Below are 144,179 nucleotides of genomic sequence, written 5' to 3' on the forward strand. Positions count from 1 at the left end.
TGTATTTAACACCGTCAACTTACAGTACTTGCAAACCAAAATGAACAAATGGTAAGGTGGCTGGTTCAACACAGTAGTGAGACACAAATGTATTGATGGAAGACCAGGAAGCCACCCTACATATAATTTCAGGAGTGACATAGCGTGAAGCTGCCCAAGAAGTTGAGATACTCTGGGTTGAGTGCACCTCTTCTGTAAGAATTCTCTGACCACTCATTAGACTAAAGATTCAAGGTGTTGGTCTGCACCCTCCCTCTCGTTTGCTGCTTTGGAGAAACAGTGGTCGCAGAGGGACTTGCCGTCAGGAACTGGAGCCCTACACCCCCAATATGATCTCTCCGTCCCTCTGTTGGGTTGAGATGGGAAGGGTCTTTACTGTGGTGTCTGGACCTAGAGGGAGATCCGTGGTGCGTGGATTTTGAGTAAGAGTCCTGGCGGTGTGATTTTGAAGACTTGCTTCATCTGCGGGAACTATGCTGTGGATCAGAAATGGAAGGGCTGTAGGGAAAAAGAGGAATGAAGAGGAAAAGAAATACATTACCTCTGGCGCCCTTGTACCACACTCCCCCCCCCCCCCAGTAGGCAAGACACATGGAATTCCCAATGCATACCTGCTGCAAGAGGGCTTGCCACCATTAGGCAGTGAAGGATCCATTGTTACCCAGGCAGAACACTGCAGGGAAACAGAGAGGTCAGCTGCTGCATCAGTAGGGTTCAGTAGTAAAGGAGGTGGTGGGAGTCCCAATGTTTGGTTTCCTCTCAGCCCAGAAATGTGCACCTTTTTCTTCCCCTTCCTTACCTTCCCCCAGGAACACATACAATGTGAACAGAGCCCCCAAGGGGCTGGAGGACTGACTGGCCTTACAGGATGCATTGGGCAGTAAGTGATATCACCAGAGAGGGAGTAGAAGTGGACAAAGCACAGAAACCTGAGACTGTTTATCCTTTTCTCTGCATGTGTCTGCAAAAGGTGAGATGGGGAGCAGGGACAAGGGAGCAATGGTGGATTATACAGTGGCAGAGTTGCTAGTTGGTACAAAGGTGCAGTACCTGGTGTGGTGGGTACAGAGGCTGTGGTTCTGAGAGGCTGGATGGTTCAGAGTGAGGGTGCAGGAGGGGTTCAGTGTAGGGTTGCCACTTTTTCTTCAAGCCAAACCAAACTTTAGCGATGCACAGCAAATTTTATTTTATTTTTAGCATACACTATAGGATTGTAACAGACCTGGGACACCTTTGGGCACTCCAAAGAAAACAGTTATGCTGCACACATAGTGCCCCATTTTAGATTCCTCTCAGGCCCTGTTCCAAGCCACATACCTGTCTGAATTATGTGTCCGGGTTTCAGGTGGACTGAAACCCGGACACATGATTCAAAACCCGAACTGTCCGGGGGAATCCCAGACAGGTGGCAACCCTAGTTCAGTGGCATGCATTGTGGTTGCCATGCATTTGTTTTCTGTTGGGATGCATTGGCTGCCCATTCTTGATTTAATGGCTGTCTTAATGCAACACATGTTAATTTGTATGCAGTAGCACACTGCAAAGGAATTGCATAGTGTGAAAAGGGCCTTAATATTTTGATCTGCACTGTTGGTCATGTGATGTGTGGACCATGAGGACAGAGGAGTGGTCTTCCCAAAATGGCAGGCTATTTATGCTTTTCAAATGTTCTATGACACTTCTAGTTCATTAAATCTCAGATGATATATTATATGCTTGAGATCTTACCAAATATGTCTTAAAGTAGGTCAGAATTTAATAAGTTAGACACTTATTTTTAAAAGAATTGTCATGCAATATACTGAAAAACACATAAGGATTGTTTTTTTTAGCACAATAATGATCAACAGCAGAGACATTCCACAATCCACCAATAAATTATTAGGAAATAAGAAATTGAGGTTTATGAACTGGCCTAGTCAAAGCCCTGATTTAATTCGTGTGTATGTATGTGTATATATATATATATATATATATATATATATATATATATATATATATATATATATACATATACACACACACACACAGAGACTGCTCAAAAAAATTCAGTTAAGTAGCAGCGGGGAAAGGGTGTATACAGAGGGGGTTGTTAATCAGTTTCAGCTGCTTTGCTGTTAATTGAAATTAACAACAGGTGCACTGAATGGGCAACAATGAGACGACTTCCAAAACAGGAATAGTTTTTCAGGTGGCGGTGTCTGACATTTGTTTTCCATACTCATCTTTTCTGACTGTTTTTCACTAGTTTTGCATTTGGCTAGGGTCAGTGTCACTACTGGTAGCACAAGGCCATACTTGGACCCTATAAAGGTTGCACAGGCAGTCCAACTCCTCCAGGATGGCACATCAATACGTGTCATTGCCAGAAGGTTTGCCGTGTCTCCCAGCACAAGAGCATGGAGGAGATTCCAGGAGACAGGCAGTTACTCTAGGAGAGCTGGACAGAGCCGTAGAAGGTCCTTAACCCATCAGCAGGACCGGTATCTGCTCCTTTGTGCAAGGAGGAACAGGATGAGCACTGCCAGAGCCCTACAAAATGACCTCCAGCAGGCCACTGGTGTGAATGTCTCTGACCAAACAATCAGAAACAGAATTCATGGTCGTGGCCTGAGGGCCCGACGTCCTCTAGTGTGCTCTGTGCTTACTGCCGGACACTGTGGAGCTTGATTGGCATTTCCCATTGAACACCAGAATTGGCAGGTTTGCCACTGGTGCCCCATGCTTTTCACAGATGAGAGCAGGTTCACCCTGAGCATATGTGACAGACGTGAAAGGGTCTGGAGAAGGCGTGGAGAACTTTATGCTACCTGTAACATCGTTCAGCATGATTGGTTTGGTGGTGGGTCAGTAATGGTCTAGGGAGGCATATCCATGGAGGGACGCACAGACCTCTACAGGCTACACAATGGCACCCTGACTGCCATTAGGTATCGGGATGAAATCCTTGGACCCATTGTCAGACCCTGGGCTGGTGCAGTGGGTCCCTCCTGGTGCACGACAATGCCCGGCCTCATGTGGCGAGAGCATGCAGCCAGTTCCTGGAGGATGAAGAAAGTGATACCATTGAATGACCCCCATCCTCACCTGACCTAAATTCAAACGAACAACTCTGGGGCATTATGTTTCGGTCTATCCGGTGCTGCCAGGTTGCACCTCAGTCTGTTCAGGAGCTCAGTGATGCTCTGGTCCAGATCTGGAAGGAGGTACCCCAGGACACCATCCATTGTCTCGATAGGAGCATGCCCTGGTATTGTCAGGCATGCATACAAGCACTTGGGGGCCATACAAACTACTGAGGACCATTTTGAGCTGTTGCAATGAAATTTCAGCAAAATGGACTGGCTTGCTGCATAATTTTTTCACTTTGATTTTCGGGGTGTCTTTAAATTCAGCCCTCTGTAGGTGGATAAGAGGTGGATCATACCTCCCAACTTTTTGAGATGGGAACAAGGGACACCTGTAAGCAAAAGTATGTAAGCATAGGACACATCCCCTGTCACGCCCCTTAGGAGAATTATATCAAAATAAAATTGTTTAACCCACAGGTGATTTTTTTTACAACTACTATTCCTTTATACTAGCCTGTGAAAGGTTTAGCACTGGGAAACATGTTTTGAAAGATAAATATTGCATTTTATATACAGCCATATAGATCAGACCAAAATGAGGGACAAATGAGAAGGAAAGAGGGACTTTGGGCCAGATTCACAAAAGAGATACGACAGCGTATCTCCTGATACGCCGTCGTATCTCTGTTTTAGGGTCTTCCTAACTATGCGACTGATTCATAGAATCAGTTACGCATAGTTTGCCCTAAGATCCGACAGGTGTAATTGAATTACACCGTCGGATCCTAGGATGCAATACCTCGGCCGCCGCTGGGGGGAGTTTGCGTCGGAAACCAGCGTCGGGTATGCAAATTAATACTTACGGCGATCCACGACGTTTTTTTCCGTTCATTACGTAGTCGCTAGTCTAGTTTCCCGTCGCAATTTTAGTCGTTGTTTTACCTGCCCTAACTTTACGCAGCCCACGTATGTGCTGTTTAAAGTATGGCAGTCGTTCCCGTGTCGAAATGTAAAAAAAAATTTGTCTTGCGTAAGACGTCCGGGGATACGAAAGTACGCTACGCACGTCGCCGTTCGAAAAAATGACGTCACTTCGCGCAAAGCACGGCGGGAATTTCAAAACGGAGCATGCGCAGTAGGTCCGGCGCGGGAGCGCGCCTAATTTAAATGGCACACGCCCCTTTGAATTACGCGGGCTTACGCCGGAGGCCGCCGGTGTAGGTTTTCATTGAAAGTGCTTGGTGAATCAGGCACTTGCGATGAAAACTTGCGGCGGTGTAACGTATCTACGATACGTTACGCCGCCGCAGTTCTATGTGAATCTGGCCCATAGTTCCAAATCAAGGACAGTCCATCAAAATCAGGGACAGCTGGGAGCTTTGCATAAATGCTAGTCTGAATACACTGAAATACCACAAAATCTAGTCTGCTCTGCAAGTAACAATAAGCACTGTGTGCTTATGTATGGATGTGCTTACCTTCTTGTCATATTCAAAAGCACAAAAAGGAATATAAAAAAAATATCTGTTGTAATGTATTCATAGACACTTGCTGAGAAAGCTCCTGGGCACTGTGTGAATATAAAGGTGTTTGCAGACTTGTTGACATCATAATAGGCTTCAATTATCATTGACAAATTGCATAGCAAAGGGCTGTGAAAAATGTTTTAGATCTATGAGAGGGCAAGAGGCCAGAGACTAAGTACCTTTAACACTCACAAAATGTGTCAAAATTGACATCACTGAGTGTGTTAGTATGTGCTTATAAAATGTCCTGAAAGCATGGGATGGAAAATGAGGTAGCACATAATAATAGTACTGTACTTTACATTGATAGGTCAATGGCCGTGCTAAGTATCTCTTACAGGATAGTAAACTATCTGAAAATTAAACAGGCTTCTATTGCTTGATATACTAAATAACCTGTTTATATCATTCAGGTTCTATGTACAACACTAAAGATATGCCTCATATGCAACATTATCACCACGTATGAGTTTTACAATTAAAGTGTTACTAAACCCACAACAGTAAAATCAGTCTGCATATGCAGTAAAGCATGCTTGTTATGCTCACTGTGGAACCTAAGGGATTTTGGGAAATGAACCTTTGCCATGGACAGACCACCATGCAATTAGTTTCATAGTTTCCAAAATTCTACCAGTTATAAAAGCACCCAAGCCGGTGACAATACACTGGGCTAGATCTCAGAAGAAGCTCCATTCGGAACTCTTCAAATCTACCTTGGAAAACCGAATCGAAACTATTCATCCTCAGTTAGCAGCCTTAGATACACTGGATGCCATAAATGCAGCTCTGCTACAGTCAGCCGACTTAGTAGCACCGAAACGCAAAGTCCGCATCCGGAAAAAAAAGTCCGGCTGGTTCAACAACCAGCTGTCCCTACTGAAGCAAGAGCGCAGAAGGGCGAAAGCCGCCTGGAAAAGAAGCCCTTCAGAAGATCACCTCATCATCTACAAGGCAATAACAACACAATATCATAAAGAAATCTTCAAAGCCAAGTCATTTTTCTATGACGATTAACAGCGCCATGAACCGCCCCCGAGAACTCTTTAAGATGGTCACCCAGACCATGAATCCGGGATGTCTTGAAGTCCCCAATTCAGACACCCAAGAGTTCTGTAATGAACTATCGGATTTCTTCATCGACAAAATCGAAAGAATCCGGGTAAGTATTCTGCAAAATAATACCCCCCTCAGCCCCCCCTTCAATCAACTACAAAACACCAACAGAAACCTTCTACAATCAACTAAGTTCACTCTGGAACCCATCTCCATCGACACCACCAAAAATATCATTGGTGCGTTGCGTAACAGCACAGCACCCAATGACATCATTCCCACCAAGCTGCTGAAGGAATGTGCCGACATTCTGGCGCCTCCCATCACACAGCTTATAAATCAGTCATTTAAGGAAGGCATAGTGCCATCCCTGCTGAAAGAGGGCACAATCCAGCCCATCTTGAAAAAACCTAACCTGGATCCCAAGGACCCAACTCACCGCCGCCCCATAACAGGCCTAAATATTCTCTCCGAGATAATGGAGAAAATAGTGGTACAACAGCTGCAACAGCATATGGATAGCCACAATTTACTCGATCCATTTCAATCAGGTTTCCGTCCTGGACACAGGACAGAAACGGCCTTACTCAAAATATGGGACGATGCCCTCGAGGCCGCAGACGAGGGAGAATCCTGTCTCCTGGTTCTGCTGGACCTAAGCGCAGCCTTTGACACAGTAGACCACAAAATGTTACTGATGCGACTGGCCGAGGTAGCCAGAATCGCAGAAGGTGATTTACCATGGTTTTCTTCCTTTCTTGAAAACCGATCACAAACAGTGAAACTGGGATCTTTCACGTCGGAAAAACGCACGGTGCCATGTGGAGTCCCCCAAGGATCCCCCCTGTCACCGGTGCTGTTCAACATCTATCTTCGCCCTCTCTTTGATATTATCAGTAGCCAAGAACTACTTTATCGCTCTTATGCAGACGATACGCAACTGTATTTTCGCATCTGCATCAAAAAGGATCATCATCTCAGTTTAGAGAAATGTCTCTCTTCGATAGAAAACTGGATGACTAAGAGTTATCTTAAACTCAATAGTTCCAAAACAGAACTTCTTATGTTTCACGCCAGCCGAAAGAGTCAACTGGCAACAACCTGGACACCGCCGCCCATTCTGGGCCAAATCATCGCCCCTAGCTCCAAAGTCAAAAGTCTAGGAGTCATTTTTGACACCTTCATGACAATGGACGCACAAATAGGGTCAGTCAGTAATCAGCGGATCGCACCATTTGTTGCGCCTACTACGCAGACTTATGCCCCGTACACACCATCACTTTATGTGATGAAAAAAAATGAAGTTTTTAAAAACGTCACTTTAATTGACCGTGTGTGGGGGAAAACGTCGTTTTATGTCTTCTAAAAAACGACCAAAAAAAATTTAAGCATGCTTCAATTTTATGTGTCGTTTTTCAAAACGTTGTTTTTTACTTCACAGAAATTGACCGTGTGTAGCAAAAAACATTGTTTAAAAAGACATTTTTACACCCGCGCATGCCCAGAAGCTAGTTATGAAGCGAGCTTCAATGGAAAAACGTGGTGGAACGTAACCTCGCTTTGCTAGAACATTGTGAGAAAAACGATGGTGTGTAGGCAACTTTCGTTTTTTTTCATCACATAAAGTGATGGTGTGTACGGGGCATTATTCCATTTATCCCCAAAGAAGACGTAGCAGTCGTGTTGGGAACAATCGTGAATTCCAGACTGGACTATGGGCTCCCAAAGTACCAAATCGCTCGTCTGCAAGTCGTACAGAATACGGCCGCCAGACTGGTGACTGGGAAAAAGACATGGGAATCAATCTCACCTTCGCTGAGAACCCTTCACTGGTTGCCAGTAAAAGACAGAATTGTATTTAAAGCACTCTGCCTAACACACAAGTGCATCCATGGGAAGGCTCCACAATATCTCTGCGACAAGATAGAACCTCACAATTCTAATCGCGTTCTGCGATCCACTGACCAAAATCTGGTCAAGGTTCCAAAAACCAAATACAAGTCCAAAGGGGAAAAAAGGTTTGCTTTTCAAGGTCCGAGACTATGGAACGCTTTACCAACCAGCGTTCGGTTGGAGGAAAACCACCTGACTTTCAGAAGACGGATAAAAACTCTGCTCTTTTGATGTCATGAGACACGAAACATCAAGCGCCCAGAGGCGATTCAGTTCGCATGTGCCGCGCTATATAAGTTTTTCATTCATTCATTCATTCATTCATTCACTGTGTATAAAGGCTGTTTAAACCTGTCTCTCTGATCCTCCTCTTCATCCACTGTCTCCAAAAAATAATCTGATATTTACAGAGCCAGTGGACAGGCTGCACGTGCTCAGTTTGGTGTGTAGTGCTAGAGAGGTTTTTTTTCTTGGGAAGGTGCATGTGAGCAGCACAGGGCCAATTAGCACTGTCCAGACATGTTCAGAGGGTCAGGGGAGGATGAAAACTCCTCCTACAAGCTTTACTAGGAACTGATAGAAGTCTGCTATATACTGCTGATGAGAAAGGGTATTTAACAGTTTATATTTACTAAAATAATTTCCTTCCCATGTCCTGTGTACTGTGGGAGACCAGACATAGTGAATGCAGGGTCATGGCTTTAGTAACACTTTAACCACTTAAGCCCCGGACCATATTGCTGCCTAAAGACCCAAGGGGCTTTTACAGTTCGGGACAGCGTCGCTTTAACAGACAATTGCGCGGTCGTGCGACGTGGCTCCCAAACAAAATTGGCGTCCTTATTTCCCCACAAATAGAGCTTTCTTTTGGTGGTATTTGATCACCTCTGCGGTTTTTATTTTTTGCGCTATAAACAAAAATAGAGCGACAATTTTGAAAAAAATTCAATATTTTTTACTTTTTGCTGTAATAAATATCCCCCAAAAACATATATAATTTTTTTTTTCCTCAGTTTAGGCCGATACGTATTCTTCTACCTATTTTTGGTAAAAAAAAATCGCAATAATCGTTTATCGGTTGGTTTGCGCAAAATTTATAGCGTTTACAAAATAGAGGATAGTTTTTTTTTTTTTTTTTACTACTAATGGCGGCGATCAGCGATTTTTTTCGTGACTGCGACATTATGGCGGACACTTCGGACAATTTTGACACATTTTTGGGACAATTGTCATTTTCACAGCAAAAAATGCATTTAAATTGCATTCTTTATTGTGAAAATGACAGTTGCAGTTTGGGAGTTAACCACAGGGGGCGCTGTAGGAGTTAGGGTTTACTTTGTGTGTGTTTACTAGTGTAAGGGGGTGTGGCTGTAGGAATGACGTCATCGATCGTGTCTTCCCTATAAAAGGAATGACGCGATCGATGCGCCGACACAGTGAAGCACGCGTTCTTCAGCTCCGGGGAGCGATCGCGACGGCGTGGCTAAAAACAAATAGCCGCGCCGTCGTCCCGGATCGCTCCCCGAGCGGACCCGACCTCCGCATGTACCGGGGGGGGGGGGTCCCGATCGGACCCCCCACCCACGTCTAGCAGAGGATGTACAGGTACGTACATGTGCCTGTCCGTGCCATTCTGCTGACGTATATGTACATGAGGAGGTCGGGAAGTGGTTAAACACAGAAAATCAGTGATACTAGGTCATTGAATAGAATTTATTTATATACAAAACATTATGGCCTCATGCCCACTGGGTGTTTGCACAGCTATTCTGAATGAGCGGGAGACAAGCACCATTAAAAGCACACCTACAGTCGTGTTTTTCAAATGCGTTTAGACACGGTCAAGCGCGTCATGCATTTGGGCATTCATTCATTTCATTGGTCAGAATATTAATTTATTTTGACCATTGAAATAAATGATCGCTCAAGTGCCAAATGTGGCGATTAGGTGCGTTTACACACATCGGGTGTTTTTTCTGCACCAAATGCTTCTCTTCCGAATACGAATTTGGTGCATTCAGATTTCTGCCCCAAAAAGCCTAGAGGGGCATTTAGAGTCAGAAAAAAGAAAAGCCAAACACCATTTTTTTTTCGCTGCAGTGTGCATGAGGCCTATTTTAAAATGACAGTTTTTTCTAAATTTAGTACATTTTTGAAAGGAAAAGTCCAGCCTGAGCTTGTTTGGCTGGGCTTCTCCTATGGGTCACAGGAGTGCAATTCCTTTTGCACTCCTGTGACCCGTTTTCAGCAGAGAGCCGTCTGAAGTCTGCTGACGTCACTGGAATCAGTCCATCGTAACACTAAAGTCTGGATCTGCCAGGTGCCTAGACTGATGTCCATCTCAGCCTCTCAGTGTGCTGCTGAGAGCCTGTGATGGCCACTCCCCGCCCCTCCACAGCTCAGCGCTCCAGTGAACGTGGAGGAGCAGAGCAGGATAGCTGCTGATTGACAGTCAGCAGCTCTCTGCTTGGGGAGCTAAGAGAACCGAGCCATCGACGATGTTTGATCGCTCGGTTCTCAGATTGGAGGCGGTGGGGGACAGATGTAATATTGGACCGATGTTGTATCCACCTAGGTAAGTATGATGGGGGCAAAAAATAAATAAAACTTTACATCTCTTTTAAAGATTCATTGTAAAAATTGACTAATTAAAAAGAATATGTAAAATCGTACAAATACAATCCAACATCCAAACATTTTTGGCCTAAATTTGGTCTGTGTATTATGCTGCATTTGCTGGAGGAATCTTATTACATACAGTCTTGGAATGTTGAATGTCTGGCACATCTGAGTACTGCAGTAGCAGCTATTTTGCCTCTTTGAGGTAATCATTGGGCAAATTTGTGGGCTTCTGCGCTGCAACCTCTCTTGCTGATAAGTCTTCTGTGGATCCAGATTTTCTGGATTCAGGGCTGCACAGGCAAGAAACAGGATGGCTACTATTAGGGACGGTGACAGAAAAAAATGTAACATGTACCACGGAGGAGAATGTGGTGCTGGCAGAGATGTATCTTGGCCTAGGCCGACAAGGCCTAGGCCTAGGGCGGCACTTTGCGGGGGGGGTGGCCGGGCCGCCGCGGCCCCCCCCACACGACACCCCCCCCAAATGTCTTCCCAACTCAGAGGCCACCCGCTGAGCTGCCGCCTCCCGTGGCTGGCTGCCGCGAGTGCCAGTGCCGCCCCCATCAATGGCCCTGGGCATGATACATCTGACTGACCGTGCACGGCATGCACGTTGTGGAGGCGGAACCTAATGGAGCCTTATGCTCCACCTACCAGCCTCCGCGCGGCATCGTAGGTAGCATCTGGACGGGAGGTCAGGAGAGGAGGAGGAGGAGCGAGAGAGAGAGAACGATGGTGGATGGACTGTGTGGAACTGGAAACAAACTTCAGGCAGCCGCAGCACTTAGCAGGTAGGTACAAACTGATCATACTGCAGCATCACTGAAGATATCAGAAGGTTTAGCTCTGGATTATAAATGTGACCTAGTCCAGTAAAGTGCTGTGTAAATCTTTATTTTTAGACTAATATGGATTAAAGGTTCCCAGTCATGAAACAAGTCTAGCCCTAATAGGTTGACTCTACTCTCAGTGGCAAAAAGACCCCTTTTACACTAAGGTAGTTTTCAGGCGTCTCAGTGCTAGAAATAGCGCCTGTGAAGTGCCTGAAAACTTCCCCTTATTCATTACAATGGTGGCAATGGGTGCTTTCACACCCAGGCGGTACGCTTGTGGGACATTCGGAAAAGTCCCGCAAGCAGCATCTTTGGGGCTGTATATAGCGCTCCCAAAACGCCCCTACCCATTGCAATCAATGGGCAGCACTTCTGAGCCTAAATAGGAAGGGGTGTGGTTTACAGATGACAGGGCGGGTCTTAAATAGGAAGGGGTGTGTCCTGGATGGGAAGGGTGGGTCGTATTTAAATTAGGGGGTGCATGAGTTTAGTCAGGCCTAGAGCAGCACAAAACCTAGATACACCTCTGGGTGCTGGTGCAGAGGACTGTGATCTGTGAACTCAGATTCAGCACTTTTCCTAGAATAAAAAAAGCAATCCACGTTCACTGATAACAAGGGTACACAATATAGTAAAACACTTTTCTCATTGAAGAACAGATGTTGAGTGAATGCTCGTTTTAGTTTTCATCCAGCTAATATCCTTAAAAAATGGGTGAAAATCACTGTCATAAATAAGGTGAAGGTGGAACCATCAAATCTTGGTTGAAAAATAGGCAAATTTCAGATCTAAATAATCATAACTACACTCCAATGTACCCAAGGCATACAAATCCCTCTAGCATGGGTAGGCTTTGGCCTATGAAAGCATGCACCTTCTACAAGCATTTTATTAACACTATATATTAAGAAATAAATATTATGTTTTTAACATTACATAAATAGGCAGAGGGGACTGCAGGATCTGAGAATAACAATTGTATCTATTGGCCCATTCATACCAGACTGTGGTGTGGGAAACCTGCATTTTATTGTGCATTTCCTGCACTGCATTCAAAGTGCACTGATCTGCAGCGCTTGCCAGTGCAATGTTAATGACACCCCAAACACAGGGTATTTGTCTGCATCAAGTTGCTTGGTACAGAGGTGTCATGCAATCCGGTTTCAGTGCATTTTATTAAAGGTAGTGCATGCACTACTTCTGGTGCAGTGCATGCACTACTTCTGGTGCAGTGCAGTGCAATTTCAGCCTATTCAAATGGGCATTCCCAGTGTGAACCGGCCCTATGTGTCCCTACCTGGTGGTCTGCTCACCTGAAGGGTCTATCACAGGTGTTTTTGCAGCTGCTGTCTCACTATGATTGGCAGAGAGCCTTAACCTTATCAGGTCTACAGTGGCAACAGAACAAAACATATCCTTAAAGTGATTGTAAAGCTTTTTAAAAAACAAAAACAAATAATAAACTTCTTAAACTTATCTGCTATGTGCAATTGTATTGTACAGAGCGGCACTGAACCTCCTCTTCTCAGGTCCACACCCCGGAGCTCTGGGCTCTTCCTCTTCTCAGTGTAGCACCATCAAAAGCAGCTTCCTATGCGGGTGCACCTGCAGGCTCGCTCCCGAGCCAAGCTGTGTGCATCTATTAACACACACAGTGCGGCTCAGCATTACCCTCCTCTCTCTGCTCACAGTATTTGATTGACAGCACTGCTGCCTCTGTAAACAGAAAGAAGAGAACCGCTGCAGACGGGCACAGCACTGGATCGAGATTAGGCTCAGGTAAATATAAAAGGGGGGGGGGGGGGGGTGAGAGGGCCAATACAAACACTAGGACCTTTTTTGCCTTAATGTAAGGAATGCATTAAGGTAAAAACTGTCCAGCTGTTAGAGCCACTTTAAGATGCTGGGATGCTATAAATCACATAACTTCCTTTCTTTATCTCTTCAGGGAGAAGCTATGACTCATATGCTGGCAACTAATTATTCTAGTGTCAGGTTTGCCAGGGGAGCCAATTTACATGAGGATTTAGGCAGACCTCAGTACACGGATGTTTTACTATAGTATATTTGCACATATTTACAGCATGATTGTACAAATTTATGTTTGTTTTTTCTGTAAATCTGTACAATTCTCCAGCAAAACATCAGCGAATATGGTTAGGCTGTGGTGTCACACCCAGGGGTGGACTGACAACTCATGGGGCCCCCGGGCAATAGAAGACTATGGGACCCCTGGGCTTAAAGATGGCCACCACGCCAGGAGGCAGTGCAGAGGTGGGACAGCTAAAATCTCTGGATTTTCACATCAGAAGCATGTTGGTTTCAGACAATATCAGGGACAAATGTAAAAAAAACATAGATTTTTACATACTGTCCCTGGTTTTACTGAGCCTGGCAACCCTGATGGGGCCCCCTAGTGACATGGGGCCCTCGGGCAGTGCCCGAGTGACTCAATGGTCAGTCCGCCCCTGGTCACACCATACCTTTTATAGAGCCTAAACCCCCAGAACCCCTAAAAAAAATAACCTGAAGAGCCAGTGATCAGATCGGAGAAGTCACATGACTGCTCAGCGTGTTATGGCACCAAAATATGCCTCTTAATCATCTGTACAGTTATTTTAGAAGACAATGTTACAAGTTCTTTTTAAAGTGGAGTTCCGGCCACAATTTCACTTTTTAAATATAAATACCCCTGTAATACACAAGCTTAATGTATTCTAGTAAAGTTTGTCTGTAAACTAAGGTCCGTTTTGTTAGGTTGTTACAGCATTTAGACACTTTATAAAATAGAAATTGACTGGGGCCATCTTAAGTGTGGGCATCATGAAGCCAGACTGTATGACTTCCTGGATTTCAGCCTTGCAGATCTCGCACATGCTCAGTGCTGCGCAAGCAGTGTAATAGGTTTCAGATCAGGTTTCAGCACCTGCACTGTCCAAGTCACATGATTCTTCGAGACTGGGGAGTGCACAGACTCCTGGAAAGTTACACCCACTACATTCCCAGGAGTCTGTGCGGTGTAGGTTAAGCACCTAGGTGCAGGAAGAGGGAAGATTAACTATTCTGCCTAGCAACAACACTTTGAAGGCATCTAAAAAATGTATTTATTTTCTTAAAGGACTAATGACATTTTTTTAAAACTACTGATGTAATGTTATATTAATGGGTGGAACTCCACTTTAAGCTAAATCTGGGGGTGTAAATTGTGTCCTACAACAAAAGAATTAAAATTGAGTTGAAATTTGCAATACATTAATAAAATACCTATGTCTATACGCCTTTAAAAACAGAGACAGAAAGTTAACTCATTATTTTTTTTAATATAGCATAGGTACATTTTAGGGTGCTAGTAAAATTTTTTTTATATCACATGAAGATATTTTCCAGCATGCTGGATAACCTCTGTTCGTGCTTTCTATTATTTAGAAAAAAAAAAACGGTCCCTTTGCCACATGCATGCAGCATCTGTAGACTGGCCAAATCATCCCAGGCAGTCTGGAGATCTAGGGGACAATTCTTTCTGTAAAAGGTTATGTAAATGTTGGATTTATGCAGACTGCTTATCTCTAGGATCACTTATCTTCACCAGTCCCCAGTTCACAAAATAAATCAGCAGTGAAAGATCTATAAGTGTTTCTGCAGTACAAGTATATTCTATTTGACAATGGGACTCTTCTGTTTTTTTATGGTGTTCCTGTGGTCTTTGTCATCAGGCCATCAGTACACACTGTTCTGCTCATCTGGGAATGAATGGCACAACCCTTAGCTAATTAAAGCACTGAAGGGATTGATGACCCATACTTACAATCTGTATGAATTTTTATGGCATATTTACTGTATCTGTAAATCAAAAAGGAGCTCAATGTTTTCCACCAAAGCGATTAATCATGGCACTGCATACATTATCTTGCAAGTTCTCTTTTTGTTTCCAGGAGTCACCAAGGAAACTTGTTTAGAGACAGAAGCATACAATGAATTGTGAGCCAATTGCATAAAATATGGATGCAATAATGAAAACTGGCGATGATGATGATGATGCAGAAGGTGGACCACAAACAATAACATCCAATCTACAGTCAACACATATATGATTATTTTGCATTTAATCTAATCTCACAGATGTAATTTACCCACAGTGGGGTAGATTCACAGAACAATTACACCGGCGTATCCATAGATACGCCGCGTAATTGCTAAGCTGCGCCGGCGTATCTACTTTCTGTATTCAGAAAGCTAGATACGCCGACATTAGCCTAAGATACGACTGGCATAAGTCTCTTACGCCGTTGTATCTTAGGGTGCATTCTCACGCTGGCCGCTAGGTGGCGCTCCCGTAGTTTTCAGCGTAGAGTATGCAAATGACATACTTACGCCAATTCACAAACGTACGTGCGCCCGGCAGTCGTTTTTGACGTCCTTTGCGTAAGTCGTTTTCGTCGTAACGTTGCTCCTGCTATTAGGAGGCGCAGCCAATGTTAAGTATGGACGTCGTTCCTGCGTCGCGATTTAAAAAAAAATTGACATCATTTGCGTAAGTCGTCCGTGAATGGCGCTGGACGCCATTTACGTTCACGTCGAAACCAATGACGTCCTTGCGACGTCATTTACCGCAATGCACGTCGGGAAATTTTAGGGTCGACGCATGCGCAGTACGTTCGGCGCGGGAACGCGCCTAATTTAAATGATCCACGCCCCCACTGGATCATTTGAATTACGCGCGCTTACGCCGGCCCCTTTTACGCTACGCCCCCGCAATTTACGGAGCAAGTGCTTTGTGAATACAGCACTTGCTCCTGTAAGTTACGGCGACGTAGCGTAAAGACGATACGCTGCGCCGCCGTATCATTGCGCGGCCCAACGTGAATCTACCCCAGTGACTTTCATTTCTATTCTGGGCAGTCTGGTATGCCACTCACTAAATCCTAATGGTTGGTGGCCTGTGAAAAATACAGGCTAAGGTGTAACTTGTCAAAGTCATATGACTAGCTCTCCTCCAATCATGGAGTTCTCTGGGTACAATAACAATGACAAAAATACACTTGAAGTGGGCCCCCACACTGCAAGGGTTAAATGACTAATAAGACTACTGGGGCCCCAAGTCGCGCTGTTGAGAGAATCAATGTCTTAATGTTGCTCCGACTTCAGAAAAGGTTCCTGTACTACTTTAATCCGACTTCTAGGCGACTTGTACCCATTGATTCAATGGAAATCGCCTCAGAAGTCGGATCACTAGAGTGCCAGATTTTCAATTGTTAGACCAAAACTTACTCAAATATATTAGGGAGACCTAATTATTTGTAAATTATATTGTTCTGAGACATCAGCAATTGGTGTCCTAGCAATCTTAAGGGCAGAAGTCATCAGAACCCTGCCCTGTTACCTTTTTTTTTTAGATAGGTTAGAACCCCCCCCCCCCCCCCGCAAGTTTCTATACAGCCCATCTACAGTGTGTATAAAACTTAAACTCCATAGAAAAATCGTGGAATGATTTAAAAACTGCAGTTCACAGTCACCAAATTTAACTAAACTTAAGCTGTTCTGCAAAGAAGAATGGGCAGATAATGCAAAGTCTAGATGTGCAAAGTTAGTGGAAACATATCCCAATAGATTAAAGGCTGTAATTAAAGCAAAAATGTGGTTAAACAAAATACTAACACAAGGGGGTGATCCTTTTCCAACTCGGTGATTCCGTTTTTGGATTTTTTTTATTTTTTATGACATGTTGGTGTTATATCATTCACTTGGATGGTAAATACAGCTAGATAATACAAAAACTGTGTCTGTCTTCATTTTGGGCTGCAAAGCATCAAAATCTGATTATTTAAAAGGGGGGCGGAGGGTGATTATTTTGTATACCCACTGTATTTGTACTGGTGAACATTGTCTTCAACAGAGAAAGAAGAAAATCCAAAATGTTACTGTTGTCACCAGAACAGCAGGCGAGATCTTCCAGTGGGGGCACCTACATTTCTTTCACTTTGCAAGTATTTTCCTCCCAATTTCCATTGCTTCGCTGGGCTTTGTATTTCCCTACTCTTCCCAAAATAATAAAAAAAAATCGGCTAGGGATAAATGTTAATATTTCAACACGAATGTGGGGAGAAAAAGAAAGCATTCATGAAAAGTACTCATGGCCCATGGTACTGATGTAGAAACACACAATACCATTCAAAAAGGGATTGTGTTAAAAACTAACAGGGCCCCATAATAAACACTAGGTATTTCTAGAAAAATTAGGGATTCAAATATAAGAAATCACCTATAGATACAAAATTCTTACACATCAAATGTATAATAAAGTAATGCTCACTTTAATCCATTTTCTGGTTCTAGTTGCTGATTGATGGCAGTCTACCTGGGAGGAGCCTTGCTAACTGGCTTCCCTTCATACATGAACCTCTAAGATCACTGAAATATGACAGCATGTAAGAGATAAAGGTCTTTAATGTATACATTAAGTAGACAAAGACAATTAATAAAGTAGTGAATAACAGTTCATCCATACCATATCTAACTACGTTTCTCTCCTGCAGTAGCTAGGGGCTGTCACAATTAAGCTATACTCAGCATTCTGAAATACCACAAATGTGCCTAAAGCTGCACATACATGGAATACATTTTGCCCACTTCCTGATTAACCAGCTAAAATTTGCTGAATGCGTGGCCTGTCTGCACCATTCCACCTGAAATCCTTTGATCGAAAAAAACAAACCAATCAGATGTAGGCACTGTTTGGCTATTTTGACAGCAGGTGGTGTCAGCTGTCAGAATATAATATCTGCAGCAGGAGATTTGTCTTGTGCGAGTTCAACAGGAGGTAGGACTCAGCCGCATAACAATAGCCCGAGCAGCCCACATAACTGCTATGGGGCTTGGCAGTGGAACGGTGCCCCATTAGGGAGGTTGTTGGGGGCTTTTTAAATTAAGCCAGAGTTACCCTTTGCAGGCTGTGCATTAAAGATAATTTGTTTATTTAAGTAGTGTAAATTTATTGACCTCGAAGCTCTTGATCATCCTGGCCAGCACTGAAACTTATCATATATACCTAAAGCTGGTGATATATAAAGCAAACTTTGGCCAGGTTGTCATGAGCCGGTCAAAATTTGCTCCATGAGTGGCCCTGTTGGTACCCTTTTCCTGACATCCTACATGGAAATGTGTCAGCCACAGGCTAAGCCAAAATAATTGGTGTCGAAACCCCATTGTGTCTCCTTTAATAAAAACTGACAGTTTTCTTAAAAACAAAATTCAGTTTTGCAAAAACCACAAAGATTGAAGTAGTTTGTATTAGAGTTAGTAACAATTATGTAATAATTTTAACTACTCTGTTGGCGAATATTCTTGCTACTACAACTCATTTTTTCATTTTTACTAGCTACTACAGGCTACTTTCAGGACTTTTTCTGTTGTGGTGGCAGGAGTTAGATGGATTAGAATTTACACTGAGGCCCTAAAATCTAGGATGATGAAAATTATTGGCAAGTTACCTTGGACAAAGTGGTCAGCTGGAAAAATGTATATTAGAATTTAAATCCCTGCAATGATACTGTCCCCTTTGTTAACAACTTCTGCCCGCAGCACTGGTCCTTATAGTGTACTTACTATACCAACAGCTCCCTTTCTACTTGTCCTGGACTTAGATGAACTTTATGTTAAGATCGCTGACAGTAGGGAGGTCGCCAGGGGGCTTAATCAATATTTTACTATGAAATCCCATGATCTGCAGTTATGCTACAGGTAGGAACAACAGCTTTTAAACATGTCCCAGCATATTTTGTATTTTTTATTACAGCACCGTAACATTACTTGGCAGTTTCAAAAACCTAGAAAAGTAAAGCAAACAAAAAGTATCCTTCACTTGAGGTTTTAGTAGCTCGATTTTACTTTAAATGATATTGGAGAACATCTGCGGTAAGGGCTGCTATGTCTGGTAGGTGTTTTTTTATACCCACCTTGTGTTATCCTCATTGCAGCAGATCTTTATATTTTGATAGTTTGGATCAGGAGTTTGACCAGGAGTCATCTACCTCCCCTGCAATCTTCTGCTTTCTGCTACATACTTCGATACTTTCGCTATAAACATACTAGAAGCTACTGGGGAAGTTGTGTACATTCACTGTCCATCATTTTCTTACAATTAACAGTGTCTGTAAAAAGTTGAATGGCTGGCAGCTAGAAATGGCTGGCCTAAAATGGTCGCCCATTGTTGTGTGCACTGTCCTAACAACTTCCTGAGTTTAGTGCTTTCTTATATACACCCATTTGAAGTCTAAATAATTTTTTTGTACTGTGATAAGCCTTTCGTTCTCCCAGACTTTTTACAGCCAAACATAGCTGCTTTTCCTTGAGACTGAGCTATTAAACTGCACACGTGGAAGTGTAAACTAATACATGCATTATGCTATTTGAGCCCTACTATTTAAACATTTTCATAAAGCAAAATCGGATACATTTAGTAGAATACTGACATTTTTAATGCTTTCTGGGATTCCAGCGTGCCATATACCGATCCCTTCTTTTGTATCATGGCAGACAATTAATTCAAGTGGAGTCAGTAACACCTTGGATCGTGTGGGCAAAATTATGATGTTCCTTAGTGCTGTGCAAACAGATTATTCCACAAAACAAATGTATAATAGAGAAACCAACATAAATATCATTAAACAAAAAACAATGATTAACTATAGGTTATATGAAATATAATCTGCCTCTGTAAAAATGTTATTGCTAAAAGAACATTTTCATATACTGACAAATTATATCTGACCCTTCTTCTGTCATGCTGAGCTTTAGGCACATTTTCTACTGTCAGATATTCAATGTACAGCTAAAAATCTACAGTTCAGGTGGTTCCTATCTACTCAAAGTTTGAATTCTTGGGTTCATCCTCATATTTCTGAACAATATTTGTGTATGTAAGCAATGCAACAAAATAGAATAGGTATTTTGTGGTGGATGTGGTGAGACTTATAAAGGTTGATAGAAAAGGTGACATTAATATCTTACTCAGTCCACGCATTGCATATCAGAGGGAGACTCGGCATATTACAAATTACAGTGCCATTAATATGCGAAGAAACTGCAAGAGCTTTAGAAGGATTGTTGTTTCTGCTTCATTCTGGTTCCTCATCCTCTTTACAAGGGAGAGACACAGCTTTGCCAGTCTAATTCTCTTGTTTACTGTGACCAAGCTAAAGATGTTACCACTGAAAGAGAAAAAACACAATGAAAATATTAAAATCAATCTTAGATATAAGCATGCACACAACCTCATACAGCATTTTGTATTTATACTTGTGCCAACTGGAATATAAAAAAATATATAACTATTTTAAGCAGAATTCAGGTTTTCATGCAATCAAATGCCTTGATTGTGTTTGCTTTGCAGATGGCTTGATGCATCAGTGTGGCCCTTCTTGGAATTGGAGTTACTGTGCCCAACAACCACAGTTAGATTCAGTCTTTGAGGACAGGTTTGTATGTAATTAATGCCTGAAGGGAAGTAATGCCAAGTAAAAACACAACAAGCCCAATATCTCCAAGACTATCTAGGTTTATTTCAAGCTATGCTTTTGATTGTTGGGCTGTAATTGATCATGCTAAACACAAATGTTCCATTTTGATTGCTCAACCTGCTAAGTTTTGAAAAAACTCTACAGAAATAAAAAAATATTATCTCATATTGAATTCAATGGGGCAGATCCACAGAGAGAGTACGCCGGCGTATCTACTGATACGCTGGCGGACTTTCAAATTTCCCGCATCGTATTGTTGTTTTGAATCCTCAAAACAAGATACGACGGCATCTGGGTTAGATCCAACAGGCGTACGCCTTCGGATCTAAGATGCAATTCTTCGGCGTCTGCTGGGTGGCGTTCCTGTCGTTTTCCGCGTCGAGTATGCAAATTAGCTATTTCCGACGATCCACGAACGTATGAGCGGCCGTCGCATTTTTTTACGTCGTCTCTAGTCGGCTTTTTTCGGTGTATAGTTAAAGCTGCTATTTCGTGGCATATTCAATGTTAAGTATGGCCGTCGTTCCCGCGTATAATTTAAATATTTTTTTTTTGTTTGCGTAAGTCGTCCGTGAATCAGGTTGGACGTAATTTACGTCCACGTCACAAAAAAATGACGTCCTTGTGACGTCATTTTGCGCAATGCACGGCGGGAAATTTAGGGACGGCGCAAGCACAGTTCATTCGGCGTGGGGACGCGCTTCATTTAAATGAAACACGCCCCCTACCCGCCCAACTTGAATTCCGCGACGTTACGCCGCTTGAGATACACTACGCCACCGTAACTTACGGCGCAAAATCTTTATGGATTCGAACCAAAGCCAGGTAAGGTACGGCGGCGTAGCGTATCTCAGATACGATGCGCCGGGGCAGATCTTTGTGGATCTGCCCCAATGTGTTCAAAACAACTGACAGAGGTTGTATAAACAGCCATTGGATAAGCTATAAATAATCTCTTGAATAAGAAACCGAAATTTTGAATTTATATGTAAATGCAATATCTTGGAGAACAGTATAAGATTTGCATTCATAGACCATGGGTTATATGCAGGCTACCTTCAGGTAACTGGACACTGGCAAGAAAACTTGCTAGACTCGCCCCTCGAGCGTGCTCATATAACTCTGCCCATTTCGTGAGACTAGTAGTAGTGATTAAGACACAGGGTGGTGGGCCAAGCTTGCATCAGCTAAGGCCTGAACATCCACTTGGCAGAACTTGTAGAATGTGTAAACAGAAGACCATGTAAAGCCAATGCAAATCTGAGAAGCAGATGTTATAGGCTGAAAAACTCAAGAGACACCATCAGACCCGGAGGAACGGGCTCTAACAGGGAAAGCAGGAATTCTGTCCCTCAGGGCATAAGCTACACAAATACATACAGTAGTTGGTCAGCTTGGAAAAAGACACCTAGTAGTTCAACAAACAGAAAAAAAACAAGCAAATAGAAAACCTCCATATACAAAATCGGGATGGTTTTTGTAGGCCACTGCTGTAGCACTGTTCAACTGCACCCTGACTGGGTGACCCTACAGAAGGAAGATCCAGTATTTTAGAGATAATGCGATGGCTCCAATTTTCAGAATGTTGATGGAAAGTTTAAACTCCTGTGAGGACCATGTCTCCTGGACAGTAGGGGAGTTAACACACTGCCTTGTAAGGCTTGTGGTCATTGTCAGAGCTTCCAGGGCATGTGAAGGAACGACATTCCCTGTTTCAAACTGCTACACAGAGAGTTTTAAAGCATTCAGACATAGTGGTAAATAGAATCTGCTTTTGTAAGACAGGCCACATGGTGCATAGCTGAGAGGAAGCTAGGGTCAGAAGAGGAGAGCAGTGCAATAATATGACATTGCTCTGGGAAAATGAAACCGCTATTACACCAAGCCCTGTTTTAGGTTTCCTGTAGTCGTCTGCTGAAAGCTTGGTATTTGGTCCTTTTGATTCAGCTTCCTTGCACCTGTAATCTGCCATTGCCAAGTACGAGGATCCCCAGTGGGGTATTTTACAGAATGGAGGTTGGAATGGAAGGGGTTTTGCGTGTCCAGAAACACAAGCCGCTATAAACCAGGCGCTGATTGTGTTCCTGTGTTTGTGTCTCTGTAGAAGATGGCAGCATAAGTGGCACAATGTGCTATGCACATTTTTGGTGGAAAAAACAAGCAGGAATACCTCATCTGGGAGGTGTAACACAGTTACCTCATCCTCCTGAAACTCTGTCTAAAAAGCATGAGGAAAACGGCAAAATTCAAGTTGCTCACACTGAGAAATGTTACAGGCAAATGGAAGGGTTACTACAATAATGTGAATAACTCCCAAATTCTCTGCCTTCATAACTACACATTGTGCTACGCGCTGCAGGTTGTGTTACTAAAATCCAGGAACCGATGTCAATATACAGGGAGACTCTGTCTTACCTTATCTAGGGCTTCACCCAGCATGGTGGGCAAACCACCAAGAGCTCTTCGGGGTTTGGGAACCACAGAAATGGACCAAGTCATATCTTGGTAGAAGCATCAGAGGAAAAAAAAACATCTTTACCATGTGATCAGCTGTGTCCAAAAACAGCTGATCACGATGTAAACACAAGGCGGTTATCGGCATACCTTTCCTCACGCTGGCCGTAGAGGAGAGGAGATAACCGGCTTGTGTGAAAGGGACATCTACACTGATCAGAGCACTGATTATCAGTGTAGTCCCAAAAGTGCCCACCAGTGCTGCCAATCAGTGCCTCCTCATCAGTGCTGCCTATCAGAGCCCTTCAGTGCTGCCTCATTTGTGCCCACCAGTGCAGCCTATCAGTGCGCATTAGTGAAAAACTATGTGTTTGCAAAATTTTAAAACAAACTATGAAAAAAAAAAATTCTTTTTTCAATTTTTGGTCTTTTTTGTTCATTTGGCAAAAAGTGTCAAACCCAGTAGTGATTAAATACCACCAAAAGAAAGCTTTTATTTGTGTGAAATAAAATTCATAAGGGTACAGCGACCGCCCAATTGTCATTCAACGTGTGCTGAAAGCTGAAAATTGGCCTGGGCAGGAAGGGGGTGTAAGTGTATAGTAGCCAAGTGATAAAAAAAATAAAATACTTCTTCAGAGAATAACAGGTCTAAGACACTAGCAACAAAACTGGGGTCTCATGGAGTGGGCAGGGTTATACGAGTACACTTTAGGGGCAGCCCAGCAAGTTTTTCTTGCCAGTGTCCATTCACCTGAAGGTAGCCTGCATTCCACCCATGGCGGTTGATTTACTAAAACTAAAGAGTGCAAAATCTGGTGCAAATTCAGCTTGTTCAATTAAGCTTTAACAAAAAATCTGGAAGCCAATTGGTTTCTATGCAGAGCTGCACCAGGTTTTGCAATCTCAAGTTTTAGTAAATAAACCCCAAGGTCTATGAATACGAGTGCTGTGTCCTGTACTGTACGATTAGGGCAATTTCTACTGCAGATATTTACCAAGGGCATCTATGTAGCCCACTGTTCATAAAAGTTGTCAAATTTGCTCTGACAGGTATTTACCCATTTCTCCATGATGTCATTGACCTGTTTCACCTAATGCACTCTTGAAGGTGTGTGTGTCATTTTCCAACATATTGGAAATAACCCCTTTTAGGGATTTAGACTGCATTCACACCTGGGCATTTTGAACCACCACGATTCTGCCCACAATTTCAAAATGCTCTGCTAAAATGACAAATCCCACAATTTGAATTTCAGATGCCATTATTTCTATTGGCAGCTAAAAACGCAGTGTGGTTCTGCGGAGATTGACCCATGATAAATCACGGCAAACCGCATTGTGTGAAGCTTGTTGCCTGAAAGAAGCTCCTGATCTTTTTTTGGGCAACAGGCTTTACACAATGCAGTTTGCCACGACTACAGTGTGATTTATTGTGCAACGCATGGGATCCCTGGCTGAGGCTGTCATACGCCACCTCATGAGGTTTTGCCGCGATGCACGACTTCCAGGGCTCCTTTTTCCATTAGGTTTTATACCCTACTATTCTATGCAGTAAGGTAAAAAACCTTCTGCATGCAGCTCTCCCCAGAGCTCCGCTAAATACTTACCTGAGACTGATCTCAATCCAGCGATGTGCACAAGAGCCGAGGCTCTCTTGCTCTTCATTGGCTCCGATACAGCTGTAGGAGCCATTTGCTGCAATCAAAGCCAGTGAGGAGGAAGTGGGGGCAGGGCCTAGCCCCACTTTGTGTGTCTTGTGGATACACAAAGCAGGGCTCTGGAGCGAGCATGCATGGGTGCCCCCATAGCAAGCAACTTGCTGTTCAAGCACTCGGAGAAGAACCCAGAAGAGGGGGATGGGGGCTACTCTGTGCAAAATCATTACATAGAGCACTTAAGTATAACATGTTTATTAATTTCGTAATGCTTTCCCAGCCCCTGCCGGGACCTTGGCTAACGGCTAAGTTGGGAGAGGTAGCAACTCTGTGCATCTGGAGCACGGAGACTTCATTACTGGTACAAAGGAAGAGGTCTGTTTTTAGCATAGCATATGCTCATGAGAGTACCTTGAGATGCTTATCTTTATTGGTATTGGGTGGTGGCAGGGTCACTTTAAATTACAAACACTGCAATGCACATCTCCAGTGCATTACCATGCATTGCAATAAGGTGTTACAATGAATTTCTGGGCCACGGGGAAGGGGAGTATCTAAATTCTTTTGTTGCAGGGGCAACTTTATTGTCAGAATAATATTTGGCAATACTTTAGATTCGCTTTAAAAGGAACCCACTTGTGCAGTATCCTGTGTGGTAGCATTGTCTCCAGACCTATTTTACATTTTGATGTTTTATTAAGAAGGACCATTTCAGAAGGGGAATTTGCCAGCTGCAGATTCACCAAGGTGAGGCAGCCATTTACAAAAAATGTAGTTGTTCCTATAGCTGGCAGTGAGAGAGTGACACCTTACTAGTCCATTAAGTGAGTGAGCAGCTCCAACGGAAAAGGAAAGTTTTCTTTTAGATCTTGTTGCTGTTGCGTTGTTGCAGTAGTATCAAGACTGCTGTTTGACATGGCCCTAAAGCTGGCCATACATCTCAATCTAATTGAGAACTACCAACCAAACAACCCATTCAATACAAATCTAGTCAGGAAGGCTTTTGTACTAAATAACTGACAAAGGATCCCACTGTCTGCCTCCTTCTAGGTGTGACGGCTCTTAGATAGCTAGGAGCGGGGGTCTATCGGCTGACGTCACCATGTGGCACCGCCCCTTGTGACGTCACTGAGAACATGCTCGTGTCTGGTGGTGGGGGGAGACAGGGAGTGTATAGCCCCTTCTCTTTTTAACAGCTGCCACATGGCGGAGCAAGCAGAGGGCGGGAGCCTTAATTGGAGCTGGAGGGCGGCGTGATTGACAATTAATCTACATAGGACAAGGTGCTTTGGGGGGGGGGGGGGGGGGGTGGCAGAGCTTGCCTGCCGGGCTGCATACTCAGGTAAGGGTCTGGTATGGATTTTGGGGGGGACCCTATGCCATAAAAAAAATGTTGTGGGGTTACCCCTTAAAACTATATCAGAGCTTAAGGGCCTAGTTGCCAGCTTTTTTCTTTTACATTCAGCTGTCAATGGGGAAAGTCCAGAATATATAAGTTTGTATGAGAGTTCAGAAAAAAATGGGACAGAGAGCTGAAATTACACTCTGCAGAGCTCAGTGAGGAGAGCTCTGAGGGCTGATTGGAGGGAAGGGACACCCCCCCCCCCTTCACACAGTTCACAGGAACAGAGCTCCAGCTGTCAATCAGCTGGAGTTCCCTCCCCTGTCACAATTTTTCTCTTGGTGTCAGGAAAAATTTTCAGAAATGATGCTGATAGCAGAGGAACGAAGCAGCAGAAAGAAATTACACTTAAGGGATTATTTACGAAAGGCAAATCCACTTTGCACTGCAAGTGCAAACTACAAGTGCAAAATGCACTTGGAAGTGCAGTCGCTGTAAATCTGAGGGTTAGATCTGAAATGAGGGGAAGCTCTGCTGATTTTATTATCCAATCATGTGCAAGCTCAAATGCTGTTTTTTATTTTCCTTCCATGTCCCCCTCGGATCTACAGCGACTGCACTTCCAAGTGCACTTTGAACTTGTAGTTTGCACTTGTAGTGGGAAGTAGATTTGCCTTTAGTAAATAACCCCCTAAGTGTCATTAATTGAGACAAGTTTACAACCACTTTAAATTGTTAGTTCGCCTTTACACAAAAAATGTAAAGCTGAACTAATACCTTACACCCCCCCCAAGTCCTGCTGTACTTACTTCCAGGGCTGCTGAGCGGTCAGTACTCATTCAGCTGGTCCAGAGATTTTAAATCTCCGCTCTTCTAGGTGTAACGCTTTCAGGACAGACCACACCAATTAGGATTGATCAGTGCCATCACAGAACATCGCTCTGATCTGTCCCAGAAGAACAGCACAAAGAAGAGAGAGAAGAGTGGGGGATTTTAAATACCTTCTGGACCGGCTGAGTGGGCACTAACAGCTCAGCAGCCCCAGAGGTAAGTATATCGGGGATGAGGGAGTGGCTATGGTGTACTGTGTTAGTTCACCTTTACATTTTTTTTCTGTAAAAGGTGAACTAACACTATAAACTTCTTAATAATATCTGCAACTGTAGTCACAGGCACATTAGGCTGCTTGGAGTTGGTCTTATGGCCTTTACCTTTAAAATGTTAATACCTTCCTTTCTGGTCTCCTCAGACAACTCACTCCTTTGCTTTCTTTGGTCCGTGTTCAGTGTGGTGCACATGGCAATAACAAACAGGAGAGTGACTACTCTGCATTTTAAAAAATCAGATTACAATACTGAAGATATGTGGCATACTAAGTACAGAAAACAGTTAGAAATATCACTCTGATCCAACAATGATTTATGATTTTTTTCTAGAGGTACCAACAAATCTGTCCACACCATTTTAGAATATCTTTGTGGAATGTGCAATCATTGATATCATTTCATATCTTCTTTCCTTTACGCTTTGATATGCCAAAGGTATACAAAAGACAACTTCTTTTAATTTTTTAATTTTTCAGGAGGAATGACACATTGTTTTAAAGAGTTGTAAGAGTACCAATAAATGTGTCCACAACTGTAAAAGGTATACATTTACTATTAATAGGGTGATCTCCACATAGAATTATTGAACTTCAAAGACGATTAAAGTCCATGTTCTATATACTGTGAGTTGCTCCTTATGGCACATAAAAAAAATATCAAACTCATTGGGCCCTGCTTGAGAAGTCAAGGCAAAGAGCAATAATACAATGGAAACCTAGCATTCCAATATGTGTTGGTATGTACAGGATACAATTTTCAAGGTGCCTTCTCTCTCCTATTTCACCTGCTCCTCTCCTCCCCCTTTCCTCGCAACACTCTTGAAAAGACTTCCATTTTGATTTTATCCATTACACTTGCAAATTATGCTGCTGCCTCCTCCTCCTTCCTTCCCCCGGACCCCTATTCTTCTTCTCTCTCACAGTCGTTCTCCCTATGTCTGACTGCAGAAGAAAAGAATCTAATGATGCTGAAAATTGATTCTGAAGCGTCCTGACAATGCTGTACATCTTTCCCCCTCCTCGCCTGCCATCTTTATGGCCTCCGGCTGTAAAAGTCCCTTTTACTCCCACTGGAGGGAGGCGGATTTATACTGCTGTGCAGGCTGCAACCCTGCTCTGCTCTGCCCTATTCTGAAGAGAGGACGGCATACGGTTTTCTAACATCACCTGTACCTTCTTTTATCAAGTTCTGTCAGGCACAGAGTGTATGCAATCACACAGAATGTAAAGCTGGTCATAGATATTAGATAGTGGTTGGACGTGGAATAACAGCAATGATTGAATTATTCTTTATTACAAATGATCACCAATATATCACCATAATGGATGTTTGTGTAATGTTAGAGACTTTATAGACAGACTTAACAATAGTTTTTTTTTTCTGTTTAGACACAACCTGGTCTGGCTGAAAGTATACAGCCCAGGAAACATTTACTGCGTCTTATCTCCATAAATAACATCTGTACTAAGTATCCAATTACCACTGCTGACCTTTTTATATTGTATCTAAGGCCAAAAAATAATGCAAATATTGTAGATTACCAGTCCTTCAATATGGTGTCTGCATTCAGTTTTCACCTGATGGTTCTGCCGGTAACACTTTCTGTCCTAGGGTGGCAGCACTTACTCTGTACAGGCGGTCCCCGGGTTACAAACAAGACAGGGTCTGTAGGTTTGTTCTTTAGTTGAATCTGTTTGTGTCGGAACAGGTACATTTTTTAAGTGTAGCTCCAGCCCATAAAAAAAAAAAAAGTTTTAAGCTTTTTGGATAGCATAGGGAAGAGTTATCACCCCTGTAACGTTTATTTTTCTGTCTGTGCCCATGTTCAGATTTCACCTCACTTTCTGTCCCAATGACAATTGGATTTTGAAAAGTTTGGGCTGTTGTGGAAGCAGGCCTTGGTGATAAAGCATTAGTGGAGACACCTTTTTTCCATAATAACTCTTACAGGAGTGAATTTCCCTTCCTAGGGGTAGATTTCCTCTCACTTCCTGTTGTCTCCCTCCATTTGTAAGTAGGAGTCATTTGTAACTAGGGGACCGCCTGTACTGTATCCATATAGGAGTAATCATTGTAATCATTGCTGACTTTTTCTGATTTAGACTACACCCTCCCAGCTCCATCACATTATACAGGTAGTGAAGGGCTGTGTAGTTCACAGCGATAACTCAGAAGGCCAAGATTTCAGTACAGTACACAGAAAATTTACAAGGATAATGAATTTCTACCAGGATATATGTCCATGTGCTTGCAGCCTGAAAAATTAAAACTAATACAGCCACAACATCTTGGGAAGGAAGAAAAAATCCTGGATGGCCACACATCATTAAAGACATCTTTATTGATATCTTGAGTAGCAGATGAAATCCAATACAGTTACTTCATGTTACAGAAAACAGGGAAAGCTGCTGTCGCGTTTCACCTTATGAAGGTGCTTAATCATAGCTTTTTTCTTCCTTCATAATTCATTGCAGAGCCAGCACCTGCCTGTAAGTTCCTAAAAGGGTGTGTGCTTTAGAGGATTGGGGCTTAGAGCAGCAATCCTCCTTCACAACTTCTTGGGACTAGTAAGATGAAATATATTACAATTTTGTTCTTGTGTTTAGATATACTTTAAATGTGTTGTGGATAACCTAAGATATAGGATCCATTTTTAATGCCTCATACATGTACAATAATGAGCCTATGCAACGAGAAGCACTGCAAGGTAATAATGGATAAAATTCTTAATTTAATATTAATGGAAGAATCTAGATCTGGCAATTGAGATTTTGCTTAGAGTTGATCAGCAAAATGTGCCAATAACTATGCAGTGTGAGAGCCTTCTGGTTTGGATATAATCTGGATTGATCACTTAATATACACTTTTGATGAAGATGGCCATACAAGCTGATTGGACAACAGGGCCACTGATAAGGCAGTATTAACTGGCTGTCCTACTGGGCCCAGGCCCCATCAACTCAACAGAGGGGCCCAGGCAGCTTTATTGTTCATCTATGCTGTGCAAATATATATTTTTTAAATAGACAAACTGTTGAGCTAGGCTCTTAGGCTTGCCAGGACTTTAATTAGATTTACCTGGGGCCCCTCAAGTCTAGCAGAGGGGCCCAGGAGGCGGAAGCAGAGAGAGGTTTTTTTTTTTTAATGCTTAGGCGAATAAAGCTGGCGCCATAGTGCCCGATATTGTAATTAAAGTCTTGGCCGGCAGCCTTTCCCTGGTGGAGGGATTCTTACGGCTTCCCTTATTAAGTGCTGAGGAGGGAGGAGGGTGAGGCTGTAGCCACTGTGAGTGTGCATAAACCCCAGTACCACTACTAAGACCTCTCACTAAGCATATGTAAATCTGGCAAGTGAACTGTTTGCTGTCCGAAATGATCTAGTGGGTGTGCAGCTGCCCAATTTCTTTCATACACCACCACAATTGCTAGTCTCGCCTGCCCCCCCACGTTTCCCAGGCTCTGCGCACCCAAGGGTAGACCCAGGGCTGTCATGTCAGGTGCTGCCAGGTAGGGGGGAAGGAGATCAGCGAAAATGTCTGTTTACTAATCTCCCCTTCATGTTAATGACCTGGGAACAACTTGTAAAATGTCACTTCTGGGTCCTGCTGTCACTTTCCCCAGCCAGCATCGCCAGGCAAGAAACCATGGAGCGCGATCTGCACTATATTAACTTTAATTGGAGGACAGGTGAGACATCAGGGGTCTAAAAGACCCCTGATGTCTTATTAAAGAAAACCTGTCACCAAAAAAAATGCATCACATAGTGGACTTTTTGAGCCCCCACCCCACATAATCACATGTACAAATGTAAATGCAAAAAAAGGTTAGTTGCGGTACACATGTAATGTATTGCTGTGCAGGCTGGATTGAGAGCAATAACTCTGGGACAATTATACATGGTTAGATCTAAACTGATGAGCTGTAGGGACTTTTACATTTTGACACCGTTGCACAGGCTATTTTAAGAATTCACATGCTTGGCATCTACGCGGCACAACCTCATCTTTTATATTTTACCAAACACTGGCTAGTATATTTAGAAATTTTGTGTTTCATAAATGTTGTGCTAATATGTGTGAGATAAACATATGTTTATACATACACACAAACCCTGGCACAGAGGTATGGTCTATGTGTCCCTGTGAAGATTAATTGAATATATTGTACATGTAGACCTTCACACTACATAGTTGTTGGAAAATCTAAAGAAGACCGTATATAAATTGTACAATCAGATTGTTACATGCTTGGCCAGGTTTTATGGGTCATGTCGATGAGCATTGCCTTCCTATGTTTTACGTATGTTTGAAATGCACATCAAAGCAGGTCAGAAAAACACCACTGACTTTAATAGATCAGTACACATGGCAGAGATTATGTTTGACATGCTTCATTCTACATTTCTTTGGATGTCACATGTTCTTTTAAAGTGCATTTGAACTCCATGTAAAGCATGTGAAAAGCAGCTTATTTTGGTCAAACTCTGCATTTCTCATTCCTCAGCAGCATGGCTTAAAATGGAAAAGGCAGCATTTGGCTAGGATGCTCATCAACATGGACCCTTACAAAAGGAGACCACATAAGGCTATCATCTGTTCCATGCTGCATTGTTCATTAAAAATGTTTACACTGTAGTATGTGTAATCATTTTCCAAATATAAAAACAGGAAATTAAAGTAGAACTACAGTGCCTTGAAAAAGTATTCATACCCCTTGAAATTTTCCACATTTTGTCATGTTACAACCAAAAATGTAAATGTATTTTATTTGTATTTTATGTGATAGACCAACACAAAGTGACATTCTGAAGTGGAAGGAAAATGATAATTGTTTTCCATTTTTTTTTACAAATAAATATCTGAAAACTGTGGCGTGCATTTGTATTCAGCCCCCTTTACTCTGATACCCTTACTCAAATCTAGTGGAACCAATTGCTTTCAGAAGTCACCCAATTAGTAAATAGAATGTACCTGTGTGAAATTTAATCTCAGTATAAATACAGCTGTTCTGTGAAGCCCTCAAAGGTTTGCTAGAAAACCTTAGTGAACAAACCGCATCATGAAGGCCAAGAAACACATCAGACAGGCCAGGGATAAAGTTGTGGAGAAGTTTAAAGCAGGGTTAGGTTATAAAAAAATATCCCAAGCTTTGAACATCTCACGGAGCACTTCAATCCAGTATCCAAAAATGGAAAGAGTATGGCACAACTGCAAACCTACCACCTAAACTGACAGGCCGGGGCAAGGAGAGCATTAATCAGAGAAGCAGAAAAAGAGCCCATGGTAACTCTGGAGGAGCTGCAGAAATCCACAGCTCAGGTGGGAGAATCCGTCCACAGGACAACTATTATTCATGCACTCCACAAATCTGCCCTTTATGGAAGAGTGGCAAAAAGAAAGCCATTGTTCAAAGAAAGCCATAAGAAGTCCCTTTGCAGTTTGCGAGAAGCCATGTTGGGGACACAGAAAACATGTGGAAGAAAGTGCTCTGGTGAGATGAGACCAAAATTTAACTAACACTGCACATCGCCCTAAAAACACCATCTTGCTTTTCTTCAGCAGGGACAGGGAAGCTGGTCAGAGTTGATGGTAAGATGGATGGAGTCAAATACAGAGCAATCCTAGAAGAAAACTGCAGGAGAGTGTGCAGGAGACTTGAAACCGGGGTGAAGGTTCATCGTCCAGTAAGGACAACGATCCTAAACATACAGCCAGAGCAACGATGGAATGGCTTGGATCAAAGCATATTCATGTGTTAGAATGACCCAATCAAAGTCCAGACCTAAATCCGATTGAGAATCTGTGTCAAAATTTGAAAATTGCTGTTTACCGACGCGCTCCATCCAATCTGACAGAGCTTGAGCTATTTTGCAAAGAAGAACGGGCAAACAATTTGCTCTTAGTTGTGAAAAGCTGGTAGAGTCATCCCCAAAAAGACTTGCAGCTGTGATTGCAGCGAAAGGAGGTTCTACAAAGTATTGACTCAGGGGGGCTGAATACAAGTGCATGCCACACTTTACAGATATTTATTTGTAAAAAAAATTGAAAACCATTTATCAATTTCCTTCCACTTCACAATTATGTGCCACTTTGTGTTGGTCTATCACATAGAATCCCAATAAAATAAATTCATGTTTTTGTTTGTAACATGAAAAATAATGGAACATTTTAAGGGCTATGAATACTTTTTCAGGGCACTGTATAGCAAAACTTTTTTATTTTTGGAAAGAGCAAGGAACCCCTGTCAGATTTTTTTTTCACCATGTGTCCCATTGAGGAGACTTCCCTTCACGTTCTGTCCCATAGCCAAACAGGAAGTGATAAAAAAATCCCTGTAGATCAAGGGAGTTCCTTGGGGACACCCAGGTCCCCATTGGAACAGACCGCAAAAAAAATTGTCAGGTGTTCTAATCCTTCTCCACTCTATCCAAAACGAAAAAAAAAAAAAAAGTTTTGCCTTTAGTTATACTTTAAAGTATAACAAAAATAGAAAATGGCTAAGGAAACACTCCCTCACAGGAAACATATTTTCTCTATCCATAGACAGTGCACCAGGCCAATGGCTCCTGCTGCTGCCCAAGTCCCTGTGTGAATAAAAAGAGAAGAGATCCAGCCGTGTACAGCACTGGATCAATTGAGGACTTTGTTAGTATTTAGGGAGGTGGGGGAAGGAGTTAGCTGTAAAACTTAGGGAGTGCATAAAAGCGGAGCTTCACCCAAAAGTGGAAGCTTCTTCCGTTACCACCGGGCCATTCACACTGCGCAGCGCGCTTCACGTATTGCGCAGTAGGGACCTGGCTGTGAAGCTGCAAGGCTTCACTGATGGTTTTCCTTACAAGAAATGGCGACAGCAGCACCCAAGAGTAGAGCTACATGATCTTAGCAAAAAAGAGAATCACTATTTTTTTGCTACGATTCTCTCATGATTCTTGCGGTGTAACATCATCTTTCACATTATACAAAAAAAATAAAAAATTGGGTTAACTTTAATGTTCAGTTTTTTTTTTTAATTCATTGAAGTGTGTTTTATTTAAAAAAAAAATGTGTTTGAAAAACCGCTGCGCAAATACAGTGTGACATAAAATATTGTAACAACCATCATTTTATTTTCTAGGGTCTCTGCTAAAAAAAAATATATCATGTATGGGTGTTCCAAGTAATTTTTTAGCAGAAAATAAATGATAAATGTCAGAAAAGGCTTGGTCTTTAAATGGTTAAACCTTCCTCATTTACACGCTGCAGTTCTTTTCCTTTGATGAAAAATGAAAAGATACTTTGTTTCTACTTATTTGTGGTTGTGATAAAACTTGGCAGGCTGTCTGTATTTATTTATTTAATTTTCAGCTGTGAGAACCCTCTGCACTTGTTAGAAAAAATCATGACATGCTGTTTTGAAGATCGGAAAGGGAAAAATATCATGATTTCGATTCTTACCAATTATTCGTGCAGCTCTACCCAAGAGCTGATTAAAAAAAAAAAAAATCGGCTGTTGTGAAGACACTGCTGGATTTCAGGACAGAAATGCAGCTTCATGCACAGATGTCTATGCAATTCGCACCTGAAATTACCAAAAGTAGGGACTACTTTTTCAAATGGATGGGGCACTGCAAACTCGGCGTTGCATCGATTTGAACATGACCATTGCCAACGATAGGGTGGGACTTGTCATGTGATTTGACCTGTCAATGTGAACGAGGGCTTAGGGTTTTTTTTTGTGCTCAAAAGCTTCTCTCAGAGTGCCGCCTACACACAATCGGAAATTCCGACAAAAAAAGTCAGATGTGAGCTTTTGGTCCGAAAATCCGACCGTGTGTATGCTCCATTGGAGTTTTGGAATTTCCGCCAACAAAAGATTGAGAGCAGGTTCCTATCGGAAAATCCGCTCGTCCTGCAAGCAGCATCTTGGAGGCGCTGCAGCAGCGGTGTATACATTGCTGTTAAAGCGCCCCTGCCCATTAAAATCAATGAGCAGCGCGGCCGAAGCTGCGCATTTAACCCCTTTTTTGGCCGCTAGCAGGGGTTAAAAGTGTCCCGCTAGTGGCCGAAAAGCGCTGCTAAATATAGCGGTGCTTTATCACCGACGCTCACAGCGCCCTAGTGTAAAAGGGCTTTTAAGCTCTGTGTGCATGAGGCCTTCATGATGTATACAGAAGACAAAGCTGCATTTACCTGAATTTTCAATAACTGCCTGTTCAGTTCAGCTATCACAGCATCTATTATTTTTATAATTTTAAGTCCCTTTCAATAAAAAAATCCCATTCTAAAAAAATGTTAGTAAAGGAGCTAAGACTGAAGTTAGCATATGCTCCCACTAGGGCTACATAAGGCAAAGGTAACATTGGGGTCGATTTTACTAAAAGTAAAAAGACTGTACAGTTTGCAGTTGCTCCAGAGCTTAGTAAATGAACAGAAACTCTGCTTACTTCCATTATCCAATCATGTGCAAGCAAAAATGCATTTTTTTCATTTTCCTTGAATGTGATTGGGTACTCTTTGCAAAGTAAAGCTTTGCCTCATTTACTAATCTCTTGAGCAACAGCACTTGCAGATGGTCTATTTGCGTTTAGTAAATCAGCCCCAATGTCACATGGCAATCTCACAGCAAGCATAAGGAAACCCTGATGGGCCACAGCCCCAAGTTGCTACGCTTGGGTGGGGAGTAACAAAGCTTAGAAACGTGAAATGCTAAGATCTTTGAAGATGAAGACTGATCTTTAATACATATGGCCATCAGAGAGGATGTAGATGACTTTGAGCCATTTGCATTTCATTGTAAATTTTATAGCAGTTGATAAATTTGGACAATCACTATTGTGTTGTCTGAGAGATCCATTATGAAAACTTATATGGCACTCCACAGGTGCTGCACTTTGCCTCTAAAGACATGACTGATTCCTTATTATGCAGCAAGACCCTCTGGTGTGGGCTGTAAAGAGGTTGTCATAAAAATTATGAAGTACTTTAGGAATTCCATATCAGAACAAGGCATTACTAAAGCAGACAAGTGATCAATCTATGACTTCCACAATCCACAAGTAGTGAGCCAGACAGACGTTTGTTCCCATAGCACTGAATGTAATCCTATAATCAATAAAAGTAATCAAACAAGTAAGCAATTTAAACAGATAATACATGTGCATGAGCCACACTGGCAGCCAAAGACAACGCATCAAGCAAGTGTCAAAGGGAAGAAAAAGTCTCAGAGTGCCAATACAATGTCTGATAAAAGCACAAAATCATAAAGTATTGAGCACCATTTACATGAACTGGGCCCTACAGGGTTAGCATTGAAGCAATAATAAAAAATGTCCATGTGTCTGGAGCACTCATTTCAGTATATAGAGATTTTCTGACATGTTCAAAAAGCTCTACATGACTGATCAGCGGAAAAAAGAAATGTTCCTGGACTGCCGCACTCTGATAGGCGATTTATTGAAACAAAATAAACAATGGATAAAATCCAAAGCTGTATAACATCCAAAAAATCATGCAACACTGCAATCAATGGTAAAAAGTGGACATAGGGGACAAAAAAGCTAACATGTTTCACATCATGGATAGATGCTTAGTCATAGCTATATGACTGATCAGCGGGTTACTTCTTTTTCTATTGACCCATTACCAGTGCATGCACAACTAGGAGCTACCAGGTAAGTCACAAATGAAATGGCACCAAGTTCCAGTGGCATGCTCTCTGAGCTGCAATTGCAAGATCGATCTGTCATTAGATAGATCTGACCATCTATGCCACCCTCTGCCCACACAGACACAGATCAGATTCTAACTTGTACAAACAAATGGTGCTTACAGATTTAACAAATGAATCCGAATGGTTTCTATGGCTGTGAGACAGTTTATCCCTCAGGCATTCTGATTAATAAGGCCCAGTAGGGGCTCAGTAAGTCCATTTCTCCACATCTGCCACTTAGACAGACAAGCGAGTGTTACAAAGACATATATTAAGAAATGTGCTGCAGCTACTGTGCTGTATGTGATCATAAATTGCTATAACCTGCTTAATGGAGCTGCAAACTAACAAGGCATGGAGGTACATTTCATTTGACCCTTGACGACTGGTACTTCCAGCACGAACCCCACTCTGCAGATTTATAGTGTCTTTGTTCATGCATATTGGGTGTGTATAGAAGCAGGCTGAGCAGACAGCGATTGGAAGAGGCTGAGCACCTGCAGTTCGGGAAGGATTCATTTTGTGACAATGCTAGACAGGTATTTTCAGTTGTAAAGCCCAGCACTGGAGACATATAAACAACAAAGAAAGGATAGTATGATGTGCTGTAAAAATGATGTGCACAAACTACAGAGCAGATGGTTGATAGAAAACATGAACAAAGCCAGTATGAACAGATCAGTGAATCAGCTTCCAGCTGGAGGCTGCCAATAGCATGCTTGTGCTAAATACTCCACAATAGTTAAAGGACCATTCTCTCAAAGATAGCATATTCTAAAAAAACATACTTAATATGAATGCATATTTAAGAAAGATATATCCTAATGAATAAATACTTTTCCTATTCACTAACATAGTTGTTGGGACCAAAAAAAGTTGCTGTAACTGCTTAAACTTTAGATCTGCTAGATAACTTTAGGCTGGCTCCTTTTGAGGGTATAGCTATGTAAAAAATTAACCACTTGCCAACCGGCTTACGCCGATATACGTCGGCAAAGTGGCACGTTCCCGCAAAACGACGTATGGGTACATCTTCCCCTTTAGAAACCATAGCAGGTACGCGCCCACTGAACGGCGAGTGACCTAATACGCGTTGCCGATCACGCCCGCCACCCACATGGGCATGAGAGCCAGAACAGGGATTTGTCAGTTCTGACAGAGGAGAGAAAACAGATTGTTTGTTCCTATTAGGTAGGAACAGCGACATGTCTCTTCCCCCAGTCAGTCCCATCCCCCCACAGTAAGAAACACTCGAGGGAACACATTTAACCCCTAGTGTTAACCCCTTCCTTGCCAGTGACATTTACACAGTAATCAGTGCATTTTTATAGCACTGATCGCTGTATAAATGTCAATGGTCCCTATGGTGTCAAAGATGTCTGATCAGTCCGCCGCAATGTCATAGTACCGCTAAAAATCACAGATCACCGCCTTTACTAGCATAAAGAAAAGTCATATATCTTTCCCATAGTTTGAAGACGCTATAACTTTTGCGCAAACCAATCAACATACACTTATTTCAAATTTCTTTACCAAAAACATGTAGAAGAATACATATTGGCCTAAACTGATGAAGAAATTTGTTTTTTAAAAACATTTTTTGGGATATTTATTATAGCAAAAAGTAAAAAATATTGTTTTGTTTTCAAAATCCTCACACTTTTTGTTTATAGCGCAAAAAAATAAAAACTGCAGAGGTGATCAATTACAACCAAAAGAAAGCTCTATTTGTGGGAAAAAAGGACATTAATTTTGTTTAGGTACAGCGTCGCACGACTATGCAATTTTCAGTTAAAGCGATGCAGTGCCTTATCGCACAAAACGGCCTGGTCATTAAGGGTGGAAATCTTCTGGTCTGTAAGTGGTTAAATATAAGTGTCTATGCAGTTTAAATCCAGTAATACACTGTTTCAACCTGCTCTGCACATGCTCAATTGCTCTACATTCTAGGCATTTCTAAGCACTGTTGAGTTTGTAAAAGCCAATCTTGCCACAGAAGCTGCTTCTGTTTGATCTGCAACTGTCACGACACTGCACATGTGATCAGTTAGGACACCAGCCATTTGATGGTTTGACAGTTTGGTTGAGGACAAATTCAAATGTGACAGTTAGCAATCCTGACATTCTAGGAATGTAACTGTTTTTTGAAACCATTGGTTTATGATTTACTGCTGTTTAGGGGCTCTGGGCTTCAGCAAAATGGCAGCCTCCAGCAAGAAGAAACAAGAGCAATGCTGAAGGTAATTTACAGCACACACCAATTTCAGTAGCATACTTATTAATGTGGAATGTATGTTCCTAGATAAAGAACATTATTTATTTGAAGTTTGGTATGAGTAAAGTTCCGCTTTAAAGTACCCTGAGTACCCCTGTAAAATAGGATTATTACCAGAGTTCCAACCAAAAATGTAACTTCCGCTTTTCGGAAACCCTCCCCCCCTCCAGTGTCACATTTGGCACCTTTCAGGGGGGAGCAGATACCCGAGTAATACAGGTATTTTGCTTCCACTTCCGGGCACAGATACCCAAGCCACCTGCCGGTATCTACGCCACTTCCGGCGCTTTCTCCGTCCCCCCCGCTGTCTTCTGGGAGACACACAGAAGACAGCAGGAACCAGTGAAATTGTGCAGCGTGAGTCACGCATGCGCAGTAGGGAACCTGGAAGTGAAGCCGCAAGGCTTTCCTCACCAAAGATGGCGGCAGCAGCACCCAAGAGCCGAGCGATACCCGACACAGGGTGCCCTGGACAAGTAAGTGTCCTTATTTTAAAACTCAGCAGCTGCAGTATTTGTAGCTGCTGACTTTAAAAAATCGGCGGAACTCCGCTTTAAGTCTGTGACATACAGTATAATCACTATGCCCTGTGAGTAGGCACTGCTGTGTCACACATTTCACAAAGCCCACCTTCTAAACTGCAGAGGTACTGAGAAGAGGAGTTTCAGAAGGAGTACAAGATTCACTACTTGCAGAAAGCAAGATACCATGGGATATTTAGTCTGTAAAATTGAAAGTAATCAGTAGAAGAGAACCTGCAAGGCATGCAGGGAATCCAGGAAGGTTCTCTCTGCTGGCCCCTGTATTTTTTTTTTATTCAGAAAAAATGTGAACGGAGACACTGAAGTCCCATCTGCCACTAAGGTAGTGCAGTTCATTGATACTTTCTTAATTTCCTGTAACTGTAGATCTGTACTTCAGTCTGGACTTGTAGTTTGCAGGAGTCTGTGCACCGCACCCGAAATGAGCATTTAAAGAGAAAACTCAGTGGGATACATGGAAAGCTCTGCAGGCGGCACACTCCAGGAGTCTACATTTTTTGACTGGGCCATAAAATGTCTATGGACACCAGCAGCTAAGGCTTGTTGAAGGCACAAGCTATTGCACCAGTTTTAAAACATTCTCTGATCACTAACTCCCCCTTCTATGCCCCATTTCTGATATACTGCAGCATAAAAGCCAAGAGGTTGAACATAATGACTCTGTCAGCCTATGAACCTAGCCTGCCTGAAACAGTTCTTAACCACTTAAGCCCCGGACCATTTTGCAGCTAAATGCCCAGGCCAGGTTTTGCGATTCGGCACTGCGTCGCTTTAACAGACAATTGCGCGGTCGTGCGACGTGGCTCCCAAACAAATTTGGCGTCCTTTTTTCCCCACAAATAGAGCTTTCTTTTGGTGGTATTTGATCACCTCTGCGGTTTTTATTTTTTGCGCTATAAACAAAAATAGAGCGACAATTTTGAAAAAAATGCAATATTTTTTACTTTTTGCTATAATAAATATCCCCCAAAAACATATATATAAAAAAAAAAAAATCCTCAGTTTAGGCCGATACGTATTCTTCTACCTATTTTTGGTAAAAAAAAAAAAAATCGCAATAAGCGTTTATCGATTGGTTTGCGCAAAATTTATAGCGTTTACAAAATAGGGGATAGTTTTATTGCATTTTTATGAATTTTTTTTTTTTCTACTATTGGCGGCGATCAGCGATTTTTTTCGTGACTGCGACATTATGGCGGACACTTAGGACAATTTTGACACATTTTTGGGACCATTGTAATTTTCACAGCAAAAAATGCATTTAAATTGCATTGTTTATTGTGAAAATGACAGTTGCAGTTTGGGAGTTAACCATAGGGGGCGCTGTAGGAGTTAGGGTTCACCTAGTGTGTGTTTACAACTGTAGGGGGGTGTGGCTGTAGGACTGACGTCATCGATCGAGTATCCCTTATAAAAAGGATCACTCGATCGATACGCCGCCACAGTGGAGCACGGAGAAGCCGTGTTTACATACGGCTCTCCCCGTTCTTCAGCTCCGGGGAGCGATCGCGACGGAGCGGCTATAAACGAATAGCCGCTCCGTCGTCCCGGATCGCTCCCCGAGGGAATCCGCCCGCCGCACGCAGCGGAGGGGGTCCCGATCGGACCCCCCACCCGCTAGAAGGCAAGGACGTATATATTCGCCCATCTGCCTGTCCGCGCCATTTTGCGGACGTAAATATTCGTGCGGCGGGCGTTAAGGGGTTAAAGCAGAACCAAACCCTCCTAACCTTCACAGCTAAGGCAGCTGCCATCTTAGCTTCCGTTTCATCTGCAGTTACCATGGTGATGCCCATGTGATCAGTTATGACACCAGCCATTTAATGGCTTACCAGTTCTGTTGAGAGCACAAGCAAATATGACAGTTATCATTCACGACATGCCTTAAATCTAACTGTTTTGGGAAACTGTTAAAATCAATTAATTTAGTTCCACTTTAAGCTGGTCATACCTTGCTTTAATTTCAGCTGGATCAAGCTGGCCATGTCGGCACTGAGAATTGTTGGCTGAACAGTGAGTGCATTCCATCAGATGCAGTCACGGTTTGTGTATTCAGCAGCCGAAGGTCCTGCCTCCTGCTGAATACATTAGGCCAGCAAGGGAGATTCCTTCATCCATGTTGTTTAACGTGGAAGGGGGAATTGACTGATTTATTCCACTCAGTTTGCAGTCCTGAATAAGAGAAATGTAAAAGTGTATGCCTAGCTTTAGCTTTAAAGAAAAACATAAATACAATACTAAATATTCAGCTTGTGTGTGTGTGAATTGTTTTAAAGTGTCTTGTATTTTGTTTTTATTGATCCTTTTATGTTTGCTCTCCTAGAAGATAATTAGAGAATTATATTGCTGTCAGCAAAGGGGCTAAGGTAACATTCAAGTTGCTCTTGTACACTTTCAATATAGCCTATTAGAAAGCCTGCAGACCATTAAAGACTAATATGTTAGATGTCCACAGAGCTTAGTCCACCATTTCACACACAACGTTCTGAACTTTGAGCTGTCATTAACAGCCGAAAAGCTTAATTTGACGCACAGGGACTAGCTGACCGCAGGTTGTGTCCCGTCCTCTGCACAGTCTTGGTCTTTGTTAGTTTTAATGTATCTGAGGCTACATGGGTATACTATCTTTGTGATAATTGTAGGTGGGTGATGGAAGGGAATTTAGACACAATCATGTTTGTGATGGTAAAACTGACAAAGTGCATCGCTAAGCTGTCAAAGTTAACAGGGAAAATGCTTCCTTGGAGAATCCACATATGAAACAAAGGGTGAGATGCAATAACTGGATGGCTGTGGCTGCCTTCCATGGAGCTGTACAATTAAAGACTGGTGAAGTATGAGCCGATCTCTCCTTGAAAACAAAACATTGTCCATCATGTACCCTGATGACAGTTATGTTTGCAAACCTCTGCAATAACGGAATGTGGGAAGATCTCTGTGCCTCCTAATGAGCACTTCAAATATTCTGGCATAGATATTATCTCTCAGGATTTAACCATATCCCCATTTGTCAAAAGCAATGCTAAATTTGGTCATGAGGCTTGAAAATCTAAACTCCAGGCAAATATTTGCAAAATGTAACCTGCCAACAAAGAATTTATAATTCTTTCTTCTGATTAACACATCTCTACTAGACAGTATAGCCAGGTCTCTGACTTTTCCCGCCTACAGTTAAGTTATAAAGCTTAGTCACAAATCCAACTTGAATCTGCTGATTGAACAATAAAAAGAACATTTTCATTTTGCTCATTCTGCATGCTCCTTAAAGCTTAAGTTTTAAACTGAAATGCAGTACAATCCGCTTGGTTCATAGTGTTGGCCCTTCGGCTTTCAGTCCGAGTCTTTAAAGACTGTTACTGACTATATTTAAAAATATGCTATAATCTCAGACAAACTGTATACATTCTGAATGGCCGTAGAGGACAGAGGGCCCCAGATAAACAGGTTCAACTTATGTAGGAGGATTTGTTTTGTCCCTGTGTGCCACCTGAGGCCAGTTACTTAGCTGGGTATATGTGAGGGTTTATAATCACTTTAATGTGTGATTATATAGCCCTGATGTCTACACTCTGACCGCTACACAGAAGTTGTTTTACATTTACAGTCCTGACTGCTGAACTGTATACGATACATCAGTCTAAGGCTGGCCATACATGGTCGAATTTTCGAAAGAATTTTCTTTTGAAAATCATACAATTTGTGCGATTTGTGATCCGATGGTGCCACCATTGATTTCAAAATTCGACCAATCACCTCATGATGCTACAGAAAATAATTTTCATAGCTGGGAATCTTCTTTTCTTTCCGGGAATTTTCTTTTCTTGCACATGCGCATTTCTTTTTCTATTACATTTCTCGCACAATTCTCCCATCATTGATTAGAAAAAGTTTGTTTTTCAAAAAATTTCCAACATGTCCGATTACTCAAATTCGATTGATGCACGAAAAGCGGCTGTTGCTGTAGCCCACTAATGGTGCGAAATACAAATGAAAATTCTTAAATAAGATTTTCAAAAGAAAATTCTTTCGAAATTCGATCCATGTATGGACTGCCTAAACATTGCACTCTACACTACATCGTATGTCACATAGTTCTGAATTCTGCACACTGAATGCTTCATAGTCCTACACTATGTCCATACGCTATGTTAATTATTGCATAGCCCTGACTGTTACACTTGATATGCTACATAGTCTCGACCCCTGCATTCTATACTCTGTGTTGTACATCACATAGACCTGATTATTGCACTCCATATGCTATGATGTTAAATATTCCTGACAGTTATACATGACAGTCCTGTCCTTATATTTGAAACACAGGCATGTGGGACAGAAAGTAGCTGAAAAGAGGCTTTAGGAAATCACTACGATTAAAAAAAAGGATCAGAAAAGGTGAAAACAATTATTTTAATAGAAACAAAGGCACTTGCTCATGATCCCCTCGTGAAGTTCTTTTGTCTTGGAGAAAAGTCTTTCCTCTCAGCCTTTCGGCTGCTACCACAGCAGTCTCAGGGACACTCACGTAATGCTAAGATGAGAAGGCTACTGGGATAGTGACCTGTTATGTCCTCTGCTGTCCCTGTCCATATTGAGGCAAAGGTACCATCTGAAGCCGCTCCGACTTTTAGAAAAGGTTTCTGTCTACTTCAAGGCAACTTTTATCCGACTTGTGCCTACAGACTTTAAATGGGATACTTTCGGGCGCGCTCCCGTGTAATACAGTAGGCGACCATAGTCGCAGAGTGTATCACTCGGCCCCCGACGCGTCATTGATTTGATTGACAGCAGCACGAGCCAATGGCTGCACTGCTATCAATCATCCAATGAAGACCCAACAAGAGCTGGGGAAAGTAATGCGGGATCGCGCCCACGGAGATTTGGGGCTCAGGTAAGTAAAACGGGGGCTCGGGGGGCGGTGACTGCAAGGTGTTTTTTCACCTTAATGCATATGATGCATTAAGGTGAAACAACACGAAGCTTTACAACCCCTTTAATGGAATCCTCATCTATATTGATGCGATTTGGATCTGACGTTACTGGAAGATTACCCAGATATTTGCAAAAGTCGCTTCTAAAGTCTCATCAAGTCACATCAAAGTAGTACTCAAGTAGCCAGCAAATCGCCTGACAGACATTTTTAGGTCACAGTAGTGTGAACCGAGTCTTACAGCACCAATATTTGAACGTAGTGGCTTCAGTGTGTTATGACTAGATGAACTCGAACATCAATTTATGATAATTCATGTTTCTGAACCCTGAAATAGGGACAAAGTTCAGCTTTAGGAAATATGATTAACTTGTTATATTAACAAAACAAAAAAAACTATCCTACTCTTTTGCACTGGCAATACAATGAAATCCTTTAAATATAGGCACTGAGAATTTTACCACAAGCACACTTCAGTAAATTGCACTCTTTGTGTTGATTTATTGAATAAGCCCTTCTGTATATGCTGTACTAAATATACAACTTACTGAGTCAGGATTGTCCTCAGGCAATGGCTGTAGCTGACATGCAATGGGTGCTGGCTGATTGATCACCACCTTCAGAGACTCTCGAGGGAATGCTGGTAAGATGGAAGAGATCTGCTCACTCACTGTAAAAGGGTCTTCATTCACAGGAAATCTCCTGATTTCAGAGGACTCATCGTCGGACTCTGGCAGACTTACTGGCAAAAGAGGTGTAAGATAAAGAATATTTGACCCAAAAATGCAAAAAAAACACAACCAAGCAAAACATATTCACACATTCAGCTGCCATATATTAGTTTTTACCTGAAAGCTTTTGACCAGTAGCTGTGGGCAACATCACCAGTTTACTGTTATAGTCAATGTAGCAGCAGCAGTGCAATGTTTGCAATAACAATAATAGCAACGCTCAGAGATGTAGCAGATAGAACGCTTTAGCTGCTTTTCTCCCTAAAAGCATAGTAGTGGGGTGTGGATGTTTCATATCCCACAAAATATAACTGGAATAACTGTTGATATGGAACATCAAGTTACTGGATATACTATACTTGTTACGTAACAATTTATTGATTTGCTCCACTAAACAAGGAACCAGGGGCGGACTGACCATTGAGTCACTAGGGCACTGCCCGAGGGCCCCATGCCACTAGGGGGCCCCATTAGGGTTGCCAGGCTCAGTAAAACCAGGGATAGTATGTAAAAATCTATGTTTTTTTTAGATCTGTCCCTGATATGTCCGAAACCGACATGCTTTTGATGTGAAAATCCCGAGATTTTAGCTGCCCCGCCTCTGCACTGGGGGCCCTCTGTAAGCCCAGGGGCCCCATAATCTTCTATTGTCCGGGGGCCCCATGAGTTGTCAGTCCGCCCCTGCAAGGAACCATCATTCACTTGAATTTGCCAGGACTCATGTGTAATAAAAGAAGTGGCTTGAAGGGTAGTTTTCCACTTATGAACACCATGGGCAACAAAGAGAGTTCCTATAGGTTTACAAAAAAATAATGGTCAGGAATAAGCATTCCCTTATGTTGGTGGCCAAAGTGCCCTTTAATTGGTGGTCAGTTGCTCACTTAGATTGGCAGTCAGTGTGCTTGGTGTACCTTATATTAGTGTGACCCCCTTACATTTGTTCTCATTGGTCAATGTCCCCCTTTTGTTGGTGGTCAGTGCTTATATAAAAAATAAACAGTCATGTTTGGTCAACAAAGATAAAAAAGCATGTTTTTTGCGGAAACCATTTTAAGTCTTCATTGGGGATGCCTGGCAGAAGCCAAAATTTCCTCAGAGCAATCATAATAGCATAAATAGTCAAGCAACAGACCATATATTTATCAACCTGCAAGCCAAGAGACAACATGAAAGGTGGTCAAATATGGCCTGCACATACAACTACCTTTTCATACCTATGGCTGACCTTAATATAGATTTAAAACTGACTCCATCTGACACATCACTGTCCTGTCCTGTTCACAGCAACACAGATCATTTTAGCTGAAGGCAAATAGGATAGTCAAAACTTCCTAAAATAGTGGTTCTGAACCACCAGCCTGCTGGAGGGCCACTAAAGGCCTGTACACACGATCGGATCTTCCGACAACAATTGTCCGATGGCTGTGTTTTGTCGGATAATCTGACCGTCTGTATGCTCAATCAGACAATTGTTGTTGGAATTTATGACAACAAATGTTGGATGGTCATGCTCTCAAATTGTCAAACAACAAATGTGTTCCGTCGGATCATCCGATCGTGTGTACACAAATCTGTCAGACTAAAATCCAAAGTACAAACACGCATGCTCCGAACCAACCAAGACAACATTAGCAGAAGTTTCCCTAAGAATGGCACTAAAGAGCAGAAAAAACACGTAGTTTTGTGAATGTTGGCTGAAAACATTCTGCCGTCTGTATGCAGAACAAGTTCACGGCCAACACCCATCGGAACAAAAATCCACGGATTTGTCCGATGGAAATCCGATCGAGTGTATGAGGCTTTACTCCCTCTTGCTGGGCTGCAGCTTTCTGTTTGATTTGACAGCTACTGCTGTCACACCAAACTAGTACTAGAGGACTCACAGGTGCCTTGCGTTGTCACAACAGAAAACTGAGAAATATTGAGAAATGAGAGTCTTGCTATCATAACAACAGGGAGGAGATTCATACATGGCATAAGAGAGATTGGATGTATACAATTGAGATGGGAAGTAAGTGAAGTAGTGGCATGTATCTGCTGGTGACAGCATGTTATGAAGTGCAGCCAGGGGTATAAGAAGTGGAGACAGGCAATAAATGATTGCGTCTATACTTACTTCCTCCTGCCATGTATTTAAACAGCTCATATTTCAGAGATAGTAGGGGGTGCTATGTGCAGAGCTGACCATCCAATTTCTCTACTGCCTTCATCAAGAAAGGCTGCTATAATAAGATATTTTATTGGGGGGGGTGAAGTTTGGAGGTAGGGGATGTCTTTGTTTAGGTGTGTTTTATCTTGCTTGTATCTGTGGCAAAGGAACTGAAGGTGGCACAGGAATCCAGAACAGTACTGTCAAGTTCTAAAGCACCTCCTCTCTATCCAACTGCCTAACAGCTACCTGTAGAAACCTATGTCATCTTAACCTCTTGCCGACCGCGCTATAGCAAAAATACTGCTACAGCGCGGTCGAGTTACTGTGACAGGACGTCCCTGGGACGTCCTCGTGCACTTCCGCGTTTGCGCGTCCCCTGGGGCGCGCTCGCGGAAGTGTCCGTGCTCGCCGGGTCTAGAAGACACGGCGGATCACGGTAAATTGCCGCGAATCGCGGCTGTTTACCACGTGATCGCTCCGTCAAATGACGGAGCGATCACTTGTAAACAAACCGGCGTCATTTGATGACGCCGGTTCCTCCCTCTCCTCTCTGTACCGTTCGGTACAGTGCGAGAGGAGAGGAGAGGAGGGGGGGAGCGCGGGGTGTCAGCAGTGCTGTGGCTGGATCTGTGACAACTGCAGTCACAGATCCAGCCATCCCTCCCAGCTCAGCAATACTCTGCCATACCCCATACTCTGCAATACCCCATACTCTGCAATACCCCATACTCTGCAATACCCCATACTCTGCCATACCCCATACTCTGCCATACCCCATACTCTGCCATACTCTGCCATACTCTGCATACTCTGCCATACCCCATATTCTGCCATACTCTGCATACTCTGCCATACCCCATACTCTGCCATACCCCATACTCTGCATACTCTGCCATACCCCATACTCTGCATACTCTGCCATACTCTGCATACTCTGCCATACCCCATACTCTGCCATACTCTGCATACTCTGCAATACCCCGATACTCTGCCATACCCCGATACTCTGCCATACCCCGATACTCTGCCATACCCCGATACTCTGCCATACCCCGATACTCTGCCATACTCTGCATACTCTGCCATACCCCATACTCTGCCATACCCCATACTCTGCATACTCTGCCATACCCCATACTCTGCCATACCCCATACTCTGCCATACCCCATACTCTGCCATACCCCATACTCTGCCATACCCCATACCCTGCCATACCCCATACTCTGCCATACTCTGCATACTCTGCCATACCCCATACTCTGCCATACCCCATACTCTGCCATACCCCATACTCTGCCATACCCCATACTCTGCCATACCCCATACCCTGCCATACCCCATTACTCTGCCATACCCCATTACTCTGCCATACCCCATTACTCTGCCATACCCCGATACTCTGCCATACCCCGATACTCTGCCATACCCCGATACTCTGCCATACCCCGATACTCTGCCATACCCCGATACTCTGCCATACCCCGATACTCTGCAATACCCCATACTCTGCAATACCCCGATACTCTGCAATACCCTGCGCAATACTCTGCAATACCCTGCGCAATACTCTGCAATACCCTGCGCAATACTCTGCAATACCCCAATACCCTGCGCGATACTCTGCAATACCCAAATACTCTGCAATACCCCCAATACTCCGCAATACCCCAATACTCTGCAATACCCCCAATACCCCAATACTCTGCAATACCCAAATACTCCGCAATACCCCAATACTCCGCATATATAATGTTTTGGGGTTCTATGTAGTTTTCTAGCAAATAAATTATCTTGCTTGTATCTGTGGCAAAGGAACTGAAGGTGGCACAGGAATCCAGAACAGTACTGTCAAGTTCTAAAGCACCTCCTCTCTATCCAACTGCCTAACAGCTACCTGTAGAAACCTATGTCATCTTAACCTCTTGCCGACCGCGCTATAGCAAAAATACTGCTACAGCGCGGTCGAGCTACTGTGACAGGACGTCCCTGGGACGTCCTCGTGCACTTCCGCGTTTGCGCGTCCCCTGGGGCGCGCTCGCGGAAGTGTCCGTGCTCGCCGGGTCTAGAAGACACGGCGGATCACGGTAAATTGCCGCGAATCGCGGCTGTTTACCACGTGATCGCTCCGTCAAATGACGGAGCGATCACTTGTAAACAAACCGGCGTCATTTGATGACGCCGGTTCCTCCCTCTCCTCTCTGTACCGTTCGGTACAGTGCGAGAGGAGAGGAGAGGAGGGGGGGAGCGCGGGGTGTCAGCAGTGCTGTGGCTGGATCTGTGACAACTGCAGTCACAGATCCAGCCATCCCTCCCAGCTCAGCAATACTCTGCCATACCCCATACTCTGCAATACCCCATACTCTGCAATACCCCATACTCTGCCATACCCCATACTCTGCCATACCCCATACTCTGCCATACCCCATACTCTGCCATACTCTGCCATACTCTGCCATACTCTGCATACTCTGCCATACCCCATATTCTGCCATACTCTGCATACTCTGCCATACCCCATACTCTGCCATACCCCATACTCTGCATACTCTGCCATACCCCATACTCTGCATACTCTGCCATACTCTGCATACTCTGCCATACCCCATACTCTGCCATACTCTGCATACTCTGCAATACCCCGATACTCTGCCATACCCCGATACTCTGCCATACCCCGATACTCTGCCATACCCCGATACTCTGCCATACTCTGCATACTCTGCCATACCCCATACTCTGCCATACCCCATACTCTGCCATACCCCATACTCTGCATACTCTGCCATACCCCATACTCTGCCATACCCCATACTCTGCCATACCCCATACTCTGCCATACCCCATACTCTGCCATACCCCATACCCTGCCATACTCTGCATACTCTGCCATACTCTGCATACTCTGCCATACCCCATACTCTGCCATACCCCATACTCTGCCATACCCCATACTCTGCCATACCCCATTACTCTGCCATACCCCATTACTCTGCCATACCCCATTACTCTGCCATACCCCGATACTCTGCCATACCCCGATACTCTACCATACCCCGATACTCTGCCATACCCCGATACTCTGCCATACCCCGATACTCTGCCATACCCCGATACTCTGCCATACCCCGATACTCTGCCATACCCCGATACTCTGCAATACCCCGATACTCTGCAATACCCCGATACTCTGCAATACCCCATACTCTGCAATACCCCGATACTCTGCAATACCCTGCGCAATACTCTGCAATACCCTGCGCAATAATCTGCAATACCCTGCGCAATACTCTGCAATACCCCAATACCCTGCGCGATACTCTGCAATACCCAAATACTCTGCAATACCCCCAATACTCCGCAATACCCCAATACTCTGCAATACCCCCAATACCCCAATACTCTGCAATACCCAAATACTCCGCAATACCCCAATACTCCGCATATATAATGTTTTGGGGTTCTATGTAGTTTTCTAGCAAATAAATTGTGATTTTTCCATGTAGGAGAGAAATGTCAGAATTGGCCTGGGTGTTCCAGAACGCCTGATGGCGCTCCCTGCATGTTGGGCCTCTGTATGTGGCCACGCCGTATAAAAGTTGCACACATGGGGTATCGCCATACTCGGGAGGAATAGCAGAATGTGTTTTGGGGTGTCATTTGTGGTATGCATATGCTGTGTGTGAGAAATAACCTGCGAATATGACAGAAACAAGTTTGTTTTTTGTTTTTTTACAGAATTTTCGGTCGTTTTTCTTTTATAGCGCAAAAAATAAAAAACCCAGAGGTGATCAAATACCACCAAAAGAAAGCTCTATTTGTGTGAAAAAAAGGACAAAAATTTCAAATGGGTACAATGTTGTATGCCGGAGTAATTGTCATTCAAATTGTGAGAGCACCGAAAGCTGAAAATTGGTCTGGTCAGGAAGGGGGTTTAAGTGCCCAGTGGTCAAGAGGTTAATGAATGAATGAATGACTTGTATAGCGCAACTCATGCGAACTGAATCGCCTCTGGGCGCTTTTTCCAGCCAGAGTCTGCTTGGCTGGTGCGGTCATAGGATCATGACACGCTTGGGACACACAGTCATACACACAGATATACATACATATATATATATATATATATATATATATACTGGGCCAATTTGGACAAGATCCAATTTACCTACCAGCATGTCTTTGGAGTGTGGGAGGAAACCGGAGTACCCGGAGGAAACCCACGCATGCACAGGGAGAACATGCAAACTCCAGGCAGATGGTGCCGTGGTCGGGATTCGAACCAGCGACCCTTTTGCTGCTAGGCGAAAGTGCTACTCACTGCACCACTGTGCTGCTCTTAACTCTTCTCTACTCTGTTACCCAACCACCTCTATGATAAAACTGCACCCCTGTCCTGCACCGATCTAGCCACTTCTGTCTACAATGCTTCACTTTTGTCCTCAGTGGACACACTGGCCCCTCTCACTACACACAGAATCAGGCCCCGACCCCTTCAACCTTGGCAAACAGATGACACTAGAAGTCTGAAAAAACATTGCCATCCTCTTGAGTTACTGTGGTGTAGAAGACTAAAGCCTTGTACACACAGTATGATTGTTGGCCAACTGAGCATCTGATTTTTGTCAAAAGGGCGTTTGTCAGGATCTTGTCTTGCATACTGACGGTACACAATTGTCGTGCCATCCCTCAGAAGGGATTGGACTGCAAGAGTAGGAATTGGTCCCTGTCGACTTTATAGGTTAAGAGGTCCCTTTAGAAGGGGCATAAGGATGAGTAGTATCAATTACCACAAAAGGTACAACCATTTCCTAGTGTAAAGAACTCCCCCTACGGGGTAAAGTGGGAGTCCCAGTGGCATATCAAATTCTTTGTCAGTTTGCGATTTTTAAGATAACTCATACTGGTGAACCTGGATCAGGAGGCCTCTGGTGGGCCAATGCCAAACAGGTCTGCACTTTAACATTCAGCACCAAAATAGTGTCACAGTGCTTTGGCAAAAAAACAGCAGATGGACGCTCCTTCTGAGAGAAGGCAGAAGCCTCCAACCTCCCCCCTCCTCTTCCAGGTAAGAGACTCCGTTAGAGAGGTATCAGAAACAGACTCTGGCAGGGAGGGAGGCAAAAGTTGTTTGTGACCTTCTGTTTGAATCATATTAAAAATCCACTCCAAAAAAGCAGACATGGAGGCTGCAAAATCCTTCTTATATAAAGTGGTTGTAAAGTCTCAATGTTTTTTATCTTAATACATTCTATGCATAGGATAAAAAACCTTCTGTGTGCAGCAGCCCCCTAATACTTAACCTGTCCTTTCAGGACCTTATCTCCTTATGTCCTTATCTCGTTCCAGCGATGTTGCAAGAGTGCCTGGGACTCTCCCTCCACATTGGCTGAGATGGCAGCGTGGTGCCATTGGCTCCTGTTGCTGTCAATCAAAGTCAGCTAGCAAACGAAGAGAGATAGGGGGTGGGGCCAAACTGCGGCTGTCTGAATGAACACACAATGCTTGGCTGCCCCTATAGCAAATGGCTTGCTGTGGGGGCACTCGACAGGGTGGAGGGGGCAGAAGCCCTGACAGGGGACCTGAGAAGATGAGGATCTGTGCTGCTCTGTGCAAAACCACTGCACAGAGCAGGAAAGTATAACATGTTTGTTATTTTTGAAGAAGAAAAAAAACTGAGACTTTAGTATCACTTTAAGCACGAGAAGTGTAGAACACCAGACAGGGCAATGGAAAGGGAAAAGAGTAAGAGGGGGACAACTGAGCAAGTTATTAGTAGCAGAATCCCCAGCAGAAAAAGTTATCAGGGAACATTTTTCCCATCCCACAATTTTTCCTCCTGTGCTCTGTCATTTGTTGAGAGGGGGCTCCTGTAGATGTTGCTCACAGTGACCTTAGAAGACAAGGAAGTGGTCCGGTAACCAAAGTGACTTTACAGGCTGACCCTGCATATTCTTTGGCAGAATCCAGGTAGTGTTCACAGTGGGGCACCAATCTGGAAGCTATGTAGAATTCCAACATGCACCGAGGGAAAATTGATCATAAAATTCAGTAATTATATCTAACAAAATACCCACTTAGCAGAAAGGAGACATTTAGCACCTAAAGACATAAGCAAAGACCTGAGGCTTGCTGGGAGTGGGATAGGATTTATGAGGGTCTGAACAGTTATCTTTTTGCCAAAATCTGGAGGTACCTGCCTATAACCCAGGTCATCTCTGAATATAAATCTCCTGTACCGTATTAAAACTGGGGCATGCTGGGTAGAAGAGTTGTACGGGAGCTTACAACTTTTTCTGTTTGCCAGTGCCCCAACCTCCTGAAGGCGGCAGTATTTCTATAACATACTGAGCAAGAACCCAATAAACTTCTTTCTAGATAAAACTCTTTAGAAACAGTGGGCCAGATTCACGTACCGCGGCGTATCTATAGTCGGGCGTAGCGCATCTCATATGCGCTACGCCGACATAACTTAGTGAGGCAAGTACTGTATTCACAAAGCACTTGCTCCCTAAGTTACAGCGGCGTAGTGTATATGGGCTGGCGTAAGCCCGCCTAATTCAAAGTAGGCTGGTAGGGGGCGTGTTGTATGGAAATGAATTGTGACCCCATGTAAATAAAGCGCCTAACGAACGGCGCATGCGCGAGCATGCAAAGTATCACGTAAAATTTTCTCCCTAAGTTACGCCGGCTCAATGCCTGTGACGTGAACGTAACCTACGCACAGCCCCATTCACGTACGACTTACGTAAACAACGTAAAAAGATACGCTTGTGCCGACGTCCATACTTTGCATTACCTGCACCTCATATAGCAGGGGTAACGTTACGCCGGACGTAAGCCTTACGTAAACGGCGTAGCGGGCGCAAGTACGTTTGTGAATCGGCGTATCTAGCTCATTTACATATTCGACACGCCCTTGCGGCCAGCGTAAATATGCACCCAAGATACGACGGCGTACGGCAACTTACGTCGGTCGGCTGAAGCCAGATTTCAGGCGTATCTAGGTTCCAGAATACCGCACATAGATACGACGGCGCATCTTTTGACATACGCGGCTATCAATAGATACGCCGGCGTAAAAGCTTTCTGAATCTGGCCCAGTAATGAGTTTGAAGTAGATTTACTAACTCTGGAGCACTCAGAATCTAATGCGGCTAGAAAATCAGCTTCTAACTTGTTCAATAAAGCTTTGGCAATAAAACATGGAAACCGATTGGTTTCTATGAAGAGTTGCACCAGATTTTGCACTCTCCAGTTTTAGTAAATAACCCCCTTAGTCTTTATTTATTCTACAGCCCGGAAATAGAAATAGCTATTGCTACCAATCCATCAACAGTGACATTATAGAATGCCATAACCAAGCTTTTCAATTTGGTAAGACAAGACATACTTAATCCAGGGCTGTTTTCCTCTGTATCCACTTTGTCTTCTCTCCATCTTTCATCAGCAAGCTTGTCCAGCCTTTCCTCCAGTCTCCTCATATACTGCATCATCTCCTGTGGAATAAACAGAAGTAAGCTTTACAGGGTCATTTCACCCAATACTGATATCTTATTTTTTTCTGAACAATAGTGAATCACCAAATAGCTTATTTATTTCACAGTGCACGGATAAGATTGTATTATTCCTAACAGGGCTTCCTCTACCTTGGAGTCTTGCCCCTCCAGATTGAGTCCTATTTCATATTCTCATTTGCTCCCTTAAATTTAAAGCGGACAATAAACTCCGGGCAAACCGCTGAATGAACATCATTACAGTGCCTTGAAAAAGTATTCATACCCCTTGACATTTTGTCATGTTACAACCAAAAACGTAAATGTATTTTATTGGGATTTTATGTGATAGACCAACACAAAGTGGCACATAATTGTGAAGTGGAAGGAAAATGATAAATGGTTTTCAATTTTTTTTACAAATAAATATCTGAAAACTGTGACGTGCATTTGTATTTAGCCCCCTTTACCCTGATACACCTAACTAAAATCTAATGGAACCAATTGCCTTCATATGTCACCTAATTAGTAAATAGAGTCCACTTGTGTGTAATGTAATCTTAGTATAAATACAGCTGTTCTGTGAAGCACTCAGAGGTTTGTTAGAGAACCTTAGTGAACAAACAGCATCATGAAGGCCAAGGAACACACCAGACAGGTCAGAGATAAAGTCGTGGAGAAGTTTAAACACTTCAATACCGGGCATTTTCACCCCCTTCCTGCCCAGACCAATTTTTAGTTATGTCGCACTTTGAATGTCGCACTTTGAATGACAATTGCGCAGTCATGCAACACTGTACCCAAATTATTTTTTTATTTATTTTCCCCCACAAATAGAGATTTCTTTTGGTGGTTTTTGATCACATCTGCGATTTAAATTTTTTGCACTAAAAAACAAAAAAAGAGCAACAATTTTGAAAAAGAAACCCACAATGGGGGTAATTTGCGAAAGGCAAATCCACTTGCACATGATTGGATGATAAAATCAGCAGAGCTTCTCCTCATTTCAGATCTACCCCTCAGATCTACAAAGACTACACTTTCAAGTGCACTTGTAGTGCAAAGTGGATTTGCCTTTGGTAAATCAACCCCAATATGTTTTACTTTGCTATAATAAATATCAATTTTTTTTAAAAAAAATGTTGTCCTCAGTTTAGGCCGATATGTATTCTTCTACATATTTTTGGTAAAAAAATCACAATAAGCGCTGGTTTGCGCAAAAGTTATAGCGTCTACAAAATAGGGGAGAAATTTGTGGCATTTTTTTTTTTTTTACTAGTAATGGTGGCAATCTGTGATTTTTTTTGTGACTGTGACATTATGACTGACATATCGGACACTTTTGACACATTTTTGGGACTATTCACACTTATACAGCGATCAGTGCTATAAAAATGCACTGATTACTGTGTAAATGTGACTGGCAGGTAAGGGGTTAACACCAGGGGCGATCAAGAGGTTAATTGTGTGCCCTAGGGAGTGATTCTAACTGTTGGGGGCGGGGACTCACAAGGGGAGGAGACCGATCGGTGTTCCTCTGTACTGGGAACACAAATTGTCTCCTCTCCTCTGACAGGACGTGGATCTGTGTGTTTACACACACAGATCCATGGTCCTGCTGCGTTCACGGGCAATCACGGGTGCCCGGCGGACATCGTGGCCACCGGGCACGCACACCGGGTCCCGAACTGGAGTCTTGCCCCTCCAGATTGAGTCCTATTTCATATTCTCATTCACTCCCTTAAATTTAAAGCTGACAATAAACTCACATTTTTGTAAATATTTTATTATATCTTTTCATATGATAACACTGAAGAAATGACACGTTGCTACAATGTAAAGTAGTGAGTGTACAGCTTGTATAACAGTGTAAAATTGCTGTCCCCTCAAAATAACTCATTCTGATTATGTGTCTTCTTATCCAAAAAGGAGTCCAAGCGTGACTACTGATCTGGACATTTAGCTAAGGTAGCAGGTGCACAGTCAGAGACAAAAAATAAAATAAAAAAAGTAACAAATAAAACAAATTTAGGAGAAAAAAATATATCCTCCGTTTTTTGCTACTGTCCTGCGATGATGGATAACTGTGAGTGGGAAGAGTTATGAGGGTTTTAACAGTTCTGTTTGCCAGTTCCCCATTCACCTAAAAGGAAGCAACATATAACCTAGTCATCCAAGACAATGCCTGTGTCCTGTACTGAGGAAACCGCTTTTATTTTAAGAATCAACCTTAGCCACTTGTAGAAAAACAACAAGATATTCTTACACTGCACTCTATGGACTGACTTATTTCTTACCTGTTTTTCTTCTCTTAGCTGTTCCTTTTCCATCTGTGCAACTTTCAGAGCTGATTTTAACTCACTTAACTCTCGTCTGCTTTCGGATAACTGAACCTTTACAGATTCAAACACAAGGAAAATATAGAATTTTAAAAATAATACCAAGGAAACATAAAAGGAGCTGATGTGTCAATGTACAGTTAAAAAAATGTTCACAAAGAAACATTTTGTTGTTATGCTTATATTTTGTTCAAAATATTTTTGGTAATTACAGGTAAGCACGTTTTCCTGTTTCTGGTCCTGGTCATTTGGGAGTCTGTGATTTTGTGATGTATTTCATTATTTGGTCTGCAAAACACATAATTATTGTTCCTTCCCAGAAACAGCAGGGAAGTTAGAATTTTTAACCATTTTTCTACCAGGGCAGTTTTTAAATTTTTCACACACATAGTAACACATTTGCTGAAAATTACATTAACCCCTTTAATACAGGGCTTTTATACCCACCTCCATACCGGGCCTATTCTGGCACTTCTCTCCTACATGTACAAATCATCATTCTTTTGCTAGAAATTTACTCAGAACCCCCAAACATTATATATGTTTTTTTAGCAGACACCCTAGGGAATAAAATGGCGGCCATTGCAACTTTTTATCTTGCACGGTATTTGCGCAATCATTTTTCAAATACCTTTTTTTTGGGAAAAAAATGAGTTTCATGAATTAAAAAAATAACAAAAACAGTAAAGTTAGCCCAATTTTTTTGTAAAATATGAAAGATGATGTTACGCTGAGTAAATAGATATCTAACATGTCACGCTTTAAAATTGCGCACACTCATGGAATGGCGCCAAACTTCGTTACTTAAAAATGTCCAAAGGCAACGAATTGTTGCACACCCTTTAACGCACACGGCGATACCTCACATATGGGGTTTGAACGGCGTTTACATACTTAGGCGGGACTTATGTGTGCGTTCGCTTCTGAAGCGCAAGCTACCGGGGACAAGGGCGTTTCAAAAAATATATATTCTTTTTTTTTTTTTACTTATTTATTTATTACAATTTTATTTTTTTATCACCTTTATTCCTATTACAAGGAATGTAAACATCCCTTGTAATAGGAATAGTGTGTGACAGGTCCTCTTTATGGAGAGATGCAGGGTCAATAAGACCCCACATCTCTCCTCCAGGCTGGAAAGCATGAGATCGTGAAAAAAAATTCACCGATCTCATGCTTACTAGCCTTAATTGCAGCTTTGTTTACTTCCGGGTACCAGGGTGTGACGTCATCACATCGCGCCTGGCCTCCGACGGTCATAGAGACGACTGGTGACCATGTGGTCACCAGTGATCTCTATGCTTCCTATCCGGTGCTGGACGATTCTTTCTCTGGGCCCCCCGATGGCACAGGAGAGCCCGGAGAAGCACCGGATGGCGGCGGGAGGGGGGGTTGTTGTTTGAAAAACACGAACATATTAGAGTATAAAGAGTAGGGATGAGCCGAACATCCCCCTGTTCGGTTTGCATCAGAACCTGCGAACACACCAAACGTTCGTGCGAACTTTAGAACCCTGTTAAAGTCTATGGGACTCGAACGTTTGAAATCTAAAGTGCTAATTTTGAAGGCTAATATGCAAGTTATTGTCCTAAAAAGTGTTTGGGGACCTGGGTCCTGCCCCAGGGGACATGTATCAATGCAAAAAAAAGTTTTAAAAACTGTTGTTTTTTCGGGAGCAGTGAATTTAATAATGCTTAAAGCGGTTGTAAACCCGCATGAAAAACATTTTTTTTTTTCCTCCTGTAAGGGAAAAGTCACAATGAGCTAATATACACCGCATATTAGCTCATTATGAAATACTTACCTCGGAACGAGGTGCGTAGCACTTACCTGGTTCACGCCGAGCGAGATTTCATCTTGCCTCGGCGTGTCTTCCGGGTATCGCCGCTCCAGCGCTGTGATTGGCTGGAGCGGCGATGACGTCACTCCCGCTCGTGCGCGCGGGAGATTTAAAACTCGGCAAGGTCCGGCGGCTGCCGGTCCTTTCGCCGTAAATCCCCCCTGCGCATGCGCGGCGGCGCATTGCGAGGGGAATATCTACCTAAACTTGTTATAGGCTTACCTGTAGGTAAAAGTACAAAAAGTGGGTTTACAACCACTTTAAAGAAAAACAATAAAAGTGAAATATTCCTTTAAATTTTGTACCTAGGGGGGGTGTAAAGTAAGCATGTGAAATAGCCCATGTTTTCCGTACTTAGAACTGTCTTTCTGAAAGAAAAAAAGTAATTTAAACCGGACTAGCGGCTATAATGAATTGTCGGCTCCCGGCAATTCAGAGAGAATTCATTCATAAAAAAAAAAAAAAGCTTGGGGTCCCCCCAAATTCAATTACCAGGCCCTTCAGGTCTGGTATGGATATAAAGGGGAACCCCGCCGTCAATTTAAAAAAAATGACGTGGGGTTCCCCCCAAATATGCATTCCAGACCCTTCAGGTCTGGTGTGGATTTGAAGGGAAACTCCACCCCAAATTTCAAGTTCAGGAGGGGGGCGCTCTCTCGTCTCCCCCTCTTTTCTGCGGCCGGCAAGGTTACGTGCTCGGATAAGGGGTCTGGTGTGGATTTTTGCCATTTTTTTTTTAAACTTGGGGTGGAGTACCCCTTAAAATCCACACCAGACCTGAAGGGTCTGGAATGGATATTTGGGGGGGAACCCCACGTAATTTTTTTTAAACTGAAGGCGGGGTTCCCCTTAATATCCATACCAGACCTGAAGGGCCTGGTAATTGAATTTGGGGGGACCACCACGCTTTTTTTTATAAATGAATTCTCTCTGAATTGCCGGGAGCGGACAATTCATTATAGCCGCGAGTCGGTTTTAAATGCCTTTTTTCCTTCAGAAATTACACTTTGTGCAGAGACAGTTCTAAGTACGGGAAACATGCGCCATTTCACATGCTTACTTTACACCCCCCCTAGGTACGAAATTTAAAGGAATATTTCACTTTTATCGTTTCACTTTAAGCATTATTAAATTCACTGCCCCCGAAAAAACTGCAGTTTTAAAAACTTTTTTTTGCATTGATACATGTCCCCTGGGGCAGGACACTGGTCCCCAAACACTTTTTAGGACAATAACTTGCATATTAGCCTTTAAAATGAGCACTTTAGATCTCTCCCATAGACTTTAACATGGTGTTCCGCGGCTTTTTGAATTTGCCGCGAACACCCCAAATTGTTCGTTGTTCGCCGAACAGGCAATGTTCGAGTCGAACATGAACTCAAAGCTCATCCCTACTGACCACCTAAAAATTAAACGTCGAGTTCACATCAGAATTTTTTTTTATAGCCTGCACATCCAGCTTTTGTATGATAAAAAAGTCAAATCGTCTGTCGAATGCACCGTACCAACGATCCAAAAATCCACAGACAGCTTGTCTTCAGACTTTTTCCTTCCGATTTTCATACCGTGTGTATAAGGGCCTAACTCTCAATGTTGGGTCATTTTACCAAATGGAAGAGCTTGGCAACCACCGTGGGCACCAGGGGAGAAGCTCCTGGCAGTGTAAAACTGCCTGGCTCACTTTTACTTAAAAGCAGATCACTGGCTGAAAAAATCAATACCAAACTCATGGCCACAGCAGCAGTTGTGAGCTTGTTTAAACCCCTTGAACACCAGGACATTTATAAACACACCTTGGTAGACAAGGGGTTAAAGGAGGTTAGCAATTGCACTCCAAATGTATCCCATACCTGCCCTCAGTATTGGCCACCATTCCCTGATAGGACAGATGTCTTTTACCTGACATGCATCTTTCTCCTGGTTTAGTTTACATTGAAGTTTCTGTCGCTGGCTCCTCTCTTCTTGCAGGTTGCTTTCCAAAGTCAGCTTTTCTGCTTTCAGATTCACAATCTGGTCTCTCTTGGCCTAAAATAAAATGTAAAACCTTAAAGGAAAACTGTAAAAAAAATTGCTAGCAGAAGGGGAGGAGTGCTCATTGGGACCTTCAATGCTGCAGAACATTTACCCTTCCCTAGATCTGTATCTCGATACAATCCTGTCTTGGTGGTCTTCATACAATTCCTTGGACTTAATGGCATGGTTTGTGCTCTGACATGCACTGTTAACTGTGGGACCTTATATAGACCGGTGTATGCCTTTCCAAATCATGTCCAATCAACTGAATTTACCACAGGTCAAGTTGTAGTAACATCTCAAGGATGATCCGTGGAAACAGGATGCACCCAAGCTAAATTTTGAGTGTCATGGCAAAGGCTGTGAATACTTATGTACATGTGATTTTTTTTTTATTTATAAATTTGCAAAGATTTCAAACAAACTTCTTTCACATTGTCTTTATGGGGTATTGTTTGTAGCATTTTAAAGAAAATAATGAATTTGGTCTCTTTGCTAGGCCTGGCTACCTAGCCTATTGCCAAGCAACTAGGGATCTTATTGGACTCCTATTATTCTACGCTAGGAGGACTCTGCTCCTGAAATAGAAGAAAACCGAAGGTGCCCACTCTGAACACCTGGAGGTCGCTGATTAATTCATCAGTACCGCTTTACAAAGCTGCCTACCTAGCCAGGTGCTGTCCAGCTAAGTTTGACAAAATGTGTCACATTTGGCTAGAATCGGACATAACCAATGCCTCACAAGAGGATACAGAGTCTCATGTTAGTCTTTCTTGATAGCTTGTATTCTAGCTAGTGAAGAGTTGTCACTATTGCTTTACTGAGCTGATCCTAAAAAACACATCTTCTCACTCAGTAGTACTCCTGGAAGTAGTTCATCTATGTTATATTGTCCCTTAACTTACCTCCATCCCTCCATTACCTCCAGTCGGGCTGCGTGCTCGGATAAGGGTCTGGTATGGATTTTGAGGTTCCCCTAAAATTCATACCAGACCAAAGGGCCTGCTATGCTCTTGGAGGGGGAACTCATGCTGTTTCCTTTTTAAAAAAATTGGCGTGGAGTTCCCCCTAAAGATTCATTTTAGACAGACAGTGCTCATTGAAGTCGGACTTCAAGTCGTAGGGCAAAGTCGGATCCACAATTGTATATTGTTCTGTTAAAATCGTGGCAAAATCGCGTGGGTTTGGGGTTGCACAAGTGTGAAAGGGGCCTAAGTGTTGTTTTTGTATTATGGTATATATGACCTTGTCGGGTTGTTCTGGACTGTGTTTGTCTAAGCCGGGGTATGCCCAGAGGCTTTATATTGTACACATGAAAGTATTTAAAAAAATAAATAAAAATGTAATCCATTTTGGAATAAGGCTGTAACATAACAAAATGTGGAAAAAAGTAAAGCACTGTGAATATGCACTGTATGTATTTTATCTGTGTATTAAGGTATTTGCTCAGAGTTATTGTTAACACTTGAGTCCCAGAGCCATTTTTTTTTTCTTGTTATACACATATTTAAAAAATTGTTTTAGGCCTGAAGATTTCTTAGAACCCCCAAACATCATATATTTTCTGAATGCAGACACCCTAGAGAATAAAAAATGGTAGTTTCATTTTTTTCTGCCACACAATTTTAGCACAACCATTTATAAAACACATACTTTTAGTAAAAAATATGTGAAAATTACCCACCTTTTGGTAAAAAATAAAAGATGAGGATGTACCAAGTGAATAGAGACCGAGCATGTGAAGCCTTGCATGTGCCCTTGAAATGGAAACAAATATCGGTACCCTGTATTTTACATAAGCCCCTCCCCCCTCTTTTTTTTTTACACAACTTTATCGCTATTACATAGCCCCCTATATGACAGCATATAGGTGAGAGCTTCTCTTTATTGAGACATCCATCCCTAATGACTCCACAGTACTCCACTGCATGTTGCAGCTGTTGTAGAAGTGATCGGGCAGCACACAACTTTTCACCTGAAAGCCAATAGACGGCTTTAAACATGTATATAAACTTCCAGCTACTATAGCAGTCAGGACTGTTTAAAAAGCACCTGATCCGAGCACGGTTTTAAAACACTGGGGCTAAAGTGGCTAAGGAACATACACAACAATATGTGAGTCCCTAAGAGTTAAAAATGCTATACAGCTAAATTATTATGAATATTTCATCCAACATCTTGAAATGTACCATACTTACCTCCATGCTGTGGTTCAGTGCTGTCTTTTCTTGCCACCACTGCCCCATGCCTTCTTTATATCTGAGACTTATGTCGGACACTTTAAGGGCAAGGTCAGCTGTCTCAAGGCGGCTTTTGTGCAGGTCAGATATTGTGCGATCTCGAACAGAAGAGACTGTTGCCAACTCCTCCCCTAACAGCATCACTTTCTGCTGACTGGCTGAGAGAATATCTTGGGTGCACCGCAGCTTCTCACGCAGAGCATCGATCTGCAACTAAACAAATACAGGCGAGCCAGTTACCCCGACAGCATTGGAACTCTTGTCAATTTTTATTCTCTGATTCTTCAATTAGAATTACAAATGTAAAATAAGTTGAAGGTACCTGTCCACTGAAATTATCTGTTGTATTACAAAGAAAATATTTTGACACGAACAGTGCAATACATCTATTGTAAGAGGGTTGAGATAAAAAAGAACTTTGACTGTAAATTCCATATCTTGGAGTACAGTACAGGACACAGGCAGAGTATTCATAAATCATTTACCTTCAGGTGACTGAACACTGACAAAGCTTTAGAGGACATGCCCCCTGGGTGCCTCCCCTTTAGCCCTACCCCATGCTGTGAGTTCTCCATTTTGTAGCAAGCAATGCAGAGTAAACCAAATAATGGAAGGGAGGGTAGCCTGTGTCCTGTACTATATTCCAAGATAAGGGATTTCCAGGTAAGTCAAAATTACTCTTATCTTGATCATACAGAATAGGACACAAGAATAGTATTTATACCACATGGGACATCCCCAAGCAATGAATAGGAGGGGTGGGCAACAATGAGGCAAATAGAATTGTGGCATCATGCCCAATAACAAGGGCCAGAAGAGCCAACCTCAGAGAGCTGCTGCAAGAACCTTATAGACAAAAGCTGCATTAGCAGAAGACTAGATGTCCACCTGGTAAAACTTTGAAAAAGTATAAGCAGAAGACCAGGTGGTGGCCTTACACAACTGGGCTACAGACGATTGGCGCCACAATGTCCAGGAAACTCACATCACTCTGGTGGAATGGACATGTAAAAGTACAGGAGGAGATTTCACTGAGAATGTAAGCTCTCGCAATCAGATTTTGTATCCATCATGCAATGGTGGACTTTGATGCAGGGTATCCCTTGCAAGGACCAGAGAACAGGCTCTGTACACAGATTTCCCTTGGATGCTTAGGAACGGGGCATTAGGTTGGGAGTGCAATTTCTGCATTGAAGTAGAATGCTGAGACCACCTTCAGGAGAAAGCGTGGGCGCAAGACAACCTTGTCATTGTGAATTATGAGGAAAGGCTCTTTACAGAAACATGCCTGGCAGATATGACAGCGACCAAAAAGGCTACTTTGCTTGAAAGATCCTCTAGGGGATTATCCCGGTAGGTTCAAAGGGTGGTTTCTGTAGGGATAAAGATTGCAAGGAAGCACAGTGCTGAAAGGTGGGCTTAAAGGGTCACTAAAGGAAAACAATTTTTTTGCTGAAATGACTGTTTACAGGGTATAGAGACATAAAAGTTAACTGATTCCTTTTAAAAATGATTAAAAATTGAATTTAATCTATCATATAATGTGTGGTTAAAAAGTGGGAGTTGCGCTAAAAATAATAATAAATGAGTGACCATATATAAATAAAAATAAAAAATCGCTGAGCCAGAGTCAGCTCAATCAAAAAACAAAATATAGAGTATAAAAACTCAATATGTGTTCATAAACAAATCAATAAAAAATATATATTATAAAATTGAAAAAAGTCCCCAAAAGAAAGTCCAAAAACACTAGGAAGTGAATCCAAATCTGTGGTTTAAAGTTGGGACAATATCCAAGTGAAAGAATTCAGGCTTGACCCTTACCAGAAGTATAGATCCCAGGGGATCAAGAAGAGCCTTCCATACTGTAGCCACAAATATGTGGAGCGGTCCTATGTGGAGCGATACAGGGGTTCCTACTTCCGTAGACTCAGCCCAGTGAGAAGCAAAAAGAAAAAAAGAAAAACAAAAATAGTGCAAAAACGGATGATAAGTAGACACAGACTAACTCCCAGTGGCTAAAGTTGACAGACACTGTGCAGTAAAGCTGGGGTCCCACCACCAAACGAACACACTGACCCTTACCAAAGATAAGCGACCCTCAAAGGATCAGTTTTGCATGCCAGTGTGTAACGATCTACAGCAGGAAGGCGCTTGTCAAGCAGGTCATTTTGATCCAAAGGTCAGGTAACCAGGAAACATGAAAGATATGCAAGCTCTCATAGTGAAATACCATCAAAGTTTAATTAAAAAAGAAAGTAGAGCACTTACAATTAAAAAGGTTCAATGCAGCAGAGATAAAAAGTAGCCGGCCGGCAAACAAACAAACGAGGCACGTCCTCTGTACGCGATGACGTCAGCACGCCAACCTCCCAACGTTTCGTCTTCGTATAGACGTGGTCACGGGAATGAGGATGCGTGCCGCGTCACCGCGTTAAATACGTGCATTTCATGGGGCGTGTCAGATACTTGATCTTTAACGAGTGCAAGCCCGCCATCTTAAGTGAGGGAACCCAACCTAGCAGAGCCAGAACTCTAGTAGTAAGGCGGATATTGCCCCGGGACACAAACAAATATTGAACGCGCTAAACGCGCGGACATTAAGGAGAAAATTGGGAATTTATTAAATTAAGGAAGAGGTGTTACAAGACCTAGTCCACAATGATTGGACAAACGGTACAGGTATAAGCTAATACAAAAACGTCATCCGTGCTTCCTTACAGCTAGTTTATCAATCCCAATAGAGAGGACAGGAATCTACAGCAGCAGGCTTGCAGACATCAAGTCACAGCATCATCACTAGGCCGAATTATGATGAATAACCAGGCAGTGTAGATAATGTATTACACATACTAAAACAAACATAATATACAGATGAGCGGTCGTATTAAAAATCAACCTAGCAGTGATTAGAACTCATTACAAAATATATGTGATCAGGCTGTCATAAATCAATCTGACAGCAAAAAAACAAAATAACCCTACATATGTGCAAAATTAACATATACCAAACTGGGACATAAAACATATTCTAAAGAATAGCCCATTATGCAGATGTGAAAAAAATTATATAAAAAATGGATATATAGTAAAAAATGAAAAAAAATAAGGTGAATAAAAAATCATGCTATATAAATATAGTATGATATAAAAAGTGCAATGAATTAATTTTAAATAAGGTAACACTGTTCTCAATGGAGGTTCATAGTGTAGTCTAATAATTACAACAACCTCAGTGCCCTCAAAACAATTCATTATATACACGAACTCAGTGCCAAGTTATTGACATAAAAAACATTGAGTGTCCACTGTCAAAGTGCAACCGTAATAGTAATAACAATATTGAGCAAGTGTAAATTATAAACAAAGGGTATGGAGAAAAAGGCTGGTTTCAAGAATTTTCTATGAAACAGTTGACATCAACTTCAATGTTGAGTCCATGGGGTTCAAAGCTTCTCAGCGTATGAATCCACATCATTTCAGATTTTGAAATGCTCCTGACTAAGTCATTTCCTCTCCAATGAGCCCGGAACTTATCAATCCCTATAAAAGTTGTACCTGCAGGGTTTTTATTGTGTGTCACCAGGTAATGTTTCGAAACCGAGTGATTTGGAAAACCGTTCAAAATGTTTGTCACATGCTCATTAAGACGTATGTGTAGGGCCCGCTTAGTCCTCCCCACATACTGAAGCCCACAAGGGCATTGTAGAAGGTATATAACCCCCATCGTCGAGCATGTGATGAACGTATCAATGGGGTAACTGATGGACGTACGACTGGAGCAGAAGTTTGTGGTCCTCTTAGGAATAACTGTATTTACTGCACAAGTATTACAGCGGCCACATTTGAAGAAGCCCACAAGCCCAGATAAAAACATAGATTGAATTTCTGGTGGGTCGAGGACATTAGGTGCCAATTTGTTTCTAAGGGGTTGTATCCCCCGAAAGACCACCTGTGGTTTAATTGGTAGAATTTTACTCAAAGTTTTATCGCTTTTCAAGATATGCCAGTGTTTAGCCACTATCTTTTTCACGCTAGCATGCTGACAGGAGTAGTCAGTCACAAAGGGGGTCTTAAAATCTGCCGATGTGTCCTTTTTGGGTTTTACCCTAAGTAATTCCTCTCGGTCAGTGTTGATGACCGTTTCCAGGGTTTCATGAAGAAATTCTGCGGAATAGCCCTTTTCTATAAAGCGTTGAGTTAGAACTTCAGCTTGTTCTCGAAAGGTGTCATGATTGGTGCAGTTACGCTTCAGCCTAAGGAACTGCCCCTTAGGTACTGCACCTAACCAAGTTTTATGGTGACAGCTGTCATTCGGAATGAATGAATTTCGATCTGAGCTCTTGAAGTAGGTCGAGGTAACAAATTGGTCATTATCCACTGAGATAGTCAGATCTAAAAAATTAATAGTTAACTGACTAGCTTCATGTTTGAGCACTATACCTCTGTTGTTCCTATTCAAAAAGGACATGAAGCAAGACAGCTCAGCCTCAGACCCTTTCCATAGGAGGAGGACGTCATCAATATATCTGGCCCACAGCATTATCTGGGGCCTAGAAGATACATCGACGACGTCCTCCTCCCATTTGGCCATAAATAGATTGGCCAGACTGGGGGCATATTTGGCCCCCATCGCAACTCCGCGGTCCTGTCTATAAAATTGGCCATTATGCCAGAAAAAGTTGTGTGTAGCTGCGTATTGCAGCAACTCCATAATGAAAGAGATCTGGGCCAACGGTAGGCCCGAATCTCTTTCAAGAAAAAACGATACCGCCTCCAATCCCAGATTGTGTGGGATCACCGTGTAGAGTGACACAACATCGGCGGTGACCAACCACATATCGGGAGATGGTTTGAGGCTAGATAAGGTATTGATAACTTGCCTCGTATCCTTTAAAAAGGAAGGCATTTTAGCCATCAAGGGTTGGAGAAAAAAATCGACATATTTGCCCACCCGGGACGTAACAGAGTCGATCCCACTGATGATCGGACGGCCCGGGGGGCAAATGGGATCCTTGTGCACCTTAGGGAGATAATAGATTACCGGTACCCTAGGAGCTTTAGGAACCAGGAACTCTTTCTCTTTGGCATTAAGAATGCCAAGACGGGAGCCCTTATTAACTATTTTGACCAATGACTTTTTGTACTTATCACCGGGGTTAAGGGGGAGGCGGACATAGGTGTCACTGTCGTTCAAGATGCGTTGCATCTCGGCCAGGTAGTCAACTTTATTTAGGACCACTATCCCTCCCCCCTTGTCAGCGGGGCGGATGACCAAATCTTTATTATCACAAAGTGACTTGATGCCTTTCTCAATGTCTAACTTAGATCTGACTTTTTTGACATTCAGCTCATCTAGGTCCCTAAGTGTCAGATCCCTGAACACCCTAAGGGCTGCCGGTAGATGTCCTGGTGGATTAAAAGTGGAGGCATTAGCCAACCCTGAATGTGTGTAATTCAGAGCTGAAGTCTTAGAGGGATTATAGGGGTTGGAGGAAAAATATCGCTGTATATTTATCTTACGTACGAATTTATGGATGTCCATGTATGTTCTGAATTTGTTAATATTTCTTGGGGGGAAGCCCAAATTCAGAAAGCCCAAAAAGACCAAAGACTTAGTTGGAGCTGGGATTTTCAACTTAAGTTCACATACTCTTTCCGGTCCGGAGTTAGATGTTCTTGATAAGGGGCTGAAATATGCCCCCCCAAGAAATATTAACAAATTCAGAACATACATGGACATCCATAAATTCGTACGTAAGATAAATATACAGCGATATTTTTCCTCCAACCCCTATAATCCCTCTAAGACTTCAGCTCTGAATTACACACATTCAGGGTTGGCTAATGCCTCCACTTTTAATCCACCAGGACATCTACCGGCAGCCCTTAGGGTGTTCAGGGATCTGACACTTAGGGACCTAGATGAGCTGAATGTCAAAAAAGTCAGATCTAAGTTAGACATTGAGAAAGGCATCAAGTCACTTTGTGATAATAAAGATTTGGTCATCCGCCCCGCTGACAAGGGGGGAGGGATAGTGGTCCTAAATAAAGTTGACTACCTGGCCGAGATGCAACGCATCTTGAACGACAGTGACACCTATGTCCGCCTCCCCCTTAACCCCGGTGATAAGTACAAAAAGTCATTGGTCAAAATAGTTAATAAGGGCTCCCGTCTTGGCATTCTTAATGCCAAAGAGAAAGAGTTCCTGGTTCCTAAAGCTCCTAGGGTACCGGTAATCTATTATCTCCCTAAGGTGCACAAGGATCCCATTTGCCCCCCGGGCCGTCCGATCATCAGTGGGATCGACTCTGTTACGTCCCGGGTGGGCAAATATGTCGATTTTTTTCTCCAACCCTTGATGGCTAAAATGCCTTCCTTTTTAAAGGATACGAGGCAAGTTATCAATACCTTATCTAGCCTCAAACCATCTCCCGATATGTGGTTGGTCACCGCCGATGTTGTGTCACTCTACACGGTGATCCCACACAATCTGGGATTGGAGGCGGTATCGTTTTTTCTTGAAAGAGATTCGGGCCTACCGTTGGCCCAGATCTCTTTCATTATGGAGTTGCTGCAATACGCAGCTACACACAACTTTTTCTGGCATAATGGCCAATTTTATAGACAGGACCGCGGAGTTGCGATGGGGGCCAAATATGCCCCCAGTCTGGCCAATCTATTTATGGCCAAATGGGAGGAGGACGTCGTCGATGTATCTTCTAGGCCCCAGATAATGCTGTGGGCCAGATATATTGATGACGTCCTCCTCCTATGGAAAGGGTCTGAGGCTGAGCTGTCTTGCTTCATGTCCTTTTTGAATAGGAACAACAGAGGTATAGTGCTCAAACATGAAGCTAGTCAGTTAACTATTAATTTTTTAGATCTGACTATCTCAGTGGATAATGACCAATTTGTTACCTCGACCTACTTCAAGAGCTCAGATCGAAATTCATTCATTCCGAATGACAGCTGTCACCATAAAACTTGGTTAGGTGCAGTACCTAAGGGGCAGTTCCTTAGGCTGAAGCGTAACTGCACCAATCATGACACCTTTCGAGAACAAGCTGAAGTTCTAACTCAACGCTTTATAGAAAAGGGCTATTCCGCAGAATTTCTTCATGAAACCCTGGAAACGGTCATCAACACTGACCGAGAGGAATTACTTAGGGTAAAACCCAAAAAGGACACATCGGCAGATTTTAAGACCCCCTTTGTGACTGACTACTCCTGTCAGCATGCTAGCGTGAAAAAGATAGTGGCTAAACACTGGCATATCTTGAAAAGCGATAAAACTTTGAGTAAAATTCTACCAATTAAACCACAGGTGGTCTTTCGGGGGATACAACCCCTTAGAAACAAATTGGCACCTAATGTCCTCGACCCACCAGAAATTCAATCTATGTTTTTATCTGGGCTTGTGGGCTTCTTCAAATGTGGCCGCTGTAATACTTGTGCAGTAAATACAGTTATTCCTAAGAGGACCACAAACTTCTGCTCCAGTCGTACGTCCATCAGTTACCCCATTGATACGTTCATCACATGCTCGACGATGGGGGTTATATACCTTCTACAATGCCCTTGTGGGCTTCAGTATGTGGGGAGGACTAAGCGGGCCCTACACATACGTCTTAATGAGCATGTGACAAACATTTTGAACGGTTTTCCAAATCACTCGGTTTCGAAACATTACCTGGTGACACACAATAAAAACCCTGCAGGTACAACTTTTATAGGGATTGATAAGTTCCGGGCTCATTGGAGAGGAAATGACTTAGTCAGGAGCATTTCAAAATCTGAAATGATGTGGATTCATACGCTGAGAAGCTTTGAACCCCATGGACTCAACATTGAAGTTGATGTCAACTGTTTCATAGAAAATTCTTGAAACCAGCCTTTTTCTCCATACCCTTTGTTTATAATTTACACTTGCTCAATATTGTTATTACTATTACGGTTGCACTTTGACAGTGGACACTCAATGTTTTTTATGTCAATAACTTGGCACTGAGTTCGTGTATATAATGAATTGTTTTGAGGGCACTGAGGTTGTTGTAATTATTAGACTACACTATGAACCTCCATTGAGAACAGTGTTACCTTATTTAAAATTAATTCATTGCACTTTTTATATCATACTATATTTATATAGCATGATTTTTTATTCACCTTATTTTTTTTCATTTTTTACTATATATCCATTTTTTATATAATTTTTTTCACATCTGCATAATGGGCTATTCTTTAGAATATGTTTTATGTCCCAGTTTGGTATATGTTAATTTTGCACATATGTAGGGTTATTTTGTTTTTTTGCTGTCAGATTGATTTATGACAGCCTGATCACATATATTTTGTAATGAGTTCTAATCACTGCTAGGTTGATTTTTAATACGACCGCTCATCTGTATATTATGTTTGTTTTAGTATGTGTAATACATTATCTACACTGCCTGGTTATTCATCATAATTCGGCCTAGTGATGATGCTGTGACTTGATGTCTGCAAGCCTGCTGCTGTAGATTCCTGTCCTCTCTATTGGGATTGATAAACTAGCTGTAAGGAAGCACGGATGACGTTTTTGTATTAGCTTATACCTGTACCGTTTGTCCAATCATTGTGGACTAGGTCTTGTAACACCTCTTCCTTAATTTAATAAATTCCCAATTTTCTCCTTAATGTCCGCGCGTTTAGCGCGTTCAATATTTGTTTGTGTCCCGGGGCAATATCCGCCTTACTACTAGAGTTCTGGCTCTGCTAGGTTGGGTTCCCTCACTTAAGATGGCGGGCTTGCACTCGTTAAAGATCAAGTATCTGACACGCCCCATGAAATGCACGTATTTAACGCGGTGACGCGGCACGCATCCTCATTCCCGTGACCACGTCTATACGAAGACGAAACGTTGGGAGGTTGGCGTGCTGACGTCATCGCGTACAGAGGACGTGCCTCGTTTGTTTGTTTGCCGGCCGGCTACTTTTTATCTCTGCTGCATTGAACCTTTTTAATTGTAAGTGCTCTACTTTCTTTTTTAATTAAACTTTGATGGTATTTCACTATGAGAGCTTGCATATCTTTCATGTTTCCTGGTTACCTGACCTTTGGATCAAAATGACCTGCTTGACAAGCGCCTTCCTGCTGTAGATCGTTACACACTGGCATGCAAAACTGATCCTTTGAGGGTCGCTTATCTTTGGTAAGGGTCAGTGTGTTCGTTTGGTGGTGGGACCCCAGCTTTACTGCACAGTGTCTGTCAACTTTAGCCACTGGGAGTTAGTCTGTGTCTACTTATCATCCGTTTTTGCACTATTTTTGTTTTTCTTTTTGCTTCTCACTGGGCTGAGTCTACGGAAGTAGGAACCCCTGTATCGCTCCACATAGGACCGCTCCACATATTTGTGGCTACAGTATGGAAGGCTCTTCTTGATCCCCTGGGATCTATACTTCTGGTAAGGGTCAAGCCTGAATTCTTTCACTTGGATATTGTCCCAACTTTAAACCACAGATTTGGATTCACTTCCTAGTGTTTTTGGACTTTCTTTTGGGGACTTTTTTCAATTTTATAATATATATTTTTTATTGATTTGTTTATGAACACATATTGAGTTTTTATACTCTATATTTTGTTTTTTGATTGAGCTGACTCTGGCTCAGCGATTTTTTATTTTTATTTATATATGGTCACTCATTTATTATTATTTTTAGCGCAACTCCCACTTTTTAACTACTGATTTATATGCTGTATAACATTTTGAGCCTGCTGCTTTTTTAAGTTTCTTTTTGGTATGCGCATTTTTTCACTTTTTACTATCATATAATGTGCCTCTAGTTTCACTTTCGGTTTTAAAGGTACATACATGAAGTTCCGGGTGAGAGGTGAGTCGGGAAGACTCACAGAACAAAAACAAACAAATCCAGGGCAGTGTTTTGTTTTTAAAATGAATCTGATTGGTTCTGAGGAGTTTTAGACACACAGTAATGACAGCTTAGACCACCGTGAGAAAGCTCCCAGTACGATGGTTATAAGGAAACAGGCAACCAGGAAGTGTGGAGATCAGAGCAGAATTACAGCTACTTCAAAGCAAAAACTAACAATGAGGACATGAAACCAGTACTGCAGTAAGGTAAAGGAAGCTATTTAGCTAAAAAAAAAAATTCCTTTAGTGACCCTTTAATGTGAGATACACCTTAAAAAAAGTTTTTTACAAGGGAGAGTGAAGCAAGAGGCCTGACTTTTAAGAGTTATTAAGACAAATCTATGGAAAAGGCCTGATTGTAGAAAGGCAAGATTGTGAGGTAATCTCTAGCAGTGAAGTGGCTTTTTTCACACCAAGCAAAAAAAGATTTCCACTTTTTGCAGGTGTGATAATACATCTTCTTAAATATGTTTTTTCCTGCTTTTAGCAAGGTAGGAATCACGGGCTGATAAATCCCTCTATCCTTTTTATACATGTGTTTTAATAGCAATGTTGTTAAAGCCAGAGACTGAAAATGAAGATGGAATAGAAGGCATTGAGATAGAAACTCTTGTCTATTGAGAAAGTGTCCAGGTGTCATCTTCTAGAAGTCTGAGTGTATCTCTGTACCAGGTTTTTTGTGCCAGCATGGCACAACTAAAATCACTGTTTTCGAGGAAATGAGGTAGGATTTGCACAGAAGGGAAGGTGTAAGTAAATTAGCCTGATTTGAGACCAGGGGATTTTTAAAATATTTGAGGCTAGAGCTAAAGAATCCCTGGTGCTCTGCTGGTAAAAAAATCTGGTGTCTCACCTCATGCAAGTGAAGAAATGTCATCAGCACATCAAGGATTCCTCGAAAGGATCAAAAGTTTTATTATCGTGGACACATAATAAATATACTGCAACGTTTCGGAGCCACGCAGGGCCCCTTCATCTGTCAATTGACCTCACCTGCCTGATGAAGGTGCCCTGCGTGGCTCTGAAACATTGCTGTATATTTATCATGTAACCACGATTATAAAGCTTTGGACCCCTTTGAGGAATCCTTGGTGTGCTGATGACATTTCTTCACTTTGATCATCCACGGTTTCAAGTCTATGGTCATTATAGCACCCAGCACTGAACAACTTCTTGTACATGTATGGGGGGGGGGGGGGATATTGTGCTTTTACTTCAATGTAAGAGTGCAGGCTATCTTGTGTTTAATCGAGAAAGCAGTGAAGCATGAGGGGATAAAAGACACTACACACCACTAGTGGAAAAATGGATATTACCGCGCTTATCAAAGGAGGGGAAACAGAGAGGGGAAGAAAGGGGGAGGGGAAATGAAAGTGATGAGAAGTGGAGGTACAGCTGCGGCACTGGAAGGTGTATCAAACCATAAGCAATTGAAAATGGGGAGGGTAGTGCTGCGCTAATCAGTGGTGAATGGATAAGTGAATAAACAGGTGGGGGAGGGGAATGAAAGTAGGTGTAATTGAAATGAGGAGCAATATAGCCCAAATGGCATCAGCATAAAAATAAATATAAATGATCAGTGAACAATAACAGTAATGGTGCAAATCATATAACTACACAGGTTCCTCTTAATGTGATGAAATACACTATAAGTAATGGTGCAAAAAAAAATTTCAGGTAACTGTGCTAAGTGACACTCCTATATTGGTGATAAACAGTCCATCAACAGAGTTTGAAAAATATTAGCAAAAAATATAAGTAAAATTTCAAAAGTCCAAGAAAGCAAAAGTGCAAGTGTAGGTCCGCAATATGGAGTGAGAGGAAAATGGGTATCCAGTGATCCTTTTAGGGTAAGTAAGGATGTCCCCTTACCTTACTGCTGTAAGGTAACAGCATATAGATCCAACCACATTAGATGGTTCACTCGATGGGCTCTGATCCAACAACGGCAGGTCCTCCTTGGGGTTCTCGTCCCAGATTGGTCAGTTTCTCGCCCCAAAGAAATAAAGCATCGATGGTGTGATACCGTTTTAAAAATTTTAATTCTCAAAGAAAATAGACAGGGGTACTCACATAATCCAAAATACAATTGAGCATGTAAAAAAGAGGGGCAATCTGTCGCCAACGTCACCTCCGATACCTCTCAGTGGACTCATGCGCATTCGTCACTATCATGTGACTTCCTCAGGAGTAGTGAGAGGCATAAATGGGATCCTTTTTATAAGGTGACTTGTTTAGTAGGCTGTAAGTTCTGTGTTTGCCCCCCCCCATGGTCTCCGTCCCCTGGCTGAAGCTTTTAAGTTTTTTCAATTTTTTTCATTGTTAACCATATAAATGAGATGTCATATCTGTCACCCACCATCTGAATGCTACTAATTTAAATATTTTATATGCTGGGCGAAATTTTTTGATTTTTTGATTTTACTATTAAATGCCTAGCAGACTACGGGAAAATGGCTGCAGCTGCATTATTTACATGGCAAACAGCTGAGTTTACTTACAGCCTACTAAACAAGTCACCTTATAAAAAGGATCCCATTTATGCCTCTCACTACTCCTGAGGAAGTCACATGATAGTGACGAATGCGCATGAGTCCACTGAGAGGTATCGGAGGTGACGTTGGCGACAGATTGCCCCTCTTTTTTACATGCTCAATTGTATTTTGGATTATGTGAGTACCCCTGTCTATTTTCTTTGAGAATTAAAATTTTTAAAACGGTATCACACCATCGATGCTTTATTTCTTTGGGGCGAGAAACTGACCAATCTGGGACGAGAACCCCAAGGAGGACCTGCCGTTGTTGGATCAGAGCCCATCGAGTGAACCATCTAATGTGGTTGGATCTATATGCTGTTACCTTACAGCAGTAAGGTAAGGGGACATCCTTACTTACCCTAAAAGGATCACTGGATACCCATTTTCCTCTCACTCCATATTGCGGACCTACACTTGCACTTTTGCTTTCTTGGACTTTTGAAATTTTACTTATATTTTTTGCTAATATTTTTCAAACTCTGTTGATGGACTGTTTATCACCAATATAGGAGTGTCACTTAGCACAGTTACCTGAAATTTTTTTTTGCACCATTACTTATAGTGTATTTCATCACATTAAGAGGAACCTGTGTAGTTATATGATTTGCACCATTACTGTTATTGTTCACTGATCATTTATATTTATTTTTATGCTGATGCCATTTGGGCTATATTGCTCCTCATTTCAATTACACCTACTTTCATTCCCCTCCCCCACCTGTTTATTCACTTATCCATTCACCACTGATTAGCGCAGCACTACCCTCCCCATTTTCAATTGCTTATGGTTTGATACACCTTCCAGTGCCGCAGCTGTACCTCCACTTCTCATCACTTTCATTTCCCCTCCCCCTTTCTTCCCCTCTCTGTTTCCCCTCCTTTGATAAGCGCGGTAATATCCATTTTTCCACTATTTATCACTGTCTCGCACTCATTACCGCAGCTATCATGGATGTCTTCTCATTTCTTGATAAGAGGCAGGTTAATCTTGAAGATGTTTTTAATGCTTCTGCACCTGTTAAGAAAAACAGTGACCTAGAGAGCCTCATGAGGAAGCTAGGGCATAATATGGAAAAAAAGATCAGCCTATGGTGGGACATAGTCACCTTTGAACGCTATATTAAGGATAACATTGTCCCACGGCGTCTACGATGGGATATAACCCCTAATGATGGCCTATTAGATCAGGCCTCAATAGACGAATGGTTTAAATTTTTTAACATCAAGGGGTCAGAACTTTTGATGTTCCTACTAGACAGGAAAAAGAGAAAGCTGAAACTGATCGAACAGATCATCCTAGAGGTCAAGGAAGAACTAGAAGCATATAAAGATTCAGGAGATCTCGTAAGATACACAACACAACTGAATAATGATTTAACAAAGAAAGACAAGGAAGTACAACACAGGAAAAGTAAAAAATACAGTCGCGATATGAATGATTTTAAAACGGATCATACGTTTAAATGGCAGAGCCAATCGGGCCGACCAGATCCCATCTCAACCTATTCCACACCAGAGAGAAATGTGAGGGTCTATTCACCCCCAAGAGTGATCAACTATATAGGGCCCACCCAAGAAACGCATGATAGGAATAGGCACGAATCGCCCCGGCAGTACAGAAATGAAGAGAGACAGGGCAACTATAATCAACACACTCCCTACCAAAATGAGAGAAGACCACCCCAAAATGAGCGGACACCACAGAATGGTTGGAAGAAACCCTTCTGGAAAAAACGCAGAAATAATAACAATGGCCATAACTATGGACAAAGACCACAACAAGACCAGAGGGATAATAGACCCCAGCCCCAAAACCAACGAGATAATAGAGGTGGAGGCTATGAGAATAGAGGTCGGCCACAGGAAACCAACTATTATCAGGGACGTCCAAATGAATACCATGAGAACAGAGGATATACACATGAACAGAGAAGAAGAAGCCCTGTTCGTTCAAATGATCGAAGAGAGGGAGATCGAGGTTATTACACTCATCACCCACAGGATAGGAGTCCAATCCCTACACGGAATTATTATGCACCCCTAGAACAGCGAACAGTGGATGATAGAGTGGAAAGACATCAAAATCCCAATACCTCTTCTTTTTTAGAGAGAGGTCAAGAATACCATCCGCCTCGACATACAGAGGAAATAAGAACCTACAGAAGAACCCCAGAAAGAAACGGGGAAAGCGAGGAGGAAAGAGAACACAAAAGAAAAAGAACAGAAAGGGAGAGGGAATCTTCAACTTAAGTGGACTCCCACTTACACATGAAGAGATTGGCGTCCTAGATAAAGGCCTCAAATACGCACCAGCGAAAAATCTGGATAAATTCCAGACATATATAGGAATTCAAAAGTATGTAAGGAAATTAAATATTCAAAAGTATATGATCAGTAACCCTTACAAAACTAAGACTGCCAATCCAGATGAAGAAATTAGACATAGTAATCTGAAGAATAAATCTATTTTTAATCCGCCTGTGAAAGATAATAAATGTGTGGAAGTCTTTAAAAGATTGGTCACAGGAGAACTAATGGACCTGAAAGTGAAAAAACAAGAAGAACCGAAACATATTAGGAGTGGAATACGCAAATTGATGAAAAGAAAGGATCTAGTAGTTCGACCAGCCGATAAAGGTGGTGGCATTGTGGTACTTTCCAAGGAACAGTATAAAATGAGCATGGAACAAATGCTAGGAGATACCAACACCTACAACCGCCTTCTGAGTAATCCCATGTTTAAATGCAGAAAAGCCTTGGAACAGATTGTACATTTAGGACTAAAAAGAGGAATCCTGGATAAGAAAGAAGCACAATATCTGATCCCTACATCATGTCGCACACCTATTGTATACTCACTCCCCAAAATACATAAGAACAGCACGAATCCACCGCCCAGACCTATAGTAAATGGAATTGATTCCTTAACTGCAAGAATGGGGCAATACATTGACTTCTATTTACAGCCAGTAGTTCAGAGTACAAGAGCGTATCTTAGAGACACAAAACAGATGTTACAATGCCTGGATGATATACCAAGAGATGATGGACCCTTTTGGCTAGCAACAGCAGACGTATCGTCGTTATACACGATCATACTACATCATCAAGCATGCGAAGCAGTCAAATGGGGCCTCAGGAAATATTCCCAGTTGCCCTGCATCCAACGAAAATATCTGGTAAAAAGTTTGGACTTTTGTCTTAAAAATAGCTACTTCTGGTATGGCGGCAATTACTTTTTCCAGAAAACCGGCGTAGCCATGGGGGCAAAATTTGCCCCTAGTGTAGCTGGGCTTTTTATGGCCCAATGGGAAGAAGGGAAAATCTTCTCTGAACCTCCTGATGATCTGTACATATATAAAAGATATATTGATGATATCTTCATACTGTGGAGGGGCGAGAAAGAAACGCTAGCAGATTTTCTACAAGATTTAAATACCAATGACAGAAACATTGAACTTTCTTGGGAAATCAGCAACAAAAAGATCACATTCCTAGACCTAGAGGTGGAACAAGAAAATAATGAACTCCGGTCTAAAACTCATTTTAAAAATGTGGATCGTAATAGCTACTTGCCGCTTGAAAGTTGTCATCACAGAAACTGGCTTTTTAACATTCCAAAAGGGCAATTAATGCGCCTAAGACGAAATTGTACAGACAAAGATACTTTTCTCACCCAAGCAAAAGACATGGGAGAAAGGTTTAAACAAAAAGGATACGACAATTCCTTTATTAACCAGAAGATTGCAGAAGTGGCAACAATGGATAGACAGACTCTTATGAGTGATAAGCCTAAACAAAAAATGCATAAAGACTTGATGCCTATCATCTTCGATTACAGTATACAACATAAATGCATTGAAAAAGTCATTAGACGCCATTGGAATATACTACTGGCTGACAAAGAACTGGGGGGTGTCCTTCCACCGATTCCAAAGTTCGTATATAAAAGGGCACCTACTATTAGGGACAAAATTGTTAAAAATGTGCCTGATCCGCCTAAAAATAAAAACAACTTCCTCTCTTTTTTCACTGGTAAAGGTTTTTTTCCATGCAAAAGATGCTACGCATGTTTGAGAACTCACAAACCAAACCAGAAGAGGAAAGATTTTACTGCAACTAGTACAGGAGATGTATACGAAATAAAAGAATTTATCTGCTGTAACACAGAGGGAGTTGTATACGCACTCGAATGCAGTTGCGGTCTACAATACATAGGCCGGACAAAAAGAGCATTACGAGTGCGTATAAAAGAACATGTCCAAAACATCCTTAAAGGTTTCGATAAACATAGTGTATCAAGACACTTCCTTACCCACCACAATAAAGATCCGACACATCTTAAATTTTGGGGCATAGAGCCCTATGTGAGACACTGGCGAGGCGGGCATAAAGTTAGAACATTGAGCCAGTTAGAATCTCGCTGGATATTTACTCTGGATACTTTTGCTCCCCGAGGTCTTAACATAGATTTTGATCTTAATTGTTTTTTAAGTGACCGATAAGACTTTATTTTTTGATTTATTTCTTGCTTCACTTACCCTCTCTGTTCTCTCCTTTTCGCTATCTAATATTGATGACGTAGATTGTTTTTAATCTGTATATGTGGATCTGTTCGCACACGTCATCTACGTCTTTTAACCTTATGTGGCATATCCATTCAATGAAATTAAATATGTCGACATACATTCATTTAAATTTTTTATACTTTTTAACATATATATATTTTTTTTAACAAATTATTCTGGCTCTCAATATTTTTTAATATACCAATTGAGCCTCAATCTTCTCGGTGCATTATGAGTGTGTATATACACATAAATTCCTGCTCCCCTGTGTTTTTAATTGTTTCCCTCGAGTGCTCCCTTGTGAGGATGCCGTGTGTCACCATTTAACAAGCATTGGCTTCAAAAAAATGGCTGCGGCTCCACTTCCGGTGGCTGCAAGGTGGCTGCAGCTCCACTTCCGGCGGCGCTCGTTTTGATAGACGCCGCCGATACGTGATGGAAGCCTATTTGTGATGCTGGCCGAGGTCGGGGGGCCCCATGCAGGCCCCCGACCAGACATCAGACAGAATGGCTCACTTTTGTAAGACGTATCCCCAGCGCTCTGTGAGATGCTGGGGACGTCTTTTGAGCTACAACAAAATGGCGGCTGCCAGACTTCCTGTAGAACGCTGTGTACTGTCAGCACAGAATGTTATGATGGTACTTTTGAGCTACAACAAAATGGCGGCTGCCAGACTTCCTGTAGAATGCTGTGTACTGTCAACACAGAATGTTATGATGGTACAATGGGACTTCTGTGTTTGCCCCCCCCCATGGTCTCCGTCCCCTGGCTGAAGCTTTTAAGTTTTTTCAATTTTTTTCATTGTTAACCATATAAATGAGATGTCATATCTGTCACCCACCATCTGAATGCTACTAATTTAAATATTTTATATGCTGGGCGAAATTTTTTGATTTTTTGATTTTACTATTAAATGCCTAGCAGACTACGGGAAAATGGCTGCAGCTGCATTATTTACATGGCAAACAGCTGAGTTTACTTACAGCCTACTAAACAAGTCACCTTATAAAAAGGATCCCATTTATGCCTCTCACTACTCCTGAGGAAGTCACATGATAGTGACGAATGCGCATGAGTCCACTGAGAGGTATCGGAGGTGACGTTGGCGACAGATTGCCCCTCTTTTTTACATGCTCAATTGTATTTTGGATTATGTGAGTACCCCTGTCTATTTTCTTTGAGAATTAAAATTTTTAAAACGGTATCACACCATCGATGCTTTATTTCTTTGGGGCGAGAAACTGACCAATCTGGGACGAGAACCCCAAGGAGGACCTGCCGTTGTTGGATCAGAGCCCATCGAGTGAACCATCTAATGTGGTTGGATCTATATGCTGTTACCTTACAGCAGTAAGGTAAGGGGACATCCTTACTTACCCTAAAAGGATCACTGGATACCCATTTTCCTCTCACTCCATATTGCGGACCTACACTTGCACTTTTGCTTTCTTGGACTTTTGAAATTTTACTTATATTTTTTGCTAATATTTTTCAAACTCTGTTGATGGACTGTTTATCACCAATATAGGAGTGTCACTTAGCACAGTTACCTGAAATTTTTTTTTTGCACCATTACTTATAGTGTATTTCATCACATTAAGAGGAACCTGTGTAGTTATATGATTTGCACCATTACTGTTATTGTTCACTGATCATTTATATTTATTTTTATGCTGATGCCATTTGGGCTATATTGCTCCTCATTTCAATTACACCTACTTTCATTCCCCTCCCCCACCTGTTTATTCACTTATCCATTCACCACTGATTAGCGCAGCACTACCCTCCCCATTTTCAACTACACACCACTAGCTCAGCAGGTGGAGAGGAAGGTGAATAATCCTAGCCTCTATGACGAAGACCCTGTGGGCGGGGCAAAATGCATCAGAGGGGCATGGCTTAGGAAGAGTTCAAGGCTTAGGCCGTTCACATTTCTCTCCTTCTGTTGGGCTAGTGGTGTGCAAAGTCTCGCATCTCTCTAAACTGGCAGTGCGACAAACTGGAAATGGTTGTCTGCTGATGTGAAGCACAGAAGGCACTGATGAAGTGGGTAAATGGGAACATAAAGATAAACATCTTGGATGTCCATAGATGTCATGTCCCCTTGTATCAGAGAGACAAATACTGACCTTGCAGTGTCCATGTGAAATTTTGCAATTTGAAGGAATTTGAGAGGAATTTTAAATTTTAAAGTACAAATACTCTTATAGGGTTTTGGTGCCCTAACCAGGTTTGAATAGAATCCTTTGCACCTGTCTTGTGGTAGTACAACGACTCTCTGAGACAACAGGTGGTTCAGAGCATTCTGCAAATCAAAATTTCCATGGGCAGTTTTTGGTTGATTTGAAAGAAGAGAGTGGTGAAGTGGTAGAGCTCTGAACTCTATTTTGTACCACTTTGAAACGTTTAAACCCACAGGTCTGGGAGGTCTGTGACCCAGAGAAGAAAACTGTAACAGACGTCTCCTCACTCTTAGGTGGAAGTATGCCTCTTCATTGTAAAGAGGATTTTGGGGAAGGCTTTGTGGTTTATGTACTAAAGCTGGAGAGTGCAAAATCAGGCTCACTTCTGCATAGAAACCAATCAGCTTCTAACCTCAGCTTGTTCAATTAAGCTTCGGCAATAAAATCTGGAAGCTGATTGGTTTCTATGCAGAAGTGTGCCTGATTTTGCACTCTCCAGCTTTAGTAAATAATCCCCTTTGCGACCTTTGTGTGCCAAGCCTTGTGCCGAAAGGAAAGACATTCAGCCATAAGTTAATTAGGTTTTGAAGTTGAAGCCTGATTAAAGCAGACAGGTTCTCTGCATTTAGAGGAACTAGGGTCTCCTGGGAGGGTGGTTTAGGGAACCTCTGCTGTGGAAGTAAAACCTTTACACCACTGACTTTGATGAATTAGTCAAGTGCCTCACCAAAAAGACATAATTTTTGAAAAGTCATATATGTGAGGTGCCTTTTGCAGGCAGCTTCAGCTGTCCAAGCTCCTAGCTATAGGATTCTGTGCATGTGCATGCAAATTGGAGTCATTTTGGAAGTTTCTAGGGCATCTACACAGAAAAGCAATTGTTTTAATTGCTGTGTAACAACACAATACTAAAATACAGTATCATGTTGGTTGTTCATTGTCTTACTCAAGTTATCTACAGTTTAACATACTGGAATTGCAGCAAGAGCTGGTTGCAGGGCTGGGCTTCCAGATTAAAGAGAGAGCATCTCAAGCCTTCTATCTGCATAATTTGTGAAAAAAGGAACATCTTCAATAGGAACAGTGAGATATTTGTTTATGACAGAGTCTTAACTACAGGAATGGATCACTTCATTGTGAACTCTTTTTTCCACTTGATAAAATTCAGTAAAGATTTGGGGGGAAGTGAAAATTCTGTGTTGGGGTCTTTGACTATAATGGCTGTATTAAGGCCACAAGTCGGAGGAAATTTGACTTACAGGAGATGAAAAAATTTTGCTTTAGTCAAATAGGCTGCTTGATGCATGCCTGAAATGTGGCTAGAATTCAGTCCTGAGACCAGTGTGTGCAATTTTGCATTGATTCCCCTTGCCTGTTCCCCTCTATAGCTAAAAGTGAAGGTATTCCCCTGTGGGGTACTCACGGAATAGGATGCAGAACATAGGGTAAGCATGTCCATAAGGAGTGTTTGGTAACCCAGGTGTAGCCTGTCCTGTAACTCAGGTGGTTCCTCCTGAAAGTGCTAGAGAAATCACCTGAGTACCTTATATCAGATCTAGGCAGAAGTGGCGGTAAATTGTAGGACCAGTGGTGTGAAATAACACCTCGTCATCTACCTGAGACTGCGCTCTGATTTGTTGAATGTTAGCACCAAGTTTGAAAAGTTTACACTGCAATATGAATACAATCCAAACATAGACCTGTTTTTACAGTTCCATAGTGATAGACCAAAGCCATAAAGCCCTGGACCTGTATAGCACCAAATACCAAAGTATGCACAGGATCCAGTGCAGGATCCAGTGCCCAAAGCAGCAACTTTACAGGCCGTCTTTTTTTTTTGTTCAATTTTTTTTTTTTTTGTGTGTGTATTTTGTGCGTGTACTCGAGAGAGGAGCCGGACTGCAGGAGTTGGGAGTAGGCAGGCCTCCCCCAGAGGCAATCTGCCACCTTTCTCCATGCCCCGGGTGGCAATGGCGGGTGTGTGAGGGGGTCCTCCCACACAGCCCGCCCTACCTGCTCCGCTTTGAAGCCCAACGGGGCAGAGGGACTCCCTATAAGGGAGTGAGAGGATCTAGCCCGCTCAACCAGCCCCGTTAGTCCTTCGCCTCTCTTTTTAGAGACCGCGTGGTCAAAGTGCGTGCATGTTAACCCAATTTCGAGTGCGTGTAAGTGTGGTGGTTTTTGTGGGAGGGGGGTGGGCGTACTAAGCGCAGGCTTACCTCGCATAGCACACCCACCGGGAGCCGGGCTGAGACCACCAAACTCAATTCACATGTAGCCGAGACCGGGATCCGAACCCCTAGCTGCAGAGGTGAATGGCTTGTCAGCGCAGTGCCAATCGCGTTGAGCCACCGCAGCTCTTTACAGGCTGTCTTCACAGCATAGGGTCCAGATATGGATCTCAAGGGTTTACTGAGGTTGTACACAGCTTCTATGCTGGCATTAGAAGACAGCGAGGGCTTGACTGGAAAATCTGAAGATAAAATAATGAAGAAAAATAATATACTAGTTAAGCTAAGGGTGATTTTCTCAGTGAAGGGGGAAAGGTCCATCGCCTTCAGACACTAACATAAAAGTGAGGACTCAGAGTGGGGTAGCGTTATAGGGGAGGCACCCATTGGGCATGTCCTCTAAAACTTTGTCAGTGTCTAGTCACTTGAAGGTAAATGCCTATAACCCATGGTGTATGAATATCCTGCTTGTGCCCTGTACAGTATGATTAAGATATACACTTTTAAAGCCTGGCGGTCTGAGTCCATAGCGGTTCCACATGCCCCCTGCACAGTACACCATTCAAGGGTGCTCTTGGTCCCTGAGTAGCGCTGTTGAATAGAGTACTGTGCAGGGGGTATGTCTGAGCATTGGAGACCTGGACTACTGTGCTCTGTGTAAGAGTAGGTGTCCAGCTCCTCAGTGTGCTGCCAGGATAGGGCAGCTTCCCATTGTGATAGGCACAAACAAATTATATTAAAAAATAATGTTACAATATTTACTTGTTATACAGCTTGACTGCATAACAAGTAAAGGTGCAATACTTTAAACTGGGCATTAAAACATTGCAGTTGTAATGTCGGGTGATTAAAAAATTCCACAGACCTTGGAACGCTCCTTTTCTGAAGAGGCCTCTGCAAGTCGCTCTTTCAGCTGCTCCTTTTCTGCCTCTAGTGATTCTTTTCTTGTCTTTAGACTGTTAAACAATAAAAAATACATTGCACACTATCAGTGCAGTGTATCTAAAGCAACTGAGGTCATAAGCAGTTTCATTTTTTTCTGAGGCAACAAATTAGACCTGCCAGAGAAACCAGGTTTATGTAAAAAAGCAGTGTCTTGTTTGTTCAACACACTCTTTAGAAGAGAAACAAAATTCTATACGGTGCTTAATGTGTAGCAGGATATTAAACACGTCTGAGACAACATCCTACGTGTCTGGGCACCAATTAACTTGCAGTTATTATACGAACATACATGCATCTATTATGTACAAACATGAGACTTCCAACCAGATTTTTATCTGATAAGGAATCCTACCAGAAATAAATCAAAGTATAACTATAGGCAAAACTTTTTTTTTCATTTTGGATAGAGTAAGAAAGTGTTATAATCCTTTTTTTGCCATCTGGGGAGATTTGCCTTCACTTTTTTCCTTTACCATACCTTACCTTCACATCTCACAGCCAAACAGGAACAGCAAGGAAATCCCTGCAAATTAAGGGAATCCCTTGGGGCCCCCCAGGTCACCAGAACTAGTGTGCCCACTGGAAGATTTCCCCTCTATTATTTTTCGTGGAACAACCCAAATTTAAAATTTTCTTTTACTTTCACTTTTAATGATAATGGTAAACAGGACAAATAGAGAGGGTGAAAAAACCTACTAGCTGTTCTAACCCCTCTCAACTCTAACCAAAACTAAAGTTATTGCTTTAGTTATATTTTAAACAAACATTTTCATGTCTTTAACCACTTTACCACCAGGGTTAATTTTGGCACTTCTCTCCTTCATGTAAAAATTACATTTTTTTTGCCAGAAAATTAATCAGAACCCCCAAACATTATATATTTTTTTTAGCAGACATCCTAGGGAATAAAATGGCGGTCATTGCAACTTTTTTTTCTCGCACGGTATTTGCGCAATCATTTTTCAAACGCCTTTTTTTGGGGAAAATAAACAGTTTCATGAATTAAAAAACAACAAAACAGTAAAGTTCGCCCAATTTTTTTGTATAATGTGAAAGATGATGTTACGCCGAGTAAATAGATACCTAACATGTCACGCTTTAAAATTGCGCACATTCATGGAATGGCGCCAAACTTCGGTACTTAAAAACCTCCATAGGTGACGTTTTAAATTTTTTTACAGGTTACTATTTTCGAGTTTCAGAGGAGGGCTAGTGCTAGAATTGTTGCACACGCTCTAACGCACTCAACGATACCTCACATGTGGGGTTTGAACGGCGTTTACATATGTGGGTGGGACCTGCATGCATGTTCGCTTCTGCGGGCGAGATAACGGGGACAGGGGCGTTTTGAAAAAAAATATTTTTTAATTTTATTTTACTTAATTTTTTTACATTTTTTTTTTGATCACCTTTATTCCTATTACAAGGAATGTAAACATCCCTTGTAATAGGAATCAGTGTGACAGGTCCTCTTTATGGAGAGATGTGGGGTCAATAAGACCCCACATCTCTCCTCCAGGCTTACAAGCATGAAATCGGTGAAAAAAAAAAAAAATCACCGATCACATGTCGACAGCCGCAATTGCGGCTTTGTTTACTTCCGGGTACCGGGCGTAACGTGTGACCGTCTGGTCGCCAGTTATCTCTATGGTTCTGCAGCGAGCGCCGGTCGATTCGCTCTCCGGGCCCCCGATGGCACGGGAGAGCCCGGAGAAGCACCGGATGGCGGCGGGAGGGGGGGGGGACGTCCCCTCCCGCTGCCTATAAGAATGATCAAGCGGCGGAACCGCCGCTTTAATCGTTCTTATGGTGCAGAGAATCGGCGGCTGAAGACGGCGATATCTGAATGATGACTGTAGCTGCAGGCATCATTCAGATATCACCGCACAAAGCCGAGGACGTCCTCGGTGGTCAAGAGGTTAAGCTTTTGGTGGTCTTTTTAAAGCTTTGTTTGAAACTATCAGGCAGTTCCCATCATTATAGTACATAATAACAAGCTACTCAGGCAGTTAGAGGTTTATCTCAAAGAGGGATTTGCTGAACTTTTTAGGGAAACAAACCTGTAATCAGGTCCCCATCTTCCAACTATATATGTAAAAGGGTCCAAAGTACCATGGGGTGTGGCTCCTTAAAGCAACCCTGTCGCCAGACCATTTATATCAACAAAAATATTCCCAAAAGGTTATATGTCAATTTACCTTATTTTAAAGGGACGTATGGGGCTGTGGGAAAAAAATAAAATTATGCTCACCTAGGTGGATGCAGCATCGCTCTGATGCTGCAGCTGTCCCCTGCCACTTTTAAGAGCGATCAAAGGCCTCTGTTTGATTGGTTCTCAGTCTACAGGGAACCGTTAGTCATCTCTCTCCTCTGCCCTTACAGCGCTCACTGGATCACCGTAATGAGGAGGGGGCAGGAGCGTCTGGGTGGATACTGACTTGGCATCGATCCAGAGCCTGGACCGGCTCTGTGATATCAGTCGACAGTGGACTTTAGCCCACCGATGGCTGAACATGGGTCACAAACTGCACTCCTGTGAGCCCTAGGAAAGCTTCTCTTTTAATACATTTTCCTGAAAAAGCCTTCTTGGTGCCGACATCCAGAAGCCCTGCTGGATGGAGTCCTCTTGGATGTGATGTCAGCAGCCCCTGCAGACTCTAGTGACACTGTATAGTGTTCCCCTACACTACTCACCCGGCAGCTACTGACAGCTGATTTTGGCCAGCACACCAGCACAGAGTAATTAGACATCCCCAAATGAGGAGAGGGCATATATATGCAAGGTGGAAGGGTGTGAGATAGGAAATTGACTAATCAGATTTTCTTTTTAAAGCCACACTGCAAGTGAATAAGAAATTATTTTTGGAAATAGAAAACTCAGCAATTAAGCATTTTTAGTTGATTTTTTATGCTTTTACATGCAATTTTTTTTAAGTTGATGACAGGGTCCCTTGAAGATCTGGAAAATATTTTGATGGGTTTTTTTGCTTTTTGGAATCATTCTCATTTGATGTATCTGCCTGCCTATAACCAGTCTAAGACTATACAGCATTTTAAGAAAATAGTGATATATACATGTCTGTCTCTTTCACTTTTTCAAGCAGGTTCCGATTCATGATCTGGATTTCACTCTCAAGTTGCAGAATCCGTTCTCGGTGCTCAGCCTCAATTTTGCTCAGGGCATTAAATTCTTTCCTTGTTGTCTGCTCCTTTTCAAAAAGTTCCTATAAAACAGTCCAAGAGGAATTTTAGAACGTTCACATCTGAATATCCATGCTAAAACATACACATAATGAAAAAATTATCCACGCAGTAAATTATCCATAAAATTGTTAAACCTGCCACAATGGAGCAGATAGAAGAAAAAAGATAGATAGTGGATGTTTTTTCCATAACAACCAGCTGTCATTTCTCGAGAAAAGGTTATCATAACCACATCATGCCATGGATAGCAATAAAGTAATCATAACAAAATATAAGGGACAAAAGTCCTGTCTGTGGATGCAATGCTAGTGCTTGAAATAATTATGCTTTTAAATATGGTGTAAATAGCAACCAGATTATATATATTTACTATATTTATATACACACATTTGAGTTAGAAAAAAAATATTTATAAAAAGTAGAGTGAAAAGTGAACATGATGCAATGCAAAACAATTAGGTTATCCAAAAGAGTGAAGTGTGTGTGTGTGTGTATTCTAGGCCATGTAGATCCTCAACAGGCAGTAAACAAAGTACCCAGAAAGATGAAGATATATGTACCTTGTATTGCTGGTTTAGCTTTAAATGTTTATTGTCTGAAGACTCCAGTGCAGCCTCCAGGTGCTGGACTTTCTTCTTCAGAGTGCTCACCACCTCTTCCAGTGTGAGTCTAACCCTCATAAGGTCATTCCTCTCCTGCTGGGAGAACTCCAGCTGTTGCTATAGGAGCAAACATTTCAATCAGAAGGTTATAGTCAATAGTATGAATATACATATAAATAGCATACAATTTGTAGAAAGAAAACATATTTTGAACGGATCAATCACTATATACCCTATATTGTCAAAAGTATTGGGATCGCAATCGCAATTGCTGCTTAAATTCATCCCAAAGGTATTCCATAGGGTTGAGGTTATTCCCATAGACACACTCTTAAACCTTGTGGACAGCCTTTCCAGAAGAGTTCAAGCTGTTATTGCTACAAAGGGTGGGCCAACTCAATATTGAACCCTACGGATTAAGACTGGAAAGTTCATGTGCGTTAAGGCAGGGGTCCCAATACTTTTGACAATAAGGTGTATATCATACCAAAGATAAAGGGAAGGTACAGTCCAATTATAGTAACTTAAAAAAGATGAACAATACCCTTGCCTGCAAAGGCAGCACTTTACACTTACCTTTCTAGCTGACCTCACACTCCTCTGTGATACAAAGATAATGTTGATGTAAGACTTTTTACATTTGGCATAATTGGGAGTGCCATAAGTACCTCAGCAGCGCTTAGTGGCTTCATCCACTGTCCCCATGTCACTGCAGGACACAAGGCCAAGAAGAAGGAAACCCCAGAGTGCAGCAGAGGGCCCAGTCATCTGACACGCCAGCACACAGTTCAGCATGCACGGGCAGTGAGATACAGTAAGTAGGCATAAGTACTTTGCAGGGAATGGCGCTATTAAACTTAAAAAATAGTGGCAGAAATGCTTTAACCACTTCCCGCCCGGCCTATGGCCGATTTACGTCCGGGAAGTGGTTATGAAATCCTGACAGGACGTTCTAGAACGTCCTGCAGGATTTCATGGCGCGCATCGCGGCGATCGGTGATGCGGGGTGTCAGTCTGACACCCTGCATCTCCGATCTCGGTAAAGAGCCTCCGGCGGAGACTCTTTACCACGTGATCAGCCGTGTCCAACCACGGCTGATCACGATGTAAACAGGAAGAGCCGTTGATGGCTCTTCCTCACTCGCGTCTGAAAGACGCGAGTAGAGGATAGCCGATCGGCGGCTCTCCTGACAGGGGGGGTTCGCGCTGATTGTTTATCAGCGCAGCCCCCCCTCGGATCGCCACACTGGACCACCATAAAGAAAAAAGATGCCAGTCAGTGCCCACAAATGGGCACTGACTGGCAACAATCAGTGCTGCCACCCCAGTGTCCATCAGCGCCACCCCAGTGTCCATCAGCGCCACCCCAGTGTCCATCAGTGCCACCCCACAGTGCCCATCCATGCCCAGTGCCCACCTAGCAGTGCCCATCTGTGCCACCCATAAGTATCCATCAGTGCCGCCCATGAGTGCCCATCTGTGCCGCCTATGAGTGCCCAGTGCCGCCCATGAGTGCCCATTAGTGCCGCCTATGTGTGCCCATCAGTGCCGCCTATGTGTGCCCATCAGTGCCGCCTATGGGTGCCCATCAGTGCCGCCTATGTGTGCCCATCAGTGCCGCCTATGTGTGCCCATCAGTGTCGCATACCAGCGCCGCCAATCAGTGCCACCTCATCTGTGCCCGTCAGTACTACCTCATCGATGTCCATCAGTGCCATCTCATCGGTGCCCATTAGTGCCGCCATATCAGTGCCCGTAATTGAAAGAGAAAACTTATTTACAAAAAAATTAACAGAAAAAAATAAAAACGTAATTTTTTTTCCAAATTTTCAGCCTTTTTTTAGTTGTTGCGCAAAAAAAAAAAAATCGCAGAGGTGATCAAATACCACCAAAAGAAAGCTCTATTTGTGGGGAAAAAAGGACGCCAATTTTGTTTGGGTACAGTGTAGCATGACCGCGCAATTGCCATTCAAAGTGCGACAGTGCTGAAAGCTGAAAATTGGCTTGGGCGGGAAGCTGCGTAAGTACCTGGTATGGAAGTGGTTAAACAGCAGGATTTTTACTTATTGGTTGGTAAGAGACCTCTAAGATCCCCTTGTCTGTTCAATTAATGCTTCTGGACGCAGCCTCAGGGCATGCACACAATGCTGATGCTGTATTAAGGGAAGTGGCTTCCGATCACAGCCTGAAAAAGGTTTGTTTACATTTGCCGAGGCTGTGATCAGGAGCAGTTCTCCTGCACACAGCCTCAGCACTGTCAACTGGATGTAATGTAGGGGCTCGGAGAATGGAGCAGCAGAGGGAAGCCTGAATGAGAAGAATCAAACACTGTATAACCAAATAACCTGTTTCCTGTGACCTGAGCTCTTTTTATCATGTATATGTAATGTATGTAATATATTTAATTTAATTGTGTTAAGTCCTATTCTGCCATTAAGGGGTATTTTCCTCCTGTAATTTCTTCTTTTTTACTATTTTTGCGATGCGGCTATGAATCTGTTTCAAGAATTGGTATAATCTATTTTTTGATAAAGAATCAAACACTCAAAATGTATTAAAGTGTTCTAAACTTCCTTGGCTTGTAACCCTGCAAGTAATAAAACCTTTGCAGAAAAGTGGTAATATTAGTTACAAATAAAATACCATCGTAAATAATTCATCCATCCATCAAGAAAAAATATAACAGTCCCAGCAGGTTTAAGGACAAGCAGATGTCTCAGCCCACTGTTCAGGGACAGACATTTCTACATCATATTGCTGTGTCTGGCAACCCTAAAACTTTACACGTTACCTGCAAGAAAGCAGATTTCGATACAACCAAAATCATGTCCAGAGAAGCCTCTTCATCCTCCAAGGTGACCAGGTCTTCCATTTGTCGTGGCTCACAGATCACAAAAGGTTCACTAATCCCTTTCACAGTTCCCTGCTGATCCACATAGCGAAACTGGTACTGCTGTTCACCGGGGTGTGGAAGATAGTAGGCTATAGGTAAATTAAACATACCATTTATTTACTGTATATTTTCAATACTTATGCATTGTCTTTGCGGTTTCATACAGATAAAAGTGTAACACAGGTTTTGCTATCAATGACAATGTTCCTGTATTGTTGAAAATGCAGCGTGTGATTTTTACATTTTTGTTTCCACTTATTTGTGTCAGGTTTTTTTATTGAAAAGAGTGAACACAAAAGCAATCAGAAAAAGTAAACATTCTTAATAATTGCGATTGTTGTACAAAGGTGAACAAGCCAGGTTACAAAGATTGTAAGGTCTGTTTATCATTTATGATTGAATATTCATTCACGCTTAAATTATAACAGTACATTCTACTCAGGGCCGGGACAAGGGGTGGCTGCCCTGGGCACTGTGGTATCATGTGAGATGGGGGTGCCACAAAGAGATTGGGGGGAGGAAATTTGTGTTGAAAGAGGGAATTTGGGGGATGGCAGGGGGGTAAGGATTCTTCTATGAGGAAAATTTTGGGGGGTGCAAAGAATCGTGATTTAGGGTAATTTGTGTTGGGAGGGGAGATGGGAATTTGTTAGGAGGGGGATGTGTAATAGGAGGTGACATTTTAGGGGTAGAGGATTTGTGCTGTTATTTTTTCTTGGGGGGGGGGGTCAAATATTTGTACTGAGAAGGGAGATTTCAGCAGGGAGGAAGGATTTGTACTGGGGGGAGGAGGGACTTAGGGGGTGAGCATGCAGATTACTACTGAGAGTTTTTTGGGGGGGATTTTTGCAGACACATAATGCTCACACAACTTGGGGGGGGGGGGTGCAGTTTGGCATGTTCGCTTGGGCTCTAGATGACCTTGTCCCAGCACGGATTCTACTAAATGTACATTTTCTATTATTCACTTACAATACTCTGGACGGTGTGGAGAAATGAGGCTCAGAAACTCAAAACTACCTTGTCTTTATTAAGAGCAGGAAAGGGCTTTTTACAGGTTAAGGCTACTTGTTCTGAGATATGTCTTGCTGATGTGCTAGCCAAAACAAAAACTACCTTACGAGTGAGGTTGGCCTAAGGAATGTTTTAAATAGACTCAAAGGGAGGTTTCTGTAAGCCAACAGGACCAAATTAAAGTGTAACTTCACTCTCTCAATCAACATTGACTATTTGTTATGTTGCTAGCATTAGAAAATATAGAAAAGTTTATTATATTTACTTGTTTTGAACAATTTTTTACATTTCTTTAGTTACTTCCTAGTTTTCATGCCTAGGCAAATGATGTCCTATATCCCAGGAGTCTTCAGGAGGAGAGGAGGGTTTTTCTCAGCTAAGCACACCCTCCTGTCTGCATGCCTGTGCTTTTCTCACCAACAGCAACACATACAGATAAAAAATATTTTGTTGTCTCTGTCTCTTTTTTTTTTATTTACAAACGATTTTTATTATTGCAAAAGGTCATAGTTTGATATTATATTTATAACAAATTTATAACAGAAACATAGGTACATCCAAAACATATCAAGTATGTACTTAACACAAGATAAATGTTATATATAAAGAAGAACAAAGCAATACAACGCAACAACAATAGTGTTGATATCAAAGTATTTGTTATTCAAACAAGGTTACATCAGTTACATTATAATTTTATTTTATGCTGATATTTATTATTGGTCTATGTTAGGAGATTTATTTAAGGTTGTGGTATATCCCAAGGGGACCATTTTTTTTTTTTGAAAATGTGCATTGTGTCAAAGAGAGTATGATGGATCCGCTCTGAGAGTTTTATTTGTTTCAGTCTACTCAAAACTTGGGGCCAAGGGACTGTTGAAGAGTGCCAGTTAAGCGCTATCATCCAGTGGATTGAATTGAAGAGTGTGTGAATTAATCTTATAAGCTGTGTGGGTATATTTGGTATAGATGCAAACAATAAACACATCTTAGGAGTGAGGGGAATTTTTTGACTATAATATGTTCAATTTTAGCTTCTGCTTGTGACCATATGGGGTTCAACATTTTGCAGTTCCAGGAGGTATGTAAGATGGTGCCTTGATCTGGGCATCCCCTAAAACAAGTGGGGGATTATTTTGAAGGTAGTTAGGTACCATCTGGTGTGGATTTTTATGGCCGATTCTCACGCCGAGATTGAGTAAATACATATTAGTAGGTTTTGTATCATAGTAGTCCATTCTGGTAGTGTAAATGATTGGTCCAAGTCAATTTCCCACTGTAGCATTGGTTTTGATTTTTCTGAGAGAAGAAGATTCATTCAAAACAGCGATAAATACGAGAGATCGAGCCCTTATCTCTTGGTGAGGAAATGCAGATTTGTTCAAATTGAGAATAAGGGGTATGTAATGTTAGAGAGATTCATTTTTGGTAGAATTTTTCAATTTGAGTATAATCGGATAATTCTGAACTTGGGAGATTATAGTGTTCAAATAGTTCTGAAAAAGGGCGAAATTCGTTATTTCTGGATAGGAATTTCAAAGTAGTGAGGTTACATAGTTTCCATATACCGAAAGTACTACTATTTCTAAAGGCCGGAGGGAACCGGGGATCTCTTATAAAGGATGCTAGTGGGGGGGGGGGGTGGAAGAAATCAAGTCAAATTTATCTTTGCCATAACTGATATGAGTAGGCCACCACCTTATTTAAGGGAAAGATCTCTCTGAGTTGAATCGTCTTGGACCGTAATAGTCCTTGAAGATGGAGCCAACTATGTAAATCTTGCTGCTAGGTGATAACACCATAAGTTGGGAAGGCTCAAGCCACCATTGGATTGAGATCTGCGCATAAGAGAGTAACCAAACCTCGGTTTTTTGCTGAGCCATATACATTTGTTAATTTCTCTGTGTAGGGAGTCTAGCGTATTTTTAGGGATCTGTATGGGAAAAGCTCTAAAATAAAATAGTAATTTAGGTAAAATCGCCATTTTGATTGCAGTTATTCTCCCCAAAAAGGAGATATGATATGTTGACCATAATTTTAGTAGTGCTTTAATGTTTGTGAATAGTGGTGTGTAATTGGTTTGATAAAAAGTATTATAAGATGAGGTAAGGTGGATGCCCAAATACTTAAACGAATGTGATGTCCAGGTATAGGGGAATCTTTCCTGTAAAGATATCGTCAACAGTGGTGGAATATTTATATGCATTGCATTTGGATAAATTAACCCCTAGGCCAGCGAGATCCCAAAATGTTTCTAGTACTTTGATAAGGTTAAGAAGGGAAATTAAGGGGTCTGAAAGGAATAGCAACATGTCATCGGCGTAGAGGCTCAATTTGAGGTCCATTAAGCCTTTGGAATAACCTTTGAAATTGACATTATTTCATATGGCACATGCAAGGGGTTCTATGGCTAGGCCAAAAAGAAGAGGGGAAAGGGGGCACCCTTGTCTAGTTCCTCTACCCAAAGTAAAGAACTCTGAGTTTTCCCCAGGGAGTCTAATTCTCATGCATGAATTCATTGCAAAGACCGTATTTGGGGAGTAAAATTTCCAGGTATGACCAGCTGACACTATCAAAAGCCTTGTGAATATCAAGGCTAAGAATGTCTCTGTCTCTTTTGAAGGTATTTCAACACTTCCTGTTTGGTGATACAGTTGTCACTATGATAAGAAATGGGGTGTTTCTTTAACAGAGCCCGTTATAGCAGTAGAAACTAAACAGATTATAAATCTTCTCCAATCTATCCAACACTAGGACAGTGACAGTAGGGCAGTGGATGGTGTTGGCAGTTTTTTGTTTTTATAATTTTATTATTTATTAAAATTGTTCTTCTTTTTTATTTTATTTCTTTTTCTCGCAGTGCTTCTGGAGAAGGTGTGTGTGTGTGTGTGTGGGGGGGGGGGGGGGGGTTATGGGGCAGTGGACTGTGTCAGTAGAGCAGTGGATGGTATCAATAGTTTTTTCATTTTTATGTATTTTATTTCACAATGCTTTGTGGGGAGGAGAGTGTCAGTAGGGTAGGGGTGTTAGTAGTTTTATTATGTTATTATATATTATAATGTTATTTTATATTATTTTTTTACCAATTTTTATCATTATATTTACAATTTTTTTATATATATCAGTTTGGGGGGCTTTGGTGACATGTCAGGGGTCTAAACAGACCCCTGACATCTCCTCTTTGAGACAGAGAGAGAGGCTGAGGACACAGATTCCCTTGTCCCTTGCTCAGCATTGAAGATGCTGTGTTGGATAGGAAACACAGCGTGTATGTTCATTCATAAACTGAAGCAAAGTAACAAACAGGTTACAACTTTCTAACTGAATTACAGAAGATAAGGCAGGATATCCAGAAATGGTATAAATCAAATATCTCCTGGTTTTTAAAATGACAATTCTTCCACGCCTGCTATATAAAATCCAAACCATACCAATACATTTGCCAATCTCCTTTTTTGATCTGTACAAGTTCATATATCAAACCTTTCTGTGGCGCAACAAACCTGCAAAAATAAGTTGGACAAAGCTAGTGCTGCCGAAATTTGGTGGAGGCATAGGCCTCCCTGATATACAGATGAACCTCGGATTACGAGCATAATCCATTCCAAGAGAATGCTTGTAATCCAAAGTACTTGCATATCAAAGCGAGTTTCCCCATTGAAGTCAATGGAAACTAAAATAAATTGTTCCACATTGACTTCAATGGCATGCAATACCGCAATCGGCCAGAGGTGGGGCGCCGGAGAGCCTCAAAAATGGCCGGAAAGGCCCCGAGGACACCTCGGCTGACCTTCGCAAACCTCTGAAAGAATCCGTTCTCGGGCCTTTCCGTGCATTTCCGAACGGTGCCGATTGGCTGCGTTTGGCTCCAGTGACCCCCCCACCTCAGCCCAAATGTGGTACCGCACAGCACTTTGGCCTGAATCCTGCTTGTTTTGCAAGACAACACTTGCAAACCAAGTTAGGATTTTTTTAAATACAGTGCTCGTATTGCGAAACGCTTGTTTACTGCGTTACTCGCAATCCGAGGTTCCACTGTACTGTACTGTACTGGGTGGTTCATATTGCTCGTATCGTTGACTGGAAAGTACATATCCGATGTAAAGATTGGGTGTACCTGGAGAATCTGGTCTTGAATTACGCTATCTACCTTGGATTTCCAGGGAGCATGTGTCTTCCTCCGCTTTGACACATTCCCTTATCGGACCCACTCTTCACGCCTTTAGTAGGGCTTGTTCCACGCATGCGGTTTCCGCAAAATTTTGCCCCATTACCCCAGTCCAAAACAACCCGGATTTTCCCCTGGGCTTAGCTAGAGCCTTTGTGAAAACAGAATGGACATATGCGGAGCTGCCCAAACATTTTTTCCGTAAAGGCGGCTTCTTACATCAAACCGAACTTGCGGATCTCTCCAATACGGGTTTGTTCCCCTTTTGCCCCTATATCCAATTCAAACACTTTTTAGATGACCCAGCACGTAGAAAAGGCTTTACCATGACCCCTACAGTATTGGAGTCACTATGCTTTAGCTCATCCACTCAGAAACATGTTATCTCTTCACTTCATGCCTCACTGTTTGAGAAAACACCAAAATCTTACACTCTGAACAAGCCTATTGGGAATCTGCACTGGGAACAGAGATAGATGAGGGAGGTTGGGACTGTATCAATCTCTATCTTCACAAAGGATCCTTAAATGTTTCAGTACAGGAAAATGGCTAGAAATTGAGAACATTCTGGTACAGAACACCAGACCTGATACATAAATTCTCACCCTCCATATCAGAAGAAATGCTGGCGATGTGGCAGAGAGACGGACTCATTCCTCCATATTTGGTGGAGCTGCCCGTCACTTCAACCTTTCTGGCATAAAGTACATGATGTGATAATAAAGGTGTCCTCTCTCTCCCGCTGGAGTAATGGAGTAAAAATATAAAGGTTTTATTGTAATAAAACTACAGGTAAACAATAAAAGTGATCACAAAGATAAAAAGGAGCAATATGAGAAATGGTGAAAACCAAGCCCCACGCCCCTGATGCCCCAGTTGAAGTCCCTCTAGGACGAAACGCGTAGGGCTTGGTTTTCACCATTTCTCATAGTGCCCCTTTTTATCTTTGTGATCACTTTTATTGTATACCTGTGGTTTTATTACAATAAAACCTTTATATTTTTGACCTGCACCATTGGGGCTGCGTTTTTCTTTTCTCTCCCCCACATGCTGTTTGAAGTCTTCCATTTTACCTCGTCCAATCCCCTAAGGGGTTATACTATTACCCCCCCTCATTCATTTGAGGTCAGACATCTTGGGATACCTTGGACATCATTCCAGGACATTGTGCACCTATGGCCCTCCGCTGAGGATTCATCTCACCTGTTGACCCAGTCTGAGGAAGCCGAACTGATTGTGCCTTGAGAGTGTTCATGCCTTAATGATCTGCTGTCGCTGACAGGCAGATCCACGCCTTCTGGTAAGCGCATTCATATCTTCATTTAAGAAAGTGATTGTTTGCCTATGAGGATCTACGTGGTAATTTTTCCATCCATTCATTCACAAGTTTTTTGATGGACTTTATATGTGTGTGTTCACAGCACTAGTTTATGTATATATATATATATATATATATATATATATATATATATATATATATATATATATATATATATATATATATATATATATATATATACAGAGCTTTTTTTCTCAGAAAATAGGTGCAGGAACTCAACCATGACCTGTTCAGATTTTACAAACAGTAGAAGGGTCTTAAAGGGGCATTAAATACCAGAATTGCATTACATACAGAGTGCAGAGTTCAGGGGGTTACAAAGCTGTCACTTGTAAACACAGAAACCAGACTTCTATGTTTACAAGTGATTGTGGTGAGAAGGCACCAAAGGGTCTGAGCCAGAGGTGGTGGAACTGAGTTCCACCAAGTTCCCCCTGAAAAAAAGCCCTGTATATATATATATATATATATATATATATATATTTCACATTTTTTTTGTCATTTCATCACTGTTGCAATACAGTGATCATTAATTTTTTCTTAGAGACATCACTGTTTTCATGTTATCACAGCGCTACATTTGTTCCTTACACCACTGTTCAATATTTGTCATATTGTAGTGTAGCAGCTTTAGTTTTAAATTTTCTGATTAGCGCAATATTTTTCTTTTTTCCTTTGAACATTTATGTCCAGCCTCAGTTTCTAGTCACTGATTTGTCTGAAGAAATAACTAACCTTGAAACTGGACACTGCAATGGGATACTGATTCATCCACAGAAGATTCCGAAGAGGATGCCCAAACAAAGGTGTCATAGTCATGTATAGAGGAGCCGCTTACCTGCCAAGGAACAAAGACATTCAGTACAAACAAACATTTTAAAATACTGACCTAAACAGCATAATGACATTTTGCATTTCAAGATCTGATGGGACAGGGTTGAGGTTTATGAAAACTGGGCTTATCCTGACAACCAATGGCTTGATATATGCTTAATGCTAGGAACGAGGGGAACAAAATTGTTTTCTCTACATCCTAAAATGACCTCATATACTTAGGATTCATTTAAACATGTGGTTGGGGGGTTGGCAGAAACGTGCACCAACCGCCCCCTCCTTAACCTCTTGACCACCGCCCCATGTCAAAAAGACGTCCTCTTTTTAAAGATGGATATCTCGGTAACGGCAGCAGCTGCTGCCACAACCGAGATATCCATCTCTTCAGTGGGCGGTCCTGTACACGATAACGGCGGTCTCCGAGGCGGATTCGCCGCAAGATCGCCACTTACCGGAGCCGTCGGTAGCGGTGGAGGCGATCGGGTCCGTTCGGCAGCTGACTGGGGTTGTGAGTGAGGGAAAAATCGCCCCCACCCGTCCCCATAGCTCTGCTGGGCGGAAGTGACGTCAAAACGTCAGTCCCGCCCAGCATCTTAAAGAAACATTTTTTTTTTGTCATTTGAAAAAATGACAGTTTCAATTTTTTTTTTCTTCTTTTTGCATTTAAGTCTAAATATGAGATCTGAGGTCTTTTTGACCCCAGATCTCATATTTAAGAGGACCTGTCATGCTTTTTTCTATTACAAGGGATGTTTACATTCCTTGTAATAGGAATAAAAGTGATCAATTTTTTTTTTATTTCAGTGTAAAAAATTATAAACTAAATAAAAATAAATTAGAAAACAAAAAAAATTTTTTTTTAAAGCGCCCGTCCCGACGAGCTCGCGCACAGAAGCGAACGCATACGCGAGTAGCGCCCGCATATGAAAACTGTGTTCAAACCACACAAGTGAGGTATCGCCCCGATCGTTAGAGCGAGAGCAATAATTCTAGCCCTAGACCTCCTCTGTAACTCAAAAAATGCAACCTGTAGAATTTTTTAAACGTCGCCTATCGAGATTTTTAAGGGTAAAAGTTTGACGTCATGCCACGAGCGGGCGCAATTTTTAAGCGTGACATGTTGGGTATCATTTTACTCGGCGTAACATTATCTTTCACAATATATAAAAAAAATTGGGCAAAATTTATTGTTGTCTTATTTTTTAATTCAAAAAAGTGTTTTTTTTCCAAAAAAAGTGCGCTTGTAAGACAGCTGCACAAATACGGTGTGACAAAAAGTATTTCAATGACTGCCATTTTATTCTCTAGGGTGTTAGAAAAAAATATATATAATGTTTGGGGGTTTTAATTAATTTTCCAGCAAAAAAAAATGTTTTAGTCTCGTAAACACCGAATCTGAAAAACAAGCCCGGTGGGAAAGAGGTTAAGCTGCAATAGGCACTGGATAAGGGTATTTACATGTTGATATGCTACACGCCTGTGGCAAAGTTTACCTGACATGTGGCGATCGGCAGGTGGCAAGCTTGCCAAAGTCTACACACTTAAGTGCTGCAAAAATGGGGTTAAAACAGATGGTGAAGAAACATGACATAGCTTCCTCACAACCTGTCAGTAGCTTCTGAAGCAAGATCCGAACATGGACAGGCTTCAGAGTAAGGGGAGATTTAGATGCACGTCTAAATCTACCCGTACACCCTTTTCAGGTGTTGCCCCCTGGACAACATATTGTTTCTCTTAAAATGCCAAGATTCCTCTTTCTGTGATGGTTTATTCAAGCCTATTATTGGCACACAACACTTCCAATCAAAATGCGTAACAAGGAAGTGCTAATGCTGCCTGTAGCTGCCAGGTTTATCTAACTATGTCATGATCGGATAGCAGCGGATGTTAGCGGATATGCAATTGCTGACATCCACCGCTCCAAAGGGGAGACTGGAGGGTCTGTTTAGGTCCGACTAAGAAACTGACAGACGGACCTGATTGGACAGCCCGTGTGAAAGGCTCCTAAGGAGAAGCTCTCCAACAGGTATTTCAATAGCAATTTAGGGCCAGATTCTCATAGATCGGCGTATCTTTGTTCCGGCGTACGCCTCCGCAACTTAGACGGGCAAGTGCTGTATCCTCAAAGCACTTGCTCCGTAAGTTGCGGCGGCGTAGCGTAAATAGGCCGGTGTAAGCCCGCCTAATTCAAATTTGGAACAGGGGGGCGTGTTTTATGTAAATAACTAGTGCGCCGTCCGTGGAATATCCCAGTGTGCATTGCTTAAAAGTACGCCGCAAGGACGTATTGGTTTCGACGTGAACGTAAATGACGTCCAGCCCCATTCACGGACGACTTACGCAAACGATGTAAAATATTCAAAATTTGACGCGGGAACGACGTCCATACTTAACATTGGTAAGCCGCATGTACGCCTCATATAGCAGGGGTAACTTTACGCCGGGAAAAGCCTAACGTAAACGGTGTATCTGTACTGCGTCGGCCGGGCGTACGTTCGTGAATTCGTGTATCTAGCTGATTTACATATTTCTAGGCGTAAATCAGCGTACACGCCCCTAGCGGCCAGCGTAAATATGCAGTTAAGATCCGACAGCGTAAGAGACTTACGCCGGTCGGATCTAATAGAAATCTATTCGTAACTGATTCTATGAATCAGGCGCATAGATATGACGGCACAGACTCAGAGATACGACGGCATATCTGGAGATACGCCATCATATCTCCTTTGAGAATCTGGCCCTAAATGTTTTTTTAGTGGAGTGAGGGAAAGCTAGAAGCTCCATCATCCTATTTAAAACTACAAAAAAGAGCATTTGGGCTGTAGCTACACTTAAATTTCTTTCTTTTTTTTCCTACATTTACACTTGTCAGTTAATTTCTTTCTACCTGTCAATTGTTATTTTCCCTGAAACAAAACATTATATTTCATCATGCTCCCATTTTTCACTATGAGACAAAATCTCGTTTTCAGAGAGGCCAAGATCATGTGAAATGTCTCCTGGTTACAGATAAAAAATGTCTTGGAAGGATTGTTTGTCGAAACAAGGTGACACTGTTGAAATCCAATATCCCAAAACAAAAGGAGCAGTTTGTCAAGTAAATAGACCTGGAAGTAGAATAATCCTAGGTACATTGAAAGGGGTTCAGTCAATTTGACAAATTTGGAACTTCCTCTTATCCCACTCCTCTCCCCCTTACATGCCACATTTGGCATGTAATTTTTTTGGTGGGGGAGTGGGGGCTTCAGGAAGAGTGGGACTTCCTGTCCCACTTCCTCCTTCCTGTAGGCGATCGCCTAGGACACGTCACAGGTCCTAGGCGATATCCTGGCCAATTACACGGTGCGGCGCCGGGCCGCGCCACTCGCGCATGCGCAGTGGGTGCCCGGCCGTGAAGCTGAAAGCTGTCACGGCCGGGTGCCCACACTGAGAATGAAGACGCCCGCCGGCGCGTCGCTGGAGCGCTGGAGCAGGTAAGTGTCTGTTTATTAAAAGCCAGCAGCTACACTTTTTGTTGCTGCTGACTTTTAATAAACATACAAATGGCTGGAACTCCCCTTTAAGTTTTGTACGCAGTGGAGATTGATTAGAATGCTTGTGCTGTATAACATGCTTTAAGGTAACAGGATCCTTTTCTTTTTTTTGTCTTTTTTTTAGGGTAACAAACACTTTAAGTAATTTCAGTGTCTGTATCAACCTCTTAATTTGACTGTTAGTGGTGTCTGTAACGTGACTTATTGTAAATACATTTTATTTATCTTTAGAATCCACAGTCCATACTTACACTGACCTTACTGTGTTATTCAAAGCGTTTCTGCATGGGCAAAGAATATCTAAAATAAGTAATTAGTCAGCCTAATAATTTTTAGTAAATCATTTTTGTATTGGAGGCACTGTTGATTAAAGGATCGATATAGCTGACTAAATTAATTGTTCAACATCCCTGACACAATTGATAGGCACGCTAGTTCTTTTATAAGACAAAGAATCATTCTCTCACTTTGAAAATGCCAATCCAGTCCCTGGTGGAGCCCTTCATGCCAGCTGGCAGGGTGTAGTGACATTCCACATTGGCACTGGGAACATAAGTGTGAGCCACATTCAGGAAACAGACAGAATGGAAGTTGGCCTCCATGACAGTCAGTTGCTTCAGTCTATAAACAATAAAATAGATAAGGTTATCATTTGCCTAGTTTTATACAGTATTTATCATTTACATAGTATTTTCAGAACACTAATAGCATGATCAGAAGAATTTTATGCACAGCAGTGTGAACCTGTTGCCCCTTTTTATTACAACAATAGACATTTCCTTGTGTATTTGCATGTGCCGTACAACTGGACTGTGATATTAAAATGAGCGTAATCTGTTGCCATTTTACAATTGATCTATAGTTAGTGTCTCTGTGTCACTATGCCTTTTATAAACTATTGATAATATGATGGTCAATGACTGTCATATTTTTGTTGACCGGAGCTAAGTGTGTGTAGCCTGCAGGAAGTTTGCTATTAATACCTGACCATACTACATTGATTAGCAAATAATGGCTGTCAAGCTCTCTCTTAAATAAGAGGTCTCATTCTGATGTAATGGAAGACAGAAGGCATTCATTAAAAAACAAAACAAAACCAAAAAAAGATACAACAAAGATACAACAAAGAATATACTCTCTATATATCTCAAGTTGATTTCAAATTGCCATAGTGACTATACAAAAGACTCTATTCTAAAACAAATGTTATGGCGCCTTGTGAACTGTATATATTGCATTTACCTCAATGTTATGCAATGACTATGTTAACCATGTGATTAGCGAGTCTATTTAGTAATGCCACAAATAAATGAGGGTGGTGGAAAATGCATGCAGGATATAACTTTCTTCAAGCAATGGAATTAGCCAGCTATTCCGTCAACAGAAACGTTCTGTTTTGCAGAAAGTTCCTGTTTATAAGAATAAAAAAGGGGTAGTGGCAGAGATGAGCTATGATGGCAGACACTGCTGGTGCTGGCCATGCCAGGGGATGTCCCATAGTAATTAGGGCAGACAGTTTTATAAGTGGCCCAAATTGTTACCCAAACATTTATTTATTTATTTTATATACAGCCCCACCAACTTACACAATGCTTTACATATTGCACATTGACATCAGTCCCTACCACCAAGGAGTTTACAATCCAAAGTCTCCATCTCACATATATAGACATACTAGGGGCATTTAAAACAGGAGGCACCTAATCTACAATCATATTTTTGGAGCGAGGGGGAGGAAACTGGTGGACCCAGAGGAAACTCACACAAGCACAAAGAGAACATGCAAACTCTATCCAAGTAGTGTACTGGTTGGGTTTTGAACCAAGGTCCCTAATGCTGCAAGGCAGTAGGCTAGGTGGGTCAGGGCCTTTCCATGGACATGAAATATGAAATCAGCTTGTTTGAGTAAGTGATATGCTTTATCTAAGGTCACCTTAAAGTCTACCAGCATCACTGTAAGCTCTGGCATCAAAAGATATTTAATCATACGTGTAGTAGAAGGAAATGCCCTCCGCCACTACTGCTGTGCCCCCTGGGGGGCCCCAAAGACTGCTGGACCACGAGGAGAGCATGCCTCCTCCTCCATCTCTCAATGCAACACCTGCCAGAGCAGTGCATCACCGGCCACAAGCCTTGTCAGGTGACATATGAGGGAGTGGCTAAGCACATGCAAATACTGACTTGCAGATAACACTGACTCACTCAGAAAACATCGGCATGGGCCAGTGCCACTGGCCAACAAATTTATGTTGGACAACAGGAGATGAAGGTCATGCCTTCATCCTATTGTATGACTAAGGGCAATTTTGGATGGAGTGGAGATGAATTAGAACACCTGTCAGTACTTTTCACAGTCTATGCCCCCATCAGGGAGAGTCACCCTCTCTATTTGCCCTGTTTACTGTTATTATTAAAAGTGAAAGTAAAGGAAACCCCATATTTTAGGTTGTCCTCAGAAAAGTAATAGAGGGGAAATCTTTCATTGGGGACACTTGTTTTGGAAATCTGGGGGTCCCCCAAAAAATTATCTTAATTAGCAGGGATTTCTTCTCACTTCCTGTTTTGGCCATGTGACAGGAAATTAAGGGAATTCTCCCCAATGGGACAAAGTTTGCACATAATAAACTAACAGGGGTTATAACCCTCCCTTACTCTATCCAAAAAAAAAGAAAAAAAAAAAAGAAAAAAAAAAAAGTTTTGCCTATAGTTCTACTTTAATGTTTTTTTTGTGCAAAGTTCTGTTTTCAGTTTCTATTGTAACTTGAATCTCAATAACTGCTACAGATTTGTGTGCACAGTGTCCAGTAGATGAACGGTCTTGATCCAAACAGTTTTATCTTTTATACTGTCTCTTAGAGCGTGAGAGATAACATGTTTACAATATGAGTGTCTGAGTATCACTCTCTAGTGAAGTATTATCATGTAACATATCCTCACCAACATATGCCTGGTTCTATCATTTATGTTTTATTAGTCTCTATATAAAAATAAGATAATGGAAGCATGCATATTCAATGCAGCATTTCTGTTTAGTACCAGGGGGTGCATGCCACTTGGATAATCTCCAGCTCTCAAAGGGACATATTAAACATATTCCATTGCTTTATAGCACCAGTGCCCCAAACTCTGACAGCTGTTTTTAGTAGGCGCTTACAATAAGCTTTGTAATCAACTGTATGCATTGCATGCTTGTACCTCCAATTAAATTATAAATGAATAATGGGATTAAAAGGCACATAAACACCTTTTAATTACCCTTTATTCACTCAAATTTCATAGACAGGCAGAAATAAATGAGAAAATGTTCCTTAAGAAATAGTATAGTGATGAAGGCTGATGGGAAATCGCAAGAATAGTAAGCCACTCTTCAGATCTGTGTTTGGAGTAACAGACAGTAAAACAAGCATTTTACTGCACATTGCCACAATGCATGGCAAAGCATGTTGTGTGAGATTCATTTTGAAAGACACTCTAGTGCACAACAATGCACATGCACTGTAGCCCAAAATGCACACCACACTGAACTATTCTAAGGCAAAGTGCCATAAAAAGCCTTTTAAAAGAAACAGCTACTATTAGCAATGTCAAAGGTTTTTCTCTATATAAAAAAATGTAACAGGCACAAAACAGGTGTAAAAAAAAAAGGGAGGACAATAAGTTATCCTACAAAGTCACAATTGAAGAATTTGAAATAATAACCATTGATAACCTGTGCCTCCAGATTTGTAGTATAAACACTGGAATGCCCATATGGCAAACAATATATTGGGCAGAACTATGATTTTGAGAAAGCCTCTCTGCTCCAGTTGGCGGTCACACGTTAACATCATCCCATGCAATGCAAAACCAAGAGCCCCGACTTGTACATGAGGGAGACAAGCCCCCATACAAGACCTGGAGTGTCAGGAAGAAGAGGGGAGCGTCCGTTTACAAGCAGCAGTGTACATAAGGCCTACTCTTATGCCGCATACACACGGTAGTTTTTTGTGATGAAATAAAACGACGTTTTTAAAAACGTCATTTAAAATGATCGTGTGTGGGCTTCACATCGTTTTTTGTCTTCTAAAAAACGTCCAAAAAAAAATTCGAACATGCTTCAATTTTTTATGTCGTTTTTCAAAATGTAGTTTTTTGTGTCATAAAAAATGATCGTGTGTGGGCTAAAACGCTGTTTTTAAACCCACGCATGCGCAGAAGCAAGTTATAACGCGAGCTTGAATGGAACAGAGTGCTGTCGTACGTGTTGGACGTAACCGCGCTTTGCAAGAGCATTTTCAAAAAACGATGGTGTGTGGGCAACGTCGTTTTTAAAAATGAAGTTTGAAAAACATTGTTTTTTTTTCATGATAAAAAACTACGTTTTTTTCCAAGACAAAAAACGACCGTGTGTACGCGGAATTAGACTTGGGGTGCATTCACACCATAGACAGTGCAAAATCTGTGTTATTGTACTTGCATAGTTCATAGTAGTACAGTGCAGTGAAAAAAGTATAGCAAGTTACATTTTTCCACACTACAAATGCATCACAGTGCACATAAAAGCCCAAAGAAAGAGGATAGGAGTGACCTTAAAGGACAAACACAGACAGCAAATGTGCGTAAAAAAAACACATATCGAAGACATGCAAATTTGCATGAACAATGCTCAGTATACACACACAGGGCCGGATTCAGATACATTGGTGTATCTTTCCGGGTGGCGTAACCTATCTCAGATACGTTACACAGCCGTAAATTAGGGCGCAAGTTCCGTATTCAGAAAGAACTTGCGCCCTTAGTTACGGCGGCGTAACGTATGTGTGTCGCGTGAGCCCACCTTATTCAAATGTGGATGATGTGGGCGTGTTTTTTTTAAATTACATGTGACCCCGCGTATTTGACGTTTTTTACGAACTGCGCATGCGCCGTTCGTGAAAAAATCCCAGTGCGCATGCTCGAAATTACGCCGCAAATCGTCATTGCTTTAGACGTGAACGTAACTTACGTACAGCCCTATTCGCGAACGACTTATGCAAACGACGTAAAATATTCAAAACTCGACGCGGGAACGACGTCCATACTTAAAGCGGATGTGCCATGGGAAAATAATATTAAAAGCCAGCAGCTACAAATACTGCAGCTGCTGACTTTTAATATTAGGACACTTACCTGTCCTGGAGTCCAGCGCCGATCGTGATCGCTCGTCTCTCTGCTTCTCCCCCCGCCATCCACGCTGAGGGAACCAGGAAGTGAAGCGCTGCGGCTTCACTGTCCGGTTCCCTACGGCGCATGCGCGAGTCGCGCTGCGCCCGCCGATTGGCTACCGCTGTGTGCTGGGAGCCGAGTGATCCCAGCACCCTGCACCCCCCTCCCCCCTGAAAGGTGTCAAATGTGACACCGGAGGGGGGGAGGGTTCCGATCAGCGGGACTCCACTTTAGGGTGGAGAACCGCTTTAACATTGGCTATGCCTCATATAGCAGGGGTAGTTTTACGCCTAACGTAAACGACGTAAAAAAATGCGCCGGCCAGACATACGTTTCTGAATCGGTGTATCTACCTAATTAGCATATTCCTTGCATAAATATACGGAAGCGCCACCTAGCAGCCAGCGTAAATATGCAGCCTAAGATACGACGGTATAAGACACTTACGCCGGTCGGATCTTAGGGAAATCTATGCGTAACTGATTCTATGAATCAGTCGCATAGTTACGACCACGCACACTCAGAGTTATGACGGCGTATCCGGAGATACGCCGTTGTATCTCCTTTCTGAATCCGGGCTACAGTTTCTTGTGTAAATGGGCCTTTAATGAGCAGTTAACCCTTGCAGAGCACTGCAAGGGTTTTTATGTTATTCTCGGATAGCAGCCTGAAAGTAGATCCTAGCCAAATAAATCACATTAAGATGTTGATGCCACTTAAAAAGTTGTTTGCAGTCTTTTAAAATTTTCAGCTTTCATGAAAATAATGGCAGGTAATCTTGTCATAAGGGTCATAGGAGTCAATTCACAAAAAGTTACTGCATGCTATACGAGATATTTTTCGGAAATATAATAAGATAATAAGAGTCAATTCATCAATTCATCAAAGTAAGGCCCCTTTCACACTGGGGCAGTATGTGCGGTGGTGGTATACTATTTTACTATTGGTATACTAGTGGTATACTATTTTTAGCGGCGCTATACCATCGGAATTACCGCAGAATTCGGTGCAGTATTATTAACCCCCGCTAGCGGCCGAAAAAGGGTTAATACCGCCGGCAATGCTCCTCTGCAGAGGCGCATTGCCGGCGGTATCCCACTGTTTTCAATGGGAAGGAGCGGTATACACACCGCTCCTCTCACCCCTCCAAAGATTTTTTTTTCTCCAGCCAGCGCAACGCCTCAGTGTGAAAGCCCTCGGGCTTTCACATTGAGAATGCTGGGGCAGGAGTATTTCAGGCGTTATTTATGCGCTATTGAATGTGAGGTAAATTCCGCACATTTGTAAAAAATGTGAGATAAAAATAAAAAATCTTTAAAGGCAAATCACTAAAGAACACATACATTCGTTATTTATCACCTGCCAGAAGGCAGTCTTTTTTTTTTTAGCATGAGGGGAACTCTGCACTGTCCAGTAAATTAAAAGTATACAATGTATCAGTGGAAATGTTTTGCCGACCTCAGGAATGAAAATAAATTGTATCATTTCACCAGAGGGAGATCGTTCCTGTGAATGAAAGCATGCTAGAATGTTTTCATTGTTTCTTAGTATTTCTTCCTCTAGTGCAGTGATAGCATTTTGAAAAAAAAAAAAATCCAAAAAACAACACAAAATGTAAGTGATAAATATCACAAAACAAAGATTTAACCACTTCAATTCTGGGCACTAACAACCCCCTTCCTGCCCATGCCAATTTTGAACTTTTGTCATGCGCCCAAACTAATTTTTTTTCATTTTGTTCACACAAATATAGCTTTCTTTTGGTGGTATATTCTATTTTTTTGCTAAATATATGAAAAAAAGACTGATTTTAAAAAAAATATATATATTTTTTCTTTTAAAAAAAAATTGCAGATAAATAATTGCTGAACAAATTAGCAAATTAATTTGCTGAGAAAACTTCTCCTCTGTTCCCCTCCTGAAGAATCCTGGGTCAAATGACATCATTGGCCTAGGCGGGAAACCAAAACTAAAGAAATGTAGAAAATAAAAAATCGAGTAGACGATCTAATGACTGGCTTCTCTCCAACAGGAAATTGTTTCTTTGATCAGCACTGCAGCCAATTTGCTGATTAGTGAATTGTGACAGTGGGAGGAGTCCTTGCTGTCAGAATACAATATTACATCATAATATCCTATGGGTCTCTTGTCATAAATGCTTCCTCCTGCCTGTCAGCCGTCATACACTGCGTCACGCATGTGCAGCTTAGCGAACACTCACAGACCCAAACTGTGCCGCTGCGATATGACTCCAGTGTGCATGGGTGGGTGTGACATCATCATGGCCCAGCCACTCAGGCACAGAACCTGGATGGAAGACTGGTGAAGATGGAAGCGCCCGCTAGATCGATCACAGTGCAGCTTAACAGGTAAGTGTGCCAAAATGTGCTAAAACACAGAGAGTCCTGTGCTGGATGACAACACTGGAGAGTCCTGTCCTGAGGACAACACTGGAGAGCCCTGTCCTGAGGACAACACTGGAGAGCCCTGTCCTGAGGACAACACTGGAGAGCCCTGTCCTGAGGACAACACTGGAGAGCCCTGTCCTGAGGACAACACTGGAGAGCCCTGTCCTGAGGACAACACTGGAGAGTCCTGTCCTGAGGACAACACTGGAGAGTCCTGTCCTGAGGACAACACTGGAGAGCCCTGTCCTGAGGACAACACTGGAGAGCCCTGTCCTGAGGACAACACTGGAGAGCCCTGTCCTGAGGACAACACTGGACAGTCCTGTCCTGAGGACAACACTGGACAGTCCTGTCCTGAGGACAAACACTGGACAGTCCTGTCCTGAGGACAACACTGGACAGTCCTGTCCTGAGGACAACACTTGGAGAGTCCTGTGCTGGATGACAACACTGCTGAGGACAACACTAGAGAGTCCTGTATTGAGGACAACACTAGAGAGTCCTGTCCTGAGGACAACACTGGAGAGCCCTGTCCTGAGGACAACACTGGAGAGCCCTGTCCTGAGGACAACACTGGAGAGCCCTGTCCTGAGGACAACACTGGAGAGCCCTGTCCTGAGGACAACACTGGAGAGCCCTGTCCTGAGGACAACACTGGAGAGCCCTGTCCTGAGGACAACACTGGAGAGTCCTGTCCTGAGGACAACACTGGAGAGCCCTGTCCTGAGGACAACACTGGAGAGCCCTGTCCTGAGGACAACACTGGAGAGCCCTGTCCTGAGGACAACACTGGACAGTCCTGTCCTGAGGACAACACTGGACAGTCCTGTCCTGAGGACAAACACTGGACAGTCCTGTCCTGAGGACAACACTGGACAGTCCTGTCCTGAGGACAACACTTGGAGAGTCCTGTGCTGGATGACAACACTGCTGAGGACAACACTAGAGAGTCCTGTATTGAGGACAACACTAGAGAGTCCTGTATTGAGGACAACACTAGAGAGTCCTGTATTGAGGACAACACTAGATAGTCCTGTGCTGGATGACAACACTGGATAGTCCTGTGCTGAGGACAACACTGGAGAGTCCTGTGCTGAGGACAACACTGGAGAGTCCTGTGCTGAGGACAACACTGGAGGAAGTCCTGTACTGAGGACAACACTAGAGAGTCCTGTGCTGGATGACAACACTGGAGAGTCCTGTGCTGGATGACAACACTGGAGAGTCCTGTGCTGGATGACAACACTGGAGAGCCCTGTGCTGGATGACAACACTGGAGAGCCCTGTGCTGGATGACAACACTGGAGAGCCCTGTGCTGGATGACAACACTGGAGAGCCCTGTGCTGGATGACAACACTGGAGAGCCCTGTGCTGGATGACAACACTGGAGAGTCCTGTGCTGAGGACAACACTGGAGAGTCCTGTGCTGGATGACAACACTGGAGAGTCCTGTGCTGGATGACAACACTGGAGAGCCCTGTGCTGGATGACAACACTGGAGAGCCCTGTGCTGGATGACAACACTGGAGAGCCCTGTGCTGGATGACAACACTGGAGAGTCCTGTGCTGAGGACAACACTGGAGAGTCCTGTGCTGGATGACAACACTAGAGAGTCCTGTGCTGGATGACAACACTGGAGAGTCCTGTGCTGGATGACAACACTGGAGAGTCCTGTGCTGGATGACAACACTGGAGAGCCCTGTGCTGGATGACAACACTGGAGAGCCCTGTGCTGGATGACAACACTGGAGAGCCCTGTGCTGGATGACAACACTGGAGAGCCCTGTGCTGGATGACAACACTGGAGAGCCCTGTGCTGGATGACAACTCTGGAGAGTCCTGTGCTGAGGACAACACTGGAGAGTCCTGTGCTGGATGACAACACTGGAGAGTCCTGTGCTGGATGACAACACTAGAGGAAGTCCTGTGCTGGATCACAACACTAGAGAGTCCTCTGCTGGATGACAACACTGGAGAGTCCTGTGCTGAGGACAACACTGGAGAGTCCTGTGCTGGATGACAACACTGGAGAGTCCTGTGCTGGATGACAACACTGGAGAGTCCTGTGCTGGATGACAACACTAGAGGAAGTCCTGTGCTGGATTACAACACTAGAGAGTCCTGTGCTGAGGGCGGATGGAGAGACCACACACACACCGAGCCGCCTATTCGCCTGCATCATTTTCTGAGCTCTATACCGCCTGGAGCCCTCGAGAACTGTGTAATAGGAGACTGGAACACGGAAATGGCGCGCTGCTGAACGCAGGCTCTACCGTACACATTCCTATCCCCCGTCTCCAGGCCGACCTATACAACACCCCGCTCCTCATCCCCCCCACACACCGAGCTCAAACCCCAACAGCCCTCTTACCCCGCATAGAGGAATCAGCTGGCCCACAACAACAGCAGCCTCGCGCGCTGCTCTCTGGGAAGTGTAGTTTCGGGTTCGCTTAGCCGCCTACAAAACTCGCTCGTTTGAACTACGTTACCCAGAGTACCTTGCTCTGGCAGAGGACCAGGAGACTTGGCTGGATTACAGTTGCCATGGGAGACGGGGGCGGGGTTTGGAGCTCCATGATAAGGCCTGTGAGGAATTCTAGGCATAGGTTCCATTTTTTTTCCCAGTCAGTAGCGGGATGAGGAATTGAAGTGAAATAGTACAATGTGTAAAGTAGAAAACCGTGAAACATTAAAAATGCATCAATATTTATTAAAAAGCAGTTTTCTGGACAGTCTTCCAAATGCATGGTTACAGCTTTAAGAATTTTGAGGCTAGGTTCACATTGTTACATATCTGGAACGCATGCAAGAGCGCACATGAGAGAAACTTGCTGCTCTTTAGCAGACTCATGAAGGCTTTTGTGCCCCTTCACTCCAGAACGTACTGCGCTTGCTAGATGCAAACGGGTGTCATTAATTGTTAATGGCAATCTAAATGAATCTAGCAAACGCAGCCCATTTGTGGCCACCAAAATGCGTTGTATCGCAGTACCATGATTGTGGAGGCGCGACATGTAAACGCAGCACCCGCCCTACGTTTTTGCACGATCCCATGTGTTTGGCAATCCATTAAAGTTAATTGGCTTCCAAAAACATAACGCACATGCCCTAACGCTCATAGGTTCATACTTGTGCGACTTGCATTCTGCATGTAAACAGCCCATTCATTTTACAGTAAACCACCATGCTTTTTTATTTTCAAACCTGCAAGGTAAAGTTATACTGTGCTAGTATACATTGTGGGAAACTTACCTTAAAACGAAGCCCTCCAGCGACGTGCTGTCATCGCTGACAGGGCTTCCATCTTCACCTGGTCTTCCTTCGGAGTTTGTCTCCTCCGACCATCTGATTGGGCGCACCACGATAACATCACTCCCGCGCATGTGCACGGGAGCTGCTATTCAGGACTCTGAAGGAATGGCATGCACATACCGTTCCATTAGACCCCTTTCACACTGGAGCCGTTTGCAGGCGCTATTGCGCTAAAAATATCGCCTGCAAACCGACCCTAAACAGCTGCTGCTGTTTCTGCAGTGTGAAAGCTCGAGGGCTTTTTACACTGGAGCAGTGCACTAGCAGGATGGGAAAAAAAATCCTGCTAGCCACATCTTTGGAGTGGTGAAGGAGCGGTGTGTATGGGACAGCGCGGCTATACCACCGCAGAGGCGCATAGCGGCACTTTACCACCGACGCTGCATCCCGCCCCAGTGTGAAAGGGGTCTTAGAGAGCATGCGCTGGTGATGTCACCGCCCCATTGACAAGTAAGTATCTCCTAAACCAGGGGTCTCAAACTGGCAGCCCTCCAGCTGTTGTGAAACTACAAGTCCCATTACTGTACCCATCTAGTTTACTCCCACTTTAATACGCACCCCTACCCACAGAAAAGCAGAGAAAGAAATCCGTGATCCTTTTTTTTTTTTTTTACTCACAACATACCAAGTGATGTGGCACCATGCGGTTTGGTGTGTGCCACGTTTGCTAAAGCGTAGGCGTACCATTAAGAATTTATGGCACCACTGCACATCTGAGATGTCAAGCATTACTTAGATAACCATGGGGCGTTTTGGATGCAGGTCCATTGAAGTCTATTACATGCAAAACCGCTGCATTTTGCAGGAAAAAAAGTCCCCAACCCTTTCCAAAAATGCAGAAGCACAAAATTGCATTGATCGGAACGGGTTCCATAGGAACCCATGTTAAAAAAAAAAATGCTTTCCTGCAAAATGCATAAAAAAACGCATTCGTGTGAATTGAGCCTTAGGGCCAGTTCACGCCACAAAAATGCAGTCCGGATACGTTCTGGATGAGTTTTTGCTTACAGTTTTTGCTATGTTTCAGTACAGTTCTGTGCAGAAAAAATGCAGAATGTTCTTTTTTTTTTCTACACCGGAAACTGACTGGAACTGACTGCACCAGTGTGAACTAGGGCCATTGGAATACATGGAAAACACTGTGCATGCATTTTTCATGCAGAAAGAAAAAGCACTGCACGGCATCTGTTCACACCTATGCGTTATTTGGTGCTTTTTGCAGAAACGCACTACAGTCCATTTAACATTGTTTTCTATGAGACACATTCACATCTATGCTTTTTTCAGCAGCTGAGTTTTTGGAATGGGTCAGGGACTTTTTTAAATGCAAAACAGTGCTTTTTTGGTTCCATAGACTTCAATGGAGAAAAGCATGTAGTGCGTTTTTGCCGTGATTTTACTGCTATTTTGTCGCGATTTGTGTTTTCCATTTTTTAATCTGCCCAACCAAAAATGGACCAAAAAAAACACGTAAATCAGGCAGCTTCTCTATTGAAGTCTATGCAACCAAAAAGCAAAAAAAGCACAATTTTGTGTTTAAAAAAGTCCCTGACCCATGCAGCGGCTGAAAAAAGCATAGATGTGAACATGTCCCATAGGAAACCATGTTAAATGGACTGTAGTGCGTTTCTGAAAAAAGCACCAAAAAATTCATAGGTGTCAACCAGGCCTAATACCGCGTACACACGACCATTTTTCGGGTTGTAAAAAAATGATGTTTTTAATGGTCCAGAAAATAAAACAATGTTTTTTTAACCCGATCGTTAAAACGGCCTTGCCTACACACGATCGTGAACAAAAAAAAATGCTCGAGCAAAGCGCGGTAACGTACAACATGTACGACGGCACTATAAAGGGGAAGTTCCATGCGGATGGCACCACCCTTTGGGCTGCTTTAGCTGATTTCGTGTTAGTAAAAGAGGATTCGCGCTTTTCAGTCTGTTACAGCGTGATGAATGTGCTTACTACATTACGAACGCTAGTTTTACCAGAACGAGCGCTCCCGTCTCATAACTTGCTTCTGAGCATGCGCGGTTATTTCACGTCGTTAAAGCCCACACACGACCATTTTTTACGACGTGAAAAACGACGTGAAAAATTAGAGCATGTTCGAATTTTTAATGCCCATTTTTTACATCGTGAAAAATGCATTGGAGCCCACACACTATCGTTTTTAATGACACACGGCATTAGAGATGGAGAAAAAATGCCAGACGCTCCTAACAGCAGCATTAAACACATCCAGTGTGCATGAGGCCTTTATAGCAAAAGCATGGCAGCATGCTACATATATGTGAATATGTGGGGACAGATGCTGTATCTGTCCCCTGTCAGGGGTTGCACTTGGCCTCTTAGTTCCAGTGAAGGGAAATCTTAAGGTGTCTGCATACCAAGACATTTTGGACAATTTCATGCTCCCAAGTTTGTGGGCACAGTTTGAGGATGGCCCCTTTCTGTTCCAACGTGACTGCACACAAGTGCACAAAGCAAGGTCCATAAAGACACGTATAAGTGAGTTTGGGATGGATGAACTTGACTGCCTGCACAGAGTCCTGACCTGAAGAAGGAGAAGAGAAGGAGAAGAAGGCAGAAGGCGACAGAAGCCCGGGCACACCCCGCCGAAGACGTAGAATGAGAAGCCCTGGAGGAGGCCGCTGTAAAAGAGCTAAAGAAGAAGGCGCCCCCCCCCCCCCCGCGGAAGAGAACCAGATGGCGGTGAAGACCTGCACACCCCCCCCAGAAGACATCGAAGAAGCAGCCCCCCTTGTAAAAGAGCTAAAGAAGAGAGGGGGGGCCCCCGGAGCTGACTAATAAATTACTTTAATAACCCTGTGTCGTGTTATTTTTTACATATTTTTTTTCCCGCCAGGTGAATGGGTAGGGGTACGATGTACCCCATACTCATTTACCTAGGGTGGGGGGCCGGCATCTGGGGGCCCCCTTATTAAAGGGGGCTCCCGGATTCCCATAAGCTCCCCTCCCGCAGACCCCGACAACCAACGACCAGGGTTGTTGGGAAGAGGCCCTGTCCTCATCAACATGGGGACAGGTGCTTTGGGTTGGGGGGGCCACAGGGCGCCCCCCTGCCCCAAAGCACGACCCCCCCATGTTGAGGGCATGTGGCCTGGCATGGTTAAGGAGGGGGGGCGCTCGCTCGTCCCCACCCCTTTCCTGACCGGCCGGGCTGCTGCTCCGGTACAGGTCTGGTATGGATTTTGGGGGGAACCCCCACGCTGTTTTTTCGGCGTACGGGGTGTCTCCTTAAAATCCATAGCAGATCCAAGGGCCTAGTATGCTCCTGTAGGGGGAACCCATGCCGGTTTTTTATTTGAAATTTGGCTTAGAGTTCCCCCTCAAGATTCATACCAAACGCAGCTGACACAGTGCACTGCAGTTACCTGCGGTTATGTGCCGATAGCTGCGGAATTTCGCAGCTGGACGCATTCAATTCTATTTTTTCTATCCGCACAAAACCGCGGGGAACAAAACCGCAGGTAACCGTAGTGTATGTATGATGTCATAGGAAAGCATTGTGTGCTTCTAGCTGCTGTAAAATTCTGCAGCTAAAAGCCCCATTCTATCCGTCCGTGTGAAAGGCCCCAAAAAGAAAAAACAAATCTACCTAATTAAACAGTTATAAATCTAACTAATAACTACCATCCAGATACACTCTAAACATTTTCCCTGTCGAGTTTTAAAATATCACAGTCACAATGGGTTTTAGTGGGTGGCTTTACAACAGAGAACTTTCTACAGAATAGAGAGATCTTTCAGGGTACCCTTTGTTAGTACCCTACAACACGGGCAGTAAATGGGTACCATATGTTCCAAAATTAAAACCTTCCCTTAGTATGTCCCACCCTGAATGCTTACTCATAGGCCCCGTACACACGACCGAGTTTCTCGGCAGAATTCAGACAGAAACTCGATCGGAGCCGTATTCTGCCGAGAAACCCGGCTGTGTGTACACTTTCGGCCGAGGAAACCGACGAGGATCTCGTCGGGCCAAATAGAGAACATGTTCTCTATTTCCTCATTAGTCAACGGGGAAACTTGGTTCGCCGAGACCCTCGGCGGCTTCACAAGGAACTCGACGAGCAAAACAATGTGTTTTGCCCGTCGAGTTTCTCGGACGTGTGTACGGGGCCTTACACTGGAAAGGACTTTTAAAGGTTGTCAAATTATCAACAGCCAATTAGTGCCTCCCCTGGTCTGATTGCAAAAACATTCCATCTTTTTTTTCTCTCTAATGCCTAATGCGGGGAGTCAACTTCTTGCTTCAGCAGGCCATGCGATCTGTTGATCCCAAGTTCTCATCTTCTTGATGCTTTCCTCCAAACTTCAACCAACTCTCCATCTCTGGTCTCTCTTTAGCAGTAGACATGTGCACACTGAAATATTTTGTTTCAGAATTAAATTTTTGTCCGAAAAATACAATTATTTAGTCACTTCCGAAATTCCATTATTTATTTTGTTTATTAAAAAATGCATTCGTCCGAAAATCCGAATTAATTCAGGTCAAATCTGTCATTGAAGGCTTATGATGTCTGTCGAATGTTCTAAGAAGATTCGACGAAGTAGCTAAACTGTACGACGCCGTGATCATACATTTCCGGTCGAATGCTCCCCCTACAAGCTATAGTAGAATTCTAATTTTGTAGGACTAGTAATAATTGTCAACCAACATTAGAATTCTTCTATAGCCTGTGGGCGGAGCATTTGACCATAAATGTCCGCTCGTGGCGATCGTATGTTTTTAGCTGCTTTGTCGAATCTTCATGTCTCTATAATGTCGAATCTTCATGTCTCAATAATGTCAAATCTTCATGTCTCAATAATGTCAAATCTTCATGTCTCAATAATGTCGAATCTTCATGTCTCTATAATGTCGAATCTTCATGTCTCTATAATGTCAAATCTTTTCTCTCTATGTCGAATAATCTTGAACTAATAGAGTTAGGTTAGGCACATTCGACCGCAGATTCGATTGACACAGATCGCTATTGTCACTGTCATGTCGAATCTTCTATCTATATCGAACTGTTGTCGCAACAAAACGGAAATATTTTTTTATGTTGCGTGCCCGGCACCCAGGATTGCCCAGTAACTGAGCAGGACTGTGGATCTGTGTGTGTAAACACACAGATCCATGTCCTGTCAGAAAGAGCAGACCAATGGTGTGTTCCTTGTACATAGGGACACAGATCGGTCACCTCCCCCAGTCAGTTCCCTCCCCCCACAGTTAGAATCACTCCCTAGGGAACACAGTTAACCCCTTGATCGCCCCTAGTGTTAACCCCTTCCCTGCCAGTCACATTTATACAGTAATCAATGCATTTTTCATAGCACGGATCGCTGAAAAAATGACAATGGTCCCAAAAATGTGTCAAAAGTGTCCAATTTGTCCGCCATAAAGTCGCAGTCACAATAAAAATCGCTGATCGCCACCATTACTAGTAAAAAAAAAAATATTAATAAAAATGTCATAAAACTAACCCCTATTTTGTAGCTGCTATAACTTTTGAACAAACCAATCAATAAACGCCTATTGTGATTTTTGTAGAAGAATACGTATTGGCCTAAACTGAGGAAAAAAAATTGTATTTATATATTTTTGGGGGATATTTATTATAGCAAAAAGTAAAAAATATTTTTTTTTTTTCAAAATTGTCGCTCTATTTTTGTTTATAGCGCCAAAAGAAAGGGAAAAAAAGGAAGTAATTTTTGTTTGGGAGCCACGTCAATTGTCAGTTAAAGCGACGCAGCGCCGAATCGCAAAAAGTGGCCTGGTCTTTGACCAGCAAAATGGTCCAGGGCTTAAAGGGTTTGTAATGGTTTGTTTTTTATTGTCTAAATAGGTTCATTTAAGCTAGTGCATTGTTGGTTCACTTCCCTTTTCCTTCTATTTCCCTTCTAAATGTTTTTTTTCTTTGTTTTCTTTGTCTGAATTTCTCACTTCCTGTTCCTCCTCAGTAAGCTGTTCTGGCTGACTTACCCCCAGCCAGAACGGCTCGGATGATGGTGGCAAGCTTACTGAGGAGAAACAGGAAGTGATGAAAAATTCAGACAAAGAAAAACACATTTAGAAAGGAAATCGAAGGAAAAGGTAAGTGAACCAACAATGCACTAGCTTAAAGGAACCTATTTAGAAAATAAAAAACAAACCTTTACAACCCCTTTAAGTGGTTAATGGAATGTTTATTTCTACTGGCACTAAGCCACGCCACACTAAACATGCTGGCATCCTCTCCCTCGATCAGGATACTACACCAAACACAGAGAGAACAGGCCACACAGGGAAATCCTTAGGAAAATGAACTACTTCCCCTTGAGGACCCCCTTAACAGATATAAAAAACGTAAAGACACAAATGTAATTTAATCAGATCAACCAATGCTATGCAATCTTCAATACAGTTTCAGCAGCAGACAGCTTTATTAAAAGACGGATACTGTAGTATAAAGATAAAAACCGCTGTGAAGGTTACATTCTCATACCAGACTCCACCGAGGAATCAACAGCAATTAATTGGTGCCCATCAAAGCATTTATTTTGTGGCCATTAAATTGTGGATATTTTTAGCATCCTCTACTGCCTTCTCTTCTTTTCCATGGCCCTTTTGTTACTCCTGAGTGTCTTTCTTTATACACATAGTCAATTACTGCCATGACAATTCATTACAGCTAGTGTGAGTTACTCTGTAGGGGAGTTGAGTTATCGTGTTTGTTGGTCAATCTTTTATGTCCAAACTTAGTTTTTCAGAGCACAATTAAATAGGCACCTTAGGAAATAAATGAATTTATATTTGTGTGTGTGATTTTTTTTTCTTTATCAAAAGAAAGGGGCAATAGGACATTGGGTTGTAGAGTCGGTTTGGTCTTTGTACAAGGAAACATATGGTTTCAGAAAGCATTTAGGTTTAGGTTCAGGTTTTCCTGAACCATAAAGTACACGTAGACACAATGTAGAAGCTTGTCATACTTTAACCACTTAAACCCCGGACCATTTTGCTGGTCAAAGACCAGGCCTCTTTTTGCGATTCGGCACTGCATCGCTTTAATTGACAATTGCGCTGTGGCTCCCAAACTAAATTGAAGTCCTTTTTTTCCCACAAATAGAGCTTTATTTTGGTCGTATTTGGTCACCTCTGCGGTTTTAATTTTTTTGCGCTATAAACAAAAATAGAACGACAATTTTGAAAAAAATTCAATATTTTTTACTTTTTGCGATAATAAATATCCCCCAAAAATATATATAAATTTTATTATTTTAAAAATCGCAATAAGCGTATATTGATTGGTTTGCGCAAAAGTTATAGCGTCTACAAAATAGGGGATATAATTATTGCATTTTTATTATTATTTTTTTTATTTTTACTAGTAATGGCGGCGATCTGCGATTTTTAACGTGACTGCGACTATGGCGGACACTTTTGGCACATTTTGGGACTATTGTCATTTTAACAGCGATCGGTGCAATAAAAAGGCACCTATTATTGTGAAAATGACAGTGGCAGTGAATGGGTTAATCACTAGGTGGCGCTGAAGGTTTTAAGTGTGCCTAGGGATGTGTTCTAACTGTAGGGGGGATGGGCTATGTGTGACATGACAGTGATCACAGCTTCCGATTACAGGAAGCTGTGTACACTGTCCTGTCATTAGGAAGACTGGGGAAATGCTTGTTTACATAAGCATTTACCCCTTCTTCCTCACCCTGACACCATTGCGGGAATGCCCGCGGACATCGAGTCCGCGGGACCCGTGGTCTGAGTGATGGAGCTCCCGGCGGGCACGTGCACACCCACAATGCCGGCTTCTTAAAGGAGACGTATATATGCGTCCTTCTGCCGGTCCAGTTCCTGTAAATTCTTGGGCTGTCTTGTGCATTTGAGATCTCCCCAGAGTGGCTGAATGATATTGAGGTCAGGAGACTGAGATGGCCACTCCAGAACCTTCACTTTATTCTGCTGTAGCCAATGACAGGTCGGCTGGGCCTTGTGTTTTGGATCATTGTCGTGTTGGAATGTCCAGCTTCCTGGCTGATGAATGCAAATGTTCCTCTGTACAGTATATGACACATGATTTGTCCCAATTATTTGAAATGTCCTATCCTTGTCTGACAAGCTGCTTTTAAACCTAAACATTTCTAGGATGTAAAACATTTTTTTTGTGGTATTGCGATGTCTTTCTCTTTTTAAGTGTCGCGCCATTTTGAAACCAATCCCTCACTCCCCAAAGGCTTGCAGAACTTCTTGCCAGGCAGGTGGTGCAGAACGCACACACAAGTAAAAGGGTTTCTTGACTCTCCCTCTCTATCAGTACATACTCACCTAATCTGTTCTGCTGCAGAGTCCAAGGAAAGAAAGCCCCCCAAACCAACGCGTCTTCACAGTTTTTCTGGGAAAACTGGAAAACACAAGTTTTTCGTTTCTGCCAAGTAAGGGCCTAGTCACGTCATACCAGTCTGTTGTAGTATGTTTAACAAAAGCAAGTCAACACACTAAAGCCTAGTACACACAATCGGATTTTCAACGGACAAAGTGTAGGACTTTTGTCCAAAGGGCGTTGGCTAGGAATTTGTCTTGCATACAAACAGCACACAATTGTCGGCCAACAAACATGAAACTACTTGTATTTTAAGCTCTTTAGCGCCATCCTTTGGGCACCTTCTGTTAATTTTGTGTTTGGTGAGCATTGATTCCGAGCAAGCGTGTTAGTACTTTGGAGTTTTGTCCGACAGACTTGTGTCCACACATTCGGAAAATCCGACAACACACAATTGTTGGCGGAAAATTTTAAAGCATGCCATCCAACATTTGTCTGTGGAAAATCCGACAGCAGTTGTCCGATGGAGCATCCAAACGGTCGTATTTTCCGCCAACAGGCTGTCATCACACAATTTTCTTTGGAAAATCTAATCGTGTGTATGAGGCTTAAGGTGTACATTTATGCAAGCAAGATAAGTAAGGATAGTGACTATTGCTGCTTATCTTTGGTGTGAAGTGGCTTATGTAGCTGTGATGAGGAGTGGAGATGCTGTTCTCTGCTTCCCACAGCAGAATGAAAAGAAGCCAGTAAATTCAATACAACTGGCCAGTTTATTTAGATGTGTTGAAATCACTTGACTAGTCATTTGTGTAAATTCTTGCCGTCCCTACGTCTCCACTTCATGGGTGGCAATAGAAGGGAGAGAAGAGAGGAACACCTGCAATGGGATAAGGAAGTAAATTGATGAATTCTTCTGCTTCTCTGCTCAGAGTGGAGACGCAAAAAAAAAAGTGTCACAGAAATGTATTGATACAAATAAAAACAGAATTATTCATGCATGGTTCCCCCTTTTATTAACTTTGATCATTTTTTTTTCCTTTTATTTTTCTAACCTTTATATTTTCATTGAGGAGTATTTCAACTGATTTCGGCACACATCTCACTTCTCCTCACTTCCACTACATATTGAGGCCACTTAAACCCCTTTCACACCGAGGCGGTTTTCAGGCGCTTTTGGGCTAAAAATAGCGCCTGAATAACGCCTCCCCTGCAGTCCCAGTGTGAGAACCCAAGTGTTTTCACACTGGAGCGGTGCATCTTTCGGGTGGTGAAGGAGCGGTGTATACACCACTCCTCAACCGCTCCTGCCCATTGAAATGATTGGGCACCGCTGCCGATGCGCCTGCAAAACGCTTCGGCAACGGCGCCACATGGGCACATTTAACCCTTTATTCAGCCGGTAGTGGAGGTTAAAAGCACCCTGCTAGCGGCCGAATAGCGCTGCTAAAATTACGGTAAAGCACTGCTAAATCTATCTGCGTTTTACTGTCAACGCCTGCCAGCCCCAATGTGAAAGCAGCTTTATCGTGAATATCATTCACTTCTCTTCTCACTCAGAGAAGTAACATTTTTTATAAACTAACTCTACTCTGGGAGCTTTTTATGCAAAGCCATTGTGTGTAAAGGTGCGCTAGATTGCAACTTATTAAAGAACACCTTCGTGTTAAGGAAGCCCATTATTTCAACATATAACAACAGACTAAAATTTGGAACTGTAAAAATAATGCGAAATAACATGCGCTAATTCACAAGGCAAACCTCTTATACAAGTCCAAAGTTCAACAATAATCAGTTTGTGTCAGTTCGGTCACTGTGTACGCCTTGCTGCTCTTCAGACCAACGGGGCACCTGAAACTGGAAAAAGACAAAAGGGGAAAAAAGAGGGGATCCTCCTTCTGTCTTTTTAAAATTTGCAACTGCAGCTTTCTTGGTACAGCAACGCAACGGATCTTTGTGCACTACCATGGTCCACAGTGCACTGCATACACAGGTGTAAATGTGAACAGGTCTTAAAACTAGCCATGCACCTGCAGACCTTTGATTTCTGGTGAAAAAGGAGTCTAGCTATTGTGATAAAGAACCATGGGCCAGATTCACAAACGAGATACGACGGCGTATATACTGATACGCCGTCGTATCTCTGTTTCTAACTATGCGACTGATTCATAGAATCAGTTACGCATAGCTAGCCCTAAGATCCGACAGGTGTAATTGAATTACACTGTCGGATCTTAAGGATGCAATGCTAGGCCGGCCGCTAGGTGGCGAGGCCATTGCGGCCGGCGTAGAATATGCAAATGAATACTTACGGCGATCCCCGAACGTCCCGAGCGGCCCGTCGATCTAACTCTACGTCGTTTCCGTCGAGTTACGCCGCGTAAAACTAGGGCTGAGCCCTAGTTGTCTTAAGCCATGTTAAGTATGGCCTTCGTTCCCGCGTCGAAATTTAAACATCAACGTCGTTTGCGTAAGACGTCCGTGAATGGCGCTGGACGCCATTTACGTTAACGTCTAAGCAAATGACGTCGGTGCGACGTCAGCGCAATGCACGTCGGGTAATTTACCCGACGGAGCATGCGCAGTACGTCCGGAGCGGGAGCGCGCCTAATTTAAATGGGACTCGCCCCATTCGATTGGGCCCGCCTTGCGCTGGACGGATTTAGGATACACCGCCGCAAATTTCCAGGTAAGTGCTTTGTGGATCGGTCACTAACTTGGAAAAATTGCGGCGGTGTAACTTAAATCGGAAAAGTTGAGTTGCGCCCGGGCTACGTGAATCTGGCCCCATAATCTTTAGGTGATGGACTGCTAAGGTCATACGATTCAATAATTTCTTCAGAACTCATCGTCATTCTAACCCTGACCAGTAATTTAAAAGAAATGCTTTCTGAAAAATGGGTGATCTTTATAGAGTAGAGCTACAAAGGATATATGCCTACAGCAGGGGTCTCAAACTGGTGGCCCTCTAGCTGTGGCGAAACTACAAGTCCCATGAGGCATTGCAAGTCTGATAGTTACAAGCATGGCTTCCACAGGCCAACTGGAGGGCCGCCAGTTTGAGACTCTTGGCCTACAGGAACCAGTGATGGAAATCCCATCATGCAGCAATTTGTACTAGAGTACAGGTCTTACTAGCAGATTGGATACTGGGAGAGTTAGCTACACATGACACCGCTCTCAGCTGTCCCTGTTTTCAAGGGACTGTCCCTTATTTGGAACAAAGTCCCTCTTTCACTCTTTTCTCCTAATTTTTGTCTGATCTATATAGTTGTATATAAATTGCACTATTCATCTTTCAAAGAGTGTTTCCCAGTGCTAAACCTTTCATCAAATTTCTAAATTGCTGCATTTGTAAATTTCAAAATCCAATATAAAGGAATAGTAGTGGTTAAAAAAAAAAGCATTTATGGGTTTAACTAATTTTTTATTTTGTATAATTCTCATTTGAGGGGGTGTGTCGAATGGGCATCAATGAGTGAGAGCTGTATGCACATCTTAGTCCTTAGTATTCATGTCACTAGTGAGATCACACATGAACACACATGGCTCATTTGCAGTTATCCATGCCGCTATTGAGAATTTCATTCCAGTAGAAAAGCCTTCTGTTTCTTTACCACCAGTTACATCTTTACTCCAGCACAAATATCTAATTTCAGCACAAGTATCTATCATGTCACCAGTGAGATTTTAAAGTGGAAATCCAGGATCTAACTGTAGCACTACCCCCGAAGGAGATGCTGGTTTGTTTTGGGTGGCACGTTACCTCTGTATCTCGCTGTCTAGGGTACTGGATGAGAGCTGCAGTAAAGTCAATGTCCACACAGGTGTCTTTTCTGTGCTTTTATTACCCAGCCGGGTAAAAACGATAAACAGTGGAAAGGTGAAGGGATAGCAAAATACGAGACAGCAAATTCAGGTGTAACTGGATATGGAAACAGTCCTGCTTCCTACGACAACTTTACTTCGCCACTCTAGCCAGAGTGGGTATAGTGCATCTGGACAGGCCTCTCTCACCAGCCTGGCAGCCAGAGTGTCACTCGGATTAATAGGATTAATGCCGCGTACAGACGGTCGTTTCATGCGATGTAAAAAAACGACGTTTTCTGTGAAGTAAAAAACGACGTTTTTGAAACTTCAATTTTCAAAAACGACGTTGCCTACACACCATCGTTTTTTCACAGTGCTCTAGCAAAGCGAGGTTACGTTTACCACGTTTTTCCATTGAAGCTCGCTTCATAACTAGCTTCTGGGCATGCGCAGGTGTAAAAACGTCGTTTGAAACGTCGTTTTTTGCTGAACACGGTCAATTTCTGTGAAGTAAAAAACGACGTTTTGAAAAACGACACATAAAACTGAAGCATGCTTCAATTTTTTTTTGTCGTTTTTTACAAGACATAAAGCGACGTTTTCCCCCACACATGGTCAATGAAATTGAAGTTTTTAAAAACGTCGTTTTTTAACATCGCATAAAACGACCGTCTGTACGCGGCATTAGTCTCTGCCACAGACCCTCCTAAAAATTGGAGACAATCTGCTTAAACAGTGAAGGAAAGAGAAAGAAAACAGTAGAAGATAAAAAATTTTAAACTTTTTGCAATTTACATTATATTACACTTGACATTAATATGCCTAACTATCTAGTCTGCCCATTCTCCGACAGCCTTGATAGGAGATCCATAGGACCTGAAAAACAGAAACAAGAAAACACACACAAAATATTACCATATTTACAGTCACTAGGGGTGAATGAAGCTGCACCTTTTACAAAACCTCCTTCCTCCCCCTAGGAGCATAAAAAAAAAAATAACTAAGTGCTGAGCATTGGCAAATGGTGGAAACCACACACAAAAAAAAGAGTCTCTCTTAGAAGAAAGTTGCAGAACACGGCCCTCTAGCGGCAGTGTCCTGATAGAGTAAGTGTTCTACAGTCTGTTATCAGAGCATAGAATATGTTGGCAAAAAAGAACGCCCCTCCTTTTTTTTTTCTTGAGCAATGAAGTCCCCATGAACCCAGTCTAACTGACTAAATATTTTATTCCCCCCAAAGTCAATTACACCACAGCAAACGTGGGATGGGAGAAAAACACAAAAAAACGTTCCTGTTCGGGACTTCTTTAAGCAGCAGCAAAACAGTGAACACTGTAGGTGTTGGGCCTACCAATCCTCCTGTTTTGGCTCACAAATTAAACCTGGGATCAGGCAAAGTAACGACATCTCCCTGGTCATTCAGCTTGGTGACCGAGTAGACCCTGTAAATTTTTCCGGGGCACGTTTACCACCCGATCATGGTAAACGTGCCGGCCATAGCTCCATTCTTCCAAACAACCTTCAAACCGGTGGCCAACACAAATGAAAGAATAGTCAGTACCGCGTGCGGGCTTTGGCACATTTAAATAGTCCCAGACAGCGTCTTTGCACCATTCCTCACGCTAAGTTTCGATCTCCTGCATGAGATCTGCGAGCACATACGGGAACTCCCACCCATAGTCCAGGGCTACCTTCTTCATGACAATTTTCTGAAGATGGGCAAGTTTTGGTAGCGTGCGGGGGTGTCCCAGTCCCGGCATAACAAGAGCATTAGGGGCCCTTTTTAACACAAGCAATGCAGCTTGGGGCACCACAGTCTCTCGGGTCTCATTACCTTTCGATACTGCAAATTCCCAATTAGTTTGCGGGATATCCGCCCGCGGCGTGGTATCCCCTGAGTCCATGGGAGAACATTCTCTGGAATTGCGGGTAGGCAGAGCATGGAACCCCTTGTTCCATTTCAGTTTGGGCAGCTCCGGCTCAAACCAATGGTCAACGCCCACGTCAGAGGAGGAATCAAGTTCAGAGCTGTTGTACTCCTGCGCGGGCAAACAAACATATTCCACTTTAAGGTTCACTGACCTTGTCCTGCTTTTTAGACCTCTTCTTGACCTCGACATCTTTCCTGGAGTCCGGTCCGGGTGTACGCAGGGGTAGGCCTCGACCACAGCCGTGGGAAGCCTTTACGGAGCCCACTTTCTCCATAGTGAGCCATGCGGGCACCACTGCCATGCATGCAGTCTCGGTGGCAGCATCCACTTTCACAGCAGGCACAGTCTCACTAGCATCACAGTCACTTACGTCGGGGGACACCATTGGTGTGGCGACCGATAACAAAGTGGCAGCAGCAGCAGTAGTAGTGGTGGAAGCGGGCCAGGGAATGACTTCTTCCGCAGTCACATCCCCAGTGACCCAGTCAACCTGATATTCGCGGGACGACTCTGTTGGTTGCTCCACTTGGAACAGATATTCCCCACACTTCTTGCATTGGACGAACGGCTGGATCCTGATAGCCAGCTCCGTACATCTGGGGCAAGACACGCCGAGTGCCTCCACATTTCCGCTTGTGTAAAGCACAAACCTCCCCCGGGACTTCATGCGTATTCCGGTGTCTGTCAGGGAAGCTCCAGTGAGGACAGGCATTGGGTTAACTCCAGGGAAGGACATGGGAGGCCTCAGCCTCTCCGATGGCGTAGGGTACGCAGACATGGTTGCACGATCCTCTCTTATGGGCGGGCAATCACTCTTTCCCTTGGCGCCAAACTCGCCCTACTACTCACGCAGGGGTGGGTAACTCCTCCCTCTTTGTGTTCTTTTCTAGCACGTTGCTGGGACAGGTCACTCCGTTGCACATGCGCCCAGAACTTTTCAGTACCTGAATTTAACCCCTTGTTCACCGGCACAGTCCAACACCACGACAATTCCAAGCTCTCAATGGTGGAAAACAAATACAAAAATCACTGAGTTCAGTTGCCAGAGGTAACAGCCAATACCGGAAGAGCCTCCACGTGTAGCACTACACCCCAAATGAGCTGCTGGTTGATTTTGGGTGGCACGTTACCTCTGTATCTCCGCCCTCAAGGATATTAGATGAGAGCTGCAGTAAACTCAATGTGCTTTTATTACCCAGCCGGGTAAAAACAATAAACAGTGGAAAGGTGAAGGGATAGCAAAATAGGAGACAGCAAATTCAGGACAACTTTACTTCGCCACTCTAGCCAGAGTGGGTATAGTGCATCTGGACAGGCCTCTCTCACCAGCCTGGCAGCCAGAGTGTCACTCGGATAAATAGGATTAAGTCTCTGCCACAGGCCCTCCTGAAGATTAGAGACAATTTCGGTCCAAAATCCCTCTTGACTGGATTCGGCACCTGGTTCTCCTTCACATAGCTTTCGGTTAAATCAACTGATAGGCGACCTGCGTCCAGCCTCTCAGAACCAAAGTTGTCCTCTGACGAATGGACAGGCCTCTCCTGAAACACCAGCCTCGTGCTTGGTATCCCCCGGAAAGGTTCCTCATCAGGCGGCTTCCTCCAATTGACGGACAGCCCAGGACCATCTGACAAATTAGGGATCCAGTCGACTCACTGGATCCATCAAACAGATGAATGTGCTCCAGACCAACGTGGTCCCGGAGCCAGGAACACACACACGCACACACCCCGACCAGGAGGTCCACACACGAGGGTGGTGGGATGACTGCCCAGCTCAAGGGCGGGAACACAGCGACCCAAACTAATGGCGTCTGCCCCTTAAATACCCCTCCCAGCATGCACAGCGAGGTGGCCCACCCTCCTGATAGGCTGCTGAGGAGAGATACTCAACCGCACTTGACCCCACTGCTGCCACCTGCCGTCCGGGGGTGACGGGAGTCCCCAGACAAAGGGATAGCACACAGTACAGCCAAGCTGGAGCAGAGACCCCAAATTTAACCAAATAAAAGGTTCAGAGCCAACTACCTCTCTGAACTTCCCTTAAATTTAGATTAGCATTGGCTCTGAAAATAGCCGGGCGCTACATAACTAAGCCTAAAACTGCTTCTATCCCCTTTCTAATGCTGCGTACACACGACCATTTTTCATGACATGAAAAATGCAATTTTTTTTAATGTCATTAAAAACGATTGTGTGTGGGCTCCAGAACATTTTTTATGACGTGAAAAATGGGCATTAAAAATGTAGAACATGCTCAAAATTTTCACGTCATTTTTCACGTTGTCCTTTTTCATGTCATGAAAAATGATCGTGTGTAGGCTTTACCGACGGGAAAAAAACACGCATGCTAAGAAGCAAGTTATGAGATGGGAGCACTCGTTCTGGTAAAACTAGCGTTTGTAATGGAAATAGCACATTCGTCACGCTGTAACAGACTGAAAAGCACGAAGACTGAAAAGCGCGAATCGTCTCTCACCAAACTTTTACTAACACAAAATCAGCAAAAGCAGCCCAAAGGGTGGCACCATCTAAATGGAACTTCCCCTTTATAGTGCCGTTGTACGTGTTGTACGTCACCGCGCTTTTCTCCAGAATTTTCTTTCACAATCGTGTGTAGGCAAGGCAGGCTTGACAAGTATCGCGTCGAGAAAAACGTTGTTTTTTCGAGGGAAAGAAAAACAGCAGTGTGTACGCAGCATAACTCTTAGGCCCCGTACACACGACCAAACATATATGCTGAAACTGGTCCGCGGGCCAGTTTCAGCATACATGTTCGGTCGTGTGTGGGCGCGAGCGGGCCGAATTCCAGCAAACATTTGCCCGCCGGGCCTTTTCCCAGCAGACAAATATTCCTGGACGTGTTTTAAAACCGTCCGCTGGAATCCTGCCCGCTCGGACATGTACGGTCGTCAGTACAGACCTACCGTACATGTCCAGGCGCCCGCCGTCCCTCGCATGCGTCGAATGACTTCGACGCATGCGTGGAAGCATTTTAAAGGCGGGCCGCCCACGTCGCTGCGTCATTGTCGCGGCGACACCGCGTCATCGACGCGGCGACACCGCGGACACGCCCCGCGTATTGTTTACGCGCGGACTTCTGTACGATGGTGTGTACAACCATCGTACAGAAGCCCTCTGGCAGACATGTATGGTGAAAACGGTCCGACGGACCGCTTTCACCATACATGTTTGTTCGTGTGTACCCGGCCTCAGGCCCCGTACACACGACCGAACATGTCCGCGGACCAGTTTCAGCAGACATGTTCGGTCGTGTGTAGGCCCGAGTGGACAGGATTCCAGCATACATTTGCCCGCCGGGCCTTTTTCCAGCGGGCAAATATTTCCAAACTTGTTTAGAAACAGCCCGCTGGAATCCTGTCCGCTCGGACATGTTCGGTCGTCTGTACAGACCTACCGTACATGTCCGAGCGCTCCGCCATCCCTCGCATGCGTCGAATGACTTCGACGCATGCGTGGAAGCATTGAACTGGCAGGGCCGCCCACGTCGCTGCGTCATCGTCGCGGCGACGACGCGGCCACGCCCCGCGTATTGCTTACACGCGGATTTCTGTATGATGGTGAGTACAGCCATCATACAGAAATCCCCGGACAGATATGTACGGTGAAAACGGTCCGGCGGACCGGTTTCATCGTACATGTTTTTCTCGTCTGTACAAGGCCTTATTCTAACTTTCCTGTTAAAGTAAGATTCTTGTACTTACCTATTCTCAAGGAGCTCCGGTCTGGTCAAGTGATCTCCCCAGTGGCTGGCTCCAGGGGAGAGAAGAGATATCACTGACAATGGATGACAACGATGGAAAGCCTAAACAGTGATGTCACCCATAGGCTTACTGTGGGGCATCCGTTTTCCCCTGAAGCTGCAGTTGGAAGCCGATCACCTGACCAGACCGGAGTGCCCTGAGAATAGATAAGTATAGGCATCTTCCTTCTATAGGGTAGTTAGCATAGGTGTAAGTAGGGGGGTAGGAGCAGTTTTACGCTTGTAAAAGTCCTGGAATACCACTTTAACATGCAAAGTTCAGTCCCCTGTATCTATTCTGTCAGTCAGATCAGAAATTTAACACACACAGATCGCTACTCAATATCCAAAATACCAGTTAATCTTCTGCTTCAGCATGCTCAGTTCACTTCCCAGTAGAGCTGCACAATTAATCTTTAAAAAAACGTGATCTCGATTCAACCCCCCCTGACGATCTCTATTGCAGAGTTTGCCGTTGTAACTAACTTGCTTCTTAGATCAAAGGGATAAACTTCTCTGTGTGTAAAGAAAAAATCCGGGCAGTCTGCCAAGTTTTTAACAGGAAACATTGTAACTAACGCTTCCTTCTTAGATCAAAGGGATAAACTTCAGTGTGTAAAGAAAAAATCCGGGCAGTCTGACAAGTTTTTAACAACATGAAACATTGTAACTTACGCTTCCTTCTTAGATCAAAGGGATAAACTTCTGTGTGTAATGCAGGAAGTTTAACCCCTTAAAGTCTAAATCTTTTTCTGACACTTGTTTCTTAAGTTAAAATCAATATTTTTTGCTACAAAATTACTTGGAACCCCCAAACATTATATATATTTTAGCAGAGACCCTAGGGAATAAAATGGCAATTACTGTAATATTTTATGTTACACTGTACTTGCCCAGCGGTCTTTCAAACACAATTTTTTGGGAAAAAATAGACTTCAATGAATTAAAAAAACAGGAACAGTAAAGTTAGCCCATTTTTTGTTTGTTTTAATGTGAATGATGATGTTACACTGCAAGAATCGTGATCTATCTTCTAAGCAAAAAAATTGTGATTCTAATTTTAGCCAGAATCGTGCAGCTCTACTTCCCAGTATCCACATAACCAGTGAGCTCTGAACTCTTAACTCTTGGGGGCTGGTGCTCAAAATTTTTGGGGGGGCGCAAAGGAAAAAAAAAATTGCAGTCTCACTGTGCCCAAACGCAGCCACTGTTACATGCCATCAAATGCAGCCACTGTGCCATCAATTCGCACCACTGTGCCATGCCATTAAACGCAGTCACTGTGCCATGCCATCAAATGCAGTCACTGTGCCATCAATTCGCACCACTGTGCCATCAATTCGCACCACTGTGCCATGCCATTAAACGCAGTCACTGTGCCATGCCATCAAATGCAGTCATTGTGCCATCAATTCGCACCACTGTGCCATCAATTCGCACCACTGTGCCATGCCATTAAACGCAGTCACTGTGCCATCCATTGTCACCACTGTGCCATGCCATTAAACGCAGCCACTGTGCCATCCATTGTCACCACTGTGCCATACATTGTCACCACTGTGCCATGCCATTAAACGCAGCCACTGTGCCATACATTGTCACCACTGTGCCATGCCATTAAACGCAGTCACTGTGCCATCCATTGTCACCACTGTGCCATGCCATTAAACGCAGCCACTGTGCCATACATTGTCACCACTGTGCCATGCCATTAAACGCAGCCCCTGTGCCATACATTGTCACCACTGTGCCATGCCATTAAACGCAGCCACTGTGCCATCCATTGTCACCACTGTGCCATGCCATTAAACGCAGCCACTGTGCCCTTTAATGGTCGCCGCTGTGCCAATTGTCCCCACTGTGCCCTGTAAATTGCGTTCTTCCCCCCCCCGCCCGGCACTTACCTTTACTGGAGTCAGGCATCCACGTCCCACGATGTCTTCTCCCGCCCTCGATGACTGACAGGCGTCTCAGCCAATCAGGTTAGAGGTAGCCAGAACCGGCCAACGTGATTGGCTGAGACGCCTGTCATCTTATTCAAGGGGCGTACAGTCTGTGCGCTCCGAGAATAAGCTTCCGGGACCCGAGGGCTGTATTGGGAAAGCCTATCAGAGCCGTTGGCTTTGATAGACATTTCCCTACAGCCAACCAGCTGGCGTTATTCAGATGGCCGGACATTGAGCGCCGACCATCTGAATAACAGCGGCGAAAATAACATAGATTCGTGCAATGCATGAATCTATGTTATTTCACTCAGTGGCGGTGAGAGCCAGAGGGGGCGGCGCTCCAGCCCCCTCTATGGACGAACCGCCACTGAAAATTACTACACATTACTACACACTTTCATGCGTGTCTCCTGCAGAGTAATTTTTTACATTATAGCCCCTTTCTGAGTGGCCATTGGAGTGGATTTATGGCATTAGCCGAACCAATCTGTTGTTTCCGAAGCGTTTTTTGACCGTCCTGTAAAAAAGGGTCAAACGGCTCTGGTGAGTGGCCATCTTCATACTGAGCACTCATGGTGGAAGATCTAGAAGTTTTATCTCGGAGCATTCCGTTCTGGTGTTGGGATTTATTCACTTTGGGCCAGATTCACGTAGAAGTGCAGCGGCGTAACGTATCCTAGATATGTTACACCGCCACAAGTTTTCATCGCAAGTGCCTGATTCACAAAGCACTTGAAACAATGAAAACCTACGTCGGCGGCCTCCGGCGTAGGTTGCATGCACTGTATTAGTCATTTATTCATCGTTTATTAACATTACAGGCTGATCCATATATTATTTCATTTGATACTTGTGGTATAGAGTTCACATATTATTTCAGTAGACACTTGTGGTACAAGGTTATACTGTTTTTTCACTAAGTCATTATAATTTAAAATTTTGCACATTTATTTATGTTTTAGTCATACCATTTGTTTGTTTTATCACCTCGCATATTCATTTATAGAGTTTATTTTTGTTCAGCGCTGCACTGCCCTTTTTCACATCATTCAGATATCCCCCCACAAAGCCCAGGACGTCATATGACGTCCACCCGGATCGGTAGAGGTCCTTTGTGGACGTCATATGACAATGGGCCGGTATTGAAGTGGTTAAGAGCCCAGCCGTGGGTCGGGCGCGCACGCGACACGGTCCGAAGCTCCGTGACCGCGGGACCCGCGGACCCGATCGGGACTGGTGTCCCGCGATCGGTCACAGGAGCTGAATAATGGGGAGAGGTGTGTGTAAACACACTTTCCCCCGTTCTTCACAGTGGCAGTGTCATTGATGGTCTGTTCCCTGATATAGGGAAAGACGATCAATGACGTCACACATCCAGCCCCGCCCCCTACAGTTAGAAACACATATGAGGTCATACTTAACCCCTACAGCGCTCCCTAGTGGTAAACTCATAAACTGCAATTGTAATTTTCACCGTAATCAATGCATTTTTATAGCACTTTTTGCTGTGAAAATGACAATGGTCCCAAAAATGTGTCAAAATTGTCCGATGTGTCCGCCATAATGTTGCAGTCACGAAAAAAATCGCTGATCGCCGACATTGGTAGTAAAAAAAAAAATATTAATAAAAATGCCATAAAACTAGCCCCTATTTTGTAAACGCTATAAATTTTGCGCAAACCAATCGTTAAACACTTAGGCCGGGTACTCACGACCAAACATGTATGGTGAAAGCGGTCCGTCGGACCGTTTTCACCATACATGTCTGCCAGAGGGCTTCTGTACGATGGTTGTACACACCATCGTACAGAAGTCCGCGCGTAAACAATACGCGGGGCGTGTCCGCGGTGTCGCCGCGTCGATGATACTCGTGAGTATGGGGCCTTATTGTGATTTTTTTTACCAAAAATAGGTAGAAGAATACGTATCGGCCTAAACTGGGAAAAAAAATATATATCTTTTTTGGGGATATTTATTATAGCAAAAAGTAAAAAATATTGCATTTTTTTCAAAATTGTCGCTCTATTTTTGTTTATAGAGCAAAAAATAAAAACCGCAGAGGTAATCAAATACCACCAAAATAAAGCTCTATTTGTGGGAAAAAAAGGACGCCAATTTTGTTTGGGAGCCACGTCGCACGACCACGCAATTGTCAGTTAAATCGACGCAGTGCCGAATCGCAAAAAGGGGCAAGGTCCTTAACCTTTGGGGGTTGTCACCCATTTATATCTCCCAATCTAGAATTTTAACGCCACTCGATTGAACTTATCAGTTCTGTCCACTCTATGAGATATAGGAATGAGGAGTCTTGTATGGCACAGCTTGCAATTTGAGACATCTGCATCCTAAGATATCGGGGGGCTCTTGGCTTAACCTCCTGGCACAAAGCTTTTAAACAATAGGTGAGTTTTTCACCAATATATGCTGTTTTCTACTCAATGTAGATGGTATATTATTATATTATATGTATGTTTAATACTTATATCATATTTTGATCTACTTTAGATGTAATACTTGCACATGCCTTGATGAAGAATGCTCAGCATTCGAAACGCGTCGGCTTTCTGCTATAACCTATCTCCCAAACCTTGGTGGCGGTAGCGTATGACGGACAGTATTTACATCGCATATGATTTGTGTATTGTGTATTTATACATTTTTTTTAATATATTTTTTGTATTGTGTAATATTTCCATATATTTGTAATAAATTGATATATTTTTTATATATTTTGAAGCTCTATGTGTGTTGCCTATATAATCCCATTCTTTGAGTTTTTTCCAAAGTTTTCAATTATTACGGGATGATGGCAACTACATGCCGCCATATATGAGTTGGTCTTCTTCTACTAGGTCCTTAACCTGCATATTGGTCCGGGTCTTAAGTGGTTAAAGTGAAGGTGTGTGTTATATGCCGATAAATACGGTATATCCAAATAACACGCTCATCCTTAGACTCTTCCCCACACACAGCCACAAAGGCACGAGAATTTTTGTTGGGCAGTGTATTTTTTAATTTGCATTTCATTTTAGTGGTTCAAAGAATGTCAGGCAAAATGGTCGGCCCTCACTTCAAATCTGGCCCTCTTTGAAAAAAGTTTGGACACCCCTGACTTAGTGGATCCTGGAATGTAAGATTTTTTTTTCAAAGCTACAGTAAATATGCAATAACTGTTGCTATAAAACAAGAGCTGTTCTATTGTAGACTTGAACATATTGTATTTCTGCCTCGTCAGTGCATTCAGGTAAGAGGAGGTCAGGGGCGTATCATTAACATGAAGTAATATCTTCCTGGGGAAGGTAAAGTGCTGAGAGGGCAGGAATTCAGCAGTATGGCAGCGAGGCACTCCGGAGTGCTAAAATCCACAGCTTGTTTGGTGTAAGCAACTAATTAAAGCAGTGCATTTTAGACCTGAGGGCCCTTTCACAACCAGTCTTAACCATTAACATCTCTTCCTGTGCCTTCTCTGAAGCCAAACATCTTGCCTTATTTGAAAACTAATAACTCAGAATGTGTCTTAAGACAGAACATTTAATTCTGTGATACAGGCTACGAGATGAAAGCACTCATGCATATTGCTAATGTAATGATATATGCAGATGGAAATTTTAATGAGGGACACTCATTAAAAATAAATACTGCATGGATCATATAGCCATCAACCATGTGTTTGTTTTTTTCTTAAATGAAATAGGCACAGTAAGAGGAATTTTGTTAAATCTCAGTATTTATTTGGGTGTGTTTTTCATGTACAGTTGTAAAGTGGAAAAAAAAAAATTGAGTTTTTCAGAAATACCTTTTATACCAAAACTTGTAATATGCCAAACTGGCAATTATACACGCTCTAGAGCAAGGGTGTCAAACTCAGTGGTGGCTGGTGCTCAAAATTTTGGGGGGGGGCGCAAACGAAGAAGAAAAAAAATCGCAGCCTCACTGTGCCCATCAAATGCAGCCACTGTTCCATCAATTCGCACCACTGTGCCATGCCATCAAACGCAGCCACTGTGTCATGCCATCAAACGCAGCCACTGTGCCATGCCATCAAATGCAGCCACTGTACCATGCCATCAATTGTGGTCACTGTGCCATCAATTGTCACCACTGTGCCATGCCATCAAATGCAGCCACTGTGCCATGCCATCAAATGCAGCCACTGTACCATGCCATCAAATGCAGCCACTGTACCATGCCATCAAATGCAGCCACTGTGCCATGCCATCAATTGTGGTCACTGTGCCATCAATTGTCACCACTGTGCCATGCCATCAATTGTGGTCACTGTGCCATGCCATCAAATGCAGCCACTGTGCCATGCCATCAAATGCAGCCACTGTGCCATGCCATCAAATGCAGCCACTGTACCATGCCATCAAATGCAGCCACTGTGCCATGCCATCAAATGCGGTCACTGTGCCATCAATTGTCACCACTGTGCCATGCCATCAAATGCAGCCACTGTACCATGCCATCAAACATAGCCACTGTGCCAATTGTCCCCACTGTGTCACTGTCCAGTCATCCATCCACCTCGGAGCTTTATATTATAACCTGCTGGGACTTGTAGTTCTCCATCGTCTCCTGGGGCTTAGGTGCATGCAATCCACCATCTTTGTCCAGTTTTTCTCACTGCTGGGACTTGTAGTCCCATAGATGGTGGATTGCATGCACCTGAGCCCAGGAGAAGATGGGGAACTACAAGTCCCAGCAGGTTATAATATAAGACTCCCATCCACCTAGGAGCCTTATATTATAACCTGCTGGGACTTGTAGCTCCCCATCTTCTCCTGGGCTCAGGCTGCTGAAGGCTGGCATTTCACCCATAATATGCATTGCATTGAACATTAAAAATCATTTATTAAAGCCCAACTCCATGAAAATGTTAAAAAAATCCACCCTTGCAATGAGCCTACATCTGCACTGGGTTAATTGCTCATCATGTCTAGTGAACATTCGGCCGAAATCGCGGCACCCCCCCCCCCCCGCGAGGGGGATGGGGGTGCCGCGATTTCGGCCAAATGTGCACTAAAAAAAAAAAATCCAAATGTTCCAAAAAAATTTGGATGCCGCGATTTCGGCCGAATATTTACTATAAAAAAAAATTTGGAACACAGGTAATCTTTAAAGAAGGGGGGTGGACCGCTCCTGCTGCCGCCAAACTTTACAAAGAAAACAGTCCATTACAGAGGGGCAGAGGCAGACGGCATAGCTCAGCTTAGCTTACCTGTACTCGCACTGAGCGCCCTGAGTCCCGACGTCACTTCCTGTTCTTCCAGGGACGTCGGGACGGAACGAGCACAAATAGTGGATGCACCCGCCCAGCCATAACAATGCAGTCCATCGCTCCGGAAGCAAGTGGCGCGATGGACCGCGCCACAAAGGCATTTTTGGGCTGTCAATGTAGCGCCACGTCTGCAATCCCGTGATTGCACAGACGTGGCGCTACCCATACAGCGCTGTTCCCGGCGCCCGACGCCCGGACTCAGTGCACATAAGAACCTTTTTTGGAATTTTTTTTTCCTTAAAGGGACATGTTTAAATACATTTTTTTTTTTTTTTCGTTTTTTTTTTTTACTGACTGGGGGAGGGGGGCGGCGCCCGGGCGCCCTTTATGGGCGGGCCGCCACTGGTCAAACTAAATTTCATTGTGGGCCGCATCAGCATTATGATTGGCCTCAAAAGGGCCAGTTGTATCTGTAAGATTAGATGTCCAGCGCATCCTCCTCCCCTTACATTAGATGTCAAGAGCCACCCCACCATCAGAAGTTGAGTCCCCCACTCTCCCTTACATCACAGTGCACCCCCCTTTCCTTATGCTGCTGCTGGGAAGAAGCTGGATGCATTGCTTGAAAGCAGAAAGTAAGGGTCTGGAGGAGGACCAGAGGAGGGCTGGAGTCAGGCCCGGATTTCCCACAAGGCCACTGAGGCCAGGCCTTGGGACGGCAGGGCTCCAAGGGGCAGCAGTGGCATGGAGTCTCCCGACACCCGGAACATACAGTTAAGGGCGGTAAGTTATGGGGGAATCCGCTCGCTCGTTAACAAGTGATTGCGGCGATGACGCCGAAATCACTTGTAAAATATGTGCTCCCGTCCGTCCTTCCCTCTCCCCCCCACCCCACATACCTCTCTCTGCTGGCTCTGTCTTCGGGACTCCGTCCTCCCCCCGGCCACCGAGTCTGTCTCCTGTCCCTGCTGCCGATGTATGAAGTGAGAGGGGAGAGCTGTGCTCTTCCCATCTCAGCTGTGACAGGAGTTCTAGCACAGTGCTAGGACTCCTGTTTTGGAGGTGACAGGGTCAATAAAGAGAACATGTCACCTCCAATTGCTATCACACAGGAAATGTTTTTCTCCTGTGTGATAGCAAAAAAGTTAAGTGAAAAAAAATTGATAACAAATAAATAAATAATAAGAAATAATAATTAAATTAATTCAATAAAAAAGAAAAGAATAATAAAAATAATAAGAAAATGATACAAAAATTAAAAAAGTAAGCGACAAGCTACAAATAAATAAAAATAAAAAAAGTGATAAAAAAGTAAAAAAACAAACAAAACATATTTGAACTAACTGTGCCGCACATTCTCCATTGATTTGGGGGGGGGGGTGGTTCGGTTGGCAGGGAGGGGGTGCATTGTGGAACCTGGCCTTGGGGCGGCAGGGAGAGCAAATCCGTCCCTGGCTGGAGTTCTCCTGCAGCTGCAGGAGAGGTGCGAGGGCCACATGAAAAGGCATGGAGGGCCGGGTTAGGTACAGATTATGTTTGTTTGTGGCTTATATAGATAGTATTTAGTTATTGCATACATATATTTCTTAAATTATGTACACAGGAAAGCAGGCATGACAGTTTCTAGGCATAAAGGAAATGCTTTTTCATAAAGGAAATACCTCCATTTGGGTAAATGTGGAATCTGTCTGTTGAGGAAATATATTAGTGACAGCTGTCACTTGTGAAACCAGAGACCACATGTGGAGAAGACATTAGGCACATGGGAAAACACACTAATGAAATTCTCACTCCTAGAGCAGTTTGTCTCATGTGGCCAGGGTTCACTATTTATCCAACTTTTCACACTTCATCTTTTGCCAAGGTATCTGCTAACTGAAAATAAAAAAGTGACTGGAGCGTACAGATAAAATATTGGGCAGCTTGATGGGTGGTGGTGATTGACGCAGATGGCTTAACGCTGAGTTCCTAGATTCCAATCTACTAGTATTTCTATTTTATTCTGTGTAGATTATCTCTGAGTGCTCATGCCAAAATTCTAAAATATATTGCTTGAGTACTTGGTTTCTGTGTTAACTAGCACTAGAATATACTGTATATGATTGTGAACCATAGACAATGCATACCCATACCTACATGTAGGCATTGTCACTGAAAGAGACTGATGCAGGCTAATATTTTATGTATCTGGCTGCACTGGGACAAAAAAAAAAAACAGCCATATCTGTACACTCTTAATAGCTTTATATACAGTATAATCCTGGCACAGGATTCCTAAATTTCCTAAATATAGGAAATTATTATATAGACTAGCAAGACTGTGCCTGTTCAAGAATGGTAACACTTTTGGCAGACTATGGGCCAGATTCTCGTAGATCGGCGTATCTTTGCGCGGGCGTACCGTATCCGATTTACTTTACGCCTCCGCAACTTAGACGGGCAAGTGCTGTATTCTCAAAGCACTTGCTCCGTAAGTTGCGGCGGCGTAGCGTAAACAGGCCGGCGTAAGCCCGCCTAATTCAAATTTGGAACAGGGGGCCCCGTCCGTGGAATATCCCAGTGTGCATTGCTCCAAAGTACGCCGCAAGGACGTATTGGTTTCGACGTGAACGTGAATTATGTCCAGCCCCCATTCACGGACGACTTACGCAAACGACGTAAAATATTCAAAATTCGACGCGGGAACGACGTCCATACTTAACATTGGTACACCGCATGTACGCCACCATATAGCAGGGGTAACTTTACGCCGGGAAAAGCCTAATGTAAACGGCGTATCTGTACTGTGTCGGCCGGGCGTACGTTCGTGAATTCGCATATCTAGCTGATTTACATATTTCTAGGCGTAAATCAGCGTACACGCCCCTAGCAGCCAGCGTAAATATGCAGTTAAGATCCGACGGCGTAACAGACTTATGCCATTAGAATAGAAATCTATGCGTAACTGATTCTAAGGCCCCATACACACGATAGAATCCATCCGCCGAAAAATCCCAGCGAATGGGTTTCAGCGGATAGATCCTATGGTGTGTACACTCCAGCGGATCTGTTTCCCGCGGATATTTATCCCCTGGGATGGATTCCAGCAGATAAATATTTGCTGACATGCTAAACAAATCTATCCGCTGGAATCCATCCCAACGGATGGATCAGCTGGTCTGTATAGACTCACCGGATCCATCCGTCCGAAGGGATCCCCCGCATGCGTCGTAATGATTCGACGCATGCGTGGAATTCCGTATATGACAGCGTCGCGCACGTCGCCGCGTCATAATCGCGGCAACGGCGCGACACGTCATCGCCAGAGGATTTCGGCGCGGATTTCAATGCGATGGTGAGTACACTCCATCGCATTGGAAATCCGCACAAATCCTCGAGAGGATTTATCCGCGGAAACGGTCCGCTGGACCGTATTCGCGGATAAATCCTCTCGTGTGTATGGGGCCTAAGAATGAGGCGCATAGATACGACCAGACTCAGAGATACGACGGCGTATCTGGAGATACGCCGTCGTATGTCTTTTGAGAATCTGGCCCTATGTTCTTACAAATGCCCAGTTGAAACTTCCATTTTATTACAGTAATGCATGAAAAATAATTTAGTATTTGATTTTTTTTTCGATAGTACTCTTTTTTTAGCAAGGGTTAAAGAGCCTGTATTAGCAACGTGCTAAGAAGCTGGACCACTGTTCAACTCAAATGCGCATTGGTGAAGTTTTATGCCCTAAAAACACACCCTAAATAGTTCTGTTGATTTGAACACTTGGCTCCCTGCCCAGTGTTCAAATCAACAGCACTATTCAGGGTGTATTTTTAGGGCATAAAGCTAATCCCCAGAAAGTACCATCCCCCCCCCCCCGCCCATTTTCACTACTCAATTGAAAAAAAAAAAAAAAAAAAGTTGGGTAGTGTGCTCTTTCTTGCAGTATCATCATCGCTTTTTCAATAACATGGTCACTGACAAAAGGTAACATTAACTGACAGAGGTGTACCTCACATGGGTACTCAAGGGTCCTCATGGCTCCTTTATCTTTAAAGACATATCACAATGCAAGGGGTGGCAACAAGACTGGTTTCACAGGCCTGGAATGCAGGGGTGGTTCAACAGTCCTGACAGCAGTGAGGCTATTAAGTGTGTTTAGAGGGAGCTTACAATCTAATATCAATCATACACACCAGGGGCAATTTTCGTTGCAAGACAAAAAAAGCTCCAATATGAATTATGCAAGGAAACCACATGACCAAAGGAAGGACAGTAACAATTCATGCAGATAGTCATCAAACCCAGGACTCAAGTATTGCAATGCACTGGTCTAGTTCTGAGGACTGAGCCAACATGATACCTTTAGATAAATAGAAATAAAACGGCAACTAGTATTTGCACGCTGGTTGGGTCATATGATTTGAGAACTGTGCCCTCCAATTTGAACTAACAAAAAAGTTTTTGATGAAGGCTGAAGAAAAAAAAAAATAGATGAAATCTTTTCAGCTTCACATACAATATGTTTTTTTTCTATTTGTTGCACTTACTGCAATTCATTAATAGGCCCCATGCACACTACCTTATTGTTAAGTTCCTAATATCTATGTTTTTTTTTCTGCCCCTAGAAGCAAATATGGGGCCAGATTCAGGTACCGCTGCACACTTCTTACGGAGGCGCAGCGTCCCGTTTTTGTCCTGCGCCCCCGCAAATTATCTGCGCTATGCTTCATTCACGAAGCAGTAGCCACGTAATTTGCGTGGGCGCTCCTCAAAAATGCCCGGCGTAAGGGCGCGTAATTTAAATGATCCCGTAGGGGGCGTGGATCATTTAAATTAGGCGCGTTCCCGCGCCGAACGTAGTGCGCATGCTCCGTCGGGAAACTGTCCCGACGTGCATTGCGGCAAATGACGTCGCAAGGACGTAATTTGCTTCAATGTGAACGTAAATGGCGTCCAGCGCCATTCACGATTCACTTACGCAAACAACGTCAAATTTAAACTTTGCGACGCGGGA

The 144,179-nt window shown here is 43.0% G+C and overlaps 1 protein-coding gene across 1 annotated transcript; it reads right to left on the reverse strand.

Annotated features, from left to right (window-relative positions):
* Positions 1 to 17,427: 17,427 nt before the first annotated feature.
* CALCOCO1 (calcium binding and coiled-coil domain 1) lies at positions 17,428 to 113,349 on the reverse strand. The gene is made up of 13 exons (XM_040340723.1): positions 113,249 to 113,349; positions 103,751 to 103,904; positions 99,652 to 99,754; positions 92,294 to 92,484; positions 89,461 to 89,619; positions 88,772 to 88,920; positions 85,617 to 85,707; positions 63,274 to 63,528; positions 60,962 to 61,087; positions 57,181 to 57,276; positions 54,781 to 54,886; positions 45,058 to 45,251; positions 17,428 to 20,207 (listed from the first exon to the last, which is right to left on the reverse strand). Exons 2-13 carry the CDS (start codon positions 103,883 to 103,885, stop codon positions 20,202 to 20,204), a joined length of 1,611 nt encoding a protein of 536 aa, XP_040196657.1. The 5' UTR covers positions 103,886 to 103,904; positions 113,249 to 113,349; the 3' UTR covers positions 17,428 to 20,201.
* Positions 113,350 to 144,179: the final 30,830 nt, after the last annotated feature.

This window comes from Rana temporaria, chromosome 2 (genome assembly GCF_905171775.1).
Source record: "Rana temporaria chromosome 2, aRanTem1.1, whole genome shotgun sequence".
NCBI classification, from domain to species: Eukaryota; Metazoa; Chordata; class Amphibia; order Anura; family Ranidae; genus Rana; species Rana temporaria.

Bases quoted from the DNA above. Each gene is read 5' to 3' on its own strand.
- CALCOCO1 (XM_040340723.1), bottom strand. From the start codon at position 103,885: ATGGAGGCCAACTTCCATTCTGTCTGTTTCCTGAATGTGGCTCACACT. The intron at 89,620-92,293 runs GTAACGTGTAAA...TTGCTCCTATAG, and splicing joins CGAAATCTGCTTTCTTGCAG to CAACAGCTGGAGTTCTCCCA. The intron at 85,708-88,771 runs GTATATATCACT...ATTGTTTAACAG, and splicing joins AAAGTGAAAGAGACAGACAT to TCTAAAGACAAGAAAAGAAT.